The sequence below is a fragment of the Meles meles genome, chromosome X (assembly GCF_922984935.1).
Source record: "Meles meles chromosome X, mMelMel3.1 paternal haplotype, whole genome shotgun sequence".
Classification (NCBI taxonomy): domain Eukaryota; kingdom Metazoa; phylum Chordata; class Mammalia; order Carnivora; family Mustelidae; genus Meles; species Meles meles.
In genome coordinates, this window is record NC_060087.1 from 45,845,670 (window position 1) to 45,989,848 (window position 144,179).

The following is a 144,179-nucleotide window of genomic DNA, read 5'->3' on the forward strand; positions in this document are numbered from 1 at the left end:
CCTCTCTCTCTCAAAGCAACAAATGTAAATCTTTTAGAGGTAAAGTGTACAGTCTGATGAATTTTGTTATATGTACTTGTGAACCAATCATCATAGTCAAGATAATGAACATATATGTATGTATACGTATGTATGTATGTATGTATATGTATGTACACGTATATATTCATTAAATGTATGTATGTGTATATATACGTATATATTCATTATCTATTCAATACCAACAACCAAAAATATCCTTGTGTGCCTTTGAAAGCCAGCCTGCCCTCCTCATGCCCTTATCACCAGGCGACCATTGAACTGATTTCTGTCCCTATAGATTAATGTTCATTTTCTAGTATTAATAAGTGTAATTATACCACCTGTGTTCTTTTTGGGAGGCGGGGGATCTTCTGCCTTCTTTCTAGTATTATATTTTCAGATTTATTCACGTTGCTGTATATATCAATAATTCATTCCTTTTCAATGGCTTATGACATTGTATGGATATACCACAATTAGATCATGTCCCTGTTGATGGACATTGGTTTGTCTCCGGGGTTTTGTCTTATTAGAAATAAAATTGCAAGCAACATTCATAAGTACACTTTTTGTAGAAATAGATTTTCCTTTTTCTGTGTATACCTTGGAGTGGAATGGCTGGGTTGTATGGGACATGTATATTTAGCTAGATAACTACCAAACTATTTTCTGAAGTGTTTGCATTATTTTACATTTCCACCACCAGTGTATGAGTATTCCAGTTGCTCTGTACCATTTGTTATGGTCAGCTATTTTATTTTAGTCATGCTAGGGTGTCCACTCAGTTTTAAATTGTGGTTTTAATCTGCATTTCCCTAATAATAAATGATGGTGAGCATGTTTCATGTGTCCACTTGCCACCTGTATTACTTCTTTATTGAGGTAGTCTGTTGAAATATTTCGTCCAGGTTTTTAGTTTTTTAGTTGGGTATTTACTTTCTTATGATTGAATTGTAAGAGTTCTTTATAGAGTTGAAACCTGTCCTGTGTTGGATATATATATTTTTCTAAGTACTTCATCCCAGCCTATGACTTTCTCTTTCATTTTCAAAACAGTGACACTTGAATACAAAAAAAAAAAAAATTTTATTTCAGTGAGGTCAAATTTACCCATTTTTTTCTTGTATAGCTTGTGCTTTAGACATCCTATTTTGAAAAACTTTATCCAAATCAAGCACACTATGAAGGTCATAATTTCCTATGTTTCCCTGTAGGATTTTAAGAATTTTAACTCACATTTAGGTTTTCCATCCATTTCAAGTTTGTTTTTGCTTATGGTGTCAAGTAAGAATAGACGTCTCTCTTTCCTCCTTCCTTTCCTTTTCTTTCTTTCTTTCTGTCCTTCTTTCTTTCTTTCATCTTTCTTTCTTTCTCTTTTCTTTCTTTTTTTAAATTAAAAAATTTTTTATTATGTTATATTTGTCACCATACCGTACATCATTAGTTTTTGATGAAGTGTTCCATGATTCATTGTTTGTGTATAGCACTCAGTGCTCCAGGCAATTTGCGCCTTCCTTAATACCCATCACCGGGCTCACCCATCCCCTCACCCTCCTCCTTCTAAAACCCTCAGTTTGTTTCCTGGAGTCCATAGTCTCTCATGGTTCATCTCACCTCCGATTTCTCTCTCTCCCTCTCTCTCTCTCTCTCTCTCTCTCTCTCTCTCTCTCGCATATGGCTATTTCATCTTCTCCACCACAACGATTTGAAAATATTATTTTTTCCCCATTGAATATCCTTGGCACATTTTTGAAGGAGCAATTGACTATATACTTGTGTGTATTTGTACCTGGAATCACTATCATGCTCCATTGTCCTGTCGTCAATCCCTATGTCAGCAGCAAACTCTCTTGATTATTGTAGCTTCGTAATAAGTGTTGATTTTTTTTTCTTTTTTAAGTTTTTATTTAAATTCCAGTTAGGTAACACAGAGGGCAGTATTTGTTGCAGGTGTACAACATAGGGATTCAACAGTTCCATACAACTCCCGATGCTCATCACAAGGAGCGCCCTCCTTAATCCAGATCACCTAAAAAATAAAAATGTTGAAATCTGACAGTATAAATCTTTCGATTTGGTTTTTCTTTTCCAAAATTGTTTTAACCGTTCTAGGTGTTCTTCATTTCCTTATAAATTTCAGAATCCGTTTGTCAATTCCTACCAAAACCCTGATGGGATTCTTACCGAGACTGTGCTGAGTCTATTGAATTTGCAGAGATTTAACTCTCTAACAATATGTGGTCTTTGGTGTCATTAACATAGTATATCTCTGCATTTATTTAGGTCTTCTTTAATAATTTTAATTGTTTTCAGCAATATTTTAATGTTTTCAGGTAAAATGTTGCACGTGTTTTGTCAGATATGTACCTAAACAATTCATAGTTTTAGGCTATTGTAAACGGTATTTTTGCTCTTGCAAATGGTATTTTAAATTTCATTTTCTCGATTACTTATTTTTGTTGCATAAAACTCCATTGATTACAATAAAGTTATTGATAATATGCACTTATAAACTTTAAAAGAAAGATCCTTCATGACAATTTTCTCATTCCTGATATTGGTAACTCATGTCCTCCCTCTTGTATTCCCTTAATCATTCTAGATAAAGGCTTATCAATTGTATTGATACTCTTTTTTAAAAAAGATTTTATGTATTTCTTTGAGACCCACCCACACAGAGAGAGAGAGAGAGAGAGAGAGAAGGAGCAGGGGGAGCAAAGGGAGAAGGAGAAACAGGAGCAGAGGGAGAGAGAGAAACAGACTCCCTGCTGAGCAGGGAGCCCAATGCCAGGCTGAGGCTCTATCCCGGGACTCCCAGGATCATGACCTGAACCACAGGCAGATGTTTTGCTGACTGAGCCACCCAGGCACCCCGATTGTATGGCTATTCTTAGAGATCAGATTTAAAGTCTTTTATTTTCTCTATTGTCTAGTTCAGTGACTTCTGCACTTTCCCTTGTTTCCTTTCTTCCGCTCTTTTGGTCTCCATTGTTTCTGCATTTTTGTTTCTAAGTACTGAAGTTAAGGCCATTGGTTTGAATTCCTGTTTTTATATATAGGCATTTTTGTTCTATAAATTTGTTTCTAAGGACTGCTGTAAGTGCAGCCTACTAATTTTAGTAAGTTGTACTTTAATTTTCATTCAGTTCAAATTATTTTCTAAATTTCTTTTTTATTTCCTCTTTCACCCATCTGTTATTGAAGAATGTATTCCATATTTTCCAAGTATTTTTGAAATGTTACAGATACATTTGTGTTATCTACTTCTAATTTAATCCCACTGTCCTCTAGGAAAATCTTTCGGGTGATGCTAATCCTGTCAAATGTAGTAAGACTTATTTGTGGCCTGGAGTATACTGTCTATCTTGGTCAATTTTCATGTGCATGTGAAAGTGGTGTGTGTTCTTTGCTGGGGAGAGTGTCCTAAGATGTTAACTAGATTAATTTGGGTGATAGTGTTTTTCAGTCTATACGCTTACTTTTTCGTCAATTTGTTCAGTTGTTGAGAGGAAAGACTTAAAATCTCTGACCCTAACTAATTGTGAATCGTTCTCTCTTTCATGCATTTCCAAACTCTGTTTATAGGTGTATAAACATTTAGAATTTTTACGTCTACCTGATGAATTGGCCGTTTTAGCCAATTACCAATATAAAGGATCTTCTTATATATGATCCTCTCTGTCCCTGCTGATATATTTTGTTCTGAAATCCGCTTTGTCTGCTATTACTATATCCAGTACAGCTTTGTTATAATTACTGCTAGCATGATCTATCTTTTCCCATCCTTTTACTTTTAACCTCTGTGCACCTTTATATTTAAAATGGGATTTACACAGCGTATAGCTGGATCTTGTTTTTAAAATCCATGTCCTGTGTCATCAGGGAAATACAAACTAGAACAGTGAGATACCCCTGCACACCTATGAAAATGGCCCAAATCCAGAACGGTGGCAATACCAAATGCCGGCGGGGATGGGGAGCAACAGGAACTCTCCTTCATTGCTGGTAGGAATGCAAAATAGTAAGAACACTTTGGAAGACAGTTTGACAGTTTCTTACAAAACTAAATCTACTCGGACCATACAGTACAGCTATATGGATCATTTCTTGGTATTTACCCAAATGAGCTGAAAATGTATGTCCACACAAAAATCTCACATGTATGTTTATACCAGCTTCATTCATAATTGCTAAAACTTGGAAACAACCAAGATGTCCTTCAGTAAGTGAATGAGTAAATGAACTGTGGCACACCCAGACAATGGAACAGTATTCAGCACGAAAAAGAAACAAGCCGTCAAGCCATGAAAAGACATGTAGGAAACTTACTTAAATGCATATGACTCGCTGAAAGAAGCCAATCTGAAATGGCTACATACTGCATGATTCCAGCTACACGACATTCCGAAAAAGGCAAAACTATGCAAACAGTGCTAAAAAAAAAAAAATCAGTAGTTGCTTGTGGTCAAGGGGGAGAGAGAGAGGAGTTTTTATGTGGAGCACAGAGGATTTGGGGTGGGGGTGGGGGGCGGCAGTGAAAGAATTCTGTATGATACTATAATGGTGGATACATATCATTATATATTTGTTCAAACCTACAGAATGCACAAAACCAACAGTAAACACTGATGTAAATTGTGGACTTTGGGTGATAATGATGTATGGATGTAGATTCATTGATTGTAAGAAGTATACCTGTCTGGTGCAGGATGTTGGTAGTCGGGGACGCTGTGTCTGTTTTGGGCAAGAGGTTTATGGGATGGTTCTGTACTTCCTGCTCAATTTTGCTGTGAACATAAAAGTGCTCTAAAAAATAAAGTCCATTTTAAGTAAAAGGACTCCAAATTGTCAATCTCTACATTTTAATTGGTGAATTAGGCCATTTGTATTTAATACCGTTATCGATATGGTTGGATTTAAAGCTATCATGCTACTTGCTCATCTATTGTCTTATTGTTTTCCTCTTTTAGGATTTATTTCAAATTAAGTTAGGAGGTGCCTGGGTGATTCAGTCGGTTAAGGGTCCAACTCTTGATTTCGGCTCAGGTCATGATCTCAGGGTCATGAGATCCAGCCCTGTGTGAGGCTCCATGCTGGTTGTGGAGCCTGCTTCAGATGCTCTCTCTCCCCCTCTCTCTGCCCCTCCCCCTTCCCAAGCTCTCTCTCTCTCTCTCTCTCTCTCTCTCTCAGAATGAATGAATGAATAGTGAAGTGAGCATTTCATGATATCATTGATCACCCATGTAGGCTTATTAACCATAATTTTTTGGATAAGTCCATTTGGGTTTATACTTGACCCTTCGTTAACTTGCCTCAGTCTACCGTCAAATAATATTGTACTACTTCACCTGTAGAATTAGAGTCTTACCACAGTATACTTACATTCCCCCAGTCCCTGTGTTATTATTGTCCAAGAAATTAATAATTTCACATAATTTATACTCCACAATGCATTGTTAGGAATTTCTGTTTACACTGAATTAATTCATAGGGAATTTTTCTAAAAAATAAACATTCTATTACTATCATCATATTTAGCATCTCCAGTATTGATTGTTCATTTTTATAGAACATATTTACATTTACTGCCATTTTACTTGTACCTGAAAGGCATCCTTTAATATTTCTCATAGGGCATACCTAATGATGATGAATTATTTCAACGCTGGTAAGTATGAATAAAACTTTTAATTCAACTTCACTTTTTAAAAAAATATTTTTATTTATTTATTTGAGAGTGAGGGAGTGCAAGAGTACAAGAGGATGAGCAGGGGGAGGGGCAGAGGGAGAAGCAGACTCCCCGCTGAGCAGGGAGCCCAAGGCTGGGCTCAATCCCAGGACCCTGGGATCATGACCTGAGCTGAAGGCAGAAGCTTAGGGGACTGAGCCACCCAGGCACCCTCCACTTCACTTTATAAAGATATCCATTGAGTACAAAATTCTGAGTTGAAAGTAATTAATTATTTCACTATTATACAGATGGTATGCCACTTTCTTATAACTTGCACTGCTTCTGATGAGAAGTTCTCTGTAATTCTTACCTCTGGTCCTGAATGATTCTATATTTTTTCTGGTCTCCCACTTCCTTAGGAGTGAGGGGGATCAGACTGGAAGAATGTCATGAATACACACTATGCGATATCTGTGCCTAGTCCCTTTGGTAGATCTTCGATGCATGCACAGCAAAGTAAACACTTCTTAAAGCCATTCAGTGAAAAAAAAATTCAGATTTAAGAAAAATGTTATACCATCGTGCCTCTAGCCATGATGGGTTTACAGGAACCCGATTTACTCTCCCACCTAAATATCCGTAAACCAAAACAATTATTATGTTTTTGTTTTTGTTTTTTAAGATTTTATTTATTTATTTACAGACAGAAATCACAAGTTGGCAGAGAGGCGGGGGGGGGGGGGGGAAGCAGGCTCCCTGCTGAGCAGAGAGCCCGATATGGGGCTCGATCCCAGGACCCTGAGACCAGGACCTGAGCTGAAGGCAGAGGCTTTAACCCACTGAGCCACCCAGGCGCCCCAACAATTATTATGTTTTACCTCACGGCACCACAGGCAACACAGGACAGTGATCCCCGAGAGAAGGGAAACTAACATGGAGAGCCCTCAGATTGCCCAACTCCTCCAACTTCTTGCCTGGGTAGAGTTTACAGGCTGCAGCACGGGGAGATTGGAAACAAACAGAGCCCAGTGGAGGACCCGAGTGAAGGAGACAGAGTTGAGAATTCTGAGAGGCCAACATGACTAGAATTTGCTGGAAGGAAGGGAGGGGAGAGCCACACGGAGAGGTAGTTCCAGAGAGCTGCGGAGGTTTCATCAGGGTGCAGTGCATGAGCAAGGGGGAGTGGTGGTAGGGACTTCCATTTTCTGCAGTGAGCAGTTGTGTGGGTAATGGTGCCACTTACTGAGGTGGTGAAGATGGGAATTTTAAAAACAAGAGAGACAGGGAGTGTGAGTGTGTAGGAGGAGGAGGTTTACCAAGTGACTGGTTCTAGACAGACTCACTATGAAGAGTCCTCGAGACATCCATGCAGAGATGTCAGGTATGAGAATGAATAGACGGCTCTGGGTCTCAAAGGTGAAGTTCAAACTGGGGCTGTAGATTTTGGAGTTATTAGCATATTAGCATAAATAGTTATATAACACACACACACAGAGAGAGAGAGAGAGAGAGAGAGAGAGGCAGGCTTATATAAAAACAAATGTAATGAAAGCCCACATCATCAGAAAAAAGATGTAGCTGTATGTGGTGATGGATGTTAACTGGACTTACTGCGGTGATCATCTCATAATAGATAAAAATTTTGAATCATTATGTTGTACACCTGAAGCTAACATAAGGTTAGTTGTCAATTATATCTCAATTTTAAAAAGGAGAAAGCAAGAAAAAACTAAATAATAAAGCAAATAGCAAAACGAATATAAGAGTCCACTATGGCTTTTGTAAAAAGCACAGGTTCAGTTTGAGATGGGAACATAGTATTTTCTACTAGCACTGAGCAATCTGTCAAGGCTTTCATTTCTAGGGTCTGGTCACCTCCCACGGAAACGTGTTACACAGGAAGGGCTGAAGAGACGCAGGCTGCTGACAGCGGAGGTTGCTATGCAACAGCTGAGGAAAGCCATCCAACCAGCCAGAACTGATATTGGTCACTGGAGAGTAAAAGCTGTGGTCCTAGCAATAGCTTCCATTCATGCACAGGAGTCCTGGAGAGGCCGACTTTAAAAACAAATATAAAAGCCCACCATGGTTTTTGTAAAAAGCACAGGTCCAATCGGAGTTGGAAACATAGCATCTTCTCCCTCCAAAGCAGTTCCTCCAGTCATTCTGGAAGCATAGCAGCCTGGGTTGGGTTGGATAAGTAAGTGCTTCCTGTGCTTCCCATTTTTGCATATTGAGAAACCGGGCTCAGAGATGTCCAGCGACCTGGGCGGGTTCACACAGCTAGCAACGGACCGGCCAGGCACTCCATCCCTGGAGATCTGAAGACCAGCCCAGCTTCTTTCCACAAGACCACAGCTGCCCCAAGCCCCTGCCCTGGAAGGAACCCCAGGGCAAACACTGACTCTGAATCGGGGCTCGCCATGGCTCAGACACACAAGAGCCTGATTGTCCTGGCTGCTCCAGCAGGCACCAGGAAGGCCTCAGGGGCAGCCTGTTTGTGTCACTCACAGCGAAGAGGCCTGACAGTTGGGGCAGGGAGTGGATCCCGAGGAGCAATTCTCACACCTGGATGGACCCACCTAGAGTAGGCAAGCGGTGTCTCTACCTGTGTCCTGGATGCAGAGCATGAGCTTGGGTCTCAGAGAGCACAAACATCGCTTGTTTGGGACAGATGTTGGCAGGGCAGAAGAGGTGTTTGTGTGTGGGTGGGTGGGTGGGTGGTTTGGGAGGAGTAGATCTGTCGCTCAAACTGGAGAGGGGAGCCTGCCTCCGTCCCCAGGCCAGCACTACTGGGACATGGGGTTTGGAGTCGGGGAGATTCAGGCCCACATTTTGCATTTTCTGTTGACTGGCTCTGTGGCCTTAGCTGTTCCTGCGGTGTGTCTGTGCCTCAGCTTTCTGATCTGTAAAATGGGGATGCTGACATCTGCCTCCCAGGGCTGCTGTGAGAAGAAGACCAGCCCCAGCACCAAGAGTGCTGTGGTGCCCAAGCCGCATTAAGAGCAGCTGGGGAGGGGCGCCTGGGTGGCTCAGTGGGTTAAGCCTCTGCCTTCGGCTCAGGTCATGACCCCAGAGTCCTGGGATCGAGCCCCAGAGCCCCATATCGGGCTCCCTGCTCGGCGAGAAGACTGCTTCTCCCTCTCCCACTCCTCCTGCTTGTATTCCCTTTCTCGCTGTGTCTCTCTGTGTCAAATAAGTAAAGAAAATCTCAAAAAAAAAAAAAAAAAAAAAGAGTAGCTGGGGAAGCAAATGTTCCCAGGGTGTCTGGGGGCCACAGAGATGGATAGTGCTGGGGAACACAAAGGCAAGTGGCATCCCCTGGCCATTTCCATTCCCTTTGTTGCAGTTAGAGACCCAGCTAGAGACCTCTGTGTCTCTGACCTAAGGGTCATGCTGGGGAAGCCAGGCATAGTGTACCTCAGACCACACTGGAGGAGCTTAGCGGGAACCGGGAGGGCAGGGAAGAGAAGTGCGAGGATGAAGGGTAGAGGATTGGGTGGTCCAAGGGCACCACAGGCTGTGAGTGCGCGCGCCTCCGGTCAGAGGAGGGGTGAGGGGTATCTGAAGGGAAGGAGAAAAAGCCCCCCAACCCGCCCACCCACTCGCGGAATCGCATGCGCACTGGGGACCTGGTGGAGAGGGCTTTTGTTGGGAAAGCGGGCGGGCTGGAGGGGTCCGCGCATGCGCAGGCTGCCCGGCCGCGGGGGGTGCGAGGAGAAAAGGGGCGGGGTGGTCGGAGCTGCTGTGCTGGCAGCAGCAGGCGAGGGCGCGGCTGCGGGGTTCCTGGTGCTGAGGACGGACGCCATTGGAGCCCCAGGGAAGGTAAGGACCCAGCTGCCTCAGAGCGGACCGGGAGAGGGCGAGTGGAACCCGGCACGTTGCGCCCTCCCCACCCCCACACCCGGATCTGAACAAAGCCTAGGCACTCAGAACCCGACCCCTCTTAGACCCACGGTCTAGGTGGGACCCTCGCCGCCCTCTCCCGGCCGGAGACGCAGGACTCTGATCCGAGCGCTACTTACACCGGAGCCTAGGATCCGAACCCGTTCAGCAGACCCGTGTGCTGCCTGCTGAGCTTCCTTAGAGAGGCGGCCCTACCCCCACCCCAACCACTCCTAGATCACTCCCAACCAGCTGACCCCGTTGCCCCTTTCCTGGAGTTGCAGTCCTGGGGTTTGAGACCTCCAGCGCTCCAATCCATGCCTCACCTGGCCCGAGCCCCTAACGCCCCCCACCCGCCCCCACCCCTTAGAGCTCCTCCTGTATGAGCCCAACCCAGACCTGAATCAGCTGAATGCCCCCGCCTGGACCTAGCCAGAGGGTCTCTGGATTCAGTTTCCCATAAGCTTTTCCGGGCCCCTGTTGTCTAAGCCCTCTTGTGTCATCTGCTCCCCTTTCATCGTTAAATCAAAGCCCTTTGTTTCTCCTTGTCTCCATGCACACCCCTGTGGGACTCTTCAGACACAAGCCCGCCAGTCCACCCCCTATTCAAATCTAGCCGCTGGGATGGAGAGCCTGCCCATCCTAAACTCCCCTTTAAGTGCCGGGTCTCCTCTGACCACCTCTCTCCCTCTCCTAGAGCTCTGTCTCTGACAGACTCTAACCCAACAGATACCCCCTACCGAGCCCCCGCCTCCTCCCCCCACCCCCCGCCTTGTACTGCCTAGTAACCTGATGATTGCCGACGCCTCCCCCCGCCCACCTCCTGAGAGATCTCACCTCCGACTGGATCCCGCCCCCTCCCCTTCCCCCTGAAGAGGCCTTACCCTCCCTCCCAGGCTGAGCTCTCTTTTCCTTGGGACCCCCAGCATGGCTGAGGGAAGCTACCGCGTGGAGTCGGAAGCCTACAACGTTGAAGACATGGATGAGGGTAGTGATGAAGTCGGGGAGGAGGAGATGGTTGAAGGAAACGACTATGAAGAGTTCGGTGCTTTTGGAGGCTACGGCACCCTCACCAGCTTTGACATCCGTATCCTCAGAGCCTTTGGGAGCTTGGGTCCAGGCCTTCGCATCTTATCGGTGAGGCCCCTTGGGGGCAACCTGCTAGCCCTGGGCCTTCTGCCCCCTCCCCCATGAAGCTGCTGGGGAGGGGAGGGGCGGTGGATGAAAGGGAGGGTTGAGGGGCGGGGGAATGCCCAGCTTCCCCAGCCCTCCCTCTCCTGCTCAGAGAAAGGGGGCTTGGGAAGGTTTGGGGGGCGGGGTGGGAGCTGGCTGCAGGGAGGAGGCTGGCCAGCACAGGGAAGCATCATGGGAGCACACAGAACTGTCTGCCTTCCCCTACCCTTCTCTCTGACTTTACAGAATGAGCCCTGGGAACTGGAAAACCCTATGCTGGCTAGGACTCTGATGGAGGCATTTCAGCTGGATCCAGAAACACTTGCCAATGAGGCTGCTGCCCGTGCTGCCAACGTAGCCCGCGCAGCCGCCTCCAACCGTGCTGCTAGGGCCGCCGCAGCTGCTGCCCGTGCCACCTATAATCAGGTGGTCGCTAACCGCCCGGTGGCCACCGACCAGGCTTCAGGAGAAGATACCCAGCCCATGACCTATGCGGCCCAGGCTCAGGCAGCTGCCCCCGAGACAACCCGTGCTGCTCCATTGCCCCCTTCCTCCCAGCTGCTAGTCAACAGTGAGATGGCCGCCCCGGGGGCTCCGGCAGTGTCCACTCAGCCCCAGCCAGTCTCCCAGGCCCAAGAGGCCGCTACCGAGGGCCCCAGTACCGCCTGTGCTTTGGCTCAGGCTCCATGTGCTAGTGAGATGGAGGCCACCCGGCCCAAGACAGCTTTCCTGGGTCAGAACGATGTCTTTGATTTCACCCAGCCAGCAGGTGTCAGTGGCATGGCCTTTCCACGCCCCAAGAGACCCGCCCTGGCCCAAGAGGCTGCCCCAGAGGGCCCCAGTGCTGCCTCCTCGGGGGTGCCCCAGGCAGCACCTGCCAGGGAGGGGGCAGCCACCCGGCCCAAGACGACCAAGTCCGGAAAGGCTCTCGCCAAGACACGGTGGGTGGAGCCTCAGAATGCCGTGCCAGCAGCTGCCACCAAGGCCAAGGTGGCCCCGAGCATCCCTGAGCCCGAGGGTGCAGCTGCCACCGCTCAGCCCAGTGCTGAGCCCTGGGTCAGGATGGGAGGCAAGAGGACCAAGAAGGTGAGACCTCCCTGCTATCTCCAATCCCCCCCTTGCTCCCCTCCGTTCTCTGCTCAGTCCTCATCCCTGCCCCCCTCCTCCTCCCCCATCCCCTCCCCTCCCCTCCCCTCTCCCCTTCTCTCAGCTTGTGCATGTTTGTCCAGCCCAAGTGCAATAGCGTGCTTTGACTGCACAAAGTCTCTGCCCTCAGGCCTGGAGGGAGGAGAGGTTGGCTCAGTGCCGGTCACGTAGTAAGCACTCAGCACACGTCATCTGCTGTTTGTACTACTTGATTTCCAAGCACCTGCTCTGGTTAAGATGTGTGCTGGGCACTTTTGCACGGCGAACCTGGTAGCCCTGGGTCTCTCCTCCCTCTCGCGCTGTAGTCCAAGCACCTGGATGATGAATATGAGAGCAGCGAGGAGGAGAGAGAGCCTCCTGCGGTCCCACCGACCTGGAGAGCGTCGCAGCCCCCATTGACGGTGCGGGCTCAGATGGCTCCCCGGCCCCCAGTGGCCCTGAGGTCCCAGGTACCCTCAAGACACGTACTGTGCTTGCCACCCCGCAACGTGACCCTTCTGCAGGAGAGGGTAAGAAACCTGCCTTTCCCCCATCTCCCACCTCTCCTCTTCTGTGGGCCAGTTCTTGGAGGTCACCCATGTCCTGATCTCCCTGTGCGCTGCTCCTTCTCCAGGCGAATAAGTTGGTGAAATATCTGATGATTAAGGACTACAAGAAGATCCCCATCAAGCGCTCAGGTAGGCAAGCCAGGCCCCCTCCCGGAGCTCTGCCCTTCCATTGTCCCATCTGGCATCAGAGGCCTCCACCCAGCATGCCCAGCTGATCGCCGCATTTGCACAGTAAGGGGGGTGGGGGTGGGGTCCCCAACGGTGCTCCCCTCAGCAGGGCTGACCGAGGGGCTGCTGCAGCTCTTAGGCCCCTGCTCAGCCCAGGTGCTCTCTCCACCTCTCTCACCTCCTGCAGACATGATGAAGGATGTCATCCGAGAATACGACGAACATTTCCCCGAGATCATTGAACGAGCAACATACACCCTGGAAAAGGTGGGCGAGTGCCTGGGCAGCTCATGGTGGTGCCAGAGCTGCAGGGGAGCCTTGAGCCCTGCAGCTCCTTGAGGCCCCCTTTCAGTACTACCTGCTCTGGGAAAGCTTCCCTAGCTTCTCCTCCTGGGAGCACCCACTGCATACTTCCTTCCCCGGAGGGTCCCTCTCCCCCGGGTTCTTTCAGTGTCCCTTGTCTCCTGAAGTGGGTCCTGTTGCTTTGGCCAGTGCCAGAGCTCCCACAAGGCAGTCCCTCTGCAGCCTCTCTTCTTGAGTCTTCCCCATGACTTCGGGGTCCCTGCTGAGGGAAACTTCTAACGGGGAACGGAGGGACTGCCTGCAGGACAGGCAGTGTGGCTCTCTGCTCTCATGCTGTTTCCTCCCCCATGTAGAAGTTTGGGATCCACCTGAAGGAAATTGACAAGGAAGAACACCTGTACATTCTCGTGTGCACACGGGACTCCTCAGCTCGTCTCCTGGGAAAGTAAGAAAGGGCAAGAGGGTTGGGGCCTTCCTCACTGGTGCCTCCCCCTCCCCTTCTTCTCAGAGAAATGGGAAAACAGGGCCTTGGTGCCTGGCACAGCTCCCACCCACCATTAGTGGTGCCCAGTGATTAGGGGGTGAAAGGGGAAGTGGCCTGGAGTGAAGCCTTGCTGCTCGCAGGGCTCCCCCCTCCCCCCACCCCACCCCCCCCACCCCCACTACCACACCACCCCGTCTTCCCAGGAAAGCAGGCTCCTTGTTGCCCGCCTCTTCCTGCTACATGCCTGGTCTGGGCTTGGCAGAGTGATCCTGGGGGAAGGAGGCTTCCCATCCAGTGTAACTCCTGATGCTCAAAGGGCAGGGGAGGTCTGGATGCCCCCTCTAGACACACTGTTGCCAAGTGGTTGCTCCCCGCCTGAACCCACGTGTTTGCATCCCCGTTTGAGGCCTGAAGCGATTCGGTCTCAGACAGAGGAATGAATGGTCTGGATGAGAGAGCAAGCCATATGTAGAGTGGGAAGAGCCACCTGGTCGCCCAGCCATCCGGGAAGAGCTAGTTGGGTGAGCCAGCCCTAGTCCCTGGGGGCAAACGGCTGCTGGACAGGATCTCTCTTTCTACACCTTTAGGACCAAGGACACTCCCAGGCTGAGCCTCCTCTTGGTGATTCTGGGAGTCATTTTCATGAATGGCAACCGTGCCAGCGAGGGTGAGTGGCTGGGTCCGCAGCTGGGGGGTTGCCCGCAGTCAGCTTCGTGTGCTGAAGTCTCGTGGCTCTTCTCCCCTCACAGCTGTCCTCTGGGAGGCACTGCGCAAGATGGGACTGCGCCCTGGGTATGATTGGGCTCTCGGCTTCCGCCCCTCAGCGTTGCCCTTGGGCACCAGTGGCCCTGGGATGGGATTAGCTTGGGGGCCTAGTGTAGGGGAGTGGACGTCCTGGCCTGGGTAGGGCGCAGAAGGTCTCACCAGGGTGCATGGAGAAATGGTCCCGAACTCTCAGCCCCTCTCTGCTCCATGTCCCCTCTCTGTCCCCGGATGAGATCCAAGAGAACCCATCAGAATTAGGGGTTCCAGTCACAGCCTTGCCTAGGGCATCCCTGACATGTGTGGCCCTGTTGACCCCTGCTGCCATCCCAGGCCTCCACGGGGATGCCCCTGCCCCCTCCCCCACTACCGGCTGGGAAGCTCTCCGCCCCGCTAGGGAGTGCTCCTGCCCCCATCTGGGCACTGCCACTGTCTATAGTTATGGATTCCTTTCCTGGCCTTCAGGGTGAGGCACCCATTCCTTGGAGATCTGAGGAAGCTCATTACAGAGGATTTTGTGAAGCAGAAGTAAGTAGTGGCCAAGTTAACTTCGTCTCACACTCATGCATTCCTCGTGGGCTGGTCTGGCTGCGCAAGCCATTCCCCGTGCCAGATCTTGGCACCAGAGGAATAGGTGTCTCTGGTGTGAGGGTGGGCGGGGTATGTGAGTGTTGGCAGGGAGTAGAATTCCAGCGCAGCCTTGGGGAAAAGGAGTCGAAGTTGACAGAGTGTTAGAACCACCCTGCCATTTGGTACCTGCCCCGCGGGCTGCAGGAGAATTTCTCCTGCTTTCCATCCCAGGAACCTGGGCCTCAGAGAGCAGAAGTCTGAGTATGGCCCTGGCTAGTAAGGGGCCCATTGGGTCCTGGAGCCCCATGCTCCAAACGTTCTGGTGAGGCCCACACTGTCCTAGGTCCTTGGAGAACACACAGGTGCACTCACACAGGCACACTTGCCCATGCACACGTGCACGCAGACGCGCGCAGGCGCGCACACGCAGAGTGGAGAGCATGCACAGAGTGTGCCGCTTTTCTCCCCTTTACCATCCTCTTCTATGGTGGACTGTCCCAGGGTTCCACTAGGCCGTGGGTGGGGGCCTGGGATGGAGTGTGCTCATAGCAGGGGGCCTGAAGAAGTGGCTCCTGTGCTTACAACACACCCGACGGGAATCTGGGTTCATTGTGACAAGGGGCGTGAAACTTGTGGCCTTCCTATGAACAGATACCTGACACGTGTCCCACCCCGCACCTCGACGTGGCTTCTTTGTAGGCCTCAGTCCTGGAGGCAGAAACCCCAGGAGTGAGCGTGGGAGTGAGGCATGGGCTGGAGGGCCGGGAAGGTCCTCCCTCAGGAGCTGAGCTGCAGTATCAGGGCTGGGGAGGGGCTGGCTACCTGGGAGCCCTTGGTGCAGCGACAGGTCTGCCTGGCTGGAAGCAAACGCTTCTCTTCCTCTTGCACTGAGGTACCTGGAATACAAGAAGATCCCCAATAGCAGCCCACCCGAGTACGAATTCCTCTGGGGCCTGCGAGCCCGTCACGAGACCAGCAAGATGAGGGTGCTGAGATTCATCGCCCAGGTAACAGAGAGCCTCTGTTTGGGGCCCGGCGGTGGGGTGTGACTTTGGTACTTGCCATACCTTCTCTGGTTCTTGGCTCTGGCCTCCTCCTCAGGCCGTTGGTCCAGTGAGGGTCCGGACAGGTTCCTAAGTCGGTAACTTAGGCAAGTTCACAGGTGTCGTAAGTGTGAGGGATGGGGTGAGGTCCCGGGGCTGGCACGGAGTCATAGGAGAGTCGGATTCCAGCGGTCTTGACTTTTATTTTTTTTAAAGATTTTATTTATTTATTTGACAGACAGAGATCACAAGTAGGCAGGGCAGCAGGCAGAGAGAGAGGAAGCAGGCTCCCCGCTGAGCAGAGAGCCTGATGCGGGGCTCGATCCCAAGACCCTGGGATCACAACGTGAGCCGAAGGCAGAGGCTTTAACCCACTGAGCCACCCAGGGCGCCCCTGGTCTTGACTTTTGTCATGACCGTGCACCGCCCACGGGAGGGTGGATGGCCAGAAGCAGGCGCTCAGTGAACGTGGGGTAGTTGTGTGTGTTGCGGGGGAGGGTAGCTGTGTGGATGTCGTCTGTTACTCTACTGCAGAATCAGAACCGAGACCCCCGGGAATGGAAGGCTCATTTCCTGGAGGCTGTGGATGATGCTTTCAAGACGATGGACGTGGATATGGCTGAGGAACATGCCAGGGCCCAGATGAGAGCCCAGATGAACATCGGGGATGAAGCTCTGATTGGACGCTGGAGCTGGGATGACATACAGGTGGAGCTACTGACCTGGGATGAGGACGGAGATTTTGGCGACGCCTGGGCCAGGATTCCCTTCGCTTTCTGGGCCAGATACCATCAGTACATCCTGAATAGCAACCGTGCCAACCGGAGGGCCACTTGGAGAGCTGGCGTCAGCAGTGGCACTAACGGTGCGGCCAGCACCAGCATTCTAGATGGGCCCAGCACCAGCTCCACCATCCGGACCAGAAATGCCGCCAGAACGAGTGCCAGCTTCTTCTCCTGGATCCAGTGAGCTTTTCGGTGGCTACATGAAACTCCGAAGGAGGGGGTGGGAAGGGGCTGTGAGAAGTCAGGTCGGCGGGTGGGGGGGCAGGCCTGGGTGCAGGGTTGGGGAACAAAGAGTTGTGAGAGACACTCGTTTTGTTCTTTGTGCCCCTTCCCCTCTCACGTCTATTGATAGTCCTGTTTCAGCTTTTGTCTCGTGTTACAGACAGCGCTGATGAGCCGCAGCAGTCCCTCACCGAGCCAGAGTGCCTCCTCGGATCCCTCCTTAACACAGCACTCTAGGCAGCTTCTACCAGCCCATCCAAGGTGGCATGCAAGATGAAGCTCTCTTTCCCTTCCTGCTTTTGTTGTGTGCTTTTGTCGTGCGCTTTTGTTGTGTTTCCATGTTTTGGGTATCCGTGTTCCAGTAAAGTTGCAAAATTATTTGGGACGTTTCCTCCTTTATTTGCTCATGTACCTGTGCCCGTGGTGCTCTGAGTGGCACGTGGTTGGGGGCTGTGACCTAGACACTACCCGCCTCTGCCTGGAAGGCAGCAGGTGTGGGGAGGGTGCTGGGGAGATGTGGAGAGGTGCCAGCTGAGTGTCAAGACCATGAGTTTCGAGAGGCTCCAGTCCGCAGAGTGACATGATTTCCTACGTGGTACAACCCCAGTTAAGACGTCATGGGTGGGGGAGGCGGCAGGAAAAGGGATGGAGTGGGAGGCTGTGGGCTGGTGCCGCTGTCCCTCCCGCCAAGGAACAGGGCCCACCTCCTCCTCCCCATCTTTGGAGGTGCCATCTTGGAACCCTTCCCTCACCCCCCACACAACTTCAGCACCTCATCCCTCCCTCAGATGGAGGCTGAAGGACGATGAGAAAGGCCTTGGCGACGTTCCCACCCCTCCAGCGGGTTGAAGGAGGAGGCATTATTGCCCACAGAGGAGGTTCAATGAAAACAGACCTCGACAGCCTGCGACCCCGACCCGAGGCCAGTTGGTCTCGGAGCTCTTCTTCACTGGAAACAGGGCCCTCCCAGTGAAACCAAGGCCGGGCCTATGTCCTGGTGTCTTCAAGGGCTGGGGGGAATCCCTGTAGGAGTGGGGCTGGGACTGGAGTTCCTCCGGTGACCGGCAGTGAGAGCAGAGACGCCTGGGAAGGGCTCAGTGGCAGGCTGGGACAGTGTCCGGAGCTTAGGGATGTCCATAGTTGGGAGGGCGAGGCCCCAGGTTAAGAAGGAGTGAATCGCATAAGGGCCCCTGCATCCCATTGCCTCTTTTCCCCGAGAAGAGATTCCCTTCTCTCCCCCAGACTTGGCTCCTGACCCAGATCCAGGCACATAATTTCACAGGCCCAATGAAGAATGAAAAACGTGGGTCCCCTTGCTCAAAAAAGAGGAAGAATTCCAAGAGACTGACGGCTTAGCCGTGAACTGGGTGTGCAGCCCCTCCGAGCACAAGGTCCTCTGGGGCTTCCTAGGTCACACCCCCAGGAAGCTAGCTGTGTAAGTTTTCCTCCCCTGAAGTCGGGCCTCAGCGGGGCTTCTGCCATGCCGGCCACTGCTGTGGTTTCTGCCTGTCCGGCTGCTGAGCCCCTGCTTGGCCACGTGGATGCTGTGATTCCGACACAACTTGAGTTCCCTTCACTTTGGCTTTACTGACACGTGGTCTGGGATGTGAGAGGGATGAAGGATGCCTGTGGTCCTGGGGTGATGAACGATCCGAGACTTTTCTGGTTCTCTCAGCCTGGGAACCTCCGAGGACCTGCACGTAGCAGGCACAGGCCTTTTCATGGATGAGGGTTCAGGCGTTCACCCAAATCCACAGGCGGGAATCTGAGCACTGGGTGCAGAGGACACCTGAGATATGGCATCTCATCTGGAAAGGAGGAGAAAGCAGCTCTCAGAGACAGACAGGGTGCTGGTGGTGAGGGAGACCTGCCCGGGCCTGTGGCCTCACAACACTCCCCTCTTCCATCCTCCTTTCCCCTACCTGGCCTCTCCAGGCAGGGTTTGGGGGCAGGGCGGGCTACCCAGGAGCTGCACTCTGCACAGGGTAGTTGAGAGCAGGGTGGGCGGGGAGGAAGAAAGCCTTGGGGTGGCCTCTGGGACAGGGAGGAAGGAGTGCCCAGGGGAATGCTGACAGACTGTCAAGCAGGTCACCCAGGAGGCTGCCCACCTGCTCACTCACAGGGTAAACGTGACACCAAGGCAGATGTCCTTTCTGGGACCCCAGCCCAAGACCCTTCAAGGCGAAATGCATGCTCCATCCACTGTAGCCGGCTACCACTGCCTTGGAGGGGCTCACAGTGTTGTGGGAACAACACCCCCATCTCTCACCCTTCTCCAACAACAGCCACTGTCTCCCTCCCAGGCTGCCCTTACCACTTTCCATCTCCCTTCACTGGGCCATATCCAAACCCCTCATGGCTTCTCTGTCCCTGAGGTCCATCCTGGGCTTTTAAGGCTCCCACCAGCCTCCCAGCCTCCTGAGACATCAGGTTTGGAGGTATCCTAGGCGTCCATCCTGCTCCTCATCCTCATCTTTGTCATCATTGTTGTCAGGCCCTGGGGCCTGGTGCTTTGGGTGCAAGACCTCATTCCACCCTCGCTGATACTCTGCGGGGGTTACTGTTCCCCGTGGCACATGGGACAAATCGGACTCAGAGAAGGGAACTGACTTGCCTGAAGTCTCTGACCTGGCTCTGCTACCACCTGGACGAGTGACCTTGGCCCAGCCTTTTCTCTCTCTGGCCCTCAGAGTTCCCACCTCTCACAGCACAAGACTGGGCTGGATAGATGTACTCTGAGGTACTATGGGTCTGCTTTCCCAGTCGCATCATCTCTCCGGGCCTCAAGTTTCCCCACGGAGTAATAGGGGTAAAAGCATGAACCCAGCACTGCCTGGCCCAGCTCCATGGGCGGCTGGGAGCAGCTGGTGTGGCCTGTGCATGAAAGAAGGTAGGAAGTGGGTAAAGCACTGTAGCAGTGTGAGAATGACAGGTGCATGTGCCCCTCCCCCAATGTGTGCATGTCTGAGAAGGGGGTCCTCGGGAAAGCGCTTGAGATTGACATCCCTCCCTGTCCCTCTGAGCCCCGTGACCTCGGGCAAGTCCCTTCACCTCTCAGAACCTCCATTTTCTCATCTGCACAGTCAGGGTTACCTACGGTGCTTGCCTCGCAGTCTCAAAGACAGTACCGAGCAGTACAGATCGAAGTCATCGGAAATCTAGTAGCACAAGAACCCTCACCCTAAACACCAACCCCCTTTCCAGTGAGGAGACTGAGGACCAGGCAGAGGAAATGACTTGACCAATGTCAAGTTCTCAAGTTCCCCAGATTTCAGTTTGGGACGACTCCGTATCACAAGTGCCTTTTATTTGGAAACTAGCGTCATAGGAATGATAGAAACCTGCAGGACATCGTGCACTTCAAATATGACTTTGAAGCGTCGCAGTCCCCCAGGATGCCAACACTTCAGCATCCATGTCAGAAATGGGCTGTCACACCTCAAGGTGACACAACAGTCCCTTGCCAGGCGTCCTGTCTTAGCCTGTGGTTCAGCCAACACATGCAAATTTATTTTGCGGTAGTTGACGTATCTATGGGTTGCAAAGCTCCAGACCCAGTGACCACAAGAAAGAAGAAAATTACAAAGACTCTGGGGCTAGACTTGAGGAGGATGTGGAACAAATCAACTCCCCTGTTGATGTTGATGTTGATGACTCCAACTGTCCATGGAAGTCTGAATTTGTGCATGGCTCTTCAAAAACATTAGAGAATTACCGCATGTTGCTACCCCACGTGGCCCCGAGGGAGGGGATATCAGAGACAAGGTCTATGTGGAAGTGAGCCTTCTGAAAGCAGAGAGGGAAGAAATGAAAAGATGGAGCTCTACAACCACTTGCCCATTGCCTTTAGCCAGGAATCTGAGATACCTGAGGAGCTGGGTAAACATGTGCCTTGTGGAACACCAGCGGCTGCAAATTAGGCTTTAGCCTGTCTCTGAAGCTGTCTGAGAAAATTTGGGGTCCTAGCAACTGGAACAGGGACACCGTGGAGGTCCCCTCCAATCAGACCACCCCCTCAAATCTCCTCCTCTTGCTTTTTCCCCCCTAAACCTGAAAAAAAAAGGGCACAAGGCACAAGGTTGGAATGCAGTGGGGGCAGAGTTAAGGGCAAAAATCAGTGCAGAAGGACGTTTCCCAGGAGATGGGGTCCAACCAGTGTAGTTTCAAATTCTTGTTCTAAAGCACGCCTTGTTCATCTGTGTGGTGGCGGGGGTGGGTGGGGAGGAGAGGCTGGCTGGAGCCTTGTGCTAGTTGCCCACAAGTACAACCTTTGAATGATGATAAGGCCTTGAACGTTTTCATTATCACAGGTCTCTCTTTTGTCTTTTAGCGACCCGAGGTCCTCCAAATCAACCTAACAACAGGGCTCTCTTTATCCACTGAGGTTTGATTTACAAACAAAATAATGCCTACTGAAGTGGACAGTTCAATGGACTTTGACAAATGCTACCATTCATGTCACTCCCACCCCAATCAAGAAAAAGAATAGTTTCACCATCTATGTGTGTTCCCTCGCACCTCTTCCCAGGGAATTCCTACCATCCACATCCAGCCTTAGGCCACCACTGATCTTTCTCTATCACTACGGATGAGAATTCTCTTTCTTAGAGTCTGATATACACATAAACATACCGTATGTAATCTTCCATGTCGGCCTTCTTTTTCTCTGCTTCAGTGCTTTGGATATTCATCCATGGGGTGGCACGAATCAGCAGATTAAATCAAAATGGTGGGACACCTGGGAGGCTCAGCTGGTTAAGGACGTGTCTTCAGGTCAGGTCATGATTTCAGGGTTCTGGGACAGACACCAGGTCAGAGCTCCGTGCTCGGCAGGGAGTCCCTTTTTTCCCTCTCCTTCTGCCCCTCACCCCTGCTCACCGCTCGTCCTCTTTCTAGCTCTCACTATCTCAAGTCAATAAATGAGATCTTTAAAAAAATAAATCAATCAAAATGGCTCCTATTCACGAAAATCTGATTTTCTCTGTTAAAACCATACAGATTACACACAAATGTCTTAGAACTAGTAAACGAATTGATCTACAGTGCAGGATATAAGATTAAAATACAAAAAGCCACCACATTTATACACACTAGCAAAAGAGTGTTGGAAAAAGAAATTTACCACTCAAAAAAGAAAATCAGTTCTTAGATGTGACTCTAACAAATGATGCAGGGTATTTAAGTGCTAAAAGCAGGAAAACGCAGGAAAAAAAAAAAACCCAAACAAACAAAGGAAGACCTAAATAAATGGAGGAACATACCATGGTCGTAGGTTAGAATATTTAACATAGTAAAGATATGAATTCTTCTGAAATTGATCTCTGGACTTACTGTGATTCCAATAAAAATCCTGGCAGCAGGATGTGTTGTAGACATAGATAAGCCAATCCTAAAGCTTATATGGAAACTAAAAGCAAATGCACAAACAAAAAGAATAGCCAAAAAGCGTATGGGGGAAAAAGAAGAATAAATGTGGAGGAATCATATTACCTACATTGACAACTCTTCAACAAATGTGTGGAAAACAATGGATGTCCACCTAAAAGAAAAAAGATCTCACATCTTATACTGTAACTCACTAAAACTAAAGCTTATATATAAATAGTGAATATGAAGCTCTAAAATGTTTAAAAGGAAGCAACAAAATCTTCGAGGTAGGTTTGAGAAACATGTTCTAGGTAGAATACCTCCAACCTGCCACCACTTCCCCCACCACCCCCCAGCCCGCCTTGTTGTTTTGTTTCTTTGGTTGGTTGGTTGGTTTTTGTTTTTGTTTTTGTTTCTGTTAAAGATGCTGTTAAAGGGTTTGAGGAGAAAAATCTCAGGCTGGGAGAATGTATTTACAATGACCTCAACAATAGAAGACTCAGATCCAGAGTAGATGAGGAACTGTCAAAACTCAACAGTAAGGGGTGCCTGGGTGGCTCAGTGGGTTAAGTCGCTGCTTTCGGCTCAGGCCATGCTCTCACCGTCCTGGGATCGAGCCCTGCATCGAGCCCTGCATCGAGCCCTGCATCGGGCTCCCTGCTCAGCCGAGAGTCCACTTCCCTCTCTCTCTGCCTGCCTCTCTGCATACTTGTGATCTCTGTCTGTCAAAGAAATAAATAAAATCTTTTAAAAAAAACTCAACATTAAGAAAATAATGGAAAAAATTTTTGATGAGATACATCAATGAAAAGGATATAGAAGTGGCAATTGAGCACATGAACAGATGAGAACACTCACTGGCTTTCAGACAATGCAAATTAAAACTATGGTGAGATACCAGTGTTTCTGTATTAAAACTGCTGAAATTACAAAAAGCAAACAAGCAAATAGAACACCAACATGTGACAATATCAAATGGTGTTGAGGATGGGCAGCAACTGGTGCTGGAGGGGAATGTAAGGTAGAACAACCACTCTGGAAAGCAATGTTATTGCTTTTTATGAAGTTAGACATATACTCAGTCACATGACCTAGCAATCTCACTCTGAAGTATTTCTCCGAGACAATTTTCAACTTGAGTTCATTAAAAAAACCTATAAGTGAATGTTCGTAGCAGTTCTGTTCTTTATCACCCCAAACCTATTAAGGAAGGCACGTATTGCATGGAGCACTGGGTGTGGTGCATAAACAATGCATCTTGGAACACTGAAAAAAAATAAAAATCTTTAAAAATCACCCCAAACTTGAAACAATCCAAATATCCTGTGACAAAGTTTATTCCTTCCATACAATTAAATATTACTCAGTGGTCTAAAGGAATGAAGTATTAATGCAGTCAACAACTTGGATGAAACTCAAAAGCATTATGTTTAGTGATAGAAGCCAGGCTCAGTGGGGTTACAATTTATTTTATTTTGTTTTTTTTTTTAAGATTTTATTTATTTATTTTAGAGAGAGAGAGAGACACTGAAGGAGAGAGAGAGAGAGAGATTGAGCACGAGCAGGGCAAAGGGAGAGCGAGAAGCAGACTCCTGGCTGAGCAGGGAGCCCAAGGCAGGAATCCATCCCAGGACCCTGGGATCATGACCTGAGCTGAAGGCAGACACTTAACCGACTAAGCTGACCAGGAGCCCCAGAAGGTTACATTTTAAATGGTTCCATTTCTATGACTTTCTGGAGATGTTAAAAGCATCATAAAGGAAAGCAATCAGTGGTGCCCCAGGTAGGTGTAGAAAAAGAGTGTGACTACAAAGGGATAATACCAGGGACTTCTTGGGGGCTGTAGATGTGTTCTGATGGTGGCTACAGGAATCTATACATGTGTTCAGATCCCTAGAACTGCAGGTCCAGAAGAAGTCTACATCACTGTATTTAAAGATACAATTGAAGAAATAATGACAAAATGGTTTTTTTTTTCAACCAAACTTTATTAGAATTGAACAGTAGTGTATTTCACTAAAAAAAAATTAAATACATTCTTCTAGGACTAAGGAAAACCATGCCATATGTCAACCCAGATGAACACAAATGAATGAATAGCTATAGAAATGGTTAATACAGGGAAAGTAAATTATTTTTCTCTTCAAAAGTTTCTTTAAAATTAACTGAAGTCCCAAAAGTTCATTTTTGCCTTTGTTTCCCTCGTCTTTAGAAATGTGTCTTTTTTTTTTTAAGAGATGTGTCTGAAAGAAATTTCTGTGGCCAATGTCAAGCAGCTTACTGCCTATGTCTTCCTCTAGGATTTTGATGGATTCCACTCTCACACTGAGGTCTTTCGTCCATTTTGAGCTTATCTTTGTGCATGGTGTAAGAGAATGGTCTAAGTTTCATTCTTCCACATGTGTCTGTCCAGTTTTCCCAGCACCATTTTAAAAAAGATTTTATTTACTTATTTATCAGAGAGAGAGCAGAAGTATGGAGAGCTGTAGGCAGAACGGGCAGAGCAGGCAGAGGGAGAAGCAGGCTCCCTGCTGAGCAAGGAGCCCGAAGCGGGACTCGATCCCTGGACCCTGGGATCATGACCTGGGCCGAAGACAGATGGTCGACCAACTGAGCCACCCAGGCATGCCCCCAGCACCATTTTTTGAAGAGACTTTTTTTTCCCCCATTGGGTGTTCTTTCCTGCTTGGTCGAAGACTAGTTGACCATAGAGTTGAGGGTCCATTTCTGGGCTCTCTATTCTGTTCCATTGGTCTATGTGTCTGTTTTTGTGCCAGTACCATGCTGTCCTGATGTCTACATCTTTGTAATACAGCTTGAAGTCAGGCATTGTGATGCCCCCAGCTTTGGTCTTCTTACTCAACATTCCCCTGGCAATTCGGGGTCTTTTCTTGTTCCACAAAAGTTCAGGATTGTTTGTTCCAACTCTGTGAAAAATGTCAATGCTCTTTTGATAGCGATGGCACTGAAAGTGTAAATTGCTCTGGCCAACATAGACATTTTAACGATGTTTATTTTTTCCAATCCATGAGCATGGAATGTTGTTCCATCTCTTTGTGTCTTCCTCAGTTTCTTTCATAAGTGTTCTACAGTTCCTAGAGTATAGATCCCTTTACCTCTTTGGTTTAGGTGTCTTACGGGTTTTGGAGCTATTGTAAATGGAATGGATGCCTTAAGATAAAAAGCTTTTGCACAGCAAAGAGAACAGTCAACAAAACTAAGAGGCAATCGATCAATGCAATGGGAGAAGATATTTGCAGATGACATTGAGATAAGGGGCTGATATCCAAACATCTATATAGAACTTACCAAACTCAACACCAAATAATCCTTCAAGAAATCGGCAGAAGACATGAACAGACACTTCTCCAAAGAAGACATACAAATGGTTAACAGACACATGAAAAATGTTCAGCATCTCTAGCCATCGAGGAAATACAATCAAATACAAGGAAATACAAATCAAAACCACAATGAGATACCACCTTACACCAGCGAGAGTGGCCAAAATTAACAAGACGGGAAACAACAAGTGTTGATGAGGTTGTGGAGAAGGGGGAACCCTCTTGCACTGGTGGTGGGAATGCAAGCTGATACAGCCACACTGGAAAGAGTATGGAAGTTCCTCAAGACGTTAAAAATAGAGCTACCCCACGACCCAGTGATTGCACTACTGGATATTTACCTGAAAGAATCAGATGTAGTGAAAAGAAGGGGCACATGCGCCCCAATGTTCATAGCAACAACGTCCACAATAGCCAAACTGTGGAAGGAAGTGAGATGCCTTCTGAAGTGAGATGCCTTCTAGAGACAAATGGATAAAGAAGATGTGGTGTAGATATGCAATAGAATATTACTCAGCCATCAGAAAGGATGAATACCCACCATTTGCATCGACATGGATGGACCTGGAGGAGATTATGCTAAGTGAAATAAGTCAAGCAGAGAAAGACAATTATCATATGGTTTCACTCATATGTGGAACATAAGGAATAGAGAAGAGGACCACAGGGGAAGGGAGGGAAAACAGAATGGGAAGAAATCAGAGAGGGAGACAAATCATGAGAGATTCTGGACTCTGGGAAGCCAACTGAGAGTTACAGAAGGGAGGAGGGTGAGGGGATGGGGTCACCGGGTGATGGGCATTAAAGAGCACATGTGTTGGGATGAGCACGGGGTGTTATACCCAACTGATGAATTGTTGAACACTACAACAGAAACTTATGATGTACTATATGTTGGCTAATTGAACATAATGAAATTTTTTTACTTAAAAATATTAAAGACATAAACCTTAGTGAATGTTGGAACGCCTGGATGGCTCAGTCAGCAAAGTGTCCGATTCTGGATTTTGACTCAGGTCATGATCTCATGCTCCTGAGATTGAGCCTTGTGTCAGGTGTCATGCTCAGCAGGCTGTCTGCTTGAGATTCTCTCTCTCCCTCTCCTTTCTCCCCTCCACCTACTCACACGTGCTGTGTGTGTGTGTGTGTGTGTGTGTGTGTGTGTGTGTGTGAAATAAATAAAGAAATCTTTTTTAAAAAAAGGTGAATGTTTATAAAGCCAATAACAACGCATTGTGGGGGGGGTGCAATATACCTATAAATAAAGTTTATGGAAATAAAACCAATCAGATGGGAGTGTAGAAATAAAAGCATGCAAGATAAGTTTTTACTTCACACGTAAGGAAAAATTTTATCATTGAAGATGAAATGCCTGATTTTTAGCTATGTATCACATAATCCTTACAGGGACCACTTACATATAAAACAAAAGGAATAAGTATTAAAGCAAGATGTAGATTAAAAGTGGAATACTGGAAAGTACATCAATAAAAGCAAAAGAGAAAGATAAATACTTCAGTTATACATAAGGTGGTGAGGGAATTGGGTTAAAGGAAGAATGAAAAGATAAAGGAAAGAAGGAAATATAAGAAGGAAGGAGGGAAGGAAGGATAAAGGAAGCCAGGACGAAGGAAAGAAAAAGAGAAATAAAGCTACTCAAAATAAGATGATGTGACTTGGGGGAAATGGGAGGGGGAGACAAACTATGAGACGCTGTGGACTCTGAGAAACAAACTGAGGTTTTTAGAGGGGAGAATGGTGGGGGGTTAGGTGAACCTGGTGGTGGGTATTATGGAGGGCATGTATTGCATGGAGCACTGAGCGTGGTGCATAAACAATGAATTTTGGAACTCTGAAAAAAATTTAATTTAATTTAATTAAAAAAATAAGATGATGATGTTAAAGCCAACCGTACTTACACTTAAGCTAATTGTATACATTCTAAACTTTCCTAACAAAAGGGAGATTGCTAGGCAGGAGAACTGCAAGACACACAATACGCCATTGAATAGAAACTCACTTTTTTTTTTTCATTTTAACAGTTTTTATTTGCCGTCTTATATGAGATTACTTTATTCCTCTGTCTTGTCAATGTTTCTTCCTTATATTTGCAGTTTTCTTTTCCTACCTGATGAGATCTGGCTTGATCTTCAAGGATCATTTTGTGGGTTTTGTCTAGTTTTAGTCTAGTGGTAGCCACCTTGCTAGGGTGAATGCCCACGTGGACATTCATGCCATTCACCTTCTCACGCTGTACTCATTCAATGTAGATGATCTATTTCTTCTAAATGTAGACAATTTGCCAATTTGCTGGCCTTTGTCGTGTCCTGGCACAACCTGTACCTCATCATCCTTTCAGGTGGGCATGGATGGAAAGTTGTACTTCTGTGTCAGCTCCTTAGAAAGACAGGAAGACATAATCTTCATGCGAGTGTGAGAAGGTGCACTGAAATGCCATTTCTGCTTCTTGCTCAGGTCAGAAGTCACAAAGGGATTAAACTTCCTGTTGGCTGCTGGCACTTCCGTGATGGCTGCAAAAAGGAAGAGTGAGACTCACTTTAAGGTGTGAACAGAGATAGGCCAAATGTAAAAGGGTTGAAAAAGAGATGCCATGGGAACATAAATTGTAAGGGGAGAAAATGTTCTGATAATGGCTAAGTTAAATTTTAGAACCAGGAGTATTACTAATGATACACAGGGATATTTAATGATGATAAAACCATCAATTAATTAGGAAAGCATAACAATCACCAGGCACCCTGGAAAATAGAACTTTAAATTTCATAAAGTGAGAGCTGATAGAACTTAAAAGACATATAGACAAATCTATTAATAGAAGTTTCAAAAATTCTCTCAGATTTTGATATAGCAAATAGAGAGAAGGTCAATAATTATAAAGAAAACTTGAACAACACTATGAGCTAACTCAACTTAATTATAGTTCATTCCCCCCATAGCAGTAGAATACACACTTTCTTTAAAAGCGCATGAAACATGCATGAGGCAGGATCCTATCATGGGTTATAAAATAATACTCCATCAAAGAAGAAGGACTGAGAGGGACTGTGGGCTCTGAGAAACAAACTGAGGGTTTTGGAAGGGAGAGGGGTGAGGGGATGGGTGAGCCTGGTGGTGGGTATCAAGGAGGGCACTTATTGCATGGAGCACTGGGTGTGGTGCATAAACAAAGAACTTTGGAACACTGAAAAGAAAGCAAAACTAAATTAAGATGTCAAAAAAATGGAAGAAGGACTGAAATCCATGCTCTCTGGGCACAGTGGAATTAAACAAGAAATCTATAACAAGAAGATTTCTAGATAGTCCACAAAACTTTGAAAGTAACCAATAGACTTCAAAATAACACACAGCTGAAGATGAGGCACTTAGGGAAATTGGAAAGTCACTTGAACTCAAGAGAAACATAATCACATCATGTCGACTTTTGTGTGATTCATCTAATGCACTACTGAGAGAGAAAATTGTAACTTTCTGCATTTATGTCAGGAAAGAAGAAAGGTTTGACGTCAATAAAATACAAAACTAAGACGCTTCAAAGAGATGTAAAAAAATAAACTGAGAGGAAGTAGAAAGAAGGAAGCAAAAAGGCCATCAGAGCTGATGCTCATATGCGGAATTTAAGAAATAAAAAGATGAACACAGGGGAAGGGAAGGGAAAATTAAAAGAGCAAAAACAGAAAGGGAGGCAAACCATAAGAGACTCTTAATCTCAGGAAACAAACTAGTTGTTTGGATGTATTGGAGGGCTGAATGTATTGGAGGGTTGCTGGATGGGAAGGGGGAGGGAGGGATGGGAGTCTGGGTGGCAGACATTTTGGAGTGCACATGATGTAATGAGCACTGGGTGTTTTATGCAACTGACGAATCACTGAATTCTACCCTTGAACCCAATAATATACTATAGGTTAACTAAATTGAATTTAATTAAAAATTTTTAAATTTTTTTAATTGAATTTAAATCAATTTAAATTTATTGAATTTAAATTTAATTTAAGCTAAATTAAATTTCAATTTGAATCAATTTAAATTTATTGAATTTAAATCAAATTATTGAATTTAAATCAAAAAAAGTTTTAAGGGTATCAATGAAATAGAAAGCGAACCACAGAGAAAAATGGAATGAAACCAATAGCTGGTTTATTGAAAAGATTAATACAATTGATACAACTCTATGTAGACTAATCAAGAAAAGCAGTTAAGATGCTAATGACCAGTGTCAGGAATAATAGAGGAGACATGACTTGAGCGTGCAGAACCACTAAAGCAATCATAAAGAACAACTTCATTACCAAAAATTGACAACGCAGATAAAATGGACAAATTCTCTCAAAGATGCCAGTCTATGAACTTTGATAGACTGCAAGAAAATACAGAATGCTTGAATACCCTTATATCTCTTAAGGAAATTGAATCTGTGGCTAAAATCCTTCTCACAGAGGAAACTCCAGGCACGGTTGACCCTGCCGGTGTGTTCTACAAGTAGTTCAGGAAGAAATAGCACCAAATTTATACAATTCTGTCAGAAAAATGAAGAAGGAATACTTCTTGATTCATTCCATGAAGCTAGAAGTGTCCTTGTGGCAAAACCAGACAAAGGCATTACAAGAAAATATATTCAAAAATAAAATGATGTTAATGGACTTGTAATTGATTAAGAGAAACATAAATTCATCTAAACAGATGCAAGTGACAGGCAGAATAATGGCATTCATATATATTCATGTTTTAAACCCTGTAAAGTCTGAATATGTTGCTTTCCATGGCAGAGGGTATGTTGCAGATGTGACTAAGTTGAAGATGGTGAGGTGTGGAGATGATCCTGGATGATCCAGGCGGACCAATGTAATTACAAAAGTCCTTTTAAGAGGGGAGCAGCACACTATGGTGAAGAGAAGGAGATATGAAAGCAGGAGTAGAGGTCAGAGAGGTGTGTGATTGAAAGATGCTATGCTGCTGGCCTTGAATATGGAGAAAGGGGCAGGAGCCAAGCAATAGAGGTGGCCTTTAGAACATAGGAAAGGCAAGGGACAATTTTTCCCCTAGGGGTCTCAGATGAACATAACTCTGTAGACATATAGATATTGGCCATTGGCCTTGTAAGACCCATTTTAGACTTCCGCCTTCCAGAGCTGTAGGATAACACGCTTGTGTTGTTTTAAGCCATAAAGTAGATGGTCATTTATGATAGCTGCAATGTGACAGTGACATAATTCAGAAAAGACATTTAACAAAGTTTAACACCTATTCAGATTAAAAATTATCTGGAAACCAGGAATGGGAAAAACTTCCTCAACCTGATAAAGGTCATCTAAAACATACTTCAGGGTTTTTGTTTGTTTGTTTGTTTGTTTGATTTAAAGATTTTATTTATTCACGAGGGGTGGGGAGCAGAGGGGAGAGGCAGAGGGAGAAGCAGACTCCCTGCTGAGCCTGAACCAGGAGTCCAATCCCAGGACCTGGAGATCGTGACCTGAGCCAAAAGCAGATGCTTAACAACCTGAGCCACCCAGGTGTCCCTAAAACATACTTCATTGTTCAAAAACACAAAGCTTCCCCTCTATGATCTCTCACCCCTCCTAATCAGCACCAATTGGCACTCTGACATAGTGCATTAAGGCAGGGTTTGAAAAAAAATTAAAAAGGCATGCAAGTTGGAGGGACAGAAGAAAAAATTGTCTTTATTCATGGATGATATGACCATATACATAGGAAGTTCTAAAGGAAAACTCTTTTAAAAAGTGTTTACATCTACTGCTAGTGAGATAAACAAGGTTGCAGGACATGAGGTCAATAACCAAAACCCGATTATAGTTATCTATTCTAAAAACAAACCATTGGAATTAAAAGTATCATTTACAATACATGCAAAACATGAACTCTTTAGGATGACTCTAACAAAATACGTGTGAAGCTGCAGAATGTAACACAATCAGCATTGCTGAGAGAAATTTGAAACAATCTCAGTGAAGGAAGGGATAGATGATGTGTATAAGATTTTAAGACTCAGTATTGCCAAGATGTGTATTCTCCCCACGTGGACCTATTGATTCATAGCAAGTCAAATGACTAAAAAGCAGCAAGGTGATTATACAACTTTTGCTGGCATACAAAGGATTCAAAGAGCCAAAATAATCGAGATAGAGAAGCACATATTTGGATTTCTCATACTGCCTAACTTCATAAGTTACTATAAAGCTACAGTCACCAAGATAGTGTGGTACTAGAATAAATATAGGCATATAAATAAATGGAAAACAAATAGAAAGTCCAGAAATAAATGTACACATGTATGGGCGATTGATTTTCAACCATGGAGCTCATGTGATTCAAAGAGGGAAAACTTGCTTTCGACAAATACTGAAGAAAAGTTGAATATGTATGTGGAAAACAACGGAATTTCACATTAGCTCAAATCACATGCAAATATAAACCAAAATGGATAATAAGGATATAAGACTTGTTATGATAAGAAAAGAAAAAACTCTGTTAACTTGAGTTAGGTCAGACTTCCTACAGCACAGAAAGCATGAACAAAAAAAGAAAACAATGGTAAACTGACTCTGTAAAAAAAATTCAGAAGGCAAACTAAAACTTGCACTTCAGAAGATCTTGTTAAGAAAATAAAATTCGGGGTAGTACAATTGCTGGATCATGGGGTTGCACTACTGGGTATTTACCCCAAAGATACAGACATAGTGAAGAGAAGGATCAGAGGCACCTGGGTGGCTCAGAGGGTTAAAGCCTCTGCCTTCAGCTCAGGTCATGATCCCAGGGTCCTGGGATCGAGCCCCGCATCGGGCTCTCTCCTTGGTGGGGAGCCCGCTTCTTCCTCTCTCTCTCTGCCTGCCTCTCTGCCTACTTGCGATCTCTCTCTGTCAAATAAATTAAAAAAAAAAAAAAAAGAAGAAGGATCACATGCACCCCAATGTTCATAGCAGCAATGTCCATAATAGCCAAATGGTGGAAGGAGCCAAGATGTCCTTCAACAGATGAATGGGTAAAGAAAATGTGGTTCGTAAATACAATAGAATATTACTCAGCCATCAGAAAGGATGAATGCCCACCATTTGCATCGACCTGGATGGAACTGGAGGAGAGTGTGCTAAGCAAAATAAGTCAAACAGAGAAAGACAATTATCATATGGTTTCACTCATATGTGGAACATAGGGAATAGTGCAGAGGACAATAGGGGTGGCGGGGGAAATTTAATGGGAAGAAATCAGAGAGGGAGACAAACCCTCCAAACTGAGGGTTGCAGAGATGGAGATGGGGGGAATGGGGTACCTGGGTGATGTGAGGAGCAATGGGCATCACACTTAATGGATGAATCATTAATCATTTTATCAAACACCAATGATGTACTATATTTTGGCTAAGTGAATTTAAATTTTAAAAACAGCCATAGGGTTGAGAGTCCATATCTGGGCTCTCTATTCTGTTCCATTGGTCTATGGGTCTGTTTTTGTACCAGTACCATGCTGACTTGGTGATCACAGCTTTGTACTATAGCTTGAAATTAGGCAACGTAGTGCCCCCAGCTCTGCTTTTCTTTTTCAACATTTCCTAGGCAATTTCGGGTCTTTTCTGGTTCCATACAAATTTTAGGAATATTTGTTCCAGCATTTTTTTTATCTGTATTTTAATTAATTTATTTTTTTCAGCGTAACAGTATTCATTGTTTTTGCACAACACCCAGTGCTCCATGCAGTACGTGCCCTCCCTATACCCCACCACCTGGTTCCTCAACCTCCCATGCCCCCGCCCCTTCAAAACCCTCTGGTTGTTTTTCAGAGTCCATAGTCTCTCATGGTTCCTCTCCCCTTCCAATTTCCCTCAACTCCCTTCTCCTCTCCATCTCCCCATGTCCTCCGTGTTCTTTGTTATGCTCCACAAATAAGTGAGACCATATGATACTTGACTCTCTCTGCTTGACTTATTTCGCTCAGCATAAGCTCTTCCAGTCCCGTCCATGTTGCTACAAAAGTTGGGTATTCATCCTTTCTGATGGAGGCATAATACTCCATTGTGTATATGGACCACATCTTCCTTATCCATTCATCCGTTGAAGGGCATCTTGGTTCTTTCCACAGTTTGGAGACCGTGGCCATTGCTGCAATAAACATTGGGGTACAGGTGGCTCTTCTTTTCACTACATCTGTGTCTTTGGGGTAAATACCCAGCAGAGCAATTGCAGGGTCATAGGGAAGCTCTATTCTTAATTTCCTGAGGAATCTCCACACTGTTCCCCAAAGTGGCTGCACTAACTTGCATTCCCACCAACAGTGTAAGAGGGTTCCCCTTTCTCCACATCCTCTCCAACACACGTTGTTTCCTGTCTTGCTAATTTTGGACATTCTAACTGGTGTCAGGTGGTATCTCAATGTGGTTTTAATTTGAACCTCCCTGATGGCTAGTGATGATGAACATTTTTTCATGTGTCTGATAGCCATTTGTATGTCTTCATTGGAGAAGTGTCTGTTCATATCTTCTGCCCATTTTTTGATATGATTATCTGTTTTGTGTGTGTTGAGTTTGAGGAGTTCTTTGTAGATCCTGGATATCAGCCCTTTGTCTGTACTGTCATTTGCAAATATCTTCTCCCATTCCGTGGGCTGCCTCTTTGTTTGGTTGACTGTTTCCTTTGCTGTGCAGCAGCTTTTGATCTTGATGAAGTCCCAAAAGTTCATTTTCGCTTTTGTTTCTTTGCCTTTGGAGACATATCTTGAAAGAAGTTGCTGTGGCTGATATCGAAGGGGTTACTGCCTATGTTCTCCTCTAGGATTCTGATGGATTCCTGTCTCACGTTGAGGTCTTTTATCCATTTCGAGTTTATCTTTGTGTACGGTGTAAGAGAATGGTCAAGTTTCATTCTTCTACATATCGCTGTCCAGTTTTCCCAGCACCATTTATTGAAGAGACTGTCTTTTTTCCATTGTATATTTTTTCCTGTTTTGTCGAAGATTATTTGACCATAGAGTTGAGGGTCCATATCTGGGCTCTCCACTCTGTTCCACTGGTCTATGTGTCTGTTTTTATGCCCGCTTCAAAGTATAGGGATAGAGGGAACATTCCTGAACTTCATAAAATCTATCTATGAAACACCCACAGCAAATATCATCCTCAGTGGGAAAAAGCTTGCTGCCTTCCCGTTGAGATCAGGAACACGACAAGGGTGCCCACTCTCACCACTCTTGTTCAACATAGTATTAGGAGTCCTAGCAACAGCAATCAGACAACAAAGAGAAACAAAAGGTATCCAGATTGGCATTGAAGAAATCAAACTCTCTCTCTTCGCAGATGACATGATTCTTTATATGGAAAACCCCAAAGACTCCACCCCCAAACTACTAGAACTCATACAGCACTTCAGTAACGTGGCAGGATACAAAGTCAATGTACAGAAATCAGTGGCTTTCTTATACACTAACAATGAAAATACAGAAAGGGAAATTAGAGAATCGATTCCATTTACTATAGCACCAAGAACCATAAGATACCTGGGCATAAACCTAACCAAAGAGGTAAAGGACCTGTACTCGAGGAACTACAGAACACTCATGAAAGAAACTGAAGAAGACACAAAAAGATGGAAGACCGTTCCATGCTCTTGGATCGGAAGAATAAACATTGTTAAAATGTCTATACTGCCTAGAGCAATCTATACTTTTAATGCCATTCCGATCAAAATTCCACCGGTATTTTTCAAAGAGCTGGAGCAAATAATCCTAAAATTTGTATGGAATCAGAAGAGACCCCGAATTGCTAAGGAAATGTTGAAAAACAAAAACAAAACTGGCGGCATCACGTTACCCGATTTCAAGCTTTACTACAAAGCTGTGATCACCAAGACAGCGTGGTACTGTTCCAGCATTTTTAAAAATGCTGCTGGTATTTTGATTGGGGTGGCGTTGAAAGTGTAGATTGCTCTGAGCCGCATAGTCATTTTAACAATGTTTATTCTTCTGATCCATGAGCATGGAATGTATCCTCACCTTCTTGTGTCTTTTTCAATTTCTTTCATGAGAGTTTTGTAGTCCCTAGAGTACGGATCCTTTACCTCTTTGGTTAGATTTGTTGCAGAGTATCTTATGGGTTTCAGTGCTATTGTAAATGGAATCAATTCTCTAATTTCTCTTTCTACAGTTTCATCCTTAATGTATAAGAAAGCAACTGATATCTGGTGCTGGGAAAATTAGATAGCTAGATACAGAAGAGTGAAACTCGACCATTCGCTTACACCATAGGCAAAGATCAACTCTAAATGGATGAGAGACTTCAATGTGAGAGAGGAATCCATCAAAATCCTAGAGGAAAACATAGGCAGTAACCTCTTTGGCACTGGCCGCAGCGAATTCTTTCAAGACACGTCACCAAAGGCAAGGGGAAAAAAAGCAAAAATGAACTTTTGGGACCTCATCAAGATAAAAAGCTTCTGCACAGTGAAAGAAACAGCCAACAAAACAAAGAGGCAACCCACAGAATGGGAGAAGATGTTTGCAAATGACACTGCAGATAAAGGGCTGATATCCAAGATCTATAAAGAACATCTCAAACTCCACACCCAAAAAACAGATAATCAAGTCAAAAAAATGGGCAGAAGACATGGGTAGACACTTTTCCAAAGAAGACATACAAATGGCTAGCAGACACATGAAAAAGTGGTCATCATCTTTAGCTATCAGAGAAATTCAAATCAAAACCACATTGAGATACCACCTTACACCAGTTCGAATGGCAAAACTCGACAAGGCAAGAAACAACAAATGTTGGAGAAGTTGTGGAGAAAGGGGAACCCTCTTACACTGTTGGTGGGAATGCAAATTGGTGCAGCCACTTTGGAAAACAGTGTGGAGGTTCCTCAAAAAATTAAAAATAGAGTTATCCTATGATCCAGCAATACCCAGTAGGGTATTTACCCCAACGATACAGATGTAGTGAAAAGAAGGGCCATATGCACCCCAATGTTCGTAGCAGCAAGGTCCACAATAGCCAAATTGTGGAAAGAGCCGAGATGCCCTTCAACAGACAAATGGATAAAGAAGTTGTGGTCCATAGATACAACGGAATATTATTCAGTCATCAGAAAGGATGAATACCCAATTTTTGCATCAGCTTGGATGGGACTGGAGGAGAGAATCCTAAGTGAAATAAGTCAAGCAGAGGAAGTTAATTATCGTATGGTTTCACTTACTTGCGGAGCATAAGGAACAGCATGGAGGACATTAGGAGAAGGGGGAAATGAAGGCGTAGAAATCAGGGTGGAGATGAACCATGAGAGACACAATGGGCTCCAGGAAATAAACGGAGGGTTTTAGAAGGGAAGGGCGTGGGGGGATGGGTGAGCCTGGTGATGAGCCCAGTATTAAGGAGGGCACGGATTGCACGGAGCACTGGATGTTATAAGCAAACAATGAGTCATAGAACACTACATCAAAAACTCATGATGTACTGTATGATGACTAACATCACACAATAAAAATTAATTAATTAATTAATTAATTAACTAAGAAAAAGAATGAAAGAAAAGAAAAGAAAATCCGGTCCCAGAGAGGGAGAACACTTACATAACACAGAATTTTCTTGTATATCTGTATATATAAAAATCCCTTTCAAGTCAGTAAAGGGAACATGTAACTTGTTTTAAACATAGGCAAAATGCTTGCACAGACATTTCCCTAAAGACAATACATGTAAGGTAATTAAACACATGTACATTTGTTTAAATTTAGTAGTCAAGAAAATAAAACTTAAATCCGAAAGGATATAGCATACCACGACTACTAGAAGGGCCACATCCACATGCCTGACAATGATGACCAGACCTGGTAAGGTGGAGCCATTATGGTTTTCATCCTTGTTGTTGTAAATGCTAGGCACTTTTCAAAAAGTTTGGCAGTTTCTTACTAAGTTAGGCATGCAAGTACATGTAGTCCAGTCATTTCACACGTAGGTATTTAACTCAGAAAAAGAAAAACATATGGCCACACCAAACCCATATGTGAATGTTGGTAGCAGCTTTATTTATAATGTCCCCAAACCAAAAACATCCCAAATGTCCATCAGTTGGTGAATGGATAGTGAAATGTGGAATATCCACGCAAAGTATCAAAAAAGAACAATGCTTGGGCACATCAAAAGTATTACATGGAAAACTGGAAATTCAATATTGCAAGCTGTCTGATTCATTTGGCATATAATTTTTGAGAAGTTAACACTCAAAGAAGTCAAGGGAGCTTGGTGGTTGCCCAAGGCTGGAGGTGGAGCAGAGAGAATGACTTGGAAGGCACAGGAGGGCACTTTGCAGGGCACTGCAAATGTTCTCTATCTTGATATTGGTAGTAGTTATACACATTTCAGTCTGTCAAAAATCATTAAACTCTACACTTACATAGGCATAGGTTATTGAATGTAATGTGTGTCTCAACAGAACAAAAAAATAAACAGAAGTGATGTTATACATATGAAACATGGAAGACATTAGGAGAAGGAAAGGAAAAGTGAATTGGGGGAAATCGGAGGGGGAGATGACCCATAAGAGACTGTGGACTCTGAGAAACAAACTGAGGGTTTTAGAGGGAAGGGAGTGGGGGGATGGGTGACCCTGGTGGTGGGTCTCAAGGAGGGCACGTGTTGCATGGAGTACTGAGTGTGGTGCATGAACAATGCATCTTGCAACACTGCATCAAAAACTAGTGATGTATTCTATGGTGACTGACATAACACAATAAAAATAATAAAATAAATAAAATAAAATATCTGAAAGCAAGAACCTGTATTAGATACATTTTCAACAAGTAACACATGGTGAGGAATGATTAGTGCATTAGATGATGGATCAGATAAAAATATCCAGAATAAAATATAAAGAGAAAAGATGATGGAAAATGCAGAATGGACAGGAAGAGAATAATTGGATACAGAGGCTAACACGGGTGTAACATATTTTAATTGGAGTTAAGTGATGAGATGACAGAGAAAAGTGCCTAGGCAATATTTGAAAAGATAAGGGCATGGTGTTTCCAATGCTGATGATTAACAGCTTGTTCAAGACTCAAGGAAGACTAAGAATCCCAAACAAGATAATTCTAAAGTAAACATCTTTAAAACTTACATTGTCAAACTAAAAAGGGGGGGGGGCAGAGAACATCAGGGTAAATAAAGGCATGGGCTTCAGAACAGGACAATGGGAGTGACAATGGACTTTCAATATAAACAAGGAAGTCCAGAGTCCAGAAGTTCGTAAGATGATATATTCAAAGTGCTGAAAGAATATAAGTGCCAACTAAGGGCTCTGTAACCAGGAAAAAATACCCTTCAAGATGAAGGGGGAAATAAGGACATTTTCAGACAAAACAATGAACGTTTCATCTTCCTATTATATGATCCAGCCATCATGCTTCTTGGTAGTTACCAAAGTGAGTCAAACACATTTGTCCACTCTAAATCCTGCACACAAAAATTGACAGCAGCTTTATTCATAATTGCTAAAACTTGGATGTAATCGTTACAACATGGTGACTATAGCAGATAACAGTGTATTATGTACTTGAAACTTCCTGACAGATTACATACCAAGTGTTCTCACCACCTAAAAGAGTAACTGTATTAATTCGTTTGATCATGGTAGTCATTCTGCTGTGTTTATCAAATCATTACACTATATCATCTAAATATATGCAATCATCACTTGTCCACCATAGCTCGGTAAAGCTGAAACAGAAGATGACCTGCAATAGCTAAGTGGATTAACTGTGGTACACCCATATAATGTCCATACTCGGCGACAAGAACAAAAGAGCTACCGAGTTGCAAAGAGACATTCAGGAACTTAAAAGCACGTTGCAACACGGAAGAAAACAATCAGAAAAGGCTACCTACTGTATGATGCCAACTACCACATATGATATTCTGGAAAAGGCAAGACTATGAAAACCCTAAAAAGATCAATGTTTGCCAGGATTTAGGGGCAGTGAAGGAAGGAAGGATAAATGGAGCAAAATGGAGTCTTAGGACAGTGAACGTATTCTCTATGTTACAGTAATGATAGACCCGTCATTATGCATTTGTCAAAAGTACACGCAAAGAGGGAACTGGGACGTAAAGTATGGGTTTTAATAATCACGAGTCAATATTGATCTGTTCATCACTTGCAATGGATGGGTCACAGTAATAGAAGATGTAAATGATAGGGAAACCAAGAGCAGGCTGCAGGTGGTGGGGAGAAGGAGTATGCAGGAGCACTCTACTTTCCAAACAATTCTCTTCTAAGCACAAAACTGAGCTAAACAGTAAAATCCCTTAATCTTAATTACAAAAGGAATGCTTCACCAGCACATCCACTCCAAAGGAAATACTTAAGTGTATTCTCTAAGCAGAAAAAGAACCAAGTCTGAGCAAACCTAAAGATAGGGAAATAGAGCGACATATAGGATAAATCTGTAGGTGTATTTAAGTGACACTGGTTTTACGAAATGATACTCAAAACAATAATGTCTTTTGAGGGTAAAACCACATGTGTTTGTGTGTGTCTATCTACAAGTGATTAAATTGGCAGCCATGGTATTAAAGTAAGGAGAGGGTGAATGTGCACTAAGTGTTCTAAGTAGTTACATTTTCTGTGATGACATGGAAGGATCAATTTATATTAGACTTTGACAAGTTAAAAAGGCATGTAGTAGTCTCCATATAACCACTAGAAGAACGATGAAAAAGTGAATATCTATCAAGGTGATAGAGGTGGAAAACAGACAAATTTTTAAAATTAATCCAAAAGAAGGCAAAAAACTAAGAGATAAATGAGCACAAACAAGCAGGAGAAATAGAAAATAGTAAGATGGTAGATATTAATCTGAACGTATCAATAATCACTTTAAAGGTAAATACTCCAATTAAAAGTCAAAGGTTAACAGTCTGGAGCCAGAAGGACGAAGAGGAGGAAAAGGAGGATGAGGGAGGGGTAAGGAGGAGGAGAAGGCAGAAATCAACCATATGCCGCTTACAAAGACATACTTCCGCTGTAACTACACAGAAAATTTCAACATTACAAATTAGAAAACCATATGCCTTAAAATATTAATAAAGACATGCTGATAGACCTCTATTTACATCAGAAACGTTGGCCTTTTAGGCAAGGAAGCATTACAATAGATAAAGATGGATACATCGTAATCATAACAGGTCCAGCTCACCAGGGAAATAAAAGTTATGAGCTTGTTTGCATTCAAAAACACGGTCTTCAAAAATGTAATCAAACCTTGACAGAGCTGCTAGGACATATATGTGCATCCATAATCATAGTGGGAGGTTTTCTAACACTTTTCTCAGCAACTGAGAGAACATACTGATAAAAATCACAAAGGTATGAAAGATTAGAAAAATACAATGAGGAACCATGGAGATATATCTATCTTTATCTATCTATATAGATACAGATTTCGATATCGATATCGATATCGATATAGATATATAGCCTTTAGCTCAGGTCACGATCCCCAGGCTCCTGGGATCCAGCCCTGCATTGGGCTCCCTGCTCAGCAAGAAGCCCGCTTCTCCCTCTCTCCCTCCCTCTGCTTGTGTTCCCTCTCTTGCTGTCTCTCTGTCAAATAAGTAAATAGAATCTTTTAAAAAAGAATTTAAAAAGGGTAAGTTATCTGACTACAATGCCATGAAGTTATAAATTAGTAACCAGTGATAACTAGAAAATCCCCCATGAGCTTTTAAATTAAGAAAAATCCTTCCTTAGAGGATATGTAACCCAGAGCTCAAAGAAGGAAATGTTAACGAGATTTAAAATACATACATTTTGAAAGAAAATTAAGGAAAATTTGTGCAATAATGCTTTAATGTGTGTACTACAAAGAAAGAAAGGCAATAAAAGTAACCTGCGCATCTATTTCACAAATTAAATAACACAACAGATAAAACTGCAAGACAGCAGAAGAAATGAAATAAGGATAACAGCATTAGTAAGTTAAAGATAAAACAAAATAGCCAAGGTTGGTTCTTCAGAAGGGCAACACAAGCGGCCATCATTCCTGTGGGCCTGAAGGGAAAAGAGAAAAGTTGCCTAAAAATCAATGTCTGGAACAAATGAGGAGCCATAGCTATGGACAATAAAGATATTAAAAGATCATTAGTCAAAATCATGAGCAGCTCTATGTAAACAAATCTGAAGGTTAAGATATATTGTACACATTTCAAGAAAAGACGAATGACACAAAAACAACAAGTTATCCTCAAAATACTAAATACGTGAAATCTGAAGAAAACAACAACAGTAAAACAATGTCCATATTCTGATGACCCCACCAATTTATCCTTCAAAATTTTTAGGAAGAAATAATGGCAATTTTACCTACTTGCCAGAAAATAGAAAAGAGAGGAGTCACTTCTCATCTCATTCTATGAAGCCTAAACACTACAAGAGAGGAAGTGTACAAGCCAATCTTCCACATAAGCCTAGAAGGAAAAAATCATGAATAAAACCCTAGGAAAACAAATCCAGTTATATGTGTCAAAAGGATAATATATCACAAGAATATCAGGACTATTCTAGAAATAGAGTGGTTTAGCACTTGGAAATAAATGTATTTCACAGAATTAATGTATGAAGAAGAAAACCTTGTTACATTCCCTATAGATGCAGAAGAACGTATTTCATGAATCTGATTTCTAAAAACTAAGCATCCAACAATGTGGAGAAAAGGGAACCCTTGTGCACGGTCGGTGGGAATATAAACTGGTACGGGAGCTATGGAAAACAATGTGGAGGTTCCTCAAAAAGTTAAAAATAGAGCTACCATATGATCCAGCAGTTCCGCTTCTGAGTTTGTATCTGAAGGAAACAAAATCACAACCTCGAAGAGATATCTGCATCCCCATGTTCATTTCAGTATTATGCACAATAGCCACAACTTGGAAACAACCCAAGTGTCTATGGACAGATGAATGGATAAAAAAGATTTTATAGTGGGATATCATTCAGTCATAGAAACGAGGGAAATCCTGCCGTTTGTGACAACATGGAACGACCTTGAGGGCATCGTGCTATGTGAAGTAAGTCAGACAGGCAAAGACAAATACTGTATGATCTCACTTATATGTGGAATCTAAAACAAAGCCAAATGCAGAAGCAGACAGTAGATGGTGCTTGCCAAGGGCTGGGAGATGGGGGATGGGGGAAATGTTGGTCAAAGGAGGCAGACTCTCAGTTATAAGATGAAAAAGTTCTGGAGTTCCAATATTCAGCACGATGACTATAGTTAACTATACTGATACATACTTTTGAAAGTTGCTTAAAGAAAAAAAGAAAAGATCTTACATTCTCTCACCAAAATATTATAATTATGTGCCGTGAAGGAGTTGTTAACTAACTTTATTGTATTAATCATTTCCCATAGGTGTGTGTATCAGATCATCACGTTATGTAAATTTACACAATGTTACAGTTCAATTACATATCAATAACGTTGGAAATTTATTTAAAATAAAAATACACATTTAAGATAAAAAACCTCTAAGCAAACTAGGAATAAAAGAGAACTCTCTTAAACCACTCAGAATATCTTTGAAAAGCCTACAAAAACAGGGGCACCTGTGTGGCTCAGTCGATTAAGCAACGTACTCTTGGTTTTGGCTCAGGTCATGATCTCATGGGATGTGAGATCAAGCCTGGCCTTGTGCTCCAGGCTCAGAGGGGAATCCACTTGAAAATTCTCTCCCTCTGGCCCTCCCCCTACTAGGGAGTCCTGTCTCTCTCTCTTTCTTTCTCTCTCTTAAACAAATAATCCTTTTTAAAAAAATTAAAAAGTAATGGGGTGCCTGGGGGGGCTCAGTGGGTTAAAGCCTCTAGCTTCGGCTCAGGTCATGATCCCGGGGTCCTGGGATGGAGCCCCACATCAGGCTCTCTGCTCGGCAGGGAGCCTGCTTCCTCCTCTCCCTCTGCCTGCCTCTCTGCCTACTTCTGATCTCTGTCTGCCAAATAAATAAATAAAATCTTTAAAAACAAATAAATAATTAATTAATTAAAAAGTAAAAGCCTACCAAAACCATTGCACTTAATCATGATATGTTGAAAGTCATCCTTCTGAGATCATGAAAAAAAAAAAGTCAGTTATCTACGGTCCCTACAAACAATGCCATAAGTGATGAAAAAGTAACAAAGATGGTCTGGCCAGTATAGTCCTAAATGCATACACATGTGAATCGAAGGACATGTATATGAATGCTCTCCACAGTGACATTTTTAATACTCCGGGACCAGAAACTACTGAAACGTCCATCAGAAATAGGAGGTACCAAAAAAAAAATTGTGGCATATTTACACAAATTGAGATATTATTCAGTAGTAAAAATCCATGAACTCAGCCAATAAACAACAAAAAAAGAGGCATAAGTGAAAAATATATTGTTGCCAAAAGAAAGCTAGATTATAAGAATATGTACTCTAATGATTGTGTTTATCATGTGCAATGAAGTTCACAAGCAGGCACAAGTGAAGTGTTAGAAGTCAAAATACTGGGCGCCTGGGTGGCTCAGTGGTTTAAGCCGCTACCTTCGGCTCAGCTCATGATCTCAGGGTCCTGGGATCGAGTCCCGCATCGGGCTCTCTGCTCCACGGGGAGCCTGCTTCCCTCTCATTCTCTCTCTGCCTGCCTCTCTGCCTACTTGTGATCTCTCTCTGTCAAATAAATAAATAAAATCTTTAAAAAAAAAAAAGAAGTCAAAATACTGGTTGGACATGCTGAGGCGGCACATAACACTGACCAGGTAAAGGCACATGGGTGATTTTGGTTTTTTGGCATTGCCAGATCTCTTGACCTGGATTGTAGTTTCTCAGATATTTGTGATGTCGTAATTTACTGACTGGTACATTTATGTTTCATGCAATTCCCTTTGGTGTTCGATTTCACTGAAAAGTTACAAAAAGATGTTCAATAAGTAGAGTTCCAGGAGCGTACATAAAGAATTGATTCTTTGGCTGTTTGTATATTTTCTGATTACCATGCCGTTAAACTGTAAATTAATAGCCAAAATCTTTAGAAAAATGCCTCACATGTTTGTAAAGAAATATCTTCCCAAATACCCAGGGCTCTAAGAAGAAATAACGTTGAAATTAGAAAATATTTTGAACTGATGAAGATGAAAACTTTAGAGACTTTTGGCCTGCTGTAATTATTAAATCTCTTCTCTTGTGATGCTTAGATTTCTCAGGGAAGGATCTCCTGCCTCTATGGGAAAAGGCAAGATGCCAGCGGTTTGTACAAGTTGGGAATGTGGCTAGGAATTAAACTGTTATGTAGATTTTTTTTTTTTTTACTTAAATCCCTATATTGGGTTTGGATGCCTGCCTTCACCTGAGGCTGAGATCCCGAAGTCCATTAATCATCCATTTATCCCCTCCAGAGAATAAGTATTTGCTCAAACTCCCTAGGGTTTGGGGAAAGCAAACCAGCCAGAGGTTGCTGAGAGGGGTTCTGGGTTACCAAATGTGTCTTAACTATACTTTAGAAAAATTATGTAATTGATAACCCCCACCATCACCTCCAGCTTGCAGGGGAACATGCCACTGCCAATCTCACCAACAGTTTGAAGGTCTGGTGAGGGAGGGAGGCTTAAAGACCATTGCTTTGGAGGTTTCCTCACTGGTGGGTTAGGACTGAATGCTCTTAAATCAGTTAATTCAGACATCACTCATCTGTCTGCTTTCCACCTTCTCATACTTTATCATTACTGTCTCCTCACCCATCCTTTGTTGTCTTGTGGGGTTAGGCAGCTAATGAAAAGGATCTAGCCAGGAGAGCAGAAGGAGGAATAGATGGAAGAACAAAGAATGAGAAAGGGAATGGATGAAGGAAATGAGCAAAGTGCCTCTGGGGCACTTGGAAAGAGGAGCAAGCGTCCAGCGACATGATGAAAGAGCTCCTCACTGTGTTTTGATGCATGTGTTAGATCTCAGTGAGTGGGTATCTGGTTGGACTTCATGTTCACACCTGGGGCGGTGGAAAGCAGGATACCTAGGTCCCATTATGAGAGTCCCATCATGCTGTAAATGATGGAAGAGGATAGTTGCCCCCAATGATAAGGGGAAGACTGTTACCCTAAGGAGGCAATAAGAGAATGCTGGATGGCATAATGCCAAATGCCAATGAACTTCCCTCCACTGAACCCACCATGGAAATTAGTTCCCCTATTGTTCATAGCCGTAGTTCCTTGTCATTTAATTCCATATCACTTCTCATAATTTGCAAATGTAACAATGATGTCTGTGAAGTATTTCATGATGCACTGACCTACCACGCTGAAAGCTCAATATGCATAGCCATATTAGTCCTATCCTAATTGGATGAATCAATTCTTAGTCACTCCATAAGTAGCTGGATGGGGGCAGGGGAGGAAGGGCGCAAGGAAGAACAAAGTATACAGAGAAGGAGGAAGAAAAGCGAGGGCAGAACACTGGAAGACCGAAATGAAAACCTAAGGAGGGAGAGAAGAGGCCAGGGACTAGCCATGACAGAAGGAGGAGAAACTGCAAGACAAGGCAGGTAGGGGAGAGGGAGGAGTGAGAAGGGGAAAATAAGAAAGTAATGATGTATATTGAAGTGCTCATAGCACAGCCTCACCCACAAGAATCCCGTGGGCCTCCTGCAGCATGATGCAGAGAATGGTGTGTGTGTGTGTGTGTGTGTGTGTGTGTGCGCGCGCGCGCGCGCAAACACACCTACACACCTGTGTGTTTCCTGGGTAATAATAAGTGCAGGGTTAAGACCTGCAACTGGAAATTGCGAGTTCTTTGAATATGAGTGCTTTGCTCAAATCTCTTCCCCCGAGGGCCTTTATGTCAGAACAACCTCTGCTTTTCTCCCACAGTCCAATGCATTACTCAGCTTCAGTTCCCATGGTAACCAAGCTATCTGCTTCCTGTCATGTCTAGGGACTAAGAATGAGACAAAGAGAAAGGCTGGGAAATGTGTCTTCTTCGGAGGTAAAGAAGTTCCTCTTCAGGGATTTAAAAGCACAGTCTATTTAGTTCCATCTTGACCTGAGCCCATGCCTGGTGGAGGAGGACAGAAATTACAGAGAGGCCCAATATGAGCTCAGAAATTCTACCTCTCCATAATGCACCCACATGTTTGGGAGACCTAGGCTTCCTTGCCCCTTAGCCACCTTCCTATCAATAATTTGTCTTACCTCCAAACCACACCCAGGAAGTCCAGGATTCCTTCCCCACAACCAACTTCTCCTCGCCCTACCCTGTAGCCTCTATCACATTATGGGGGGAGGGGAGATCCAGTAGCCCCATTTTCTGACACGAACCTCAGTTCCAGCCAGGTTTCTGAAGCACTGCTTCCAGAAAAGATCCATGATCCACAGTAGGGGAGTCACTCAGGACAAACAACTTCCTCCTCCTCTCCTCTTTGGCCTGGAAGACCTCTACCCAGATCATGAGACCAGTTAATAAGGCTCCTACTTCCTGTTCCCCCTGCCCCTCTTCTACCAGGGCCTTGGAGAGACTGAGGAGGGAGGTCTCTGCCAATCCCCCGATTTGGGATTACAGCAAAAGTACCGAAATGCCTCTTCCCTTTCCCCTTCTCCAGAGTAGCCAACTTTTTCCCTTGAGTTTTCTCGCCTTTTCAGAGTCTGGGCAAGCGTGGTTTCTGGCAAGACATGAGACTTCCCAGGGCACCAGTTTGTGAGGAGAGACAGCATGAATCTTGAAAGTATGTCCCATCTGCCCCTCCCTTTTCTCCCAGTATCTTAGATATCTCTGGAAGCCCATTTGTCCAGCCTCACTCTCTTCTCCTGGGTCTCGGCTATCCACCAATTTCCCATGTCCTGAAATCCCTCAGTCCAAAAAAGTCTGAGGAATCTCATCTCCACTCCTATCGAATAACACACACTGGACAGAATCCAAACCCTTGCCCATTTTTTTTTTGAGACACCCAGTTTATGTTTGTCAAGGGAGTTTGCTTCATATCCACTGCCAGTATCCACCTGCCAGCCACTCCTCTAAGTCTCAAACACCTCTCAGGGGATCCCAGTCCTGCTTCGATGCTGCCCTCTGTCTGGATGTCCAGCTGGAGATTCCCTTGGAGTAAGACCACAGTGGAACAGTAATGCAAGGAAAGCAACGCTCTGCTTGATGCCCTTCTCCTGAAATCTCCCCAAACACCACTCTAGACTTTATGGGAGCTGCAGATTTGAAGGATAGGTGAAAAGTAACTAGAGGAACAAGAGGCAATGATAATATGGAACAAAACTACTCGGAAATGATGGCTAAATATCAATGTTCTTAGAGCCCACAGAAAATCACCCATCTCCTGCTTCCCTGACAAAAAGTTATGCCTTCTGGGGAGATTCCACTCTGGGTGGACCCCTGTTCCTAGCTTTTCTTCTCTGTCTTCAGGACTGCCATTTTCTTGCCTTGAGGAAGAGAAAGTCCTCTCCATTCTCTCCTTCCCTATAGGGATTTATTTTTTCCCTAACAATGAGATCTTTCCACATCTCCAACCCCCTGACTCTGAACATACAAACATACGAAGACTCTCTCACACACACCCCCCAGAACTAGCAGCGGCACACAATAATCTCGAATCAATACATTTCTCAGCTTTTAAATGAGTCGGTCTAGATTAACCTCTAGTGCTCAGTCTGGATGGATCTCGTGTACTTCAAACCTCATTCCCTGATCCTCTGGCCAAAACTGGTTTGCTAATATCTCCATTCTCAATTTGGCCACGCACTCAAGGATGTAAGTGTCAGCATGTCTTTAAGTAAGAGTATGAAGCCTGGGGAAGGTGGGTCATAATTTTAACAAAGACAACATCTCCAGTTGATCTAATCTTTATTCTGACCCTTGAAAACTCTTCACCCCTGCAGCTAATCAGTTTCTCTTGCATCTTCATAGTCTTTTGATCTAGTGGTTATTCCCATCGGCGTACCATTGTGCTCCACGATACTCCAATTTAAACAAATGCCTTTCCTCGATCACACTTCCCAACCCATGATTGTTCCAAGTATAAGCTGCTCTTTATAGCAAAGACTTTATCGTGAGTTGTTTAAATGAGCTGCCTCCTCTTACTCCCTTCTCCCTCCAGCACATTTTGCATGGTCTTTTCTCCTCTAAACTTGTTTTTTCATGTTCTTTAACAACCACCAGGATGTGACATCAAAGTATCATTCCTCTGCTTCTGTCTCACTTCTTAGTAACATTAAACTTGTTGCCTACTTCCTCTTCTTTGATATCTTTTGATTCTTATGAAACCACTCTCTTTTGGTTCTCTTCCTTCCTGCGTGGATCCTATCCTTTGACGTAGTTATGGGCTTCTTTTCCTCTAAACATCTTTACAGGTTGACATGCTCTAGGTTGGTGCTTTGTATTCTCTTTTCTTCCTTTTGTACATTTTCTAAGAAATTTTTAATCAACTTAAATACCTTAAATATATATAGCTATTTTTATGTCAATCACATCTCACTCATGTGGCTTAAAAATAAGATAAAACATATTCTTACCCTTTATGACTGTAAATAAAGCAGCTGTCAACCGCTGTATGAATCAGCATGTGATTACAGCAATAGGAAAATGCACAGGTTTGTTTGATCCAAAATAAATCTTCTTGAGAAGAGGACACGTATTGCATGGAGCACTGGATTTTATACGTAAACAATGAATCTTGGAACACTACATCGAAAACTAAAGACGTACTGTATGTTGGCTAACATAGCATAATAAAAAGTAATAATAAAATAAAAACAGTAAAAATAAATTAATAAATATATATAAAGTAACCTAAAGAATACCAATATAGAAATAAAAATGAACAAAACAAAATCAGTAACAAATTAGAATAAATAAGTGCATCCAAGATTGCAATGTACTATAGTTTTTGTATGCTGAATTCATTTCTTCTCCAGCATTAATTTGGACATGACAGCTATTCTAGATGGATATGAGTTTAAGTTTGGCAACGACTGTGGACAGTACTTCATCTAATTTATATGGATTGACATTCTTAAGTGAAAGTAAGATAGTTTGTTTCTGATCATTCTAAAACTGTACATAGCCAAAATTGCACTATTCTGCTTTAGTTTTTTTTAAGTTTCAAATTTTATTTTATTTTTCCGGTGTTCCAAGATTCATTGTTTATGCACCATTCCCAGTGCTCCATGCAATTTGTGCCCTCCTTAATAGCTTTTGTACATTCACATTTATTTAAAAAAAATAAAACGGATAACCAATATGAAATTCCACCTGGAAAAAGGGAAATCCAAAATTCCAAAACAGCAATAGAAAATACTGTTTGTGGGGATGGGGGTAGAGGATTGGGGTAACTGAGTGACGAGCATTAAGGAGGGCATGTGATGTTATGAGCACTGGTATTACATAAGATCGATGAATCGCTGAACTCTACCTCTGATATTAATAATGCACTACATGTTAATTAATCGAATTTAAATTAAAAAAATAAATTAAAAAAGGAAAAATATGAAATCACAAGGGAATTTGTAAAATATTTTGAACAGAATCAAAGTTAAATTTGTGGGGCACCTTAAATCAATCATCTTCTGCCGTGAGAAACTAAAAAAAAGAACAGAAAATTAAACGCAAAGTAAATAGAAGAATGAAATGCTTAAAATAACAGTGGAGATCATCAAAACAAAAATAAAGAATACCCAATTTTTGTATCAACATGATCGGGACTGGGGGAGATTATAATGAGTGAAGTAAGTCAAGAAGAGAGAGTCCATTATCATATGGTTTCACTTACTTGTGGAGCATAAGGAATAACATGGAGGACATTAGGAGAAGGAAAGGAAAAGTGAATTGGGGGAAATCAGAGAGGGAGATGAACCGTGAGAGACTGTGGACTCTGAGTAACTAACTAAGGGTTTTGGAGGGGAGGGAGTGGGGGGTTCGGTGAGCCTGGTGGTGGGTATTAAGGAGGGCACGTATTGCATGGAGCACGGGATGTGGCACATGAACAATGAATCTTGCAACCCTGAAAAAATAAAATTAAATTTAAAAGAATTTTTAAATGAAAAAATAAAGGGCTACAGAAAGTCAACAAATTGAAGAAGTCGTTCTTTAAAAATATTAATCAAGTTTTTGTATAACCTGAGACGTACAGATCAAGAAACAGAGAGAAAGCCTCAAAATCCTAAGAAATGCAAAAGCGGCATCACTCCAGGCCCAACAGAAATTTAAAAGAAAGCAAAATGTACCACAAAACTGGATAACAACAATTTGGAAAAGTTAGATGGAAAGGGCAAAACTCCTTAAAACAATACAAACTCGCCAAACTGATATATGGAAAAACAGAGTATGTAAATGGTCACATATAGAACTCATCATCAAAGCTTTCCAAATAGCACAATCCACCCCAGTCAGTATCACCAGTGTATTCTCCTAAACATTGTAGGAAGAAATCGTGCCAATTCTACACAAATCCTTCCAGAAAATCGATTAGAAGTGAGAATGTCCCAAGTCATTTTATGAGGCCCGTGTGAGCCGGATAAAATGTTAAGGTGCTTAAACATTAGGAAAAGGGAGTTGAGGGAAATTGGAAGGGGAGGTGAACCATGAGAGACTATAGACTCTGAAAAACAACCTGAGGGTTTTGAAGGGGCGGGGGTGGGAGGTTGGGGGAGCCAGGTAGTGGGTATTAGGGAGGGCACGTATTGCATGGAGCACTGGGTGTGGTGAAAAAACGATGAATACTGTTACACTGAAAAGAAATTTTTTAAAAAAGGTGCTTAAACATTTACAAATCAAGTAATGCAATAGATCTCAACAGAATAAAAACAAAAATAATATGGCATTCTCAATAGATGAGGAAGATGCTTTTCACATAATGTAATACACCTACACGACAAAAACTCTCAGAAACTTGGAAAGAGAAGAAAACTTCCTCAACCTGTAAAGAATAGCGGTGAAAAATCTATGTGTAACATTATACTCAATCATAAAAGGCTAAGTGTTTACTCCATAGGATGAGGAACACCTCTTTTATTTAATACTGTACTGGAGGTCCTCATCAGTGCAATAAGATAAGAAAATGAGATAAAAATTATAAATATTGGTAAGGAAGAAGTGAAAATGTGCTTATCTACAGAATACATGATTTTTTCCACAGAAAGCATGTTCAATCTACCAAAAAAAAAAATTTGCTCCAAATAGCAAGCTTGTTTAATAAGGTTGCAGGCGGGTATTAAGGAGGACAGCTGTTATGATGAGCACTGGGTGCTGTATGTGAGTGATGAATCACTGAATTGTAGTCCAGAAACCAATATTGCACTGTGTGTTAAGTAACAAGATTTAAATTTTAAAAATAAGGCTGCAGGATAGAGGGTGAGTAAAAAAAATCCAGCTGTCTCTTACCCTAATATTAACCAATTGGAAATGCAGTTAAGGAGGGCTCATGGTGGGATAACGCTGGATGGTATGTACACCTAATCAATCATTGAACAGTACATCAAAAACCAATGATGTATTTGCTATATGTTGCCTAATTGAGTTTAAATTTTAAAATGCAGGGTTTTTTATGTTTACCAGTTTATTAAAGGACATGATAAAGGATACAGATGAACAGTCAGATAAAAGGTACATAGGAGGAGGAGTTCTGGGAGGGTCCCAAGCACAGAAGCTTCTGTTCCCGTGCAGTTGGGGTGCTTCACCCTCTCCGTGTGGATGGGTTCACAAACCTGGAAGCTCTCCAAACACCCCACTTTGGGGATTTTATGGAGACTTGATCACATAGGCATGATTGACCATTAACAACAAAAAAATTAATGCAGTTAATATAGCAGCAAACAATTTCATATATCGAAGAATAAATCTAGCAAAAGTGCACAATATTCCTACACCAAAACGACAAAATATCACAAAGAGAAAATTTGAAAGACATAAACAAATGCAGAAAGACTAAAAACCAAAACGTTCTAATCCCAGTGTAGTTAACATCCTGTGTTCTATCAGTTTCAGGTGCACAATATAGTGATTCAACAATTCCGTATATCGTACAGTGCTCATCAAGGTAATTGTGCTCTTAATCCCCTTCACCTATTTTACCCATCTCCCAGCCACCTTCCCTCTGGTAACTCTTCCTTCTTTATAGTTACGAGTCTGTGTTTTGGTTTGTCTCTTTAAAAAATAAAAAACAACAACAACTCAATTTTTATGTCATTTCTCCCCAAACTGATCTATAGGTTCATTTTGACCCCTATGAAAACTGCTGCAGACTTTTTAAAGTAACTTACAGGTTGACTAAAAAATTATGTAGAAAAACAAAATATCTGGACTCGTCAACACATTCCTGAAAAAGACCAGTTACGTTACCCTACTTCAGGACCTGCTATGAAGTTACAGTAATCAACATGATATACAGCAATCGAGATTTTAAGAGTAGACAAAGAGATAAATGGATGGTAACTGACTACAAAAATAGACCCGCATATTCAGTCAACTGATTTTCATCCAAAGCATCAAGCAAATTCGGTAGGTTAAGGTTTCAATGTCCTCGAGCCAAGAGACCTCCAAGAACATTAACTAAACAGGTTTCAGTGAGGCGGGACACACACCATGGAGAATCACAGGGAATGGCAGTAAGAGGCTGTTAAAGAGAACCTACTATAGGATTTGAGCTTTGGTCGAATGATTTAGGGAGGTTTTACCAGAAGGGAGGATCCAAAGTACTTTGAATGCTTTCAGAAGGCATGGGCAATTTTTTCATGGGTTATCTATCTCAAAACACCTTATCTATAGGGAGGAGGGACTATACGGAGGATAAATTTATAATTGGTAAATTATAAGCAGCAGTCACTCATTTTGTCCAAGCGAGTGGGTATTTGGTATTTTATGTCTGGCACAGGGACCTTGCTTTTGCCTGTGCTTGGACACAATTATGGAGCAGCCATGTTTTGTTTCATTTTATATGGTCTCAGAATAACCTTGTCTGAGACTTGTATTCAGTGACAATGTTTACGTTTGTTAAAAGAATAGCATGGCCTACCTGTGAGTGCCAGGCCAGCGTCTACATGTCAGGCACTACCCTTTTTATCTTTCTCAAGGAAAGCCTTTTTTATATATCAATCATCTTTCAGGGTGAATCATTTCAAATTTACAGAACAGTTGCAAAGATATACAGAGAATATTGATGCTCCTTCTCCCCTGGATTAAGCCTTTTGTACCATAAAGGAAATGGGGAAGATGTGTCTGCTGATATTTGGGCAGGGACTACTCTTTTTCTCTCCCAGCAAGCAGCACGAGTGATTTATCCAAGGATCCTCCCAGATCTTTGTCACAGACATCTAGAGGGGTTCCTGGAGGAAAAGCTCACAAGATGGTGAGAAACTCCTCAACGGACTTCCTACGCTCTTGGGAGCCCACACTTGGCCCTTACCAATTTCTCAAAGATTTCTAAATAATCTTAACATCTTACATGGCACCCAGGCAGTGTCTGTCCCAGGTCAATAAATGTTCAGGCCTTCCTTCTGCCTGCAAACACTTGTCTTTCATTAAATTTTATGTTTTCCATTAGACTTGAGTTCTCTGAGGGGTTCCAAAATTAGTCATTAATTTGCAGTTTTCCCATCCCTTCTTGTGCTCATTTCTGAGCAGGAATGATGCTTCTGCCCTCTCTGGGCATCTCTGAGGTCAAAGGGGAAGTACTCAGGAAAGTCTTTTTAACAGACGAATCTGGATCAGTTGAATATCCATTTGACAGAGAATTTGATACTTGAGCCCCATCAGACTTCATATGCATCCTTACTTAACACTGTTCATTGTTTGGGCCCCTGAAGACAAGCCACCCTATGCGTTCTTAAAAGTTTTACCAGCGTTTTCTTATTTCAGCAGTGTCCTTCTGTCTGACCCTTTGTCCAGACAGAATCGGCATGTAACTCTAGTGGCTACTGGTCTCTGCTCACCAAAGTCACTTCCTGCTATGAAACTTAGTTGCTTTAATCTTATTTATATATAGCTCTTTTGTGTCTTCAAAAAAAGTGTGTGTTTTGGGGTTTTTTTTAACCTGATCAGGTTTTGTCTTAATTGGTGTAATGGTCACAATGGCCTGTCGTGACATTCTACCTCTGAAAGGGAAGTGGCACACCTCATTAGTAGTTATTTAAGTGGGATACTTGAGAAAGTGAATTGGTGGTTACCTGCCACAAGTCCTTTCTAACTGGAAGCCCTAATTGTTCATTTTTCTAAAATAAAATTGAGGTACTCTTCCACAAAACCTTTTGTAAATTTCACATCCTTAATATATCGTGGACATATCTGGATTTTTAAAACAATCTTCAACCGTATATTTATTAATGCTCGTATACTACAATATGGTGAGGATGTACCATAATTCACTTAAACAACCCCCTACTGATGGTCATTTGGATTTTCTCCAGGTGATAATAGAAAACCTACAGGTTTAAATAAATACATGAGATACAATTGGTTAGTTTTCAAAGATTTAGACATGTGCTTAAAGATAACTGTGCTTAAAGTTAACGTTCTACATTAAAAGAATTTGAAAGGACTAAATTAGTGTATTCAGGGGAAAAGTCTTGATCTGTAAACTATAAGGAGGTACAGATGAGATAGGAAGAAAACATAAGAGATACTCTCAAGTCCCATGGCCAGAAAATTTAACTGAGATGAGAATACGGTTAGAATCTCAGCCAAAGTAAGCCTGGAATGGATTGAGGTAAAATAACTAAGTCTTTATATGCCCAAATTGTATACTTCTGTTATTATTATAAGAGACCATAGACTGGGAGAAGATGGCATGCCTTTTTTGATGACACAGTTGATTTGATGGGAATTATTAGTTATTATCGCAGTCTGTTCTTCTTGCTTCTTGTTGCTACCAAGGATGGTCAACTTGCTCAGAATTTATTGAATGAAAATATTTAGGAAATCCTGGGCACACTATTTGGTGTTTTTTTTTCTGTTATGTTAGTCACCGTACAGTATATTATTAGTTTTTTAGGTAGTGTTCCATGACTCAGTGTTTGCTAATAACACCCTGTGCTCCATGCAATACATGCCCTCCTCAATACCTATCACCGGGTCAACACATCACTCCACCCCCCCCAAACCCTCAGTTTGTTTCTTGGAGTCCACAGTGTCTCATGGTTCATCTCCCCCACCGATCCCTTCCCCTTCATTTTTCCCTTCCGTCTCCTAATGTCCTCCATGCTATTCCCTGTGTTCCACAGGTAAGTGAAACCATATGATAAATGACTTTCTCCACTTGGTTTATTTCACTCATCAAAATCTCCTCCGATGTATATTTGGTTGTTTTTAAAGATTTTATTTATTTATTTGTCAGAGAGCTTGAGAGAGAGAGAGCAAAAGCAGAGGTAGCAGCAGAAAGAGGGAGAAGCAGGGTTCCCACTGAGCAAGGAGCCAAATGTGGGACCCTATCCCAGGACCCTGGGATCATAACCTGAGCCAAAGGCAGCCACTTAACCAACTGAGCCACCCAGGAATCTCTTGGACACACTATTTGTAATATTTTGTTACCCCAACACTGTTGTAATATGCACGCTGTACACAATATTTTAATTAATTTCTGACTTTTTTCCCTTAGGACTTATTTCCAGAAATTATGCTGTCAGGTTACATCCCATGACATATTGCAAAATTCGGCTGCACGTTCTTCTTTTTATGACCAATGTTAAACAGCTTCTCCATGATTTATTTTCCCCAAACAAGGCTTAAGTGATGAGAACATTCCAAGGATGAAAATGTCCAGGGTGCCTGGGAGTCTCAGTCAGTTAAGTGTCTGCCTTCACCTCAGGTCATGATCCTTGGGTCTTGGGATCAAGCCCCACATCAGGTTCCCTGCTTGGTGGGAGCCTGGTTCTCCCCCTCCCTCTTCCTGCCACTTCCCCTCCTTGTCTGTGCATGCTCTCTCTCTCTTGCTCTCTCTCTCTCCCAGACAAATAAATAAAATAAAATAAAATAGAAAAGAAAAGAAAAGAAAGTCCAGCCGTGAAAAGAATAACACATCGTGACTGAAAGGGTCACTTTCCAGAAGGCAAGTATGGCTTAACATTGGAAAACCTATCAATGTGATTCCTACATTCACAAGAGGAGAAAAATCATATGATAATGACAATAAATGCAGAAAAACAATTTCACAAATTCAACATCCATACATGATTTAATTTGAAAACCTCCTGTAAAACAAGGGATAGAAGAAAATTGTTTCTTCTGGTAAGGATTATGCCCCCAAATCCACACCAAAATCTTAATTAATGATCAATGAACAAAAGTGTTCTTCCTGAGACTTGGCATGTTAGGAATGACGCAAAATGGCCATTATCCCCATTTGTGTTCAAAAATATACTAGGAATCCTGGCTAGTGAAATAGAGCAAAATCAATCAATCAATCGTACTGAAAAAGAATGAATTACAATGTCTTTACTCACAGATGATATAGTTATATGCATATACAATTCAAAAGAACCTACAAGCTCTTAGAATATATAAATGAGTTTAGCAAGGTCACAGTGCATAAGGCCAACATTTAAACACAAATCGTTTAGTATAGATTAGCAATCAACAAATGTTTAAAAAAAATTAAAACCACACCATACACAACAGTATTTAAAAGACAAAATACAAAGGAACCAACCAAATGAAAGAACAAGTTCTCCACAATGTAAACCACAAAATACTATTCGAAGTAATTTAAAAATTCAAATACCATACAATTTCACTCATATATGGAATTTAAGAAACAAAACAAATGAGCAAAGGGAAAAAGAGAGAAAGAGAGAGGCAAACCATGAAACAGATTCTTAAGTACAGAGAACAAACTGATGGTTACTGGATGGGAAATGGGTGAGGTGATGGGTGAAATAGGTGATGGGAGAAGGCAGTGCACTTGTCATGATGATCACCAGGTTGGTATATAAGTGTTGAATCTCTGTATTGTACACTTGAAACTAATATTACACTCTTTGTTAACTGACTGGAATTTAAATAATTTTCTTTGAGTCCAAATAAATACCATGTTCCTGTATTGGAAGAATCGGTATTGTAAATAGGTAAAAATTTCTCCAAATTCTCTACAAATCTTATGGAATGCCAATAGACATTATAATATGTTTATTTTGATGGAGATTAGCAAGACGATCCTAAAATGGACATAGAAACACAAAGGAAGAAGAGCTAAGACAATCTTAAAGAAGAATAACAAACTGGAGGACTAGGGAGGGCACGTATTGCATGGAGCACTGGGTGTTGTGCAAAAACAATGAATACTGTTATGCTGAAAAAAATAAATAAATTTTTTTTAAAATTGCAAAAAAAAAAGAGACTGTGAACTAGTACAAGAATAAAACCTAGACCAAATGAACAGGCTAGAGAAACCAGAAACACATGTACATATACACAATCATTTCATTTATGACAAGCTAGTATTACATTGCAGTGGGTAAAAGATTGCAATGTTTAAAAGATTTCATTGTGCTTTGTCTATTCCATATAGCTAGGGGAAAAGGCAAATCTTTACTCCTTCTGCATAATATACAAAATAATCCATTGAGAAGTATTTCTGTTCTAAATGTGAAAAGTAAAATGATAAAGATTTTAGAGGAAAATGTAGAGGAAAATGTCCATAATGTAGAGGATCGAATTTTTTAATACATTCTAATTCTTTCTTTCTTTTTTCTTTCTTCTTTCTTTCTTTCTTTCTTTCTTTCTTCTTTCCTTCCTTCCTTCCTTCTTTCCTTCCTTCCTTCCTTCTTTCCTTCCTTCTTTTTCTTTTGTGGAGTTGACACATAATGTTCCATTAGTTTCAGGTGTATTATAATAATGATTGACAAGTCGATACAGTATGCTATGTTCACCACAAGTGTAGCTACCACCTGTCATACATTGCTATTACAATATCATTGCCTATATTCCTTAGGTTGTGCCTTTTATTCCCATGCCTTATTCATCCCATTACTAGAAGCCTGTATCTCTTATTCTCCTTCACCCATTTGCCCAACACCCACCTCCCTCCTCTCTGGCAACCATCATCTTGTCCTCTATATTTACAGGTCAGATTCTGCTTTTTGTTTCTTTATTAATTTTTCTGGATCCACTTATGAGTCATATCATATGGTATTTGGCTTCCTCTGTCTTGTTTCTTTTAGCATAATACCCTTTAGATTCATCTATGTTGTTTCAAGTGACGCCATTTCATTCTTCTTATGGCTCTGAAATATTCCATTACATCTGCTTCATCCATTCATCTACCATATTTTGGCTATTGTGAATAATTCCGCAATAAACATAGGGGTGCATATGTCTTTTTGAATTAGTGTCTTCATTTTCTTTGAGTAAATACTTAGTAGTGCAATTATTGGGTCATATACTTCTATTTTTAACTTTTTGAGGAAACTCCATACCATTTTCCACAGTGGCTGCACTGGATTGCATTCCCCGCAACAATGCATGAAGGTTCCCTTCTCTCCACATCCTTGACAATACTTGCTATTTTTTTGTCTTTTTTATTTTAGCCATTCTGACAAGTGTGAGATGATATCTCATTGTGGTTTTGATTTTTATGTCCCTGATGACCAGTGATGTTCAGCATAGTTTCATGTGTCTGTTGGCCATCTGGATGTCCACTTTGGAAAAATATCTCTTCATGTCTTCTGCCCATTTCCTAACTGGATTATTTGTTTTGGGGGTATTGTTTGATAAGTTCTTTTTTTTTAAGATTTTATTTATTTATTTGACATAGAGAGAGAGAGAACACAATCGGGGGAGCAGCAGGCAGAGGGAGAGAGAGAAGCAGGCTCCCTGGAGAGCAGGGAGTCTGATATGGTGATCTATCCCAGGACCCTAGGATCATGACCTGAGCCGAAGGCAGAGGCTTAACCCACTGAGCCACACAGGCACCCAGATAAGTTCTTTACAGACTTTGCATACTAACTCTTTATCAGACATATCATTTACAAATATCTTTTCATATTCCATAGGCTGTCTTTTAGTTTTGCTGATTGTTACTTTTGCTGTGGAAAAGCTTTTTATCTTGATGAAGTCCCAATAGTTAATTTCTGCTTTTGTTTCCCTTGCCTCGGGAGGCATATCTAGTAAGAAGTTGCTATGGCTGATGTCAAAGAGGTTACTGCCTGTGTCTTCTTCTAGGATTTTTATTGTTTTAGGTCTCACATTTAGGTCTTTCATTCATTTTGAATTTATTGGCCTGGTTTCCTTCATCTCCATGTTGCTCTCTAGTTTTCCCAACACCATTTATTAAAGAGACAGTCTTTTTTTTCATTGGATATTCTTTCCTGCTTTGTTGATTATTAGTTGACTGTACAGTTGTGGATCCATTTCTGGGTTTTCTATTTTGTTCTGTTGCTCTATTTCTCTGTTTTGTGTGAGTACTATACTGTCTTGATGACTACAGCTTTGTAATATCGTTTGAAGTCCAGAATCAAGATGTCCCCAGCTTTTTCTTTGTCAGGATTACTGTGGCTATTTGGAGTCTTTTGTGGTTCCATACAAATTTTAGGATTGTTCTAGCTCTGTGAAAAATGCTGATAGTATTTTGATAGGGATTGCATTAAATGTTCAGATTTCTTTGGATAGTATAGTCATTCTAACAAGGTTTGTTCTTCCAATCTATGAGCATGGAATGTCTTCCCATGTGTTTGTGTCCTCTTAAATTTCATCGGTGTTTTATACTTTTCAGAGTACAGATCTTTTATCTGTTTGGTTAGGTTTATTCCTAGGTATCTTACTATTTCTTGTGCAATTATACATGGGATTGGTTCCTTGATTTCTTTTTCTGCTGCTTCATTATTGTATAGAAATGCAACAGATTTCTGTACCATTGATTTTATATCCTGCGATTTTGCTAAATTCATGTACCAGTTCTAGCAATTTTTTGGTGAGTTCTTCTGCAAATAGTGAAAGTTTGACTTCTCGCTTGCCAATTTGGATGCCTTTTTATTTCTTTTTGTTGTCGATTGCTGAGGCTGGGACTTTGAGTACAATATTAAATAACAATGGTGAGAGTAGACATTGATGTCTTGATCCTGACCATAGAAGAAAACCACTCAATTTTTGCCCATTGGTGATGATGTTAGCTTTTTGTCTTTCATATATGGCTTTTATGATTCTGGTGTATGTTTCATCTATACCAACTTAGCTGAGGGTTTTTATCAACAATGGATGCTGTATTTTGTCAAGTGCTTTTTCTGCATCTATTGACAGGATCATATAGTTCCTATCCTTTCTTTTATTAATGTGGTGTATCACATCAATTGATTTGTGAATATTGAACCACCCTTTCTTTGTCTGGTTTTGGAATTAAGGTAGTGCTAGTCTCATAGAATGAGTTTGGAAATTTTCCTTCCATTCCTATTTTTTGGCATAGTTTTTTTAAACTTTTTTTTTTAATTTATTTGTTTTTTTCAGCGTAACAGTATTCATTGTTTTTGCACAACACCCAGTGCTCCATGCAAAACGTGCCCTCGCTATTTTTAAAAGAGTAATGCATGGAGCACTGGGAGTTGTACATAAACAGTGAATTTTGGAAAACTGCATCAAAAACTAATGTATTTTATGGTGACTAACATAACACAATAAAAAATTAAAATTAAAAGAAAGAAGAAAGGAAAATTCTTAACTCTTCTGTAAATGTCTGATAGAATTTTCCTGGAAAGCCATCGGACCCTGGACCTTTGGTTGTTGGGAGATTTTTGATTACTGACTCAATTTCTTTGGTGGTTATGGGCCTGTTCAAATTTTCTATTTCTTCCTGTTTCAGTTTTGGTAGTTTATATGTTTCTAGGAATTTGTCCATTTCTTCCAGATTGTCCTATTTGTTGGCATATAATTTTTCATAATATTATCTTATAATTGTATGTCAGTGATGTTGGTTGTGATCTTTCCTCTTTTGTTCAAGATTTTATTTATTTGGTTCCTTTCTCTTTTCTTTTGGATAAGACTAGTTAGGGGATTATCAATTTTATTAATTCTTTCAAAGAACCAGCTCTTAGTTTCATTGATCCATTCTACTGGTTTTTTGTTGTTGTTTGTTTGTTTGTTCTATATCATTTATTTCTGCTCTAATCTTTATTATTTCCTCTTTTCTATGCAATTTAGGATAATATTTGCTGTTCCTTTCCCAGTGCCTTAAGGTGGAAGGTTAGGTTGTGTACTGAGACTTTTCTTGCTTCTTGAAGTAGGCCTATTATGAATAAGCTTTCAAAACTGAAAGCATAGGCCCATATTGGTTCACTGTTATTGTACCAAACATCCAGAATTGTACTAAAAATTGAAAGAAAAATTTCACAACTCTACACAATCTCTTTCAGAAGATAGGGAGTAGAGAGAATATTTTCTAATTCATTCTATTGCTTTTGAATGAGCAATGCTCCTTCTTATCACTACTTTGCAAAAAACATAGTATTTGATGTCTTAGCTAATGCAGTAAGACAAGATAGGTAAATAAAGGTATAGAGACTGGGAGGATAAAAATAAAACTCTATTTTTTTAAAAGGTTTTATTTATTTATTTGACACACAGAGATCACAAGTAGGCATAGAGGCAGGCAGAGAGAGAGGGGGAAGCAGGCTCCCCACTGAGCAGAGAACCCAATGCGGGGCTTGATCCCAGGACTCCGAGACCATGACCTGAGCCGAAGGCAGAGGCTTAACCCACTGAGCCACCCAGGCGCCCCAACTATCTTTTTTTTTTTATAGATGACATGATTGATCACCAGTCCAGAAAATCTGAAAGCAAAAAACCTCCTTGTACTAAAAAGTAATTATAACAAGATTTTTGGATACAAGGTTAGTATATAAAAAGCCAATCACTTTTCTGTATACCAGAAATGAAAAAGTGGAATTTGAAGTTAAAAGCACAATACTATTTGTGGGGCACCTGGGTGGCTCAGTGGGTTAAAGCCTCTGCCTTCGGCTCAGGTCATGATCTCAGCGTCATGGGATCAAGCCCTGCATCTGGCTCTCTGCTCAGCGGCTAGCCTGCTTCCCTTCCTCTATCTCTCTGCCTGCCTCTCTGCCTACTTGTGATCTCTGTCTGTCAAATAAATAAATAAAATCTTTTTTAAAAGCACAATACTATTTATATTAGCACAACCCAAAATGAAATACTTAGGTATGTCTATATCTATAAGAAGAACTAAATAATTGGGAAAATATTTCATGTTCATGAATAGAAAGACTTGATGTTGTTGAGATGTCAGTTCTTCCCCACTTGCTCTATAGATTCATTACAATCATAATCACAATCATAACAAGGTATTTTGTGGATATTGACAAAGTGATCTGAAGTTTATATGAAAATGCAAGACATATGGAACAGTCAACAGAATATTAAAGGACAAGAAAAAAGCTATAGGACTGACTTCAAAGCTGACTTTAAGACTTCATATAAAGCTATGGTAATCAGGACAGTGTGATATTGGTGAAAGAATTAACAAATAGATCAGTATAACAGAGTAGAGAGTTCAGTAACTGACCTATATAAATATAGTCAAGTGATCATTGACAAAAGAACAAAGATGATATAATGAAGCAAAGATAGTCTTTTCAACAAATGGTGCTGGAACAACTGGAAATAAATCTAGACACAGACCTTATATTCTTAACAAAAATTAACTCAAAATGAATTACAGACCTAAGTATCCAGTGCAAAACTATAAAACTCCTAGAAGATAAGGTAGAAGAAAATCCTAGATTACCTGGGGTTTAGTTATGACTTTTTAGATATGACACCAAAGGCACAATCCATGAAAGAAAGAACTGATAAGCTAGACTTCATTAAATTAAGTTTCTGCTCTGTAAAAAACATTGTCAAGAGAATGAAAAAATAAGTCACAGACTGGGAAAATATATTTGCAAATAACATATCTGATAAAGACTGTTATATAAAATATACAAAGAACACTTAATGCTCAACAATAAGAAAAAACAGCCCAAATTAAAATTGGGGAAAAAAAGAGGAAACAACAAATATTGGCAAGACGCTGAGAAAGGGGAAATCCTCTTACACTGTTGGTGGGAACACAAGCTGGTACAGCCACTCTGGAAAACGTATAGAGATTCCTCAAGAAGTTAAAAATAAAGCTACCCTATGACCTGGCAATTGCACTACTAGGTATTTACCCCAAAGATACAAATGTATTACTCTGAAGGGTCACCTGCACCCCAATGTTCATAGGAGCAATGTCCACAATAGCCAACCTGTAGAAAGAGCTGAGATGTCCATTGACAGATGAATGGATAAAGAAGATGTGGTTTGTATATATAATGGAATATTACTCAGTCCTCAGAAAAAATAGATACTTACCACTTACATCAACATGGGTGGAACTGGAAGGTATTATGCTGAGTGAAATAAGTCAATCAGAGAAAGACAATTATCATATGACTTCACTCACATGGGCTATAAGAAACAGAACAGAGGATCATAGGGGAAGGCAGGGAAAACTGAATGGGAAGTCATCAAAGAGGAAGAAAAACCATGAAAGACTCTTACATATAGGAAAAAAAACTGAGGGTTGCTGGAAGGGAGGTGGGTGAGGGGATGGCATTACTGGGTGATGGGCATTAAGGAGGGCACATGATGTGGTGAACACTGGGTGTTATATGCAACTGATGAATTATTGAACACTATATTTGAAACTAATGATGTAATATATGTTGGCTAATTTAACTAATTTTAAGAAAGATTTTATTTATTTATTTAACAGAAAGAGTGAGAGAGCAAAAGCAGGGGAACAGTAGCAGGAGAGGGAGAAGCCGGCTTCCTGCTGAGCAGGGAGCTCAGTGTGGGGCTTGATCCCAGGACCATAAGATCATGACCTGAGCTGAAGGCAGATGCTTAACCATCTGAGCCCCCCAGGCATCCCAGTCGCTACTTTAATTTAAATTTAAAAAATAAAAATAAATAAAATTGGGCAAAAGACCCAGCCTCACTTCTGGGGCTAGGGGAAATGCAGAGATCATGGGCTGAAGTCACAAGCAATGGGAGAGTCACTTGGATATTGCTCAGTAATTTGCTGTTAGTTCCCCCTTTGTTGATGAGCTTGCTGACAGGAATTAATTTCTTATATCTTGGAGGAAAGTTTGACCTTCTGTTATGGAGACATGGCTGCTTGGAAGGCTTGTGTTTGGGGAGGGTAGTTACCTTGTTTTCTCCCCCATCTCAAGTATGTTTGAGCTTCCTGCATTCTGAAATGGCAACTGTTCATGAACACCCAAGTCCCTCATAATGTGACTCTATTTGTAGGCTGGGCATTTAAAGAGGTAATTATGATAAAATGAGGCTCTTAACTTCTCAAACTCAACACACACAAAGCAGATAATCATATCAAAAAATGGGCAGAAGATATGAACAGACACTTCTCCAATGAAGACATACAAATGGCTATCAGACACATGAAAAAATGTTCATCATCACTAGCCATCAGGGAGATTCAAATTAAAACCACATTGAGATACCACCTGACACCAGTTAGAATGGCCAAAATTAGCAAGACAGGAAACAACGTGTGTTGGAGAGGATGTGGAGAAAGGGGAACCCTCTTACACTGTTGGTGGGAATGCAAGTTAGTGCAGCCCCTTTGGAGAACAGTGTGGAGATTCCTGAAGAAATTAAGAATAGAGCTTCCCTATGACCCTGCAATTGCACTGCTGGGTATTTATCCCACAGATACAGATGTAGTGAAAAGAAGGGCCATCTGTACCCCAATGTTTATTGCAGCAATGGCTACGGTCGCCAAACTGTGGAAAGAACCAAGATGCCCTTCAACGGATGAATGGATAAGGAAGATGTGGTCCATATATACAATGGAGTATTATGCCTCCATCAGAAAGGATGAATACCCAACTTTTGTAGCAACATGGACGGGACTGGAAGAGATTATGCTGAGCAAAATAAGTCAAGCAGAGAGAGTCAAGTATCATATGGTCTCACGTGATTATTTGTGGAGCATAACAAAGAACATGGAGGACATGGGGAGATGGAGAGGAGAGGGAGTTGAGGGAAATTGGAAGGGGAGATGAACCATGAGAGACTATGGACTCTGAAAAACAATCTGAGGGTTTTGCAGGGGCAGGGGGTGGGAGGTTGAGGAACAAGGTGGTGGGTAATAGGGAGGGCACGTACTGCATGGAGCACTGGGTGTGATGCCAAAACAATGAACACTGTTATGCTGTAAATAAACAAATAAAAAAAAAACGAGGCTCTTAGTGTGGGCCCTAATTCAAACTGACTACTGTCTTTATAACAAGAGTTGATTAGGACATACAGTCTGAGAGAGTCTAGGGACACATATTCACAGTGGGATGGTGCTGTGATGACGCAGCAAGAGGGTGATCATCTGCAAGCCAAGGAGACAGGCCTCAGGAGAAACCAACCGTCCAGATACCTTGATCTTGGACTCTCAACCTCCATAACTGTGAAATGATATATGTATGATATTAAGACAAAAAGTAAAAATGGACCAAAGAGCTTAACAGATACCTCCTCCAAGAAAATACAAAGCTGGCAAGTAAAAATATGAAAATATGTTCAATCATATGTCATCAGGGGAAAAAATGAAAACATCAATGAGATACCACTACACAACTCTTAAAATGGCCAAAATCCATACCACTGGTAACACCAAATGCAGGCAAACATGTGGAGCAACAAAAACTCTCATTCTTTGCTGGTGGGAATGCACAATGGTACAGTTGGGAGCAGTTTGAAAGTTTCTTGCAAAACTAAATAAACCTACTCTGACCATATGATCCAATAATCACGCTGTTTGGTATTTACCTGAGGGATTGAAAACTTACATCCCCACAAAAATCTACACAAGGATATTTATACTCGCTTTATTTATACTTGCCAAAATTTAGAAGAAAGTGTCCTTTAGTAGGTGAATAGATAAAGTTGGCACACCCAGATAATGGAATGTTACTCAGTGTTAAAAAGAAATGAGCTATCAAGCCATGAAAAGACATGAGTAAAACTTAAATGCATCTTACTAAGTGAAAGAAGCCAATCTGAAAGGCTATATCTTGTATGATTCTAATTGTATGACATTCTGACAAGGGTAACACTATGCTAAAAATTAAAAATATCAGTGTTTTTCAAGAGTTAAGAATGAGGAGAGATGAACAGGTAGAGCACAGAGGGTTTTTAGGGCAGTAAAGCTACTCCGTACTATAATGGTGGATACATGTCATTATACATTTGCCAAAACCTATAGAATGTACAATACCAAGAGTGAACCCTAATGTGTGAATGTACAAACATGGAGTGTAACAAATGTATCATTCTGGTGTGGGATGTTGGTAATGGGGGGGGGGGTTATGCGCGTGTGGGGGCAGGAGGTACATGGAAAATCTCCTTATTTCTCATTCAGTTTTGCTATGAAACTAAAATTCCTCTGAAATATAAGGTCCATTTTTAAAAGCCATATGCCAAGGAGTTTTAACTTCATCATGTAGTTGATGGTTAAAGGACTTTGTCAGAAGGGGGTTTTTAGAAGATAACTAAAGAAAACATTATAAGGAACAATGGTTATGAAGACCTTCCCTCTCACCTAGTTAGTGAGTAGTATAAACTGCTGCATCTCTCACTGCTAAAAACTTTCTCTTAGAAATTCTTTAAATATTTCATGATGAAGTATCCATGTCCCTTTCTGGGACACTGGGATGTTATCTAATACTCTCTCTTAGCAAAATTACTCAGGCTGGTATTTTTAATTTGTTAGATAAAAATAAAACTACTAAATAGGAACTTATATTTAAGAGCCATGAAAATGTTAGTCCCCATGTACAAATAAATGTTTTCAACTACTAGCATCAAGGTGAATATTTAAAAATAAGTTGCAAATCTTGTCAAGTTGAATGTTGTATTCTAATTCATGATGACCCAGTATTGTTAACATTGTTTGTTACTGAGTCTTTTAGCCAAGATATTCAGTTTTTAGAAAAACTGAAATAAAAGCATCTCTCAACCAGAAACCAGTTTAATGCATCTATTTTAACTTTGTCATGACTACTTTTGTTCTTATTTCCTGACCATGCATTACAGAGTACTTCATATATGAAGATTTATGCTATGGTTCAATTTGAGTGATGGCACCATGTGATATGGGTATGATCTCAGTAGTGGATTTATTTTGGGATGGCAGAGGAATGTGAGCATGACCAGAGTGTATGGGAACAGAGAATTGATTTTCTAGTGTTAAAGAAACTGTTGTGGAATATGCAGATTAGGTGGATTATAGAGACTATAGAACAGACCTGTTCATGTGAAGGCATATTTAGAAACTGATCACCCAGGAGAAATTTATCTCATTTCATATTGGCCCTATTCATAGTTGACATGGTCCTTTAATTGTGAGATTTTTGTGCAATGAAAATATATATATATATGGTAGTGATACTGCTGGACATATGGGAATCCTCTAAGAATTAAAAACCTTTCTAATATACAACTTAGTGACAGCTGAAAGGCATTTCTTAAAAGAGCAGTAGTGATATGTGTTGTCTATTTCAAGGTAATTGTAAAATGTGAAGTATAAAACAACACTGTGAGCAAAGAAAGACAATACTCAGTTACAGACATGGGATTAGTTACTGAAGATGAACTGAGATGTCTAATTCAAACTAAGAAATATCAGAAGTCAGTGAGTCAACCATGGGATGTGTGTGGTATCTGTACAATCTAAATGTCAAGGACAAAGAGCTGAGAGACAAAACGAGGCTTAAATGAGAACAACCTGCTTATGTGGGACCAGTTTAAGGTTAAGAACACTGATTTCATGGTACCACACATTAGCACATTAGCCCCTGATGGAAAAGCAGGTGTGAGAGAATGACTGAAAATTTAGGGGTCCTTAACCAGACAATTTACCTTATCTTCTCATGGGCTGAGTCCGCCAACCATGCCTGCAAACACCAAGTGCCGGTCTCTGGATGAGACTATGGCATCACCCGAGGCCACGTCTATTCAAATGGGTACATATGATATTTCAATGTGGGTTATGACATTTGGGTATATGTGTTCCCTATCTGCAGTAGGGTGAGAGGCATGTGAAAGTGTGGAGTTATCGGTAAGAATCCAACAGTACGGGACTAGTGTTTGTCCAGAGGATGAGATGACATCTTCCTCCTACCCGGCACTGCCACTCTGCCCTCTCCCAAAGCTTTCTTTAAATGAGGCACAGACACAAGGGCTTGGAATATTGTTCACTGGGCTAGTTCCCTGTACCCCTCCGTTTAGAACCTTCTGGTTCTACCCACAGGCGTGGGCTCAAGAATGAAGCAGAATTCCTTTGATTCATTCTGCATCTTACCACCACTGACCCCTAATATGCAAGGATGAGGACTCAGCCCCAAAGCTCCAGTGGGAAGACAGGAAGAGAGAGGGACGTGGCAGCACCCAGCCTTCAGCGGTGGGCACTGGCTCAGCTTGCAGTTTGGTATTGTAAGAGAGAACATGGGCATGTCCTCCATGCACGCATGCCACCTCACAGTGGCCAGTGGTACTGTGCTCAGTGCTCCAGAACCTGGCCTGTCATAGGAGTCTTCCCCCTTGGGATCAGGGCCTTTCCCTGGACTGAGGAGTGCAAAGAGAAGCCCGACCCATTCCCTGTGAGCTAGAGCCATGGATATAAACCAATTTGGTCATAGAACAAAGAAGTCATGTGTAAAAACTGGTTTTGCTGTTACAGCCTCAAACGTATCAGTTCTGGAAACTTAAAATGTGGGCCTGACGAGAAAAACAAATGTGAATTCACAAAAGTGAATTTTCATATGACCCTGCAATTGCACTACTGGGTATTTATCCCACAGATACAGATGTAGTGAAAAGAAGGGCCATCTATACCCCAATGTTTATTGCAGCAATGGCCACGATCGCCAAACTGTGGAAAGAACCAAGATGTCTTTCAACGGATGAATGGATAAGGAAGATGTGGTCCATATACACTATGGAGTATTATGCCTCCATCAGAAAGGATAAATACCCAAATTTTGTATCAACATGGATGGGACTGGAAGAGATTATGCTGAGTGAAATAAGTCAAGCAGAGAGAGTCAATTATCATATGGTTTCACTTATTTGTGGAGCATAACAAAGAACATGGAGGACATGGGGAGATGGAGAGGAGAGGGAGTTGAGGGAAATTGGAAGGGGAGATGAACCATGAGAGACTATGGACTCTGAAAAACAATCTGAGGGTTTTGCAGGGGCAGGGGGTGGGAGGTTGGGGGAGCCAGGTGGTGGGTATTATGGAGGGCACGTATTGCATGGAGCACTGATTGTGGTGCATAAACAATGAATTCTGTTACAGTGAAAAGAGATAAATTTAAAAATAAAGAAAATGAGGAAGCAATAAAACCTAGTATGTAATTGCTGTTGATTTGAACTTTTATTTTATTTTATTTTTAGTTTCAGGTATAGAATTTAGTGATTCATCACTTATATACAATACCTAGTGTTCATCACAATAAGTGCCCTCCTCCTTAATACACATCACCTATTTAATACATGCCCCTGCCTACCTCCTCTCTGGTAACCCTCAGTTTGTTCTCTATAGTTAAAAAGTCTTTTTCTGGTTTTCCTTTCTCTTTTCTTTTTTCCCCCCTCTATGTTCATCTGTTTTGTTTCTTAAATTCCACATGTAAGTGAAATCTTATGGCATTTGTCTTTCTCTGCCTGACTTATTTCACTTAGCATAACAGTCTCTAGCTCCATCCACGTTGTTGCAAATGGCAAGATTTCATTCTTTTTTATGACTGAGTAATATTTCATTCCATCAATTCTGCATATACCCAACCATGAATAGATAGATAGATCCATAGGTCCATAGACCTATGTAGATAGATGTCTATCTATATAGATCTATATAGATAGCTGTCTCTCTCTATATATATCCATATATGGATAAAGATAGCTGATAGATAGATAGATAGATGATACAGATATCTAGTTATATGGATAGATAGATAGATAGATAGATAGATGGATATATTTTTTGATATATCTATAGATATATAGATATATGGATATATAGAGAGATAGCTATTGATATCTATATATCCATATCTCCATATATATATGTATACATATTCATATCCATATATCTATTCATATAGATAGATCTATAGATCTATCAAGACATCTATCAAGATAGATATATCCGTAGATCTGTCTATATATCCATGTGATATATATATATATATATGTCATATATGTGACATATATATATATGACATATATATATATATATATATATATGTCGCATCTTCTTTATCCATTCATCAGTTGATGGACATTTGGGCTCTTTCCATAATTTGGCTATTGTTCATAGTGCTGCTATAACATTGGGGTGAATATATCCCTTTGAAATAGCATTTTTATATCCTTTGTGTAAATACCTAGTAGTGCAGTTGCTGGATCAAAATATCAGAAATATTGCATACCAGTCAACTTCTGCTCAGAATGTGGCTCTTGATGAGACTTTGGATATCTCGTTCCTGATATTTGCAACTACAGTTGTTACATGGGTAGACCATGCTCTCCCTCTCCTCCTTAGCCTCAGTGCCAGTTGGTTGCCAGGGCATCAGGCCTAACTGCATCAGCTTTAAGCTTCCTTGGCAAGAGTCCAGTACACAGGGTCACTCTTCAGGAAGCCTCCACTCTCCTTCCCAGTAGCATGTTTTTTCTGCTGCAGAAAGAGCCATGGAAGGAACAGACACAGAAGTTCATTGACTGGCTCTTCAGTACCATGGAAAGTCCTAAAGAAGGCCTCTCAGCAAAATCCAGGGATCTTTTAAAACTACCCTACTATCGTTGAGAGTTCTCCAGAGTTTAAAAAGAAAGCTGTATGGATCTGAGTGTATAGTTGGTGAAGTTTTGTGGTAGATAGCAGCATTCTCAGTTGGATGAGGAAAACCATAGAAATGGAAGAAGTTTTTTTAGAATTCTTGTCTGGGAATGCTGAGACATGATGCAGAGAGTTAGGGTCATGAAAAGGTGGACACATAACTGACAGCATGCCAAGAGCAGGGGATATTGCTTAGGTACCCAGGCCAGTTGAAACTGAAATAAAAACTTGAATTTTCTTTTATCTGTCTGGAGTTCAATCTTAAGATTTTCTTAGTGAAAATTTGACTACATTATATTCTCCCCCATAAATTCTAGTAAATAATCTTGTGAATTAAAAAAAGACAAATACCATATGATTTCACTCATATGTGGAATTTATAAAATAAAACAAATGATCATGGGGTGGGGGGGAGTGAGAGTCAAACCAAGAAACAGACTCTAACTATAGAGAACAAACTGATGGTTACCAGACAGGAACTGTCTGGGGGAATGAGTTAAACAGATGATCACCTTCTCTCTTTGTCTCTATGAGTCAGTAAGAGTTTCACTCCTTCCCTGTGGTTTTCGTGGGGCCAGAAGAGAGAAGAAGGGAGAACATGAATATGGTCAGCCTGCTACACTTAACCACAAGTTCCCTTGGTTTTGTTTAGCCAAGAGTTCCATGGCTGCTAGTTACAAATCTCCCTAGTTCTTTTTTTTTTAATTTTATTTATTTGACAGAGAGAAGTCACAAGAGAGGCAGGCAGAGAGAGAGGAAGGGAAGCAGGCTTTCCGCTGAGCAGAGAACCCGATGCAGGACTCAATCCCAGGACCCTGAGATCATGACCTGAGCCGAAGGCAGCGGCTTAACCCACTGAGCCACCCAGGCGCCCCAAATCTCCCTAGTTCTATGACTGATTAGACATATGTCTTCCTTCAGACTGTCAAAGGCATTATGGATGAAATAATACCACAAAGGATACTGTGAACGATATTTCCTAATTACTATGTGGGGCTTGACATAACTTCAGGAATTCTAGGTTAGTAGAATAAAATGTCATTATCCTGAACAACAACAACAAAATAAGTGATAGGGATTAAGGAGTGCACTTGTGATGAGCACCAGGTGTTGTATGGAAGTGTTGAATCACTAAATTATACGCGTACAACTAATATTACACTGTATGTCCATTGGCTGAAATTTAAAGAAAAACTGGATAAATACATACTAAAATAAAATAAAATGCTATCAGACACCATTGCATACTACAAAGTAATCATTCGTGAAAGAAGGAGCCAATCAATGCCACAAACTTCATTGTTGTCTTATTTGAAGAAATTGCCACTCAACTTTCAGCAACCACCGCTAGTCTGATCAGTCAGCAGCCATGAAGACTGAGGCAAAACCCTCTACCAACAAAAGTTTATAAGTTGCATAAAGTTAGCAATAAAGTATTTTTAAATTAAGGTATGTACATCTTTTAGACATAATGCTATTGTATGCTTAATAGATTATTACACTGTGGTGTAAACATAACTTGGATGGGAACTATGCACTGGGAACACCATAAATTCATTTGGCTCATTTCATTGCAGTTGCTTTATTGAGGTGGTCTGGAACCAAACCCACAATATACCCAAGGTAGGCCTGTATATTTTTGGTCTCTGAATATTCCACCTTGGGAAAATTGGATGCACTCCAATCACGGAGAAAATTATAAAAACTTCCCAAGTTGAGAATCTTCTATTCTGATCCTTCTATTCTAATGAGAATTTCCCCCAAGTACTGTGGGTTTGATGTTGTGACTCTAACCTTTCATGTCTTCTCTGGTGCTCCTCAAACTTCTGTGAAAAGTATTGGGGTACAAAGTTTGCATTAAATGGTCAAGCAGGAGATGACTGTTCTCCAAAGAACAGTGTGTATAATGAGTAAAAAGTAAGTCCACTTCCCCAACCCTTTCCCTCGAAATGCTCATTGCCTCCAGAATAATCTAAGCTACTTTTTTTTAATCTCCTAATCCAATGACAGGAGAGATACCAGTGCTGCCTCAAGATATCAGATGCCTTTATTTTTGGTGGCCTATTCTTCTGCATCTGTGAAATTTTTTAATTTGAATTCAGTTAGCCAACCTACAGTACCTCATTAGTTTCAAATGTAGAGTTCAGTCATTCATTAGTTGCATATAACACCCAGGGCTCATCACTTTATGTGCCTCCCTTAATACACATCACCCAATTACTCCATCCCCCACCCAGCTTCCCTCCAGCAACTCTCGGTTTGTTTCCTATAGTTAAGAGTCTCTCATGGTTTGTTTCCCTCTCTGATTTCTTCCATCTGTGAATTCAATGCTTGGGTTTTTAATCCCAGTACAGGGACAGGAAAACACTAAAAAGGAACAAGAAAAATTTAGGTTTAGAAAGTGAAAGCTAGAAAAGGATTTTTTTCCCAGCATTCTGAAAATAAATACCGCTGCCTTGTTTTGTTTTGTTTTGCTCTTTTCAGAGTAGAGATGATTGACATATTTAATTCAGTTCCTGAAGTCAACATGAACAATCTGACCCTCCTCCCAATAAGTCAAGGGAGAATATAACAATTCTGTAATGTTCATGTGGAGTACAAAGTGGACAATCTAATCCAGGTGTCTGATCAGCTCACATACTTGTGGCTGAAACCTCTACTATCCTCCTCAAACTCCAGCCCATCCCATTCTGGAATTGCCATTGCCATTGCCATTGCAAAGGTCAGTGACCTTTGGTGCAACCAGATTCATATCTATGTCCAGTAGGTCCTTTGAGATGTTCAGTTTTTCATGTTCAGTATTTACTAAGCCATCCATGGTCAGGTAGAGGGTTATGTGTTTAGTTCCAGTTTATGGACTGTGCAAGGCACACAGGGAACTTCACAACTTGAGCAGGGCAGCATTTTGCAATGTTAACTGACTTTTCCTTCCATATTTCCTTGTACTCCTCTACCTTTGCACTATAAAATCGGTTGGTCAGTCAACCATTCACTGCCTCAAGAGAAGCAGAAAAGATAGGTACTCCTGCCCTCCTTCACATTAGAAGGTTGACTATGAGCCAGTAAAGTCTCAGTATAGCCTCTTTCTTAGCACAATCACACTCTTCGAACTCAAAGATCGCTTCCCTTACATCAGAAATTAAATAACTTTTTCCTGGGAGAGAATGACACAAATTTTTAGATCTTACATTGTTTCTAAATCCATCTGTCTACAGCAAAAAGCAAAAAAAAAAAAAAAGGCTTAATTCCATTTGGACATTCAATTCTTGCCTCTCAATAGAATGATCACTGAGATTTGGGAAATTATCCGTACTAGCTCATCTATCACCTAGTAACTGGCCCCTGACATGCACTTAACAGTATAAATAACTACAAAACTGTACAAAATTCATTAGGGGACTGTTTGAGGACATTGGACATCAGAAGGTGCAGAATTGCAATCCCTGAGAGAAGGAAATTATGAGATGAAACCACTGTTTCCCACAGCATGCTGCCTGGGGGCATGATCCAGATAGTGGTATATGGAGTTGGAACCTAAATGAACACAGATGCTTTAATGAGTTTAAGAGACTGGAGTTTGCAGCTGCTGAAGCACTTCAAATTTGCAGGTCTTATCTGGAGAGAGGGGAGCTCTTGTCTGAGGCTGAGGGCAAGACTCCATGAAGCCTATGATGGAGCAGGTGCAGGGAGAAGAATGCAGAAACCTTGCTGAACATTTTAGGTATTCAGTTCAGATGACAGATCGGGCAGGTGTTAGGGATAAAGTACTCTGTCTTAGAACTAAATTCGAAACTGATACTTACCCACCCTCAGAAAGAATGAAAGCAAGCCAGACAGGCCCAAAAGATCCAATAGTAATTTAACTAGTTGCCAAAACAAAACTGAACAACCTTTATGAAATATGAAAAAGTCTAAATTTCTTTAAAGATTTTATTTTGTTATTTGAAAGAGAGATATTGAGAGAGAGTGGGGGGAGGGGCAGAGGGAGAAGCAGACCCCACTGCGCAGGGAGCCCGAAGTGGGTCTCCATTCCAGAACCCTAAGATCATGACTTAAGCTGAAGGCAGATGCTTAACCGACTGAGCCACTCAGGCACCCCGACAAAGTCTAAATTTTAAGTAATATATTATTCATAATGTTCTTCACAAAACAAAACAAAAAATTCTGGATGTACCAAGAAGCACAAAAGGGTGAACACAAAAATCAAGAAAAACATCAATTAATAGAAACTTACCTCAAGATTCCTAAGCTGTTGGAATTAGCAAAAAAAAATGAAAAAAAATGCCCAAGTCCCCCTCCTCTCCTGCACTCACGATCACAACCATCCCCACTGATCTGTGTGAATCTATGAGGTTTGTTTAATAACTTGCTCAATGTTACACAGCCAGTATTGGAGCCAGGATTTGAACCCAGAGATTTTTTTCCACTGTGAGGTTGGTCTACTGATTATTAGTATTATTTTCAGTGATTATTAGTATTAATGATAATTTTTAATGCACGAACCTCATCCACAATTAGGAATTTTCAAAATAAATATAAAAAATAATAAGAAAATTTTAAAATTTTAAAAAGGGAGTTTTCAAAATAGTTTCCTCATTTTACATGATATTAAATGAAATAATAACAGAATAAAATTTATTTTACATAAATACTTTATAAGTTTATTTTTAGTGCAAGCCTATAAAGAGTAAGAGAGAGAGAATGGACATGTGACTTAGAGAGACCCTCTTTTCTTTCACAGTGTTGTTTGTCCCTTTGCCTCTATTTTTTTCCCAGTGAGCCTGAAATGAAGATGTCGAGTTCAGACTTTTGCCTGGTGAGGGCGCTCTGAAGATTTCTTTCTTTTTTTTTTTTTTTTTTTAAGATTTTCTTTATTTATTTGACAGAGAGAGATCACAAGTAGACAGAGAGGCAGGCAGAGAGAGAGAGAGGGAAGCAGGCTCCCTGCTGAGCAGAGAGCCGATGCGGGACTCGATCCCAGGACCCTGAGATCATGACCTGAGCCGAAGGCAGCGGCTTAACCCACTGAGCCACCCAGGCACCCGCTCTGAAGATTTCTGACATGAATACTGGCTTCAAATGACTGGCATGACCTGGTGCGAATTAACACTGTGGTCCATGCATCACCCCATGTGTGGACTTACACGCTCAGTTTTACAGGTCTTTACTATGTGGAAGCATCCCCCAAATATAGAAGAGACAAGATGGGGCCACACAGTGTCAATTATAATCTGAGACAAATGAGTCTATACCCAGCTTGTATGTCTTGACACACATCAACTTAATTTCCAGCAAACTCTGCTTTCTCTGGAACCAGGCTGTGACTCAGCAGTACCTACAATGCCATACTAATGAAGCTTTAAAAAATCAAAAGCTTTTACAAAATATCTAAGTGCAATATCTCCTGCAAATTAATGTCCTTTCCAGGGGACTCTGTGAAAAACGTAATATGCACACCTTGATCCCTCAAAGAAAATTTGTAAGGTGAACACCCTCTCCAACTGTCCTTACAAGACATGAAAGAGAAATATGGCAGGAGAACCATGAGAATCACCAAACCAGCCTCACTGCCCTGTGACAGTTCCCCTTCCCCCACATAAACAATATCCCCTCCCTGCAGGGACCTTCCAGGAACCTGGGTGACTATGGTAAAGAATAGAGCACGGATCTGAGAAGTGATATTAAGTAGTAACACAAGTAGTGACAATAATAACTAACATTTATTGACCACATACTATATTTCAGGTGTTTTAGTAGGGGCTTTGCATGGACTTAATTCTCCCGACCACACTGTGAGTTAGGTTATTACTGAAATTTCACGAAGAAAACATCTGGAATTGAAAAGCAAAAGGAATTCTCATGGCTGGAACATGGGGTACCTAGGACTGGGACACACATCTCTTTGCAACACCCTCATTCTTAATGATATGCCGGTGTTTCCTGAACATCAGTTTCCTGAACATCTTTTCACCACCTTTACCCATTTTGCCATGTGTGATCATGGTAAATATGCTATTGTAATACCAGATGCCTCCAATGTACATAATATTTCACTTGCATGTACTATATCTTTGCTAATAATTTTAATTTATTAATCTCATTTTCTCTTAAATTAAATCATCATACATCAATAAATTTATTTTAAATTAAACTTTATATCATTACAATAAGTAAAAACCCCTCATTGCTTGTCATAAATTGCAAGTCACCATAAAAATTGAAGTGAGGGGCTCCTGGATGGCTCAGTGGGTTAAAGCCTCTGCCTTCGGCTCAGGTCATGATTCCAGGGTCCTGGGATCGAGCCCCGCATCAGGCTCTCTGCTCAGCAGGGAGCCTGCTTCCCCCTCTCTGCCTGCCTCTCTTCCTACTTGTGATCTCTGTCAGATAAATAAATAAAGTCTTTTTTAAAAAATGAAGTGAGACAAAATGTACCATTTTAAAAATGACTTATGCCAGTCAGAATGGCTAAAATTAATAACTCAGGAAACAACAGATGTTAGCAAGGATGAGGAGAAAAAGGAACCCTCTTACATTTCTGATGGGAATGCAACCTGGTAAAGCCACTCTGGAAAACAGTATGGAGGTCCCTCAAAAAGTTAAAAATAGAGCTACCCTATGACCCAGAAGTTGCACTACTAGGTATTTTCTCAAAGGATACAAATAGTGATCTGAAGGGGCACTTGCACTGGAATGTTTATAGCAGCAATGTCCACAATAGCCAAACTATGGAAAAAGCCCAAATGTCGTGACATATATATACAATGGGATATTACTCAGCCATAAAAAAGAATGAGATATTGCCATTTGCCATAACATGGATGGACCTAGAGGATACTATGCTAAAGGAAATAAGTCAATCAAAGAAAGACAATTTTCATTATTTCACTCACATGTGGAATTTAAGAAACAAAACAGAATCATAGGGGAAGGGAAGGAAAAATAAAATAAGACAAAATCAGAGAGGGAGGCAAACCATAAAAGACTCTTAACTAGAGGAAACAAACAGATTTGCTGGAGGGGAGGTGGAAGGGAAGATGGCATAACTGGGTGATGGGCATTAAGGAAGGCACTTGATGTAATGAGTGCTGGGTATGATATGCAACTAAGGAATCACTAACCTTTACCCCTGAAACTAATAATACACTGTATATTAACTAATTGAATTTAAATAAACAAAAATAAAATTAAATTGGTAAATAAATAAAAATTTTAAATGACCAAATATGTATTAACATTTTCATTTTTGTGAAAGTTCTTTAATTTCTATAGCCCTTTTTATTCTTTTTTTTTAATTAATTTATTTATTTTTATTTGCTTATTTACAGCATAACAGTGTTCATTGTTTTGGCATCACACCCAGTGCTCCATGCAGTACATGCCCTCCCTATTACCCACCACCTGGTTCCTCAACCTCCCACCCCACCCCACCCCCTCCCGCCGCCCCTTCATAACCCTCTGGTTGTTTTTCAGAGTCCATAGTCTCTCATGGTTCATCTCCCCTTCCAGTTTCCCTCAACTCCCTCTCCTCTCCATCTCCCCATGTCCTCCATGTTATTTGTTATGCTCCACAAATAAGTGAGACCATATGATACTTGACTCTCTCTGCTTGACTTATTTCGCTCAGCATAATTTCTTCCAGTCCTGTCCATGTTGCTATGTTTCAAGAGAGACCCTTTTTATTCTTTTGAATAATCTTCTGTGTTTGGTCTTATTTACTAAACCATATTGGGCATTACTGTGGTATAAAAGAGTGTGCCATATGATTCTTCAGCCATCAGCCCTACTCCTAGAGCCCCACCAAGCTCAGTTCTGGAGATTGCCAAAATGCTTAAGCCTCAGTTGAGCCTCTTCCTTCCCCCACGTTTCGATCTCTGAACTCAGATACTTAATCGGATTCAATAAAAACCAAATATACCTTTTTTTTTCTCAGAGAGAAAAAGAACAGCACCTTCAGCAGCAGCATTGTCTGAAAATCAAATTGTGGGAAATATTTGGGGGGCATATATCATCTTGTAGATTTCATCAAATCCACCTTTGAAAAAATCAATTTCTATCTAAAGTCCTTCCAAATTTCTCTGAGTTCGTTGTGGCAGATGTAAAGGAAGAAAGGCAGGGTGGGTAGGAAGGGGAAGAGTGGTCCTGGGAAATTTTAGTTTGATAAGAAGGCTGAAAGATAATATCTAATCCTCAAATATTCATCCACCACTCATTTTACTCTACCAGATGTTCCCACTAGTCCTTTTTTGAGAAGAAAGCCTGGAGGAAAAAAAAAACCCATCCAGCCTAAGCCATCAACATTTCCATTAATCCTCAAGGCTCAAAAAGGTGAAGTAACTTGCCCAAGCTCACTTAGCCGGTAGTGGTGATTTTATTGGCCAGAAAATCTGAACTGTTTTTTCATCACAGTCATTTTCTTATTCACAAGCCTTTGTCACACTAATCCTTTTTGAAAATGTTAACTTTTGAGAATCTTGTGAGATATTCAACTGGAAACATCAGGTAAGCATTTGGATCAAAGCATAGAAGTTCATTGAAGAGTTTTGAAATGAAGATAAAGTTTGAAAATCATAGATATAAAAATGTTCAGTTCTATTCTTTGGCCATGTCTTACCAAAGACCCCAAACAGACAAGCAGCAAAGAGAAACAGGCAACTGACAAAAGAGGTTGCTATGCAACACAGGAGAAAAGCTAAACAAAATTGATTTGGTTCTGTCACTCAAATGTTGCGTTCCCAGCAGAGAGTTTCCTTAAGCAGAAAAAAAGAAAGAGAAAGTAAGAATGGAAAAAATTCTAGAGAGATCTGTTGTTGACTTGGAAAAGTACAAGTCTATTGTTAGATATGAACATATCACAGTAATTTATCATTCTGTGATTTAAGCAAACAAATATATTCTTGCCTCATCCTGGCAGTACAGTGTCATTTTGGCCTTGAGTTTGCTCTTGCCTTGTCCCTTACCATAGGATGAGGAATCTGGAGCTAAAAGAGGGGTGCCCACTTAGAGACGTTGGGTAAGAATTCAGTGAACATGGATATGAGGAATTTATTACTGTTACTTTATGGAAGTAGTCTTGAGTAAAAAAGTAATAAGAATAATTTTGAGTCATGATACATGCTACTGCATAATTGCCTTCCTGAAATATTTTATTGGTTTACCTTCCTAATTGTAATGCATAAAAACACCTGTTGACTATCTCCTTACCAAAACTGGATCTTTCTTCCTTTTTAAATGTTTAAAATTTTATTTAATTCTTTTTCAAGAGAATGGATTATTAATTCTCTCCACTCACCCCCCCATCCACTCTCCTCTATGAACAGAGAAGTGGTAGAATCTAAAAAATTTAGTGAATTTGGTGGTCTACTTCAGCAACAAAAGAAAAAAAAAGAACACCACAAAAGATTAATGCAAATTCTAGGTTGTAGAAAAAGCTGTAAAGAAACTACACAGTAATGGAGACCACTGCAGCAAGTGAAAAATCAACACATCTTGCTAATGAAAATTCCTTACAAGTTTGTTAACAGTGTGAATTATCTCAGAAGCACATTTTGTAGTAATGTTTTCCAATTTTAACCAGTCCACATTTCACATTAAAAATACTTCTCAACACAGAAAAGTAAGTTATTTTTCATACAAATGACTAACGATATATGAAAAAAATGTTCATCATCATTATCCATCAGGGAAATTCAAATCAAAACCACAATGAGGAGGCACCTGGGTGGTTCAATGGGTTAAGCCTCTGCCTTCGGCTCAGGTCATGGTCTCAGGGTCCTGGGATCAAGCCCCGTGTCGGGCTCTGTGCTCAGCAGGGAGCCTGCTTCCCCTTTCTCTCTACCTGCCTCTCTGCCTACTTGTGATCTCTCTCTGTCAAATAAATAAATAAAATATTTTAAAAAACCGCACTGAGATATGACAAAAATGAACAAGGCAAGAAACAACAAATGTTGTGAGAGGATGTGGAGAAAAGGGAACCCTCTTACATTGTTGATGGGAATGAAAGTTGGTGCAGCCACTTTGGAAAACAGTGTGGAGATTCCTCAAAAAATTAAAAATAGAGCTACCCTATGACCCTGCAATTGTACTACTGGGTATTTACCCCAAAGATACAGATGTAGGGGAAAAAAGGCCCATATGTACCCCAATGTTCATAGCAGCAATGGCCATAATAACCAAACTGTAGAAAGAGCCAAGATGCCCTTCAATAGATGAATGGATAAAGAAGATATGGTCCATATAATACAACGGAATATTATTCAGCCATCAGCAAGGATGAATACCCAACTTTTGCAGCAACATGAACAGGACTGGAGGATATGATGCTGAGGGAAATAAGTCAAGCAGAAAAAGTCAATTATCATATGCTTTCACTTACTTGTTGAACATAAGGAATAACATGGAGGGCATTAAGAGAAGGAAAGGAAAAGTGAATTGGGGGAAATCAGAGGGGGAGACGAACCATGAGAGACTGTGGATTCTGAGAAACAAACAAACTGAGGGTTTTGGAGGGGAGAAGGTGGAGGGATGGGTGAGCCTGGTGGTGGGTATTAAGGAGGGCATGTATTGCATGAAACACTGAGTGTTATATGTAAACAATAAATCTTGGGACACTACATCAAAAACTAATGTTGTATTGTATGGTGACTAACATAACACAATTTTTAAAATTACATAAAAAAAAGAAAAGAGAAGTCATTTTTCTAATTTTGTAACTTTCATATGTTCTACATCTGTGAGTTCTGAGAAGCAATGCATCCCTTAGACTCAGGCAACAAGGCCTACCCTGGCTTTATTCTTGCCCTGTCTCTCACCATGGAATGAGAAACCTGGGGTAAAAGAGGGGTGCCCACCCAGAGCCCACACTATAGCATATTCCATGTACCTAGAACCCTGGAATTCCCTGCCCAAATGATCTCAAGCCAGTCTTCAGGGCCTTTTTCCAAGTTTGTCCACCAGAGGATAAACTACAAGTAAGAGTGTGCAACTGCAGATTCAATGGATCATCTAGGGACAAAATTTTATGTTGGCAGTGGTGAATGTGAATGTGTTTTAGACCTGGAGGGCCAAGGTGTCTATGGTATCTACATGCGTGCACACGAGAACCCTTGTGTTGAGGAACAGGGATTGACATGGGGAGATAACCAGTGCAAGGGATGGGCCAGGGAACACCAATTTTCTTATTTTCCTATGCCAAACAAATATTAGGAGGAGATATGTTGATTTGCATCAAAATTCTCTTTAAATCTACATGTAAATCAAGCTAATTTCTTCCTATTCTCTCAGCAACTCTAATAAAGAGACAAAATATGTAATTTTCCACACTATTCATCCTGTAAGTTCAATATGCCTAGCATTAGGGGTTGTTTTTTACAAAAGTTAGATTTATATTTGTAAATATTTGTTTCCATTCAGAACACAATTTTTTTTAACTTAATTTCTTTTCAGTGTAACAGAATTCATTGTTTAGGCACCACACCCAGTGCTCCATGCAATACATGCCCTCCCTATTACCCACCACCAGGCTCCCCCAACCTCCCACCCCCGCCCCTTCAAAACCCTCAGTTTGTTTTTCAGAGTCCGTAGTCTCTCATGGTTCATCTCCCCTTCCAGTTTCCCTCAACTCCCTTCTTCTCTCCATCTCCCCATGTCCTCCATGTTATTTCTTATGCTCCACAAATAAGTGAAACCATATGATACTTGACTCTCTCTGCTTGACTTATTTCGCTCAGCATAATCTCTTCCAGTCCCATCCATGTTGATACAAAATTTGGGTATTCATCCTTTCTGATGGAGGCATAATACTCCATTGTGTATATGGACCACATCTTCCTTATCCATTCATCCGTTGAAGGGCATCTTGGTTCTTTCCACAGTTTGGCGACTGTGGCCATTGCTGCTATGAATACTGGGGTACAGATGGCTCTTCTTTTCACTACATCTGTATCTTTGGGGTAAATACCCAGTAGTGCAATTGCAGGGTCATAGAGAACCTCTATTTTTAATTTCTTAAGGAATCTCCACACTGTTCTCCAAATTGGCTGCACCAACTTGCATTCCCCCAACAGTGTAAGAGGGTTCCCCTTTCTCCACATCCTCTCCAACACACATTGTTTCCTGTCTTGCTAATTTTGGCCATTCTGTTGTAAGGTGGTATCTCAATGTGGTTTTAATTTGAATCTCCCTGAGGGCTAGTGATGATGAACATTTTTTAATGTACCTGATAGCTATTTGTATGTCTTCATTGAAGAAGTGTCTGCAGAACACAATTTCTGTTAAACATATTTGTCACTTCTAAAGGGCTTTGATGCTAGGACTTCTTTTTTCATTTAATATATGCAGAAGATAAGGTCATTGAGCTCTCTTGACTGTCATTCTATCATCTTTCTAGTGTGTCTTCTTCTAGATTCTCTGGATTAATTGTTTTTTCTATTAAAAGCATTCGCATAATATCAGAAGGCTGAAGTTTGTTGAAGGCCATATTGTTTTAGGCTTTTGTTGTCATTTGATCAAAATGATGTTGTGAACATGTTAGTATCTGAACTCTAACATGGTGGATATTAAGAAGTCAGTTTCAGAGCCAGGGGACAGATTACAAAATTAATTTCTAGAGTTCATCGTAGAGTATAGTCCTTTAGCTTTTCCAAGAATTTTGATGACTTCTAAAGATTTTATTTATTTATTTATTTGACAGAGATCACAAGTAGGCAGAGAGGTAGGCAGAGAGAGGGTGGGGAAGCAGGATCCCTGCCAAGCAGAGAGCCCAATGCAGGGCTCGATCCCAGGACCCTGGGATCATGACCTGAGCTTAACCCACTGAGCCACCCAGGCGCCCCAATTTTGATGACTCCTAATACTCAATATTAAATCCCCTTCACAACTGGTTGGAAAAACACAATTTTTTATGTCAGCTGACTTCCTCTTTCTGCTTTTGTCAATGTCCTATAGGAAATATGAATGCATAAGAAGTGGCTATGGTTATAATGAGGCAGTCTTAGCAGTAGACAGGTCTCTGGCTCCAATATTTTCTTAAGTAACACTAATAAAGTCTTCTCTGGAAGACAATGTGCATTAGCCTAGGGCAAAAATCAGACAGGTTTCCCACCCAAGTCTCTTATTTTCAGATAGCCACAAGTTATCCTCTACCAAGAGGAAAAAGTAAAAGTGGGCAAAGGACAAATACAGTAAATAAATATTAGAATTTTTCAGCACTGAAAAACAAGACTAGCAGAAACACTTATAGAAGGGTGAAGTAATAATCTTCAAAAATCTACTCCTCCATAAAAGCAATGAGATTGTGTCAAAAAATTATCACAGTCAAATTTTTAAGAACTCTGGAAACTAAATATAGGCATGCAAAAATCTGAGGAGTGTTTATGCAAATATCATGGTCAAATATTATTAGGAGAAGAATAGAATATGAATTTGATAAAAGTCATCTAGAAAAACTGTCAGCAAACATCAAACTTAATGGTGAAGATTGAATTATTTTCCTATAAGATCAGGAACAAGGCAAAGATTCCCATTCTTGCCACTTTCAATCAAAATTGTACTGAAGGTTCTAGCCAGGGCAATGAAGGAAGAACATAAAATAAAAGGTATCCAGATAGTAAAGGAAGAAGCAAAACTATTCACAGATGACATGGCCTTGTATACAGATAATGTTAATAAATCCACATACAAAATAAAAGCTGTTAGAACTTTCTGAAAGTTTGTAGGACATAAACAAGAATTAATTGTATTTCTATACAGCAACAATGAACAATCCAAAAATGACATTAATTACACAATTTCATTTAAAATAGTATCAAAATAACAACACGTTGGGTTAAATTTAACAAGGGAAACACAAGACATACACTAAAAACTACAAAATAAAGAAGAGGTAAATAAATGGGAAGACATCCCATGTTCATGGGTCAGAAGATGATAATATTCTTCAAACTGATCTACAAACTCAATGCTATTCCTATCAAAATTCCAATTCCTTTCCTTTTCTTAGGGAAAGAGAGAGAGGGGAGAAAGAGAGCAGGGGAGGAGAAGAGAGGGAGAGAGAGAATCTTAAGCAGGCTCAATACCCAGTGTGGAACCCTACATAGGGCTCAATCTTACAAACCTGAGATCATGATCTGAGCTGAAATCAAGAGTCTGACGCTTAACCACCTGAGTCACCCAGACACCCCACCACCACAACTGCTTTTCTAAGAGAGAAATTGGTAAACTAATTGTAAAACCCACATGGAAATATAAGTGATCCAGAAGAGCATAGACAATATTGCAAAAGAAGAATGCAGTTGGAAGACTCACACTTCTTAATTTCAGAATGTACTATAAAGCTACAGTAATCAAAATTGTGTGGTACTGGCAAAAGGATAGACATGAAGCTAAATGCAGAGGAACTGAGAGTTCACAAAGAAACCCTTTACATTTATGGTCAATTGCTTTTTGACAAAGTGTCAAAACTTTTCAATAGAAAAAGAATAGCCTTTTCAACAAATGGTGCTTAAATAACTGGATTTACCTACACATAAAAGAATGGAGTTGGGGGGGTAGGGAGAGGGTGGTTGGGTTATGGACATTGGGGAGGGTATGTGCTATGATGAGTGCTGTGAAGTGTGTAAACGTGGCGATTCACAGACCTGTACCCCTGGGGCTAATAATACATTATATGTTAATAAAAAATTGAAAATTAAAAAAATAAAGGATTAAAAAAAGAATGAAGGTGGAACCCTAACTTACACCATAAACAAAAATTAACACAAATTAAATCATAGGCATAAATGTAAGAGTTAAAATTCTAAAACTCTTAGAAGAAAACAGGATGACAGCCAACAATATGTTGACAAGGATGTGGAAAAATTCAAGCCATCATATATCATTGGTAGGATTGTAAAATGATTCAACTGCTTTGGGAAAACAGTTTGGCGGTTACTAAAAATGTTAAACCCAGAGTTAGCCTACAACCCAACAATTCCCCTCCTAGGTATCTTCCCAAGACAATTGAAAACATTTGTTCACACAAAAACTTGCACAGAAATGTTCATAGCAAAATATTTATGGTATCCCTAAAGTCAAACAGCCTAAATGTCCTTTGACTAATGAATAGATAAACACACTGTGTATATCTAAATAATAGAAAATTATTCAGCCATAGAGAAGAATGAAATACTAATATATATAATAAACCCGGATGAACCTCAAAATACTATACTAATAATATGAAATATGAAAAATAATATGAAAAAAGCCAGAGACAAAAGGCCACATATTGTATAATTCCATTTATATGAAATATTCGTAATAAGAAAATCCACAGAGACAGAAAGTAGAATTGTTGTTGCCAATGACTGGAAGGAGAGGGTGAAGGAGAGTGACTGCAAATTGGTACAGTTTCTTTTTGAAGGGATAATAATATTCTAAAATTAAATAGCCATGATAGTTGCATTATTCTTTGAAACTGCTAAAAACCATTGGATTGGACAGAATACATGAATTTTATGATATGTGAACTAAATCTCAATGAAGCTGTTCCATAAAAAAGATCTAGATGAGATCTTTGGTTGTACTTACATGCACATGGAATTAATGCAAGCAAAGCATCTGTTTTTGAGAGAATATTATTGCCAAAAATTCAGCAAAGCTGTCCTGCAAAAGCCAATGATTATCAAATTTCTAAAGCAGCCCCCAGAATCCCAGACCTAAACAAGGAGAAAATGCCTGAAAAAGCTGATGCATTTCATAAAAAGAGCACCCTACCTAATGCTGACTTCCAATTTTTCCACAGTTCCATTATGGAAAACAATGTACACTATAGTTCCCCCCAGAGAACAGAATCAGAGGATTCCTTGTAGTTAACCAAGGAAATATCATCAATGCTAAGTTAGAGATTCTTGATAATTTTTGCCCAACAGGATTTGATAATCACTATGAACCAGTGACTGCTCTGGTTTCCATTTTTCCCTTTCCTAAGCAGGAGTCTATATTGCAGTTATAGCCTTTCTATTCTGACATTATAATACATAATGTATCGGGGTATCATTTAGTATAGAGGTTGTCAGACCACTGGTGGAGAATGCTTTATCATCTAGAGATCCTGGAATTTTACCTGTATGGAATAACTGAAAGTGGCTTTGCATTGTTTTCTCTGGGTAGGTGGTAACTAGTTCTATATATTGGAGGAAATGTGTACATGGATATGTGGGTGACAAAGGGAGTTAACTATGAGAAACACTGCTTGCCATTTCTCTAATATCAATTTTCTTATAAGAGTAAACATCTTAAGATGCATGATGGTGGAGAAGTAGGAGACCCTGTTTCAACTGGTCCCCTACAGTGAGCTAATTATCTACCAGAACACTCTGAACACCCATGAAATCAGCCTGAGATGTAGGGTTATACACTTCTGGATCTCTACAGGGGCAGAAGATGCCAGTCAAGAGGTAAAGCATACGGGGAATGATTGGACTGATATCGGAGAATAAACAGAAGGGAGAGGGAGCCACCAGAAGCGACCTATTGGAAAGTAATACCCCAATACAAATGTGCCCTGTGATTGGGGACCAGCATTATCTTGAAGTCTGGTTAAAAGCACTCAGAAAGAGCAAAAGATCTTAGGGGGCAACTGGTGGAATCAGGCGGTCAAGGGCATGGGCCTAAACCCAGGAACCCAGGACTGTCAGAGAGAATGAAGCTGAGTGCCCCCTCAGGGGTTGCAGTGGCTTGAATCAGCCACTCCCTACACCAGCCTGCACTCCCTAGAACTTTTGTGCACTGCTCCCCACCCACCCTGAGAAAGCTCTGTCCTGGAGCTAGCCGGTGGTCTCTAGGACCAGCCTAGGGTCTGGACTCTCCCAGCCTCAGTGCAATCACCCGAGCTGGCTACCTGAGGTCTGTCAGGGCAAAGGCAACCACCAGAAGAAGGCTCCCTGGACCAATATCACTCCCGGTTTTGGCACGGGGACTGCAGAGACAAGCGGGCACTTAAGGCAACCCCTGAGACAGTGGCTGGGGACTTGTTCTGCCTGTGGGAGGTTGCACAGCCCAGTCAGACTTGCAGAGGGGAAGTCTGTGTGCTCTGGACCACACAGAGGGGAGTGGACTGAGGTTTCTCTCTGAGACTGAGGCCTGGGCGCAGTTTGCTTTCCTCTAATCCTCCAAAAAGCACAAAAAGCCACCAAAGGGGGAAAAAATATCCAAAGAACAAAAGCCTGGAAAACTGGTTTCCACAGAGCCCAGCCAGGAGGACTCAACCCAAGCAAGACTGACTGAAAAACAACAGTCCCATCCCCCAGAAAGCCAGCCAAAAGAATGAGAAGACAACCACCATAGGGTCCCCATAAAACGTTAAAACCCCAGGGGCGCCTGGGTGGCTCAGTGGGTTAAGCCGCTGCCTTCGGCTTAGGTCATGATCTCAGGGTCCTGGGATCGAGTCCCGCATCGGGCTCTCTGCTCGGCGGTGAGCCTGCTTCCCTCTCTCTCTCTCTGCCTGCCTCTCTGTCTACTTGGGGTCTCTCTCTGTCAAATAAATAAATAAAATCTTTAAAAAAAACTTTAAAACCCCAATATCTGGGAAAATAATATATTAAGCTCCCAGTATTGCCCTAAAACGTGTATATTTCATAGATACAACTTTTCTTCTTAATTCATTCTCACTATTCTTGTTCTGTTTAATCTTTTTTAACCAACTTAACATTACAACTAGAGGTTTAATACAACATATTCTATAATAACCTTTTACTTGGAACTTTTTTATACATATACCTGTGTTTTTCTTTTTCTTTTCTTTTTTTAATGTATATATAGATATAAACTTCAAGATAATCCTCTTTCCCTAATAAATACTACCCCTATCTATAAACCAGTTTTAATCTCCCTTTATCTCTGGAAAGTTGATTACTTTAACAAAGATATCAAGATACACCCAGGAAGAATCAAAATAAACTTTTTTGATCACATTGAGGATTCATAACCACCCTCCCAACTTTTTCTTCTGTCAGTGTTTCTATGTATGTGTTTTTGTTCCAGTATTATATAAATCTTATACTTGGGGTTCATTTTGGCTGGGTACGTTCTTTTTCCTGACATTTACTTTTCTCGGTCTTTTTGTCTGTCCTTTTTTGTTTGTATACCTTATAAATCTTACCTTTGCGGCCCATTCTGGCTAGGCCATCTCTTTCTCTTTCCTCTCTCTCTCTCTTTTTTCTTTGTTCTTTCTTTCTGGTGGTGACTTCCAATTGCTCAGAAGCATTCTAAGGTGCACTTTGCCTGGATCACAGTTGATATATTCAGCTACAGATTCCCTCAACCAACTCTCACCAAAATGGCTAGGAGGAGTAATGCCCAATAGAGGAAAAATCCAGAGACTGTGCCTTCTCAATCAGAGCTATTTGATATGGACATAAAGAGTATGTCAGAAAGGGAATTCAGGGTAACAATTATCCAGGCAATGGCTAGGTTGAAGAAAACCATTAATGACAACACGGCATCGATTAGGGCAGAAATGAAATCCACTCAGGAAGAAGTTAAAAATGGTATCAATGAGATCCAATCTAATCTAAACTCTCTAACAGCTAGGGTAATTAGTGATCTAGAGGACAAAATTGTAGAGAAAAAAGCTTAGGAGGAGGCCTGGAACAAACAGCTTAGAAGCCATGAAAACAGAATTAGGGAAATAAATGATGCCATGAAACATTCCAACGTCAGAATTATTGGGATCCTTGAGGGTGAAGAGAAAGAAAGAAGACTAGAAGATAAAGTTGAACAAAATTTCCATTAAAATTTTCCCAGTCTGGGGAATGGAACCAGCATTCATATCCTATAGGCTGAAAGATAACCCCCCAAGATCCTAGAATCTAGCAAGACCTCAAGACAAATGATTGTAAAGCTGTTGAATCATAATTTAAGACAGGACCTCTTGGGGGAGGGGAGAGATTCCTTACCTACAGAGGAAGGTCCATCAGAATAACGGCAGACCTCTCCACAGAAATTTGGCAAGCCAGAAAGCGGTGGCAAGACATATTCAGGGCACTAAATGAGAAGAACATGCAACCAAGAATTCTTTATCCAGCAAAGCTGACATTCAAAATGGATGGACAGATAAAGATTTTCCAAGACCACCAAGTTTTAACAGAGTATGTGACCACCAAGCCAGCACTATAAGAAATATTAAAGGGGGTTCTATAAAAGAAGAAAGAAACCAAGAGTGTCATAGAACAGAAATGTAGAGACAATCTATAGAAACAAGGACTTCACAGCCAACATGATGTCAATAAAAACCTAACTTTCAATAGTCACTCTCAACATGAACGGCCTAAATGCTCCCATAAAATGGCACAGTGTTGCAGATTGGATAAAACGACAGAACCCATCCATATGTTGTAAACAAGAGATCCATTTTGAACCTAAGGATACATCCAGACTGAAAGTGAAGGGATGAAGAACCATCTTTCCTGCCAATGGGTCTCGAAAGAAAGCTGCAGTAATGATTCTCATATCAGATAAATTAGATTTTAAACTAAAGACCATAGTCAGATATACAGAAGGACACTACATCATTCTTTTTTTATAAATTTTTTATTATTTTATAAACATATAATGTATTATTAGCCCCAGGGGTACAGGTCTGTGAATCGCCAGGGTCACTTCACAGCACTGACCATAGCACATACCCTCCCCAATGTTCATAACCCCACCACCCTCTCCCTACCCCCTCCCCGCAGCAACCCTTAGTTTGTTTTGTGAGATTAAGGTCTCTTATGGTTTGTCTCCCTCCCGGTCCCATCTTGTTTCATTTATACTTTTCCTACCCCCCAAACCCCCCATGTTGCATCTCCACCTCCTCATATCAGGAAGATCATATGATAGTTGTCTTTCTCCGATTGACTCATCTCGCTAAGCATAATACCCTCCAGTTCCATCCACATCATCGCAACTGCCAAGATTTCATTTCTTTTGATGGCTGCATAGTATTCCATTATATATATATATGTATATATATATATATATATATATATATATATATATTATATATATATATATATATATATACATATATATATATATTATACATATATATATATATTATACATATATATATACCACTTCTTCTTTACCCACTCATCTGTTGACTGTTGATGGACATCTAGGTTCTTTCCATAGTTTGGCTATTGTGGACATTGCTGCTATAAACGTTCGGATGCACGTGCCCCTTTGGATCACTGTGTTTCTATCTTTAGGGAAAATACTCAGTAGTACAATTGCTGAGTCATAGGGTAGCTTTATTTTCAACTTTTTGAGGAACGTCCATGTTTTCCAGAGTGGTTGCACCAGCTTGCATTCCCACCAACAGTGTAGGAGTGTTCCCCTTTCTCCACATCCTCACCAGCATCTGTCATTTCCTGACTTGTTAATTTTAGCCATTCTGACTGGTATGAGGTGGTATCTCATTGTGGTTTTGATTTGTATTTCCCTGATGCCGAGTGATATGGAACACTTTTTCATGTGTCTGTTGGCCATCTGGGTGTCTTCCTTGCAGAAATGTCTCTTCCTGTCCTCTGCCCATTTCTTGATTTGATTATTTGTTTCTGGGTGTTGAGTTTGCTAAGCTTTTTATAGATTTTGGATACTAGCCCTTTATCTGATATGTCGTTTGAAAATATCTTCTCCCATTCTGTCAGTTGTCTTTTGATTTTGTTAACTGTTTTCTTTGCTGTGCAAAAGCTCTTGATCTTGATGAAGTCCCGATAGTTCATTTTTTCCCTTGCTTCCCTTGACTTTAGCAATGTTCCTAGGGAGAAGTTGCTGTGGCTGAGGTCGAAGAGGTTGCTGCCTGTGTTCTCCTCAAGGATTTTGATGGATTCCTTTCTCACACTGAGGTCGTTCATCCATTTTGAGTCTATTTTCGTGTGTGGTGTAAGGAAATGGTCCAATTTCATTTTTCTGCATGTGGCTGTCCAATATTCCCAACACCATTTGTTGAAGAGACTGTCTTTTTTCCATTGGACATTCTTTCCTGCTTTGTCAAAGATTACTTGACCATAGAGTTCAGGGTCTATTTCTGGGCTCTCTGTTCTCTTCCATTGATCTATGTGTCTATTTCTGTGCCAGTACCATACGTTTTGATGATAACAGCTTTGTAATAGAGCTTGAAGTCTGGAATTGTGATGTCACCAACTTTGGCTTTCTTTTTCGATATTCCTCTGGCTATTCGAGGTCTTTCCTGGTTCCATACAAATTTTAGGGTTATTTCTTCCATTTCTTTGAAAAAAATGGATGGTGTTTTGATAGGGATTACATTAAATGTGTAGATTGCTTTACTTAGCCTAGACATTTTCACAGTATTTGTTCTTCCAATCCATGAGCATGGAATATTTTTCCATTTCTTTGTGTATACCTCAATTTCCTTCATGAGTCCTTTATAGTTTTCTGAGTACAGATTCTTTGCCTCTTTGGTTAGGTCTATTCCTAGGTATCTTATAGTTTTGGGTGCAATTGTAAATGGGATTGACTCCTTAATTTCTCTTTCTTCTGTCTTATTGTTGGTGTATAAAAATGCAACTTATTTCTGTGCATTGATTTTATATCCTGAAACTTTACTGAATTCCTGTACAAGTTCTAGCAGATTGGGAGTGGATTCTTTTAGGTTTTCCACATATAATATCATATCATCTGCAAAAAGTGATGGTTTGACTTCTTCTTTGCCAATTTGGATGACTTTAATTTCTTTTTGTTGTCTGATTGCCAAGGCTAGGTCTTCTAGTACTATTTTGATTAGCAGTGGTGATAATGGACATCCCTGCCAAGTTCCTGAGCTTAGCAGAAAAGCTCTCAGTTTTTCTCCATTGAGAATGATATTTGTGGTGGGTTTTTCATAGATAGCTTTGATGATATTGAGGCATGTGCCCTCTATCCCTACACTTTGAAGAGTTTTGATCAGGAAGGGATGCTGTACTTTATCAAATGCTTTTGTGGCATCTATTGAGAGTATCATATGGTTCTTGTTCTTTCTTTTATTAATGTATTATACCACATTGATTGATTTGCAGATGTTGAACCAACCTTGCAGCCATGGAATAAATTCCACTTGGTCATGGTGAATAATCCTTTTAATTTACTGTGGAATCCTATTGGCTAGTATTTTGGTGAGAATTTTTGCATCTGTATTCATCAAGGATATTGATCTGTAATTCTCCTTTTTGATGGGATCCTTGTCTGGTTTGGGGAACAAGGTGATGCTGGCCTCATAAAATGAGTTTGGAAGTTTTCCTTCCATTTATATTTTTTGGAACAGTTTCAGGGGAATAGGAATTAATTCTTCTTTAAATGTTTGGTATAATTCCCCTGGGAAGCCGTCTGGCCCTGGGCTCCTGTTTGTTTGGAGATTATTGATGACTATTTCAATCTCCTTACTGGTTATGGGTCTGTTCAGGTTTTCTATTTCTTCCTGGTTCAGTTTTCGTAGTTTATATGTCTCTAGGAATGCATCCATTTCTTTCAGATTGTCAAATTTGCTGGCGTAGTGTTGCTCATGATACGGTCTTGTAATTGTTTGTATTTGTTTGGTGTTGATTGTGATCTCTCCTCTTTCATTCATGATTTTATTTATTTGGGTCCTTTCTCTTTTCTTTTTGATAAGTCTGGCCAGGGGTTTATTCAATCTTATTAATTCTTTTAAAGAATCAGCTCCTAGTTTCATTTATTTGTTCTATTGGTTTTTTTGGTTTCTATTTCATTGATTTCTGCTCTGATCTTTATGATTTCTCTTCTCCTGCTGGGTTTAGGTTTCCTCTGTTGTTCTTTCTCCAGCTTCTTTAGGTGTAGCATTAGGTTGTGTATTTGAGACCTTTCTTGTTTCTTAAGAAAGGCTTGTATTGCTATCTATTTTCTTCTCAGGACTGCCTTTGCAGTGTCCTACAGATTTTGAACCATTGTGTTTTCATTATCATTTGTTTCCATGAATTTTTGCAATTCTTCTTTAATTTCCTGGTTGACCCATTCATTCATTAGAAGGATGCTCTTTAGTCTCCATGTATTTGGGTTCTTTCCAAATTTCCTCTTGTGACTGAGTTTTAGCTTCAGAGCATTGTGGTCTGAAAATATTCAGGGAATGATCCCAATCTTTTGGTACCAGTTGAGACCTGATTATGACCCAGGATGTGATCTATTCTGGAAAATGTTCCATGTGCACTAGAGAAGAATATGTATTCTGTAGCTGTGGATGGAATGTTTTGAATATATCTGTGATGTCCATCTCTGTGTCATTTAAGGCCTTTGTTTCCTTGTTGATCTTTTGCTTGGATGATCTGTCCATTTCAGTGAGGGGAATGTTAAAAGTCCCATACTATTATTGTATTATTGTCAATGTGTTTGTTTGATTTTGTTATTAATTGGTTTATATAGTTGGCTGCTCCCGTGTTAGGGGCATAGATATTTAAAATTGTTAGATCTTCTTGTTGGACAGACCCTTTGAGTATGATATAGTGCCCTTCCTCATGTCTTAGTATAGTCTTTGGCTTAAAATCTAATTGATCTGATATAAGGATTGCCACCCCAGCTTTCTTTTGTTGTTCATTACAATGATAAATTGTTTTCCAACCCCTCACTTTAAATCTGGAGGTGTCTTTGGGTGTAAAATTAGTTTCTTGTGGACAGCATATTGATGGGTTTTGTTTTTTTTATCCATTCTGATACCCTGTGTCTTTTGATTGGGGCATTTAGCCCATTTACATTCAGGGTAACTATTTAAAGATATGAATTTAGTGCCATTGTATTGCCTGTAAGGTGACTATTACTGTATTTTGTCTCTGTTCCTTTCTGATGTACTACTTTTAGACTCTCTCTTTGCTTAGAGGAACACTTTCAATTTTTCCTGTAGAGCTGGCTTGGTGTTCACAAATTCTTTTAGTTTTTTTTTTGTCCTGGAAGCTTTTTTTAAGATTTTATTTATTTATTTGAGAGACAGAGAGCTTGAGAGGTGAGAATGTCCAAGGGAGAAACAGACTCCCCATGGAGATGGGAGCCTGATGTGGGACTCAATCCTGGGACTCCAGGATCATGACCTGAGCCAAAGGCAGTTGCTTAACCAACTGAGCCACCCAGGTGCCCTGTCCTGGAAGCTTTTTCTCTCTCCTTATATTTTCAATGATAGCCTGGCTGGATATAGTATTCTTGGCTGAATGTTTTTCTCATTTAGTGCTCTGAATATATCATGCCAATTCTTTCTGGCCTGCCAGGTCTCTGTGGATAAGTCTGCTGCCAATCTAATATTTTTACCATTGTATGTTACAGACTTCTTTGCCTGGGCTGCTTTCAAGATTTTCTCTTTTTACTAAGATTTGTAAATTTTACTATTAGATGATGGAGTCTGGACCTATTCTTATTGGTTTTGAGGGGGGTTCTTTGCAACTCCTGGATTTTGATGCTTCTTCCCTTCGCCATATTAGGGAAATTCTCTACAGTAATTCTCTCCAATATACCTTCTGCTCCACTCTCTTTCTTCTTCTTCTGGAATCCCAATTATTCTAATGTTGTTTCCTCTTACGGTATCACTTATCTCTCAAATTCTCCCCTCACAGTCCAGTAGTTGTTTGTCTCTCTTTTGCTCAGCTTCTTTATTCTCTGTCATTTGGTCTTCTATATCACAAATTCTCTCTTCTGCCTCATTTATCCTAGCAATAAGAGCCTCCATTTTTTATTGCACCTCATTAATAGGTTTTTTTTATTTCAACTTGGTTAGATTTTAGTTCTTTTATTTCTCCAGAAAGGGTTTTTATTTCTCCAGACAGGGTTTCTCTAATATCTTCCATGCCTTTTTCAAGCCTGGCTAGTACCTTGAGAATCACCATTCTGATCTCTAGATCTGACATACTACCAATGTCTGTATTGATTATGTCCCTAGCCTTCAGTACTGTCTCTTGTTCTTTTTTTCTGTGTTGAGTTTTTCTCCCTTGTCATTTTATCCACATAAGAATATGTGAAGGAGAGAATAAAATATAAAAAGAGTGGCAAACCCCAGGAAAATGTGCTTTAACCAAATCAGAACAGACCCCAAATTGTGGGGGGAAGAAAGGGGTAAAAGGAAGTTCAGAAAAAAAAATGAAGAAATAAAAAAATAAAGAAAAAATATAAAAAAGAAAATATATATATTAGACTGGTGAATAGAACAGGGTCACCCACCTAATTTTGGGAGTATTTTGGTCTCTTAGGAGAAACTACCTCCCAATTTTTTAAAAAATGAAAAACATATATAAGTGTAAACATGATGCAGGGATGGGCTATGACTATAAAGATGAAAACTTTTTTTTTAATTTCTAAAAGAGGAGTTAATAAGATAAGTTGGTTGGGAGAATAAAGAAAAAGAAAGTGGAGAGAATTTTCTCAGGCTGGAGACTAGAACAAAGCCCTGTGCTAGATTTTGGGTGTATTTTGATCTATTAGAAGAAGTTGTACCCCAATTTTTTTAGAAGAAAAAACCCTATGTGTATATGAAAAAATAAAGTTAGATACAATGAAGGATAAAATATGACTATAATAATGAAGGTTCTAAAAGTTTTTTTATGAAAGGTATTGTTAAGATAAACTGGTTAAAAAACGTTAAAAGAGGTTGGAGTCAAGATGGTGGGGAAGGAGGAGGAGGCACCATTTCAACCTGTACCCTAAAGTGAGCTGATTACCTACCAAAGAACTCCGACCACTCATGAAATCAGCCTGAGATCAGAATTATACACGTCTGGATCTCTACAGGAGCAGAAGACGCCAGTGGCAGGTAAAGCAGACTGGGAGCATCGGACTGATATCGGAAGATAAACAAAAGGGGGAGGGAGCCACCAGAGGTGACCGATTGGAAAGTAACACCCCAACACGAGAGTGCTCTGCGTCTGGGGACCAGCATTAACTTGGAGTCTGGTTGAAAGCACTCAAAAAACAAACAGCAAAGGATAGCGGGGGGTAATAGTGGGAAACTGGGCAGTTAGGGTCAGGGACCTAAGTCCCCGGACCCAGGACAGCCTCCCCTGGCGCGGAGCCAGAGAGAGTGCGGCGGAGAAATCAGGTCTCCGTCCCTGAGCCGCCAGTGGACCTGAATGCCAGCGCACCCGAGAACGAGTGGGGTCTGGCTCCCGTGAGGGGCTGGGAGCCTGGCCAGATGGCAATCCTGAAACGCGCGCGTCCCACACCCTCCCTTGGGATAGGTGCTCATAGGCGCTAGCCTGGAGCTCTGGCAGCCAGAAAAACCAGACATTCCCAGCCCGGGACAGCGGGAAAATCTCAGTGTGTGATCTCTGCTTGGAACCTCTCTGGAGGTCTGGAGCTGCCTAGACAGCCACCGCTGCCCTGGTTTTGGGTACAACGAGGAGCTCCTGCATCCCCAGGGACAGTGACTCAGAACCGACTCTGCCAGCAGCTTTTGCAAAACAGTCTGAGGTTTCTCTCTGAGAGGGAGGTTGGGGTGCTGTTTGCTGTCCTCTAAACCTCCAAAAACCATCAAAAGCTGTCAAGGTGAGAGAAAGCAGATGAAAGAACATAAAAAGCCCCAGAGAACAAAAGGCTGAAAAAAACAGTTTCCTGAAAAAAAAAGAGCTCACCCCCTTGAGGGGAGTGGGAGGACCTAACTCAGGGAATATCATTGTCTGAAAACCCACGTGGCAGGCCCCTCCCCCAGAAAACCAACCAGGAAGGAAGGAAAAAAAAAAAGACTACAAGAGAACAACCACCACTACTTCATAAATACAACTTTTATTTTTAACTCTTTACCAATATTCTGGTTCTTTTTTTTTATACATACAGATAATTTTTTAACCTATTTACCATCACACTGAGATGTCCAGTACATCAAATTCTTTAATAACCTTCTAACCTGAACTTTTTGATACATACACCCATGTTTTTCTTTTGTTTTTCTATTTTTTAATTCTTTTTTAATTTTAACTTAGTTTAGTCTAGTTTATTATTTTTTAATTTTTATTTTCTACTATACATATAGAGTTAAACTTCAAGGTAATCCCCTTTCCCCAATCAATGCTACCCCTATAGGCAAACCAGTTTCTAATCCCCCTGTAACTTAGGAAAGTTGAGTCCCTTAACAAAAACATCAAGATACCTTCAGGAAGAATCAAAATAACCTTCCTCACCCACACTGAGAATCTATAACCACTCTCCCAATTTTTCCTTCTGTCAGTGTTTCTGTGAATTTGTGTTTGTCCTGATAATATATAAATCTTATACTTGGGGTTCTTTCTTTTTTTTTTTTTTTTAGATTTTATTTATTTATTCGACAGAGAGATCACAAGTAGGCAGAGAGGCAGGCAGAGAGACCACAAGTAGGCAGAGAGAGAGAGAGGGAAGCAGGCTCCCTGCTGAGCAGAGAGCCCAATGCGGGATTCGATCCCAGGACCCTGAGATCATGACCTGAGCTGAAGGCAGTGGCTTAACCCACTGAGCCACCCAGGTGCCACTTGGGGTTCTTTCTGATGAGGTTCTTCCCTTTTTTTTTTTTTTTGCTTATATATACATATTTTTTTCTCTTGTCATATACTTTTATCACTCTTTTTGTCTGTCTGTTTTTGTTTGTATACTCCACAAATCTTACCTTGTGGCCCATTTGGGCTGAGCCTTCTCTTTTATCTTCCCTTTTTTTCCTATCTCTCTCTCTCTTTTTTTTTTCCTTTTTTCTTTCCCCTTTTTTTTCTTTCTTCTTTTCTATTTCTTTTTCTTTTCTTTTTTCTCTTATTTGGGTGGGGAATCCTGATTGCACAGAAGGGTTCCAGGGTGCACATTGACTGCACCACAATCGATAAGTCCAGCTGCATCTGTTTAGTCATCTCTTACCAAAATGACTAGGAGGAGGAATACCCAACAGAAGAAAAATACAGAGGATGGGCCTTCTGCAACAGAGCTAATGGCTATCGACATAGACAGTATGTCAGAAAAGGAATTCAGACTACCAATTATCCAGGCAATAGCTAGGTTGGAGAAAGCCATGGATGACCAAACGGAATTGATTAGGGCAGAACTGAAAGCCACCAGGGATGATGTTCACAATGTTAGGGCAGAACTGAAAGCCACCAGGGATGATGTTCAAAATGCTCTCAATGAGTTCCAATCCAATCTAAATTCTCTAAAAGCTAGGGTAACTGAGACAGAAGATAGAATTAGTGATCTGGAGGACAAACAGATAGAGAGAAAGGATCAGGAGGAAGCCTGCAACAAACAGCTCAGAAGCGACGAAAACAGAATCAGGGAAATAAACGATGCCATGAAACGTTCCAACATCAGAATTATTGGAATCCCTGAAGGGGAAGAAAAAGAAAGAAGTCTAGAAGATATAGTGGAAGAAGTTGTCTATGAAAATTTTCCCAATCTCACGAATGGAAACAACGTTCATGTACTAGAGGCAGAAAGATTTCCTCCCAAGATTTTAGATTCTCGAAAGTCCTCACGGCACCTTATAGTTAGAATGGGGAATTATGTTTCAAGAGAGACCCTCTTAAAAGCAGCTAGGACAAAGAAGCTTCTTACATACAGAGGAAAGCCCATTAGAATAACGTCAGACCTTTCCACAGAGACCTGGAAAGCCAGGAAGGGCTGGCAAAATATATTCAGAGTACTAAATGAGAAGAACATGCAACCAAGAATACTCTATCCAGCAAGACTGACATTTAAAATGGATGGAGAGATAAAGAGTTTCCAAGACCGGCAAGGCTTAAAAGACTATGCAACCACCAAGCCGACACTGCAGGAAATATTAAGGGGGGTCCTATAAAAGAGAAAAAATCCTAAGGATATCATTGAACAGAAATATAGAAACAATCTATAGACAGAAAGACTTCAAAGGCAACACGATGTCAATAAAAACCTATCTCTCAATAATCACTCTCAATGTGAATGGCCTAAATGCGCCCATAAAACGACACAGGGTTGCAGATTGGATAAAACGACAGGACCCATCCATATGTTGTCTACAAGAGACCCATTTTGAACCTAGTGATACACCCAGACTGAAAGTGAAGGGATGGAGAAGCATCTTTCATGCCAATGGGCCTCAAAAGAAGGCCGGGGTAGCGATTCTCATATCAGATAAATTAGATTTTAAACTAAAGACTGTAGTCAGAGATACAGAAGGACACTACATAATTCTTAAAGGAACTATCTGCCAAGACGATCTAACAATTGTGAATATCTATGCCCCCAATATGGGAGCACACAATTACATAAGAAAACTATTAATCAAGATAAAGAGTCATATTGATATGAATACAATGATAGTAGGAGATCTTAATACGCCTCTCTCAGAAATAGACAGATCATCGAAGCAGAAAATTAATAAAGAAATAAGAGCATTGAATGAAACATGGACCAGATGGACCTCATAGACATATACAGAACATTCCACCCTAAAACAACAGAATACTCATTCTTCTCAAGTGCACATGGAACCTTCTCTAGAATAGACCACATACTGGGTCACAAAGCAGGACTCAACCGATGCCAAAAGACTGACATTATTCCCTGCATATTCTCCGATCACAATGCTTTGAAACTGGAGCTCAATCACAAGGAAAAGTTCAGAAGGAACTCAAACACCTGGAACCTAAAGACCACCTTGCTTAAGAATGCTTGGATCAACCAGGAGATCAAAGATGAACTTAAACAATTCATGGAAACCAATGAGAATGAAGACACCTCGGTCCAAAACCTATGGGATACAGCAAAGGCGGTTCTAAGGGGGAAATACATAGCCATCCAAGCCTCCCTCAAAAACATTGAAAAATCCAGAATACACCAGCTGTCTCTACACCTTAAAGAACTGGAGAATCACAACCAGAGGGTTATGAAGGGGCGGCGGGGGGGGGGGGGGGGGGAGGTTGAGGAACCAGGTGGTGGGTAATAGGGAGGGCACGTACTGCATGGAGCACTGGGTGTGATGCCAAAACAATGAACACTGTTATGCTGTAAATAAGCAAATAAAAATAAATAAATAAATTTAAAAAAAATTAAAAAAAAAAGAACTGGAGAATCAACAACAAATCAAACCAACTCCACATGCAAGAAGGGAAATAATCAAGATTAGAGCAGAGATCAATGAGGTAGAAATGAGAGATACAGTAGAACGTATCAATGAAACTAGAAGCTGGTTTTTTGAAAGAATCAATAAGATCGATAAACCATTGGCCACACTAATCCAAAAGAAAAGAGAGAAAGCCCAAATTAATAAAATTATGAATGAAAAGGGAGAGATCACAACGAACACCAAGGAAATAGAAACAATCATCAGAAATTCTTACCAACAGTTATATGCCAATAAGCTAAGCAACCTAGATGAAATGCATGCATTCCTGGAAAGCTACAAACTCCCAAAATTGAACCAGGAAGAAATTGACAACCTGAATAGACCGATATCTAGTAATGAGATTGAAGCAGTGATCAAAAACCTCCCAAAAAACAAGAGCCCAGGACCTGACGGATTCCCTGGGGAATTCTACCAAACTTTCAAAGAAGAAATAACACCAATTCTCCTGAAGCTGTTCCAAAAAATTGAAGCAGAAGGAAAACTTCCAGACTCTTTTTATGAAGCCAGCATTACCCTGACACCAAAACCAGGCAAAGACCCTACCGAAAAGGAGAATTTCAGACCAATATCACTGATGAATATGGATGCAAAGATTCTCAACAAGATCCTAGCAAACAGGATCCAGCAGCACATTAAAAAGATGATCCACCATGACCAGGTGGGATTCATCCCTGGGTTGCAAGGTTGGTTCAACATTCGCAAATCAATCAGTGTGATAGAACACATCAATAAGAGAAGAGAGAAGAACCACATGGTCCTCTCAATTGATGCAGAAAAAGCATTTGACAAAATCCAGCATCCGTTCCTGATGAAAACGCTTCAAAGTATAGGAATAGAGGGAACATTCCTGAACTTCATAAAATCTATCTATGAAAGACACACAGCAAATATCATCCTCAATGGGAAAAAGCTTGCAGCCTTCCCGTTGAGATCAGGAACACGACAAGGATGCCCACTCTCACCACTCTTGTTCAACATAGTATTAGAAGTTCTAGCAATGGCAACCAGACAACAAAGAGAAATAAAAGGTATCCAAATGGGCAAGGAAGAAGTCAAACTCTCTCTCTTCGTAGATGACATGATTCTTTATATGGAAAACCCCAAAGACTCCACCCCCAAACTACTAGAACTCATACAGCAATTCAGTAACATGGCAGGATACAAAGTCAATGTACATAAATCAGTGCCTTTCTTATACACCAACAATGAAAATAGAGAAAGGGAAATTAGAGAATCGATTCCATTTACTATAGCACCAAGAACCATAAGATACCTGGGCATAAACCTAACCAAAGAAGTAAAGGACCTGTACTCGAGGAACTACAGAACACTCATGAAAGAAATTGAAGAAGACACAAAAAGATGGAAGACTGTTCCATGCTCTTGGATTGGAAGAATAAACATTGTTAAAATGTCTATACTGCCTAGAGCAATCTATACTTTTAATGCCATTCTGATCAAAATTCCACCGATATTTTTCAAAGAGCTGGAGCAAATAATCCTAAAATTTGTATGGAGTCAGAAGAGACCCCGAATTGCTAAGGAAATGTTGAAAAACAAAAACAAAACTGGCGGCATCACGTTACCCGATTTCAAGCTTTACTACAAAGCTGTGATCACCAAGACAGCGTGGTACTGGCATAAAAACAGACACATAGACCAGTGGAACAGAGTGGAGAGCCCAGATATGGACCCTCAACTCTATGGTCAAATAATCTTCGACAAAACAGGAAAAAATATTCAATGGAAAAAAGACAGTCTCTTCAATAAATGGTGCTGGGAAAAAATGTTCATCATCACTAGCCATCACGGAGATTCAAATTAAAACCACATTGAGATACCACCTAACACCAGTTAGAATGGCCAAAATTAGCAAGACAGGAAACAACGTGTGTTGGAGAGGATGTGGAGAAAGGGGAACCCTCTTACACTGTTGGTGGGAATGCAAGTTAGTGCAGCCCCTTTGGAGAACAGTGTGGAGATTCCTGAAGAAATTAAAAATAGAGCTTTCCTATGACCCTGCAATTGCACTGCTGGGTATTTACCCCAAAGATACAGATGTAGTGAAAAGAAGGGCCATCTGTACCCCAATGTTCATAGCAGCAATGGCTACGGTCGCCAAACTGTGGAAAGAACCAAGATGCCCTTCAACGGATGAATGGATAAGGAAGATGTGGTCCATATACACAATGGAGTATTATGCCTCCATCAGAAAGGACGAATACCCAACTTTTGTAGCAACATGGACGGGACTGGAAGAAATTATGCTGAGCGAAATAAGTCAAGCAGAGAGAGTCAAGTATCATATGGTCTCATGTGATTATTTGTGGAGCATAACAAAGAACATGGAGGACATGGGGAGATGGAGAGGAGAGGGAATTGAGGGAAACTGGAAAGGGAGATGAACCATGAGAGACTATGGACTCTGAAAAACAACCGGAGGGTTATGAAGGGGTGGCGGGGGGGGGGGGAGGTTGAGGAACCAGGTGGTGGTTAATAGGGAGGGCACATACTGCATGGAGCGCTGGGTGTGATGCCAAAACAATGAACACTGTTATACTGAAAATTAACAAATAAAAAAAAAAAACGTTAAAAGAGGAAAGGGTAAAAGTTAAAAAAAATTAGCAGAAGAAAAAAATAAAATTATATTAATTTTTTAACTTTGCAAGACTAAAGAATCATGGGGAGAAAGCCATGAATTCCCTGTTTGCTTTCTCCTCCTCTGGAATCCCATTGTTCTCCTTGGTAAGTGAACTTGGCCTTGGCTGGATTTCTTGTTGATCTTCTGGGGGAGGGGCCTGTTGTAGTGATTCTCAAGTGACTTTGCCCCAGGTGGAATTACACCTTTCTTACCAGGGGCCAGGCTAAGTAATCTGCTTGGGTTCACTTTCTGGAGCGTTTGTTCCCTGAATGCTTTCCGTAGAATTCCAGAGGATGGGAATGAAAATGGCGGCCTCCCAATCTCCAGCCAGAGGATCTGAGAGCTCGGGGCCCCACTCCTCAGCGCACCCTCAGAGAAAAGCGCTCAATCACTCCCATCTCCCTGGCCTCCAGCCACGCTCTGAGCTCACCCAGCCTATAACCAAATATCTCTTTCTCTGGCACACAGCCCAGCCTGGAATCTCCAATCCCCATTGATCCCTGAGCTCTTCCGGGGGGTCACCCCAGATCTTGTAGGGTCTTTGCTCACAGAACAGTGGCCTGTACCATGGATCATGGTTCAAGGTAACCCTGAGTTGAGAGCTCACTCCTTGAATCCGTCTCTGAAGCCAGCTTCCCCGCTCTAATACCTGAGAGCTCTGCAACACTCAGACACCCCCAATCCTTCTGTGACCCCGCAGAACCTGAGGCCATGCTGTCCCCATGTGGGCTTCACCCCGGCTTAGCCTCTGAAGCGATGTCCCTCAGTGGAGCAGACTTTTAAAAGTTCTGATTTTGTGCTCCTTTGCTCTGCCACTTGCCGGGAGCTGGCCCCTTCCCCTATGGTCTATCTTCCCACCGCTTTGGATTCACTTCTCCTCTTGTCCTACCTTTCAGAAAGTGGTCGATTTTCTGTTTCTACAATTGTTGCTCTTCTTCTCTTCGATCTCCTGTTGGATTTGTAGTTGTTCCAAATGGTTTGATGAGCTATCTAGCTGATCTCCTGCTACCTGATGTCATCTCAGCCTGCTACTTCTCCTCCATCTTGATTCCTCTGATGACACTACATCATTCTTAAAGGGTCTATCCACCAAGAAGATCTAACAATTTTACATATGTATGACCCCAATACAGGAGCAGTCAACTACTTAAGACAACTGTTAATCAAGATAAAGAGTCATATTGACATGAAGACATTAATAGTAGGGGATCTTAACATACCACTCTCAGTAATAGACAGATCAACCAAGCAGAAAATCAATAAAGAAACAAGAGCATTGAATGACACATTGGACCAGATGGACTTCATAGATATATACAGAACATTCCACTGTAAAACAATGGAATATTCATTCTTCTCGAGTGCACATGGAACTTTCTCCAGAATAGACCACATGTTGGGTCACAAATCATAGCCCAACCATTACCAAAAGACTGAGATTATTCTCTGCATATTCTCAGACCACAGTGCTTTGAAACTGGAATGCAACCACAAGAAAAAGTTTGAGAGGAATTCAAACACCTGGAAGCTAAAGACCACCTTGCTTAAGAATGTTTGGATCAACCAGGAAATCAAAGTAGAACTTAAACACTTCATGGAAACCAATGAGAATGAAGACACTTCCGTCCAAAATCTATGGGATACAGCAAAGGTGGTCCTAAGGGAGAAATACATAGCTATCCAAGTCTCCCTCAAAAAAAACTGAAAAATTGAGAATACACCAGCTGTTTTTACACCTTAAAGAACTGGAGAATCAACAACAAATTAAACCAACCCCGGGGCGTCTGGGTGGCTCAGTGGGTTAAGCCGCTGTCTTCGGCTCAGGTCATGATCCCAGGGTCCTGGGATCGAGTCCCGCATCGGGCTCTCTGCTCAGCGGGGAGCCTGCTTCTACCCTGTTCCCTCTCTCTCTCTGCCTGCCTCTCTGCCTACTTGTGATCTCTGTCTCTCAAATAAATAAAATCGAAAAAAGAAAAAATTAAACCAACCCCACACACAAGAAGGGAAATAATCAAGATTGAGGAGAGATCAATGAGATAGAAACTAGAACACATCAACAAAACTAGAAGCTGCTTTGTTGAAAGAATCAATAGATCAATAAACCATTGGCCAAACTAATCCAAAAGAAAAGAGAAAGGACCCAAATTAATAAAATTATGAATGAAAAGGGAGAGTTCACAACTAACACCAAGAAAATAGAAACAATCATCAGAAATTGTTATCAACACTTATGCCAATGAGTTAAGGAATCAGGACGAAATGGATGCATTCTTGGAAAACTATAAACTCCCAAAACTGAATCAGGAAGAAATTGACAACCTGAATAGATCAATATCTAGTAACGAGATTGAAGCAGTGGTCAAAAACTTCCCCAAAACAAGAGCACAGGACCTGACAGATTCCCTTGAGAATTTTACGAAATTTCAAAGAAAAAATAATACCTATTCTCCTGAAGTTGTTTCAAAGAATTGAAGCAGAAGAATTTCCAGACTCTTTTCATGACGTCAACATCACCCTAGTCCCCAAAGTAGGCAAAACCCCACCAAAAAGGAGAATTTCTGACCAATATCCCTGATTAATATGGATGGTAAGATTCTGAACAAGATCCAGGCTAATAGAATCCAACAGTACATTAAAAAGTTTATCCAACATGACCAGGTGGGATTTATCCCTGGGATGCAAGAGTGGTTCAACATTCGCAAATCAATCAATGTGATAGAACAAATCAGTAGGAAAAGAGAGAAGAACCAAATGGGTCTCTCAATTGATACAGAAAAAGCATTTGACAAGATAGAGCATCCGTTCCTGATTAAAATGCTTCAAAGTATAGGAATAGAGGGAACATTCCTCAACTTCATAAAATCCATCCATGAAAAACCCACAGGGAATATCGTCCTCAATGGGGGAAAGCTGATAGCCTTCCCTTTGAGATAAGGAACACTACAAGGATGCCCACTCTTGCCACTCTTGTTCAACATAGTACTAGAAGTCCTAGCAACAGCAATCAGACAACAGAAGGAAATAAGAGGTATTCACTGTATATTTTTTCCTGTTTTGTTGAAGATTATTTGACCATAGAGTTTAAGGTCCATATCTGGGCTCTCTACTCTGTTCCACTGGTCTATGTGTCTGTTTTTAATGCCAGTACCATGCTGTCTTGGTGATCACAACTTTGTAGTAAAGCTTGAAATCAGGTAACGTGATGCCACCAGTTTTGTTTTTGTTTTTCAACATTTCCTTAGCAATTCGGGGTCTCTTCTGATTCCATGCAAATTTTAGGATTATTTGCTCCAGCTCTTTGAAAAATACGGGTGGAATTTTGATCAGAATGGCATTAAAAGTATAGATTGCTCTAGGCAGTATAGACATTTTAACAATGTTTATTCTTCCGATCCAAGAGCATGGAATGGTCTTCCATCTTTTCGTGTCTTCTTCAATTTATTTCATGAGTGTTCTGTAGTTCCTCGAGTACAGATCCTTTACCTCTTTGATTAGGTTTATTCCCAAGTATCTTATGGTTCTTGGTGCTATAGTAAATGGAATCGATTCTCTAATTTCCCTTTCTCTATTTTCATTGTTAGTATATAAGAAAGGCACTGATTTCTGTACATTGACTTTGTATCCTGCCATGTTACTGAATTGCTGTATGAGTTCTAGTAGTTTGGGGGTGGAGTCTTTGGGGTTTTCCATATAAAGAATCATATCATCTGCGAAGAGAGAGAGTTTGACTTCTTCATTGCCAATTTGGATACATGTTGTTTCCCTTTGTTGTCTGATTGCCGTTGCTAGAACTTCTAATACTATGTTGAGCAAGATTGGTGAGAGTGGGCATCCTTGTCGTGTTCCTGATCTCAACGGGAAGGCTGCAAGCTTTTTCCCATTGAGGATGATATTTGCTGTGGGTCTTTCATAGATAGATTTTATGAAGTTCAGGAATGTTCCCTCTATTCTTATACTTTGAAGCGTTTTCATCAGGAACGGATGCTGGATTTTGTCAAATGCTTTTTCTGCATCAATTGAGAGGACCACGTCATTCTTCTCTCTTCCCTTATTGATTTGTTCTATCACATTGATTGATTTGCGAATGCTGAACCATCCTTGTAACCCAGGAATGAATCCCACCTGGCCATGGTGGGTAATCTTTTTAATGTGCTGCTGGATCCTGTTTGCTAGGATCTTGTTGAGAATCTTAGCATCCATATTCATCAGTGATATTGGTCTGAAATTCTCCTTTTCGGTAGGGTCTTTGCCTGGTTTGGGGATCAGGGTAATGCTGGCTTCATCAAGAGTCTGGAAGTTTTCCTTCTGCTTCAATTTTTTGAAACAGCTTCAGGAGAATTGGTGTTATTTCTTCTTTGAAAGTTTGGTAGAATTCCGCAGGGAATCCGTCAGGTCCTGGGCTCTTGTTTTTGGGGAGGTTTTTGATCACTGCTTCAATCTCGTTGCTGGATATTGGTCTATTCAGGTTGTCAATTTCTTCCTGGTTCAGTTTTGGGAGTTTATGGTTTTCCAGGAATGCATGCATTTCATCTAGGTTGCTTAGCTTATTGGCATGTAACTGAAAAAAAAAAAGATATTCAAATTGGCAATGAAGAAGTCAAACTCTCTCTCTTCACAGATGACATGATACTTTATATGGAAAAGCCAAAAGACTCCACCCTCAAACTACTAGAACTCATACACAATTCAGCAATGTGACAGGATACAAAATCAATGTACAGAAATCAGTTGCTTTCTTATACACTAACAATGAAAATACAGAAAGGGGAATTAGAGAATCAATTCCATTTCCTATAGCACCAAGAAACATAAGATACCTGGGAATAAACCTAACCAAAGAGGTAGAAGATCTGTACTCGAGAAACTACAGAACACTCATGAAAGAAATTGAAGAAGAAACAAAAAGGTAGAAGACCATTCCATGTTCATGGATCAGAAGAATAAACATTGTTATAATGTCTATACTGCCTAGAGTGATCTATCCTTTCAATGACATCCCGATCAAAATTCCACCAGAATGTTTCAAAGAGCTGGAACAAACAATCCTAAAATTTGTATGGAACCAGAAGAGATCCTGAATTAATAAGGAAATGTTGAAAAACAAAAACAAAACTGGGGGCATCATGTTGCCTGATTTCAAGCTTTACTACAAAGTTGTGATCACTAAGACAGCATGGTACTTGCATAAAAACAGACATATAGACCAGTGGAACAGAGTAGAGAGCCCAGATATGGACCCTCAACTCTATGGTCAACTGATCTTCAACAAAGCAGGAAAAATATACATTGGAAAAAAGACAGTCTCTTCAATAAGTGGTGTTGGAAAAATTGGACAGCTATGCATAGGAGAATGAAACTCAACCATTCTCTTACACCATACACAAAGATAAACTTGAAATGGATAAAAGACCTCAACATGAGACAGGAATCCATCAGAATCTTAGAGGAGATCATAGGCAGTAACCTCTTTGACATCGGCCATAGCAACATCTTTCAAGATATGTATCCAAAGGCAAAGGAAACAAAAGCGAAATGAATTTTGGGGACTTCATCAATATCAAAAGCTTCCGTACAGCAAAGGAAACAGTCAATGAAACAAAGAGGCAACCCACGGAATGGGAGAAGATATTCACAAATGACAGTACAGTAAAGGGCTGAAATCCAGGATCTATAAAGAACTCCTCAAACTCAACACACACAAAACAGATAATCATGTCAAAAAATGGGCAGAAGACATGACCAGACACTTCTCTAATAAAGACATACAAATGGCTATCAGGCACATGAAAAATATTCATCATCACTAGCCATCAAGGAGATTCAAATCAAAACCACATTGAGAAAAGATACCTAGGAATAAACCTAACCAAAGAGGCTAAGAATCTATATGCAGAAAACTATAAAGTACTCATGAAAGAAATTGAGGAAGACACAAAGAAATGGAAAAATGTTCCATGCTCCTGGATTGGAAGAATAAAGATTGTGAAAATGTCTATGCTACCTAAAGCAATCTACACATTTAATGCAATCCCTATCAAAAATACCATCCATTTTTTTTTCAAAGAAATGGAACAAATAATCCTAAAATTTATATGGAACCAGAAAAGACCTCGAATAGCCAAAGGAATATTGAAAAAGAAAGCCAAAGTTGGTGGCATCACAATTCCGGACTCCAAGCTCTATTACAAAGCTGTCATCATCAAGACAGCATGGTACTGGCACAAAAACAGACACATAGATCAATGGAACAGAATAGAGAGCCCAGAAATAGACCCTCAACTCTATGGTCAACTAATCTTTGACAAAGCAGGAAAGCATGTCCAATGGAAAAAAAACAGCCTCTTCAATAAATGGTGCTGGGAAAATTGGACAGCCACATGCAGAAAAATGAAATTGGACCACTTCCTTACACCACACACGAAAATAGACTCAAAATGGATGAAGGACCTCAATGTAAAAAAGGAATCCATCAAAATCCTTGAGGAGAACACAGGCAGCAACCTCTTTGACCTCAGCCGCAGCAACATCTTCCTAGGAACATCGGCCAAGGCAAGGGAAGCAAGGGCAAAAATGAACTATTGGGATTTCATCAAGATCAAAAGCTTTTGCACAGCAAAGGAAACAGTTAACAAAACCAAAAGACAACTGACAGAATGGGAGAAGATATTTGCAAACAACATATCAGATAAAGGGCTAGTATCCAAAATCTATAAGGAACTTAGCAAACTCAACACCCAAAGAACAAACAATCCAATCAAGAAATGGGCAGAGGACAGGAACAGACATTTCTGCAAAAAAGACACCCAGATGGCCAACAGACACATGAAAAAGTGCTCCACATCACTCAGCATCAGGGAAATACAAATCAAAACCACAGTGAGATATCACCTCGCACCAGTCAGAATGGCTAAAATTAACAAGTCAGGAAATGACAGATGCTGGCGAGGATGCGGAGAAAGGCGTACCCTCCTACACTGTTGGTGGGAATGCAAGCTGGTGCAACCACTCTGGAAAACAGCATGGAGGTTCCTCAAAATGTTGAAAATAGAACTACCCTATGACCCAGCAATTGCGCTACTGGGTATTTACCCTAAAGATACAAATGTAGTGATCTGAAGGGGCATGTGCACCCGAATGTTTATAGCAGCATTGTCTACAATAGCCAAACTGTGGAAAGAACCTAGATGTCCATCAGCAGATGAATGGATAAAGAAGATGTGGTATATATTTGCAATGGAATACTATGCAGCCATCAAAAGAAATGAAATCTTGCCATTTGCGCCGACTGGATGGAACTAGAGGGTATCATGCTTAGTGAAATAAGTCAATTGGAGAAAGACAACTATCATATGATCTCCCTGATATGAGGACGTGGAGATGCAACATGGGGGCTTAGGGGGATAGGAGAAGAATAAATGAAACAAGATGGGATTGGGAGGGAGACAAACCATAAGTGACTCTTAATCTCACAAAACAAACTCGGGCTTGCTGGGGAGAGGTGGGGTTGGGAGAGGGGGAGGGGGTTATGGACATTGGGGAGGGTATGTGCTATGGTGAGTGCTGTGAAGTGTATAAACCTGGCGATTCACAGACCTGTACCCCTGGGGATAAAAATACATTTTATGTTTATTAAAAAAAATAAGAAATAAATTAAAAATTTAAAAAAAAAACACATTGAGATACCACCTTACACCAATTAGAATGGCCAAAATGAGCAAGGCAAGAAACAACAAATGTTGGAGAGAATGTGGGAAAAGGGGAACCCTCTTACAATGTTGGTGGGAATGCACATTGGTGTAGCCACTTTGGAAAATGGTGTGGAGATTCCTTAAGAAATTATAAATAGAGCTATCCTATGACCCTGCAATTGCACTACTGGGCATTTACACCAAGGATATAGATGTAGTGAAAAGAAGGGCCATCTGTACCCCAATGTTCATAGCAGCAATGGCCACCATCTCCAAACTGTGGAAAGAACCATGATGTCCTTCAAAGGACAAATGGATATGGAAGATATGGTCCATATATACAATGGAGTATTATGCCTCCATAAGAAAGGATGAATACCCAAATTTTATATCAACATGGTCGGGACTGGAAAAGATTATGACGAGTGAAATAAGTCAAGCAGAAAGAGTCAATTATCATATGGTTTCACTTACTTGTGGATCATAAGGAATAACACAACGGACATTAGGATATGGAGAGAAGTGAGCTGGGGGAAATCAGAAGGGAGACAAACCATGAGAGACTGTGGACTCTGAGAAACTAACTGAGGGTTTTGGAGGGGAGGGGGTGTGGTGTTGGGTGAGCCTGGTGGTGGGTATTAAGGAGGGCATGTATTGCATGGAGCACTGGGTGTGGCGCATATAAAATGAATTTTGGAACACTGAAAAGAAGGAAAATAAAATAAAATGGAAAAAAAAAGAGTAGACATCATAACTGGGAACACGGTCAAGTGATGAAAGTTCATGTTCCTTATCTTTATTTGCAGCTAGATGTGCCCATGTAACTAAGTTCAGTCCAATGGGTCATGAATAGAAGTGTTGTAAACAACTTTTATATCATGCCATTAAAGCAAATTGTTTAGTTTCCTCTTTTTCTTCCTGTCCTTTTCCTTCCAGCTGAAATAATCATAGGATGGCAAGACATCTTCAGTCATACAAAGGAGGGCAAGAGTCTAAATACGGTTCTCTTTTATATCATTATTTCTATCTCTCTATACTTATTCCCTGTGTGACAACACATAGCTGTCATATTTTCCTTTTGTTCTCTAGACACAGTTTTCTTTAGTTATTTGAACACATTTAAAAAGTGTTTGATTACAAAGTACACCATCTGGGCCACCTCAGGGATAGTTTCAACTGACTACTTCTTTTTGGGTGTATGGGCCATACTTTCCTGTTCTTTGCATGTCTCATAATGTTTTGTCAAAAACTTTACATTGTAGATACTATGTTGTAGTAACTGGAATTAAAACCTCTTCTACTTCTGGTTTGTTGTTTTACTTTGGGCTTTTGCTGCTGTTACTGCTTGTTTAACAACTTTCCTATACTGAATATGTGGGTTCTATATTCCCTGCAGGATGTGATCATCGAGATCTCTGCCAATAGTTTTAATTTTTTTTACTGCTTTTATTTTGAGCTTGGCTTCCTTTGGGTCATCTCTAGGTCAGTATCATTTAGTGATAATGATCAGTGGTCAGCCAATGATCAGTCAATATTTTCTTTAAATCTTTTTGAATATAGTTCACACATAATGTTGCATTAGTTTCAGGTATACAGCACAGTTTATATATTATGCTATGCTCACCACAAGTATAGCTACCCTCTGTCACCATAAAACATTATTACAATATCAATAATTATATTCCCTATGCTGTAACTTTTATTTTTGTGACTTAATCATTTCATAACTAGAAGCCATATCTCTCACTACCCTGCACCCATTTTACCCTTTCCCCCACCCCTCCCCACTGACAAACCTCAGTTTTTTCTCTGTATTTACAGGTCTGAATTTGCTTTTTGTTTTGTTTGTTGATTAGTCTATTTGTTTGTTTTTTAGATTATACATATAAGTGAAATTATATGGTATTTGTCTTTCTCTGTCTTATTTATTTCACTTTGTATAATACCCTCTAAGGTCATCCATCTCACAAATGACAAGGTTTCATCCCTTTTTGATGGCTGTGCAAATATTTTGTGTGTACATATATATATATATACATATATATACAAATATTTTATATACATGTATATATATGTGTGTGTATATATATGTTATACATACATATAATCTCATATCTTCTTTTTCCATTCATGTATTGATAGACACTTAGGTTGCTTCCATATCTTGGTTATTGTAAATCATGCTGCAAAAAACATGGGGACGTGTGTATCCCTTTGAATTAGTGTCCTAATTTTCTGTGAGTAAATACCCAGTGGTGGAATTATTGGATCATATGGCATTTCTAAAATAGAAATGGAAAAAGAAAGAGATCTATTTTCTTAAATGTCCTGAGCTAGCAGGTCTTCCATTCATTCCTCAAAAGGATCTGTGTGTGAAAGCATATCTTGAAACTTCAGGGAGTTTACAAGTCAGAATTAGCTTTTACTTCCTGCTGTGCAGGGCCTCAAGGTCAGTCAGAGATGAGGCACCTGGGGCTTCCTCAGCCTTTTCTTGGGCATGCACACAGCTCTGCACATGTACAACCTCCTAGATTCCAGAAACACATTAGAGCTTTATCAAGTGCCCTATGGCTGTCTAGTTCTCTAGTTCTAACTTAAATTTTGAGCCAGTCTCTTGTTTGTCCCAGCTGAAATCACAGGCTAGGCACCTGTGATGTTAACAGTCCCAGATAATTGCTATTGTTTTCAGTAATCCGTGAGAATTTTTTTAATACAAAACTGAGCTCTAAGTGAGATCAAATAGAAACAACACCATGGAGATGGAACTTTTCCAGGGAACTTAGAGTCTGGTCAAAATATTGACTGTGGTCTAAGGAAGGAACTGTTCACAGAACTCTTTAAAAAGGTCATTCCTTTTTGTTAGCAGCAAGGCTGATTTTTCATGGTTACCACACCACCTGATTGGGGATGTGGTGTGAGAAGCCCCAAGTTAAGATGCTACAGAAACAATGATGTTCTTATGGTTATCCAGTAGTTTTTCTTCATTAAATGCTTTTCAGTTTATTCTGTGACTTTGGTTAATTTCCAGAGTTCTAAAATGATTGGTTTTGATCGTTTTTCCAGTTATTTACATTTCTTTTGTGGGGAAGTGTGTTCACTGAAGTCTTCACTCCACCATTCCAGAAACAGATCTCAACATCCAAAAGATGGAAGAGACAACCAGATGGAAGGAGCTTAGGTCTCCAACACTGTTAAGTTACTATACCAGCCCCTGTATTAATCAAAAGACTATTTGACTCTGAGAAACAAACTGAGGATTTTGAAAGGGAGGGGTTTGGGGAATGGATGAAGCTGGTAGTGGGTATCAAAGAGGGCATGTATTGCATGAAGCACTGGGTGTGGTGCACAAACAATGAATCTTGGAACAATGAAAAAATAAAATAAAAATTTTTAAAAAGATTATTTGAAGGAGAAACTTGTCTTTTCTAAGCTAATACACTTTTTCTCCCTTATTAAATATACTAGACTGTTGACTAAACTGAAAAAAGGACACAAATTTCTATAGAGCTTGGTTTTCAGTATTGTTGTAGTACATGCACTTATTTAACTAGTGAGGATGCAGTCTAGCAACTAACTAGTAGTAGCTTATAAAGTGATCCTGTAGAACTCTTTGCTTTGGTAGATAGAAAATTGGGGTCTAATTAGTGATAAAGCTTGTTGAGAAAAATATACAGTTAAAGTGATTCAAATAAGGTTTATCCAGATGATGATCATCACATAAAGGCCAAGTAACTCTCTCAGCTGAAAGCATAACTGAGGTTTTTTTTAAGATTTTATTTATTTATTTGACAGACAGAGATCACAGGTAGGCACAGAGACAGGCAGAGAGAGGGGGAAGCAGGCTCCCTACTGAGCAGAGAGCCCGATGCGGGGCTCAATCCCAGGACCCTGGGATCATGACCTGAGCCGAAGGCAGAGGCTTTAACCCACTGAGCCACCCAGGCGCCCCCATAATTGAGTTTTTTATAGGGAAAGGAGAAGAGAAAAACAGGACTGTGGTATGTCCCAGGTTTTAGTTTCTTTAACTGATACAAACATATGGTTGTAATGGATGGGAATTTGTTCCAGTTTTCATTATGTCTTGCTCAAATCCTCAGTATAATCTCATTCTATCAGCTGTCAAAATAGTTCTTTGAGAGCTGTTTTTGTATTTGTTGTTTGTCAAGGTTGGGGAATGGGGAACTATAACAAAAAAGAAAGGTTGGAGGCGAACCATAAGAGACTATGGACTCTGAAAAACAACCTGAGGGTTTTGAAGGGTCAGGGGTGGGAGGTTGGGGCAACCTGAGGGTTTTGAAGGGTCAGGGGTGGGAGGTTGGGGAACAGGTGGTGGGTAATGGGGAGGGCACGTTTTGCATGGAGCACTGGGTGTTGTGCAAAAAGAATGAATACTGTTACGCTGAAAAAATAAATAAAATGGAAAAAAAATTTTTTGCTGGAACGCAACCAAGAAAAAAAAAAAAAAAGAAAGGTTGAATAGATAAAATAAGAGGAAAAAAAGTAAAGGAAGCAAGGGTTGAAGCAAGAAAAACTGGAATCTCTTGTAATTATTTTTTTTTGGTTCCTCCTTAGACAAGTTGAACTGCTTCCATCAGCAGCCAAATCTTTCAGAGAAAAAACAAAATTACAGATATGTTTGACATTCAGAAAGTGAGTCAATAAGGCCCCCATAGTGAGTTAGAGGACAGTTTGTTCTGTTATATTCTGTTCTCTAATCATAGTTTTGATCATCTGTTTGGATAGGACAGTGATGATGGTTCTTATTAAACATGTGCTATTGACTGAATGTTTGTGTCCCACCCCCGAATCCATATGTTGAAACCTAATCCTCAGTGTGATGGTATATGGAGGTGGAGACTTTAACAGGTGGTTAGTTCATGAAGGGAAAGTCCTCATGAATGACAACAGTGCCCTTCTAAAAGTGACCCCAGAGAGTTCCCTCACCCCTTCCATCATGCAAGGACCAGCGAGAAGAAGACCATCTATAAAACAGTAAGCGCTCTCAACAGGCACTGAATCTGCTGGCACTTTGATCTTAGTCAAAGTGCCCTTGGGCTTCCCAGGCTCCATAACTGCGAGAGATAAACATTTGTTGTTTAAGGCACCCAGTCTATGGTATTCTATTTTAGCAGCCCAAGCAGACTAAGACATGTGATTGCATGCAATTTTTCTGAAGATTTTTGTATCTATATTCATAAATGTTATTAATATTTGTTTTGCTTTTCTTGTAATGTTTTTGTCTGATTTTGGTATCAGAGTAGTACTGGTCCCATAAAAAGAGTTTAGAAGTGTTCCCTCTTTTCTCTTTTTTGGAAGACTGTGAAATTTTGTTATTAATTCTTTCAATATTTGTTAGGTTTTACCAGTAAAATCATCTTAGCCCAAGATATTCATTGTGGGAAGTTTTATCTTTCTTTAAAGAATTTCTTTATTTATTTGGCAAAGAGAGAGAGAGAGAGAGAACACAAACAGGGGGAGGGGCAAAGGGAGAAGGAGAAGCAGGCTCCCTGCAGGGAGCTGGATGCTGGGCTCCATCCCAAGACCTAGGATCATGACCCAAACCAAAGGCAGAGGCTTAACCGACTGAGCCACACAGATGCCCCAATTGTGGGAAGTTTTAAAATTACTAATTTGATCTCTTATTATAGTTAGTTTTGAGGTAGTTTTGGTATTTTGAGTTAGTTTTGGTATTTTGAGTTTTTCTAACATTAAACTATTTCATCTAATTTTTCTGATTTGTTGCAATATAATGTTCATTATATTCGCATATAATCCTTTTAAATTTCTGTGAGGTTAATAGAGATGTCCCCTCATTCATTCTGATTTTATTAATTTCAGGATTAGAACTTAGTGATTTATCAGTTGCATGTAACACCCAGTGCTCATTACATCATGTGCTCTCCTTAATACCCATCACCCAATTACCCCACTCTCCCCCACACCTCCCCTCCCGCAACCTTCTGTTTGTTCTCTATTGTCAAGAATCTGCTATGGCTTGCCTCTCTCTGTGTTATTATCTCATTTTATTTTTCCTTCCCTTTCCCTATGTTCATCAGCTTTGTTTCTTAAATTCCACATATGAATGAAATCATACGGTATTTATCTTTCTCTGACTGACTTATTTCACTAGCATAACACACTCTAGTTCCACATCATTGCAAATGGCAAGATTTTATTCTTTTGATGGCTGAATAGTATTCCATTATATATATCACAACTTCTTTATCCACTCATCCATCAATGGACATCTGGGTTCTTTCCATATTTTGGGTATTGTGAACATTGCTGCTATACACATTGGGGTGCACATGCCCCGTCACATCACTATATTTGTATCCTTTGGATAAATACTTAGTAGTGCAATTGCTGGGCCATAAGGTTGTTTTACTTTTAACTTTTTGAGGAAACTCCATACTGTTTTCCAGTTTGCATTCCCACCAGCACTGTAAGGGGCTCCCCTTTCTCTGCATCCTCTCCAACATCTGTTTTATCTGAGTTGTTAATTTTAACCATTCTGACTGGTGTGAGGTGGTATCTCATTGTGCTTTTGATTTTTATTTCCCTGATATTGAGCATTTTTTCATGTGTCTGATTTTTTAAATTGAGTTGTCTCTCTTTTTGCTTGATCAGTCTAGCCAAAAGTGTGTCAATTTTATTGATTTTTTTTCCAAAGAAGATACTATCAAAGAAGATACTCTGATTTTTTTTCCATTTTATTTATTTTTTCAGCGTAACGGTATTCATTCTTTTTGCACAACACCCAGTGCTCCATGCAAAACGTGCCCTCCCCATTACCCACCACCTGTTCCCCCAACCTCCCACCCCTGACCCTTCAAAACCCTCTTTTTTAAAGAAAAAAAATCAGAAGTATCTGATTTTCTCTGCTGTTTTCCTATTCTGCATTCCACTTATTTCCATTAAAATCTTTATTTTAAAAATATTTTATTTATTTATTCTTTCATCAGAAAGAGAGAGCACAAGCTGGGGGAGCTGGCAGGCAGAGGGAGAAGTAGGATCCCCACTGAGCAAGGAGCCCAACGGGGGACTCCGTCCCAGGACCCTATGATCATGACCTGCTCTGAAGGCAGATACTTAACCAATTGAGCCACCCAGGTGTCCCTCCATTATAGTCTTTATTATTTCAGTCCATCTGTTCGCTTCAGATTTAGTTTGTGCTTCTTTTCCTAGTTCCTTAAGGTGAAAGTTAAACTAATTATGTGAGAACTTTTTTCTTTTTTAATACAGGTATTTACAGATACAAGTTTCTTTCTGAAGAAAGAAACTTACTTTCTTACATTTTTTAATTTTAATTTCGAAATTTTATTTTGAATTTCAATTTATGAAATGTTTTATCCATGTCAATGTATTTTCTATTTTTCTCCTTATTTTTTCTTTGACCTTTTGGACATTTTGGAGCATGTTGTTTAATTTCCACATATTTGTGAATTTCCCAATTTACTTTCTGTTATTATTTTTTTTTTTTTAGAGAGAGAGAGGTGAGAGAGGATTAGAGGGGAAGGGAGAATCCCAAGCAGGCTCCATGCTGGACATGGAACCTAACACAGGCCTTGATTCCACAACCCTGAGATCATGACCTAAGCCAAAACCAAGAGTTGGATATCCCACCAACTGAGTCACTCAGGCTCCACTTCTTTCTGTTATTTATTTCTAATCTCACCCCACTGTGGTTGTAGAATCAATTTGTATGATTTTAATCCTTTCAAATTTATTTCAGGATGATTTTGGCCTAAAATATGGTCTATGTTGGAGAATGTTCCATGTGGCCTTGAGAAGAATGTGTATTCTGTTGTTATTTGGTAGTGTTCTATAAGTATCTGTTAGATTTAATTGGTTTATAGTATTGTCCAAATGTCCTATTTTCTGGTTAGTCTTTTGTTTAATTGTTCTAGCCATTATTTTGAGTAACTTATTAAAATCTCCTACCATTATTGTTGTTTGTCTATTTCTCCTTTTGATTCTGAAAGGTTTTGACTCGTGCATTTTGGGCCCTATTTCTAAATGCATATATATGTACTATTGTTAATCATCCCAATAAATTGTCTATTTTATTGTTATGAAATGCCACTCTTTATCTCTAGCAACATATTTTAGAATGAATTTTGCCTAATATTAGTATTGCCACTCCAGGTGGCTTATGACTGCTGTTTGCATGGTATATCTATTTATGTCTTTTCACTTTCCACTGTTTTGCATTTTTTGCATCTAAAATGTATCTTCTATAGGGGCGCCTGGGTGGTCCAGTTGGTCAAGAGTCCAACTCTTGGTTTCAGCTCAGGTCATGATCTTGGGATCATGAGATCGAGCCCCATATCAGGCTCTATGCTCAGCATGGAGTCTTCTTGAGAGTCTCTCTTCTTCTCTCTCTGTTCCTCTCCCTGTTCACACACATGCTCTCTTTTTCTCTTTAAAATAAATAAATAAGTCTTTTTTAAAAAATTAAAATAAAATGTGCCTTTCTGTAGACTGTATGTGATTGGATTTGTCATTGTTGATTTTTTAAAATTTTTTTCAGTGTTCTAAGATTCATTGTTTATGCATCATACCCAGTGCTCCATGCATACGTGCATTCCTTAATACCCACTACTAGGCTCACCCATCCCCCCATTGTTGATATTTTCAAAAAATATTCACATTTATTTTAGAGAGAGAAAGCCAATAAGAGGGAGGGGCAATGGGAGCAAGAGAGGAGAAAGAGAACCTTAAGCAGACTCCCTGCCCAGTGGGGAGCCTGAGGCAGAGCCCAACTTAGGGCTGACCCCATGACCCTGAGATCATGACCCGAGCTGAAACCAAGAGTCAGATGCTTAACCAACTGAGCCACCCAGGTGCCCCTGTCATTGTTGTTCTAACCCAACCTGAAAATCCCTTTCTTTCTTTTGATTGGATTGTTTAATCCATTCACACTTAACTGATATGCATGGATTTGGATTTACATCTGCCATTTTGCTTTTTCTTTTGTTTGTTACTCTATTCTTTTGTAATGATTTTCTTTCACATTAACTGGACATTTTCTAGAATAAATCTCAATTATATTAATAATTAATAATTTTTATTGTTTTTTTAAATAGTTGTCTAGTGGTTGCTCTAGGGCTTACAATATACATGTTAATTTAGAATCAGGGACTATTAGCTTGAATTTTGTCCTTCCAATAACTTATTTTTTTAAGGTTTCATTTATTTACTTGACAGAGATCATAAGTAGGCAGAAAGGCAGGCAGAGAGAAGAGGAAGCAGGCTCCCTGCTGAGCAGAGAGCCCAATGCGGGGTTCAATCCCAGGACCCTGAGATCATGACCTGAGCCAAAGGAAGATACCTCAACCCACTGAGCAACCCAGGCGCCCCTTCCAATAATTTCTAAGAGAACACAGTTTTGAGCACGCATATATTCTTCTAACTGTCATGGGTACTTGTGATTTCAATTTTAAGCCTGGCTTCCTGGGAGTTGTTTCTATAGCAGAGTAGATTATTCAGCCAGTATTTAGTCAATGAGACTTGCACTCTTGGTTCATAGATCTGTGTGAAGTCTGAGGAATGTTTTCAAGGCTTTCTTCTGTCTACTCTAATTGCTCCTAAGTAGGTATAGGATAGTGCTTATGCACAGCCTTCCTGACCCCAGGCTTGGCCATGATCCCAGACAGGTCTTCTTAGCTTTCCTTTTCCTAATTCTCTCTGTAAAATTTCTGATTGCTTTGCCATTTCACTTGTTGCTACTAATAAAATGGAGTTGTGAGTGCTCTCCTAATTGCTCTACAACAAGATCTCCATTATTTTTTAAGTAAGCACTAGATCCAACGTGGGGCTTGAACTCATGACCCCCATAGCAAGAGTCACATGCTCTACTGACTGAGCAGGCCAGGCACCCAAGATACCCATTATTTTTAACAATATCCTTAGGCATGGAATTCTTTATGCTCTGTTCCAAATAAAGTGAGTCCCCTTAGACAGAACTACTGAGTTATTCATCCTTATGGTTTTCCATTCTCCTTGCACAAAACCTCTGTACAGGAGCTGGAGTGATAGAGCATCCCAGAGTGACACACTTCTATTCTATGCATGGGCATTGAGGCAGTAGGAGACCCTATTCTTCTTGGCTTGCCCCTTCTGGCATGGGTATTCCACCCTACAAACAATTTTGAGTGGGGTTGATCAGACCTGTGTTCTCAGTCTGCTTCCCCTGGAATAGATCTTCTACCCTATAAGTAGGTGGAGACAAAGATCTCAGTCTTCTTGGCAAGGCCTATCAGGAATAGTGCTTCAGCAACACAGGGCTGGGGGAGATGAGAAATGCCAGTTTCCTGCTTATCCTGGGGTAAAACCATAACTCTAGGCTGGGAGGTGGGAGAAGAGGAAACCTCATATTTCCTGGGTACATCTGTCATGAGTAGTATGCCCAGATTAGTTTCCATAATAGCTGGGAGGAAAAAAATGAGCAAGCTGTGGTTCAAGTGTAGCCACAGACTATCACTGCTCTTAATCTCAATGTAGTATATCTTCTTGAATTACTATTTCTCCATTTATTGTATGTCAGGATCATTGTCAGAGACCGCAAATTATTTTTAAAAATAATATTCTCCAGTTAAGTTGTTTGGGGAGTGATATTTTGCCATGTTCCTTACTCTACCATTATGGAAGTCAGTCTCTAAATTGTCTTTTAGCAATAGGGCAAGAAAAATATAAAATGGCTCTAACTCTATCTGGTGATAGAATTAATTATCCTTCCTCAATCTATTGAGAAATTTTCTTTAATCTAGTGAAGAATTCTCAATAAATCAGAAAATGTTGGCAATTCAAAATGTAGAGGACATGAAGACACAATACACTTATCATGGTGAGCACTGTGTAATGTATAGAAATGTCAAATCTCTATGTTGTACACCTGAAACTAATATAACATATGTCAAACATATTTTAATAATAAAATTATTAAAAAGAAACTTGGGGCTCAACATGCAGAGCAGTCAAGGGAAGCCACCATAAGATGGGGTGCTGGGTGACCAACTCAGTGAAGTCAAGAAAAAGTCTTTTAGGTGTGCATGTAATACTGGCTCCTCATTGAGCCAAAGCGCCCATCTTAGTAGATAGCATGGGTAAAAGGACTCAGGAAAACACTATGTTAAGAAGTTAAGGGACACAAAGAAATAGGTAAAGACAGAAAGTATTCAATTAGGAAGTCACCCCACTGAAATTTCTTTATTAATTCAGGAAAGTTGAAAAAAATTAGGATGCATTTGTAGCCCCATTGTTTACATAACCAAGTGTGATTCCACTGTCAAGAAGAAATTAGGTTGATAGCTGTGGTGGTTAATTTTATGGGGGCCACCTGGGTGGCTCAGTGGGTTAAGCCTCTGCCTTCAACTCAGGTCATGATCTCAGGGTCCTGGGATTGAGCCCCGCATTGGACTCTCTGCTCAGCAGGGAGCCTGCTTCCCCCTCTCTCTGCCTGCCTCTCTGCCTACTTGTGATCTCTCTCTCTCTCTCTGTCTCTCTCTCTGTGTCAAATAAATAAATAAGATATTTTTTTAAAAATTTTTATGGGACAACTTCTCAAGGCCAAGAAACATTAGTTTAAATGTTGCCATGAACATACTTTTAAATTAAGTTTTGAATCTTAATTCCAGTATAGTTAACATATAGTCTTATATTAGTTTCAGGTGTAAAATATAGTGATTGAACAATTCTATATATTACTCAGTGTTCATAATGATAAATGTACTCTTAATTACCATCACCTGTTTCACCCATCCCACCCACCTCCCCACCTTCCCTCTGGCAACCACCAGTTTGTTCTCTATAGTTAAGAATTTGTTTCTTTTATTACTATTATTATTGTGCTATGTTAGTCACCATACAGTACATCATTAGTTTTTGATACAGTGTTCCTAGATTCATTGTTTACATATAACACCCAGTGCTCCATGCAACACGTGCCCTCCTTAATACTCGTCACCAGGCTAACCCATCCCCCTACGCCCTTCCCTTCTAAAACCTTCAGTTTGTTTCTTGGAGTCCATAGTCTCTCATGGTTCACCTACCCCTCTGATTTCCCCCCTTCATTTTCCCCTTCCTTCTCCTAATGTCCTCAATACTACTATTCCTTATGTTCCACAAATAAGTGAAACCATATGATAATTGACTTTCTCTGCTTGACTTATTTCACTTAGCATAATCTCCTCCAGTCCCATCCATGTTGATGCAAAATCTGGGTATTCATACTTTCTGGTGGCTGAGTAATATTCCATTAATTTGTCTCTTTCTCTCTCTCTTTTTCCATTGCTGGTTTTTGTTGCCAAATTCCACATATGTGTGAAAACCTATAATATTTGTCTTTCTCTGACTGACTTATTTCGCTTAGCATTATACGCTCTAACTTCATACATGCAAATGACAATATTTCATTTTTTATGGCTGAGTAATATTCCATTGTGTGTATACACACACACACACACACACACACACACACACACACACAAACATTCTTTATCCATTCAACAGTCAATGGGCACTAGGGTTGTTTCCATAATTGGGTTATTGTAGATAATGTTGCTTTAAATATCAGGAGACATGTATCCCTTTGAATTAGTATTTTGGCATTCTTTGGGTAAATAACAAGAAGTGAAATTGATGGGTCCTGGGGTAGTTCTATTTTTAACTTTTTGAGGAAACTTCTTGCTGCTTTAGAGGGTGTCTGCACCAGTTTGCATTCCCATCATAGTGCAAGAGGGTTCCCCGCTCTCCACACCCTCAACAACACCTGTAGTCTCTTGAAGTGTGAGGTGATATCTGGTGTGAGTGGTGTGAGATGATATCTCATTGTAGTTTTGATTTACATTTCTCTGATGATGAGTGATGTTGAGCATCTCTTCATGTGTCTGGTCACCATCTGTCTGTCTCCTTTGGGAAACTGTCTATTCGTGTCTTCTACCTATTTTTTTCATTGGATCATTTGTTTTATGGGTGTTGAATTTTATAAGTTCTTTATACATTTTGGATACTGACCCTTTATCAGATATGTCATTAGCAAATATCTTCTCCCATTCAATGGGTTGCTTTTTAGTTTTGTTGGTTCCTTCACAGTGCAGAAGTTTTTATTCTAATGTAGTACCAATAGTTTATTTTTGCTTTTTTTTCCCTGCTTTTTTTCCCTTTTGCCTCAGAAGACATATATGGAAAGAAGTAATTATGCCTGATGTCAAAGAAGTTACTTCCTGTGTTCTCTTCTAGGATTTTTATGGTTTCAGATCTCATGTTTAGTTATTTAATCCATTCCTTTCTTGGTATTTCTATTCTGTTCTATTGATCTATGTGCCTATTTCTGTTTCAGAACCATACTGTTTTGATCACTACAGCTGTGTAATAGAATTTGAAGTCCAGAACGTGATGCCTCCAGCTTTGCTTTGCTTTTTCAGGGTTGCTTTGGCTATCTGGGGACTCCTGTGGTTCCATACAAGTGTCAGGATTGTTTATTCTAGTTCTGTGAGAAATACTGGTGGTATTTTGATAGGAATTGAATCAAATATATAGATTGCTTTGGGTAGTATATACACTTTAACAATATTTTTTCTTCCAACTCATGAGCATGGAATGTCTTTCCATTTCTTTGTCTCCTTTTCCATTTCTTTCCTCACTGTTTTATAGTTTTCAGAGTACAGGTCTTTCACCTCTTTGGTTAGGTTTATTCTTAGGTATCTTATTATTTTTGGTGCACTTGTGAGATTGATTGCTTAATTTTTCTTTCTGCTGCTTCACTACTGCTATATAGAAATGCAACAGATTTATGTACATTGATTTTGTTATCCTGGGACTTTACTAAATTCACTCATCAGTTCTAGGAGTTTTTTGTGGCATCTTACAGGTTTTCTATATATAGTATCATGTCATCTGCAAATAGTGGAAATTTTACTTCTTCCTTGCCATTTTGGATGTCTTTTCTTTTTGCTGTCTGATTGCTCTGATTACTGACCTAGAGGAAATGCTCTCAGTTTTTCCTTATTGAGATTGATATTTGCTGTGGGTTTTTCATACACAGCCTTTATCATGTTGAGGTCTATTCCCTCTAAACCTACTTTATTGAGGGTTTTTATCATGAATGGATGTTGCACTTTGTTAAGTGCTTTTTCTGAATCTATTGAAATGATTACATGGTCCTTGTTCTTTCTTTTGCTAATGTGATGTATCATATTTAATTGATTTTCAAATATTGAACAACACTTGCAACCTGGAATAAATTCCACTTGATTGTCGTGAGTGATTTTTTTTTTACTAACATATAATATATTATTTGTTTCAGGAGTACAGCTCTGTGAATCATCAGTCTTACACAATTCACAGTGTGTGGTGAGTGATTTTTTTTTTTGAAATTTCATTTTATTTATTTTTTCAGTGTAACAGTATTCATTCTTTTTGAACAACACCCAGTGCTCCATGCAAAACGTGCCCTCCCCATTACCCACCACCTGTTCCCCCAACCTCCCACCCCTGACCCTTCAAAACCCTCAGGTTGCCCCAACCTCCCACCCCTGACCCTTCAAAATCCTCAGGTTGTTTTTCAGAGTACATAGTCTGTTTCATTTATTTTGATAATATTTTTGAGAAATTTTTGATCCATGTTTATCAGGGATATTGGCCTGTAGTTCTCTTATTTAGTGGAATTTTTATCTGGTTTTGGTATTGGGATAATGCTAGCCTCATAGAATAAAGTTTGGACATTTTCCTTCCTTTCCTATTTTTTTTGTATAGTTTGTGGAGAATAAGTATTAACTCTTCTTTAATGTTTGGTAGAAGTGAAGTGAAGCCATCTGGCCCTGGATTTTTGTTTGTAGGGAGTTTTTGGTCACCAATTCACTTTCTTTGCTGGTTATAGGTCTGTTCAAATTTTCTATTTTTTTTCTGTTTCAGTTTTGTGATTTTGTAGGTGCCTAGGAATTTGTCTACTTCTTCCATGTTGTCCAATTTGTTAGCATATAGTTTTTCATAATATTCTCTTATAATTGCTTGTATTTCTATGGTATCAGTTGTTATTTCTCCTCTTTCATTTGCAATTTTATTTATTTGGGTCCTTTCTCTTTTTTTGGGATAAGTCTGGCTAGGGGTTTATCAATTGTATTCAATTTTTCAAAGAATCAGACCCTGGTTTCATTGATCTGATCTTTTTTTTTTTTTAACTTAGTTTCCATATCATTTGTTTGTGCTCTAATCTTTATTATCTCCTTCCTTATGCTGGCTTTAGGCTTCATTTGCTGTTCTTTTTCTAGCTCCATTAGGAATAAAGTTGCATTGTTTATTTGAGATTTTTCTTGATTCTTCAGGTAGGTCTGTATTGTCATATCCTTCCCTTTTAGGATCACTTTTGCTGAATTCCAGAGGTTTGGGGCCACTGTGTTTTCATTTTTATTTGTTTTCATGTATTTTTTTATTCCTTCTTTGATTCCCTGGTTGACCCATTCATTGTTTGGTAGCATGTTGTTTAACCTACATGTATTTGTGGTCTTTCCAGAATTTTTCTTGTGGTTGACTTCTAGTTTCAAGTGTTATGGTCAGAAAAGGTGCATCATATGATGTCAGTCTTTCTGTATTTGTTGAGGCCTGTTTTGTGATGTAATATGTGATCTATTCTGGACAATGTTCCATGTATATTTGAAAAGAATGTGTATTTTGCTGTTTTAGGATGGAATGATCTGAATATATATGTTAAGTCCATCTGGTGCAATGTGTCATTCAAAGTCGTTGTTTTCTTATTTATTTTCTGTTCAGATGATCTGTCCATTGCTGTAAGTGTGGTGTTAAATTCCCCTACTATTATTGTATTATAATTAATGAGTTCTTCTATGTTTGGTATTATTTTATACATTTGAATGCTCGTGTGTTGGGTGTATAAATATTTACAATTGTTATATCTTCTTGTTGGGTTCCCCATTTTATGATTATGTAGTGTCTTCTTTGTCTCTTGTACAGTCTATTTTATCTGATATTGGTATTGGTACTCCAGCTTTCTTTAGACATCCATTTATGTGATGTTTATCCATCCCCTCACTTTCCATCTGCAGGTGTCTTTAAGTCTGAAATGAGTCTCTTTTGGCAGCAAATAGATGGATCCTATTGTGAATGTATTTTTTTAGATTAGGTTAACATTTAAATCGGTAGACTTTGAGTAAAGAGTTTAGCCTCCATAATGTGGGTAACCTCATCCAATCACATGACAGCCTTAGGGAAAACAGACATCCTCTAAAAAAGAGGAGATTCTGCCAGGAGGCCATCTTCAGACACAAACTGCAAGATAAACTCTTCCTTAGGTCTACTGCCTCCCAACCTACTTAACCTTCACGATTGAATGAACCAATTCCTTAAACACACACACATACACACACACACACACACACACACACACACACACACACACACACACTATTGGTTCTGTTTCTCTGGAGAACTCTGATCAATACAATGATCATTTCCTAACAGGGTTTTTTCACTTTATGGAAACAAAGGAACTTGGGGGCTCTGAAAAATGCCTTCCTTAAAGGGCATCATTTTGTTTTCTGATTGAGCAGCTTGTTAGACTGCCCAGGTCCTGGCCAAAACAATGCAGTTCAGGCCCAGTGACTTCTTTCCCCCGGTATGTGCAAGTGTTTTTGTCTATCTGTGTTGTACTTGTGGAGGGCCTTTTGTTTCCCTCCAGTTGTTTAAGTTGTAAGATCATAAGTTTGTGTGTGTGTGGTTTTCTCTTTTTTAAAATCAGACTATGCACAAAATGCTGGGCTAATTGTTAAAACACACAGATGGCAAGGTTGGCCAGCCTATTTTCTGCTTCTGAACAACAACTGATATTTCAGGCCCAAGGCCATTAACAAAAAAGGGAGATCTCTAATGCCCAACCTCCAGCATTCCTGAAAGCAGTGTCTCATGAGTCTCTATAGTTGGAGATGGATTCATCCCACCCCTGTCAACAGGCTTGGACTGTTACTCAGGAAATGCCAAGGGATGGGAGGGAGCATCAAAGGATACCATTTAGAAGAAATGCTCATTTCTCTAGAGCTGTAACATGTGCTGCAGGGTGGGGGGGGGGGGATGGTGTTAATCTGTCAGGGTTAGTTCAATTCTCCTTTATGGTTACCCATATGGCCTGTCAAAGTAGGCTCTGGCACCTCCTTGTTCTACTAAAAGTTGTGCTGCGAGGGGTCAGAGAGTCATTTCAGTCAGCCCTTTAGTAAGTGGGAAATCTCAGATTGTGCCAAGCAGTTGGGAGTAAATCCTAACTCTGTATTTACTGTCAAGTTTCATTTGAATTGCATCTTCAAGGAATTTTAGTGGGGAGTTTACCAGTCAGGGGACTGCAAGAACAAAGAGAGGCATGGATAAAAATATGTAAGAGGGCAGGTGGATCAAAAAGGACCTTTTCGGGCTAGTGTCCAAAATCTATAAGAAACTTAGCAAACTCAACACCCAAAGAACAAACAATCCAATCAAGAAATGGACAGAGGACAGGAACAGACATTTCTGCAAAGAAGACATCCAGATGGCCAACAGACACATGAAAAAGTGCTCCACGTCACTCGGCATCAGGGAAATACAAATCAAAACTACAATGAGATACCACCTCACACCAGTCAGAATAGCTAAAATTAACAAGTCAGGAAATGACAGATGCTGGCGAGGATGTGGAGAAAGGCGAACCCTCCTACACTGTTGGTGGGAATGCAAGCTGGTGCAACCACTCTGGAAAACAGCATGGAGTTTCCTCAAAATGTTGAAAATAGAACTACCCTATGACCCAGCAATTGTGCTACTGGGTATTTACCCTAAAGATACAAACATAGTGATCCAAAGGAGCACGTGCACCCGAATGTTTATAGCAGCAATGTCTACAATAGCCAAACTATGGAATGAACCTAGATGTCCATCAACGGATGAATGGATAAAGAAGATGTGGTATATATTTGCAATGGAATACTATGCAGCCATCAAAAGAAATGAAATCTTGCCATTTGCGCCGACTGGATGGAACTAGAGGGTATCATGCTTAGTGAAATAAGTCAATTGGAGAAAGACAACTATCATATGATCTCCCTGATATGAGGACGTGGAGATGCAACATGGGGGGTTAGGGGGATAGGAGAAGAATAAATGAAACAAGATGGGATTTGGAGGGAGACAAACCATAAGTGACTCTTAATCTCACAAAACAAACTGGGGCTTGCTGGGGAGAGGTGGGGTTGGGAGAGGGGGAGGGGGTTATGGACATTGGGGAGGGTATGTGCTATGGTGAGTGCTGTGAAGTGTATAAACCTGGCGATTCACAGACCTGTGCCCCTGGGGATAAAAATACATTATATGTTTATAAAAAAAATAAATAAATAAAATTTTTTTTTAAAAAAAGGACCTTTTCAGGGCACCTGGGTGGCTCAGTGGGTTAAGCCTCTGCCTTCGGCTCAGGTCAGGATCTCAGGGTCCTAGGATCGAGTCCCGCATTGGGCTCTCTGCTCTGCGGGGAGCCTGCTTCCTCCTCTCTCTCTCTCTCTCTGCCTGCCTCTCTGCCTACTTGTGATCTCTGTCTGTCAAATAAATAAATAAAATCTTTAAAAAAAAAAAAGGACCTTTTCAGCTCTGCACCAGTGAGTAAAGCTATGTGTGAAAGATTGACAGAATTAGCTACATAAAAATAAAATTATCCATGCATCTGAAAACCACAAATAATTAAAATGCAAAATCCAAGACAAGTGCTTGTAATGTACATGTCAAAATGTGGGCCAAGATCTTCACAGATAACTCTAAAATCAACAAGGTAATTTTATTTCAAACATGAATACTGGTGAGAGCATGAAAAACCAAGCATTCTAACAGAATGTTGGGGCCATACCAATGAATATTGTATTTCTTGCAATGTACACTGAGACTATTTAAAGTGTTCATGTCTCTTCATTTCAGTAAATCTATTCTTGGAAAACTATTTTAAAAATCAAAGATGGTGAAAGTATGCACATACAAAAGTATTCTTCTCATTCTGTGGTGGTATAATCTTTGAGGAATGTATCAGTGTGCTCATCCTATGCATTTTCTTGACTGAATTTCCCAAGGAATTACTAATATGAGTTTTCTACTGGAAAGCAGAAATGGGTATTTGAAGAATAGAAGTGTGCTGTAAATGAATTTATTTTTTTAATCTTTTTATTTTAAAGATTTTATTTCTTTATTTGACAGAGGGAGAGAGCAGGGGGAGCAGCAGGCAAATTGAGAGGCAGAAGCAGTCTCCCGGCTGAGCAGAGAGCCTGATGTGGGGCTCCATCCCAGGACCCTGGGATCATGACCTGAGCAGTAAGGCAGAGGCTTAACGACTGAGCCACTCATGCCCCCCTGTAAGTAAATTTAAAGTACCTTTTATCACACTCAGTCTTGTGGCTGGAAGATCTGTACCCACTACACACATTACAGCGAATATTAGCAATAGCACCAACAATAATAACATGATCTCTACAAGTGCAGGTTCAAGCTAAGAACTTGTTGGGTTATTTATGCTGACCACCACCTCATACAGCAGATGCTGCCTTCATTTTATACCCATGGAAACTGTGGCACACAGAGAAGAAATCAGTTTTCAACGGTCTCAGGGGTCCTGAAAAAGGGCCCCAACATTCAGGCCTGAGGGTCAGGCCTTAGATGGTACACTGGTTTGCAGGATGTTTTCCTGCCCCAATACAAGAACGAAATAAAAGACTCACTAGGGAAGAGGGTAAACAGCCAGTAAAACTTTTTCAAAGGGTAATAATATAGTTATTGTCCACAATAAAGTGCTAAATGGAAGAGGGGAAAAAAGCAATATAGGAAATGGTTCATATCATACCATCTCAGTATTATGAAAAAATAAATTATATTTACCAAAAAAAGCACCCGTAAGAAATACCTGTTCAATTATCCAACAAATATATATTGAGAATACACTGCTAAGCATTGTTTTGTTGGTGTGCTCAAAATACAGTGGTTAGCAAAGCAAAGCAAAATGAACATAACCCCTACCTTAGGAAAGTTCCATTATGATAATGGCCTTTGAGATTGGGGTCACAAGTTATTTCTGCTTTCCATCTCAGATACTAACGTTTTTTCAGTCTTTTAAATTGTGTATTGTTTTAGGAAGAAAAATGAATAAGAAAAATGCCTTTTTCAAATTATTTTTACAATGGGGGTAACAGGCTAAAACTCTGTTTAAAAAATGGTATGTTTAAGTTATGCAAATAACCTCAGGCTTAAAATCAGTTTTATGAATGAAAAACATCTAAGCAAATTTATCACGAAGGATAAACGGTCATTGTTGGGTAATGGGACTAAGGATGTGATTAGCTTTCTTTATTACACTTTGTCTTCCAAATGTTCTATACTGAGGCTAGATGACTTTCATAATAAGAAAATATATTTTAGGGGCGCCTGGGTGGCTCAGTGGGTTAAAGCCTCTGCCTTCCGCTCTGGTCATGATCTTAGGGTCCTGGAATCAAGACCCGCATCGGGCTTTCTGCTCAGTGGGGAGCCTGCTTCCCTTCCTTTCTCTTTCTCTGCCTGACTCTCTGCCTACCTGTAATCTCTGTCTGTCAAATGAATAAATAAAAATCTTTAAAAAGAAAATATATTTTAACATATGTAAAAGGTCAATAAAACCCAGGAAAATCTGAGCAAAGATTATAACAAGACAAACCAAAAAGCAGACATATAAGTTGTTAAGGAACATAGGCAGCCTAGCAAAAGAAAAAGCAAATTGAAACGCAAAGGGGTTTTGTCCCTGGGTCTTGAGTTTTCACAAGGGACCTCATTGAAAGAAGGTCTAGCCGAGGTCCTGCCGAGCCGCGCAGGCGCAAGAAAGAAGCCATCTCTTTTTTGCGCAAAAGTCTCTGACTCGTTTTTTCAAGCACGAAGGGCGGGGGGTGGTGGTGGAGGCGGGCAGGGTGCCTGCATGGTGCAACACTGCCATCTGTGGGCAAGTGGGACCAACTGCCACCCCAATCCCTAAGGAAAATCTATCTTTTTGTTGATATTCCACGCAGAGCCTTAGAGATCGTGGCTAAAGAGGCCAAAGCGGATAGGAGCGAAGATCAGAGAGTTAAAGAGAACCGGCCGAACTGTTGCTGCCGCAATTCTCTAGGACAAAAGCCTTTCCTATTTCCCCCCACAGAACCTTAGCTACAGAGGTAGGAAGTCCAGGTACCAGGGGTGGGGGGGGGGGGGGGCGAAGGGCAGGGCTGCGTCTCAATTGGCGAGTTTTGCGCCTGCGTGCAAGAGATCAGTGAGGTCGATGCCAGTTCATCTGTCCAGTTCTTTTGGCGGTGTCTTCCCTGACACTGTTAAGAACTGTCGGGTGAGAGACCAGACTGGTGAGATTTAGGTCCAGTTGCTCGACTTCCCAGATGCCTCCACCGCCCAATGTTCGGCCCCTGTACCGATTCCCTGGTCATTCTCTTCCCGCCCAATCCCAGCCTGAAAATAGGGTTGTCCCTGAGGCACACTCGCTCTCATCCTCTCAGCCTTCCCTCCTTTGATTCCTCGGGGCAACCTCAGGGCCCAGGGTAAAGACCCAATCAACTAAGAGCCTCTCTGTTCTCAGGGATGTTCCCCTCCCCTCGGGGCATCCCCCTGCCCCTGGTCATGCCCTGCTCCCCTCCATGCTGTCCCTTTGTAACATTCCTCTCTGTCATCACCCCCATCGTGATGCCCTATTCGTTTGGCTCCCTCTTTTTTTTTTTTTTTTTAAGATTTTATTTATTTGACAGAGATCACAAGTAGGCAGAGAGGCAAGCACAGACTATGAGAGGAGGAAGCAGGCTCCCCGCTGGGCAGAGAGCCCGAGCATGGCTTGATCCCAGGACCTTGGGATCATGACCTGAGCTGAAGGCAGAGGTTTTAACCCACTGAGCCAACCGGCGCCCCTCGGCTCCCTCTTTCTAATGACTCTTCATCCACACCTCTTGAGTACCTCCAAAGCAGCGACCACACAGCCTTCCTTGAGTTCTACCAGGCTGCTTCTTCCCCAGCTTACCCAGGGCTATAAACTCTCACCCTCAAACACATGTCTGTTGCTCCATGCAACTTCTCTCTTCTCTACCTTCCTGGTACACCCCCAACAAAAGACACACTGTGCACCCTCCATACCTGTATGTCCTCTCTCCTCTACCTCCAGTAGCCTTCCAAAATCACCAGCACCCACTCTTCTCATGATATTCAGTTGATGAAGTCTTAGAATATAAGTGAGGTTCAGTGGGGTGAGGTCCAGAGCCGACAACCAAGAAAGAATTCTTTTTTTTTTAATTTTTTTTTCATTTTTTTTCCATTTTATTTATTTTTTCAGCGTAACAGTATTCATTCTTTTTGCACAACACCCAGTGCTCCATGCAAAACGTGCCCTCCCCATTACCCACCACCTGTTCCCCCAACCTCCCACCCCTGACCCTTCAAAACCCTCAGGTTGCCCCAACCTCCCACCCCTGACCCTTCAAAACCCTCAGGTTGTTTTTCAGAGTCCATAGTCTCTTATGGTTTAAATTTATTTATTTATTTTCAGCATAACAGTACTCATTGTTTTTGCACCACACCCAGTGCTCCATGCAATACGTGCCCTCTCTATTACCCTCCACCTGGTTCCCCAACCTCCCACCCCCCCACCCCTTCAAAACCTTCAGGTTGTTTTTCAGAGTCCATAGTCTCTCATGATTCATCTCCCCTTCCAATTTCCCACAACTCCCTTCACCTCTCCATCTCCCCATGCCCTCCACGTTCTTTGTTAATTCTTGAGACATCTTTCTTGCAAAATGGTGTTTATTAAAGCGCGGGACAGAACCCATGGGCATGCTGCCCCGGGACTGTGAAGAATGGTCCATTTTATATGCTTGCAAGTTAGGAGGGGGTTAGGGATGGTGTAAGTCTCTGAGGAATTTTGGAAGCAAGGTTTCCAGGACCTTGAGGGGCTAGCTATTGTTGGGAAGAAGGTTATTCATTAATAAAACCTTTGTCGTGAGATGCTTTAGATGTACATCAGTGGGCTATATGCTTGGGAATGATTGTGAACACCTATCTTGTAGGGTTTAGAGATAAAGGAAGTTTCCAAAGGAATTGTTAAAGTAGACTTATAGACTTACAGGATCCTGGTTGGGGGTAGGGGTTGGTCAGGCTATGATTGCCCTCTGCCCTTAGCAAACTGTTAAGGTGGAGACATTTGAATCCCTAGAGGAATGTCACGCTGCCTGTTTTAAGGGCTTGTCAGTGGGTAAGGAAATTTAATAACTTTTCTTTTGCCTCTGTTTCCCACATCACAATGATAATTCACTGAGAAAAGAGAAGGGACAAAACAGGAACTCTTAGCACTTCCTAGCAACACTGACCTGTATTTGCATTCTCTGCTGCCTCTCTGGAGGCAGTGACGTGAACCCAGTTGAGGCAAGGCCCTTCACCTGGATCCCATGTCTATCTTCTGGAGGACAAGTAGGCCTTTGCAATGATTATTCTTTTGTCTCGAATTACCATGTTCCCATTTTTTTCTGGGTCATTTACTTACCTATAAATATGCTCATATTTCTTACCCTTTCTACAAAATGAAGTAAAACAAAGCCATCTCTGATCTCATATACTTTCAAGGTACTGCCACATTTCCCTGATGCTCTAAACAGGAAATCTATCTCCACTTGTTCTATAACCATTTTCCTTGCTAACCATTTCAATTGTGCTTCTGCCAGCCTGCCCCACAAAAAAAACACCTTTTTTTTTTTTTTAAGGTCACTGATGATCTTCATATTGCCAAAATCCTATTGATGGTGTTCTCATCCTCAACTTACTGCATCTCTCAGATGCCTTTGGTACATTTCGCAATTGTTTCCTTTTAGAAACTGTTCCTCCCTCCCTTCCTCCTTCACTTCCTTTATTTCATTTTTAATTTTTGGATATTTGACAATATACTCTCTGGGTGTTTTTCCTCCAACCCAAATGGCCACTCTGCTCCTTGTCAGCATTTAGTACTTACTCTTCCCTTTAAACTGGCTTTTAGTTTTAACAGGGCCCTTCTCATGCTACACTCTCTTCATGGGTTGTTTCATCCTTTGGCCAGCAGAAAACAGAGCATGTACATGATGGGAACTCCCACAGGCCTAGCTCCCACATCACCCTGTGCCCTGAGATCCAGATGTGTTTGTACGTTTGTTGGATGACCAGGAGGAAGCATACACCTCGCATGCCCCAAGCACGCCTCTTCATGTCTTGCATCTTGTCGGTCTCCCCCACAATCCATCAGCAAGTCCTTTAGATCCATTCTGCAGATTATATTGTGTATCCATCCCCTTCTGTGATTATCTACTGCTGCTATTTCAATAGCCACACAATCCCGCCAGCTCTTGCCTTCACCACAATAACTCTGGCGGACTTCCGTTCCTGGAACATGCCAAGCTTATTCCCTCGTCAGGACATTGGTCATCATGGTGCTCTTTGCCTGGGTGAGTCCAGCCCCGGATCTTTACATGGTTGGTTCCTTCTCAATGGTAAGGTTTCTGCTCCATCACTGCCTTCTCAGACAAGCTCTGCCTGACCGCTCTGTATAGTAAATTGTTCCTGACCTAGGACCTGGGCTATTTTCTTCCTAACACTTCCCACACTAACTTCTTCATGCATTGTTTGGTTGGTGGGTTGGTATTGTCTTACTCCCCAGGTAAGTGCCAAATGAGCAGCTTTTATAAGAGTACAAAACACCTATTAAGACAGGTTCCTTTAATGTTGTTGAATGCTGAGTAAGTCACCTTAGACCTGTCATTGCTTCCTTGCAGACTGACATGTGGGGAAGGGGGCAGCACCGGAGGTTTTATCAGAGAATCTCACTTTAACTCTATAGCAAATCTGCAGTGTGTGTATGCCTACAACTCCTGTGTTTGTGTTAAAGACACAAAGAATACTGTGCCCTGCCTTGTTTTCCTTCTATATCATTAAATTAGTTTGCTGCTACTTAAAATAACATAACCATAATAACTGAGAGGGAGAAAGAGAAGATGTTAGCCCATTATAAAGTCATTAGGGTAGGCAGCAGTGCTGCCACGACTTCATCTAGTAATCTCTCTGGCTGCATGGCATCAAGCGCATTCCTTAGTCTCCCTGGGCCTTTATTACTCCATCTGCACATAGGCAGGCAGTCGAGGTATGTATTTATAGGGTGACTGAGACTGTCCATTCTCAGAACAGGGCAGGAATGAGGAGCTCTCAAAATAAGTTTGACAGCATCATTGCATTTCAGTGAACGACTGCCAGCTAGAGAACTCAGGAGCCTGAGCAAAGCTGCCAGGTGCCAGAGGCCCCACATGTCTTGTCTTGATGGGACAAAAATTTTGCCTACACTCCAAGATATTCTTGGACTAGTCAGACATGAACATGCTCTCTGGCTTGCCCCATAACTCCTGAAAGACATCACAAACTTTGGTTAAATTCATCTCTGCACCCAAATCTCCTTGATGGTTACCAAGCACTGGTAGGAGCAGATGACGGGAGTGAAGCTGTCTGGACACTGACATTAAAATTGGTGACACAGCATCTCCTAAGACCCTTTTAAAACATGGTGTCTGCCTTTGAACTCCGAGTTTACTTTTATAGAGCTTGCCCTGCTGATGAGGACACAAACATTCATGTTTGGTAATCTCTTCTATTTTATGTTTTTTTTTTAATCAGTTAGCCAATCTCTTTTTTCAAAGAAGAAGAAGGAGAAGGAGGCGGAGGAGAAGGAGAAGAAGAAGGAGGAGGAGGAAAAGAAGAAGAAAATCCTAAAGCTTTCCCTTTGAGATCTGGACATACTGTGGACAGCCTTGTGAGCATGAAGGTCAAGCAAAAGAAGAATGTTCTGTCCCAGCCTCAGAGGAGTAGAAGACATACGCAGGAGGTGCCAGATTGAGGGAAAGTTCTCAAGGCTCTGTCTCCCCTCTATGGGAGGAGACAAGAGAGCTACAGCATAGAAGTGGGTGCACAATTTTGCCCCATTCGTGTTTGGGACTCAGAAGTGTTCACTTTGCAGGATGACCCAGCAGCCTCCTTGGGCAGAAGGATGGCTGAGGTTGAGGAACTTAGCTTTCTGGAGCTGGGCTTGGCTCCTGTTGTGCCACAGGCCAGACCCCAGGGGCTGTATTCCCTGAGGGGGAAATGTGGAAAGTGACTGAGTCCACAGCCAGGGACACAGGAAGGAATCTTAAGTAGGTAAGGGACTAGGGGACCCTGCCGCTAAGGCTGTCATGAGACAGCCCTGCCCAGCGTGGGGATGGAGGCTGAGACCAAGATTCAGAGGGGTCTTCAGATGCCAGCAAACGTGAGTTGAGGCTGGGTCAGCCAAGCAGCACCAAGTCCTGACCAAGAGGAGAGAGAGGAAAATGCAAGTTTTGCCAGCCATATGCATGAATGGTGGAGGTCAGTCTCACCAGGTGGACCTGGGAGACAAGAGTCCTCCTCCCCTCAGAAACCACCAAGCATACTGTAAGCACCAAAAGAATTTCATATTTCTTTCCTCCTCTTCCAGCATCACCGAGGAGACTTGTAAACTATACATACCCCTTCCCCCATCTTGGAAAGAAGTAGGGAAGTGAAGTGGAAATCTGAGAAACTGAGCATTTTCACCAAAAAAGACTGGACATTTATTCAAAAGAACCATTCACATGATAGTGAGAACAAAAGACTCTAGTACTTAGCAACAGCTAATAGGAAAGATGGGAGAGAAAGAAAAATTTTAATTAGGCCCAATGACCATGAGTAACAAAACCAGTCGGCATAGCCTGAGGGGAACAAGCTTGCACAAAATTTAGCAAATTTCACAAAATGACACCTGCAACACATTCTGCCATCCTTTTCAGCTGCTGCCACATCCTGAAACTGCTACCAGAAATAGTTGTATCCTGCTTGTCTCTCTGCTCCCGAAGTTTGCAGTTTGGGACCTGAATCTAACCATTCTCAATCTCAATAAAGGGCATAGGACTTGCTGTTTTTGCTTGATTAATCCTGAACCTGAACCTTCCCTTTTGGAGCCTACTTTCCATTTGTAGCCAAAGGCTGGGTCTTTCTGGTTTTCAAAGTGCATGGCAATAAAGCTTTTCCTTGACTGTGACTAATCTTTGCATTCCAGGATATTTTTGTTGTTGTTGGCAATAGCATCTGATTACACATACCAGATTAGACACAAATTCAGTGCTTTATTTTTTTTTATTTTATTTTATTTTTATTTATTTATTTATTTATTTGCCCCTTACTGTCAAGTCCAGAGCACAGGCCTTCATGATGAAGATCACATCAGTTAGGCAGAATAAATCAACAAAATTCCCATGCAGTCTAAGGAGCACAAGTGATCTCACCATACTATCCTCACCTGCTCTTCTGCTGTTCACCCTCCAATGAGTCCATGTTAGAGGAGATTGGAACATCCTTGCGTTGTCCTCAACTTTAACCCAGAACATTTTACATACCATAAATAGACTTTCAAAACAGAATATGAAAGAAAAGAAGAGTGGACCAGACAGATACACACATAAGGTGGAGTAACTCATGAGTGTTGGCACTGAGCGGGTCCTTCTCAAGTCTGTCATTGCCTCCACAACTGATGGCAGATTCCATTCTCCTTTAACGACACTGGCCCCATTTTTCAGGGACTGAGCCATGGAGCTTGGCTCAAGAAAATGGTGTAATACCGTGTACTGCTGGGGAAAATCACAGAACCACATTTAGAGACACTACGCGTTCATAGTCTTCATCCTCTGCTGGGGCTTCAGTGCTGTACAAAATGCTTTCTTTGGGACTCTGGTCCCTTCTCCATTCCTTCCTGAAGACATCCCAAGATTACACCTCTCTCTTCATATCCTCTACCATACATCTATCCCTTTTCTGCTAGCCAAAGTACATTCTCGTTCTCAGGGGAGATCCTAGCAGGCAGGGAGAGAGAGGGAGAAGGACTCTTGTGCTGGGAGAGGATGTGGGATTTCACTGTCATGGAAACATTCTTCTGCACATCCCCACTGGGTCACTCAGCTCAGGCATCAGCCCAGCTGAAGATCCAGGACAGATGAGAAAGCACTTCTCTTCCTCTTGCTCCCTTTCTGTGGCCAGAGGTTGAGATAAAAACGGAAGTCCATTGCCAGGGCAACTGAAGCTTAACCCATCTGACTCAAGAGAAAAAGAAACAAACAAAGGAGTGGAAACTAAGACACTGAGTGTGTTGTGGGAGGCCACCTACAGACATGGAAGAGTGACTCAATAAAATTGTCACAAGGGTCCTGTAGATGCACAGACACGTGCACACATGTGTGCTCAAGAGCTCCTTTCATCCCAGAGCAGCACAGTGACTGCAGCATAAGGTATCTGAGTGAGAGACAGGGAATGAAGCAATAAGGTAGGAATGTAGGCAGAAACCAGATCATGAAAAGGAGGGAGAGATAGCTTATATCTTTAAAATTATGACCTACCTGTTCTTTTGAGGCTCATTTTGACATTTGCATTTCATTTAGATCCATTTGTACAACTACTAATTTAGAAAAACTTCTGTGTTAAGTACTTTCACCTGAAAGAATGTGGAACCATAGTAAAAAAATCATAACAGTACATTGCCAAAACTGTGATAATGTTATCTTATAAAGCAGCTCTGTATTTCAACAGATGCTGAAATAACATCTCTTGAACACCTTAGTGGGAGATTGGTTGAACAAGTTCTTTTTAATTTCTAGCAGCATAAGAACAAAAAAGCATTGACAGATCCTCTTTTCAGGATTGGAAATTTTCCTAGTGGCAAACCAAGTGATTAAATAGGTGGTGGTACAGTGATACAGTACAGGAGGAGGCTTGCCCTGTGTATGAAAAATTGACTCCCAATTGTACTTTTTTTTACAAAGTTTTAGATCTTGCACTTCCTGGCTCTGTGATGTATATTGAATTAAGAAGTATTGCTCAAATGGTCTTGTAGCACTACATCATCTGTGTATATTCTAGTACTTTGTTGTTGATCATTGGGGGTTAATCTCAATGATCCAGCAGCTGAAAAGATGCATCTGAAAACATTTGTTTATGAGTTGGTGATAAATGTGTTACAGAATGCCGAAAGAGGCCATCGGTCCAAGAGGAGACCACAGAGGACCAGATTTCTGACACAGGAAGAAGATTCCTTAAGCGAGTGCTTTGCCCTACCTCACAGGATGATGCTATAACTGTTGAATGGGGTCTGGGCTATAGTTCATGGCCTATCAGAGTTCTACAAACTGATGTCTTGGATGGATGGATGGATGAATGGATGGATGGATGGATGGATGGATGGATAGATGGATGGGCTGAGACAAGTTTGCACAGTTTCTGTGGGGATCACTTTGCTGATACAAAAGTCTGTGCAATTTAAACAATAAAAAATTAAATTAAATTAAATTTAAAAAATTTAAACAATAAGGAAAACCTTAGATCTTTCAGTGAATACTTTTTGATGGTGACAAGTATTCAGGGACAATAGGTTCAAATAGGATCAAGAGCCCTATCTTTTGTCAGTGCTGACATTATTACAGAGGCATCTGTAACATAATAGACATGCAATACAGTTAAGTGGTCATACCCATGGACATTGGAATCAGACAAACCTGAGTTTCACCATTTCTAATCCTCAGAATCACTGCTGTAACATGAGGATTATATTAGTAATGAGATTATATTAGTACCTACATCATAGTGTTCTTGTGAAATTAAATAAATCAAGGTATTAGTGTTCCCAGCATGCAATATATACTCAGTAATGTTAGTTTCTCATTACTATTGCCAGTGTTAATATTTATGTTGTCTTAGAAGATCAAGGATCTGGAGCTATCTCTCTTCTGGCAAATGTAGCCTGTCTCTCAGGAGAACACACAAATATACCAACAAAGATGTGGAAGACAGGGTGGGGGTGAGGAAGTGTGATCCATTCAGTTATACCTGATGAATGTCACACTTACCCATCTTCTTGTGCCCCCCGTAAGTCCGTAGTAAACTCTGTCACCACCTTCTGCAACTCCTTCATGTCAACTTCATCCAAACCTGGTCCTTCTCACTCCACTGATCTCCTGGAAACCTGAGCCACTCAGGGGATCTACTAAATGCCTTTTAACACATCCATGGATATCATATTTCTCTCTTGATTAAATGGTCATTCCCAAGGCCAGGGGCTGTCTCTGTATTTATCCTCATAAGCCATCACAACAGCCAGAAAAAGCATAGAATGGGAAGTGGCAAGGCGGGGGAGGATTAAGAACTGTGTTTGATAGAATTATCAACCAGTTGTTGGATTAGCCTCTAACTGGCTCCTGTCCCAACATGTAGCTAAAGTAAAGAGCATGAAGAGCAGGTTGTGTGGGAAACACACATTCAGACAAGGTCTTGAATCTCAGCTCCACCATATTACTTCCTGTGTGACATTCTGAGGGCTATTCGGGTTTATTTTATGCAAAAATAATGAATTATTTCCCTGCCCTATAACACTTTTGTCAATGTTACCAGCAGTAGAGAATGTAAATTATCACACATTGGGGATTCTCATTGAATGAGACTACTTGCAGATGAGATGTCCATATTTTGGGCTCATTTTTACCGTCTTGAGAAGAGAGGAAGGGAGAGAGAAAGAGAGAAGGTTGGGGAGAGATACTGAGAGAGAAATTAAAAAAAAAAAAAAAGAAACCAAACTCCAAAAAAAAAAAAAATTCCACTTTCGCAGGAAGGAAAACAGCCTATTAAGAAAACCCATTTTTTGTTCTTCTTTTATATGGGGAAATCAGATCTCACAAGGAAAATTTTACTCTCAGACTCTGGCAAGATCATAAGGGCAGATTCCAGTCCACATTAACTTATATATTTCGTTGTTATTTCTAGAGCTAATGTTGTAACCATTGTTATTTACTAGAATCTAGTTATGGAGACTGTAGAAGAAAAGATATTTATTCAGCATGGAACAAACTCTCCCATTAGGATAATGTTATGATGGCATGGGTACCTGTTAAAGGACTCCATAGGCTGCATCATAAAAAACAGAGATACACAACTATAGCCCAGGATGCTGTGGTTTTGGGTAGCACAGACAGAAGCAGGGACAGTGTGGCCTGGAGATCTGAATGAGGAGCAGACTCTGATCTCTCTGTTCTGAAACAGGAGTTTGGATATGGTCACATCTGCTGATTCTTGGGGGGATGGGGGTGGGGGAACATGGAAAACCACCAGAGAAAGCCACCAGAGAACAAAAGTCCCCCAAAACCGGTTTTCACTGAGCCCATCCCCCACAGGGGGCAGGGCAATTCTGCCCAAACAGGGTTGCCCAAATAACAGCATGGGAGGCTCCTCCCCCAGAAAACAGGCTGGAAGAACAAGAGGCAGACAACCCTAAGGTCCCTTTAAAACATGTGGACCTTGCTTGGGTTGTGGTAAATTATTTGGACTTGGTATATTCCCTCAACCACCTCTCAACAGAATGACAAAGAGGAGAAACCCCCAACATTGGAAAAAGAGACTGTAACCTCTGCCACAGAACAAATGGATATGAATATAAGCAAGATGTCGGGAATAAACTTCAGAGCAACAGTTATACAGACAATAGCTAAGATAGAGAAAATCATTAATGGCAACACAGATTCTCTAAGGGAGGAAATGAGAGCTGATCTGGCAGACCTTAAAAATTCTATCAATGAGATCCAATCTAATCTAGATACTCTAACAGCTAGGGTAAATGAGGCAGAAGAATAAATTAGTGATAGGAAAGAAGGATCAGGAGGAGGACTGGAACAAACAACTTAGGATTCATGAAAACAGAATTAGAGAAATAAATGACACCATGAAATTTTCCAATGTTAGAATTAGAATTATTGGGATCCCTGAGGGGGTGAAGAGAGAGAGAGGACTAGAAGATATATTTGTGCAAATCATAGCCTAGAATTTCCCTAATCTGAGGAATGAAAGAAGCATTCATGTCCTAGAGGCTGAGAGGACCCCTCCCAAGATCAAGGAGAAAGACCAATGCCTAGGCATGTAGTGGTAAAACTCACAAATCTTAGAACCAAGGAAACCATCTTAAGGGCAGTTAGGGGAAATAGACTCCTTAAGTACAGAGGGAGAACCATCAGAATAATGTCAGACCTGTCTCCAGAGACCTGGCAAGCCAGAAAGGGCTGGAAAGACATATTCAGGGCACTAAATGAGAAGAACATTCACCCAAGAATTTTTTATCTGGCAAGGCTGACATTCAGAATGGATGGAAAGATAATGAGCTTCACTAAGCTCCTTATGTGACCACTAAGCTGGCCCTGCAAGAATTATTAAGGGGGTTCTATAAAAGATCCCAAGAGTTATCTAGAACAGAAATATAGAGATAATCTATAGAAACAGGGACTTCACAGGCAACATGATGTCAATAAAATAATATCTTTCAATAAT

At 41.0% G+C, this 144,179-nt stretch overlaps 1 protein-coding gene, 1 non-coding gene and 1 pseudogene across 3 annotated transcripts; 2 read left to right on the top strand and 1 right to left on the bottom strand.

Annotated features, from left to right (window-relative positions):
* The first annotated feature begins 9,397 nt into the window (after positions 1–9,397).
* Positions 9,398–17,159, top strand: LOC123935582 (melanoma-associated antigen D4). Of its 2 annotated transcripts, none has more exons than XM_045996522.1 (13): positions 9,398–9,517; positions 10,504–10,714; positions 10,997–11,836; positions 12,202–12,405; positions 12,510–12,573; positions 12,800–12,879; positions 13,269–13,360; positions 13,987–14,066; positions 14,149–14,191; positions 14,627–14,689; positions 15,624–15,738; positions 16,309–16,739; positions 16,942–17,159. In XM_045996522.1, exons 2-13 carry the CDS (start codon positions 10,505–10,507, stop codon positions 16,949–16,951), a joined length of 2,232 nt encoding a protein of 743 aa, XP_045852478.1. In that variant the 5' UTR covers positions 9,398–9,517; position 10,504; the 3' UTR covers positions 16,952–17,159. The 2 variants fall into 2 exon arrangements, with proteins under 2 accessions (XP_045852478.1, XP_045852477.1); XM_045996521.1 differs by having other exon boundaries at positions 9,433–9,517; positions 10,474–10,714.
* LOC123935729 lies at positions 15,266–15,395 on the top strand. The gene has a single exon (XR_006817002.1). It is a non-coding gene; the product is annotated as a small nucleolar RNA SNORA11 (small nucleolar RNA).
* A 2,365-nt stretch (positions 17,160–19,524) lies between the features above and the next one.
* Positions 19,525–89,523, bottom strand: LOC123934634 (annotated as a pseudogene).
* Between the last annotated feature and the right edge of the window lie 54,656 nt (positions 89,524–144,179).

Coding starts and splice junctions, on each gene's coding strand:
- LOC123935582 (XM_045996522.1), top strand. CDS start 10,505: ATGGCTGAGGGAAGCTACCGCGTGGAGTCGGAAGCCTACAACGTTGAA. Junction 14,067..14,148: donor TGGCAACCGTGCCAGCGAGG/GTGAGTGGCTGG, acceptor CTCCCCTCACAG/CTGTCCTCTGGGAGGCACTG. Junction 15,739..16,308: donor TGCTGAGATTCATCGCCCAG/GTAACAGAGAGC, acceptor ACTCTACTGCAG/AATCAGAACCGAGACCCCCG.